Source organism: Leptodactylus fuscus, chromosome 6 (assembly GCF_031893055.1).
Source record: "Leptodactylus fuscus isolate aLepFus1 chromosome 6, aLepFus1.hap2, whole genome shotgun sequence".
Classification (NCBI taxonomy): Eukaryota; Metazoa; Chordata; class Amphibia; order Anura; family Leptodactylidae; genus Leptodactylus; species Leptodactylus fuscus.
In genome coordinates, this window is record NC_134270.1 from 72,224,816 (window position 1) to 72,346,711 (window position 121,896).

Here is a 121,896-nt window from a genome sequence, read left to right on the forward strand (position 1 = left end):
AGCCGTGCCTGGACGGTCAGGGTCGAATGAGACCCGAGTAGTAGCACTAAGGACTAGAGATGAGCGAACACTAAAATGTTCGAGGTTCGAAATTCGATTCGAACAGCCGCTCACTGTTCGAGTGATCGAATGGGTTTCGAACCCCATTATAGTCTATAGGGAACATATACTCGTTAAGGGGGAAACCCAAATCCGTGTCTGGAGGGTCACCAAGTCCACTATGACACCCCAGGAAATGATACCAACACCCTGGAATGACACTGGGACAGCAGGGGAAGCATGTCTGGGGGCATAAAAGTCACTTTATTTCATGGAAATCCCTGTCAGTTTGCGATTTTCGCAAGCTAACTTTTCCCCATAGAAATGCATTGGCCAGTGCTGATTGGCCAGAGTACGGAACTCGACCAATCAGCGCTGGCTCTGCTGGAGGAGGCGGAGTCTAAGATCGCTCCACACCAGTCTCCATTCAGGTCCGACCTTAGACTCCGCCTCCTCCGGCAGAGCCAGCGCTGATTGGCCGAAGGCTGGCCAATGCATTCCTATGCGAATGCAGAGACTTAGCAGTGCTGAGCCAGTTCTGCTCAACTACACATCTGATGCACACTCGGCACTGCTACATCAGATGTAGCAATCTGATGTAGCAGAGCCGAGGGTGCACTAGAACCCCTGTGCAAACTCAGTTCACGCTAATAGAATGCATTGGCCAGCGCTGATTGGCCAATGCATTCTATTAGCCCGATGAAGTAGAGCTGAATGTGTGTGCTAAGCACACACATTCAACTCTACTTCATCGGGCTAATAGAATGTATTGGCCAGCGCTGATTGGCCAGAGTACGGAACTCGACCAATCAGCGCTGGCTCTGCTGGAGGAGGCGGAGTCTAAGATCGCTCCACACCAGTCTCCATTCTGGTCCGACCTTAGACTCCGCCTCCTCCAGCAGAGCCAGCGCTGATTGGCCGAATTCCGTACTCTGGCCAATCAGTGCTGGCCAATGCATTCTATTGGCGTGATGAAGCAGTGCTGAATGTGTGTGTTTGGCTCAACTACACCGGTGGAGTAGTTGAGCTAAGCACACAGATTCAGCTCTGCTTCAATCAGCGCTGGCCAATGCATTCTATTAGCTTGATGAAGCAGAGTGTGCACAAGGGTTCAAGCGCACCCTCGGCTCTGATGAAGCAGAGCCGAGGCTGCACAAGGGTTCAAGCGCACCCTCGGCTCTGATGTAGCAGGTCACAGGTCAGCTCCTCGCTTCGCCGCTGCCGCCGGCTACCCGGCAGTGTAGACGCGATGTGATGACGTCACATCACGTCCACAACTGTGCGCCAGTAAGAGAGAGAGGCGCGCAGAGAGCAGCGGGGGAACGAAGGAGAAGGTAAATGTAATGTGGAACGTGAAACTGGGGGCAGATGAAGGAGAGGACAGCATGACACTGGGGGCAGAGATGGAGGGACATGAATTGGGGGGCAGAGATGGAGAGGACGGTATGACACTGGGGGCAGAGATGGAGGGACATGAATCTGGGGGCAGAGATGGAGAGGACGGCATGACACTGGGGGCAGAGATGGAGGGACATGAATCTGGGGGCAGAGATGGAGGGGACATGAATCTGGGGGCAGAGATGGGGGGACATGAATCTGGGGGCAGAGTTGGGGGGACATGAATCTGGGGGCAGAGATGGAGGGACATGAATCTGGGGGCAGAGATGGAGAGGACATGAATCTGGGAGCAGAAATGGAGGGGACATGAATCTGGGAGCAGAGATGGAGGGACATGAATCTGGGGGCAGAGATGGAGAGGACATGAATCTGGGGGCAGAGATGGAGAGGACATGAATCTGGGGGCAGAGATGGAGGGGACATGAATCTGGGGGGAGAGATGGGGGAGATATGAATTTGGGTGCAGAGATGGGGAGACATGAAAGGTGTATATGAAGCTGGGGGAGAGACGAGGGGGGACATATAATTTACGGGTGACTGTAGGAGGATTATACAGTGTGCGGGCACATGAAAAATTAATGAGTGGGCGGAGTCAACATGACAGTGGGTGGGGTTAAATTTCCTGCGGCGCGCAAAGCACGCCGCACATCTTGTCCCTCTTTTGGTTCTTCAAAAGTTGGAAGGTATGGGTGGTATAGTATGGATACAGGGGGCAATGGAAAGATGTTAGAGGGTGGACGGGGGGGGGGATTGTTGGGACATCGGGTGCGCGGCACTGCGGAGAGGAAACTGGGGCAATAATATATAATATATAAGTTTTTAGCTGGAGAACTACAAGGCACACAATACCTCCAAAGGTATGTGTGCTTTGTATTAATAATGATGTAGGCGGCTATACTACTAGCATAGCAGCCTGTTTGGGGGTGGGACTTTCACTTTAAAGAAGTGTTCACATTGCGTTTTTGGCCTCCCTTGCCGGGATACGTTGGTAACCAGTCACAATCAGCTACCCACTTATCCTTGCACGGAGAACCGCAGGCCCCCCTCTTTTTTTATTGGCCAGTTCTTCGTGCAGGGATAAGTTGACAGCTGATTCTGACTGGTTACCAACATATCCCGGCAAGGAAGGCCAAAAACGCAATGTGAAAAAGCACTGAGGATTTATTAGGAGGGCTCTTATAGATGGTGTTGGCTCTCTATAGGCGCTGTCACACGTAGCAGATTTTACCTGCAAATAGAATCTTATTAAGCCTTGTAATGCTGCTAAATAAAGGTAAATTTAATACATAATTGGTATGTCGCAAAATAAAGTAGTTTTAAAATGGCGGAGGGGGGGGGGGCAGGGGGGCCCAGACACTTAGGCTGTATGGGGCCCAAAAATTCCTGACGGCGGCCCTGATTGTATGTGATCTGACTGCTGAGGAAATTTAATGTGTGGACACTATAAGCCTTATTAAAATGTATCTGTAGCCTCGTGATCCAAAACTGAAACAAAAGTCCGGTTTCACACAAGTCAGGTGATTATTATGTCTAAGCATTGCTGGTTCCTGCTAGATTCCATGGTTCCATGCAATATGGCAATAACTATATAAAAAAACCCATAACTTTTGTTAATAAGCGGCTAAAAAAAAAATCTCAAAATCACCCAAGTGCTAACCTGTATGATTTAAAATTAGTTTTCATCCCACTTGACCTCCTGGATCCTCAATATTATACTTCCACATATGAGATGACAGCCAGAACCAACCAAATTCTACTGACTTTTCAGGAGAATTACAGGGGAAAATGCTCATTAGATGTATAGGTACATGATAAAATGTGACAGTGTGCCAAAAAACTGCTTCAGAACAGGGACATTTTAACACATAGGTGGTCCCAGTGCAAAGTTTTCATAAGTACCCTTCCATTACTACTGCTTAGACATGGAGGCACAGGGATCAAGACTGGTATACTAAACGCAGGTCTTGATAATTCACCCCAGTAAGTTTTTTTTATTCAGGGGCATAGTATGTGGAGCTATTATATTTAGGGGGCACAGTGAGTGGAGAAAAGTTTCTTGTGGGGCACAATATGTGGTTATACAAAAGGATAGGCAGGTGTGCAAAATATAGGAGTATAGACTAGAGGTTTAAGGAGGTTGTGAGGGTTTTACAAGACAACATCCATAAATAACTTAGACTAAGTTTTCTCAAGTTTAGATATTACTAGCCTCTGCCCGCGACTTCGCCTATATTTAGCAAATTGCTGCCGTCGATGGTTTGCTTGCTCCGGGCATTTCAGCAGCTGTTACGCTGTCCTGCTGCTGAACTTGTTCCTCACACCGTGCCTGTGATTGTTCCGGCATCTCAGCTGCTCTCTGGGACACCATATTAATGAGCGTGTTGGTGTTGGTGATCCGCATGCTCCGGCGTTTCGGAAGCTCTCAAGCTGGCCTGCCGCTGAACTTGTTTCTTGCATTGTGCCTGGGATTGTTCTGGCATCTCAGCACCTCGCTGGAACATCATATATTGAGCGTGTTGTTGGTGTTGATTATCCGCCTGCTTCGGTGTTTCGGCAGCTGTTAAGCTGGCCCGCCGCTGAACTCGTTCCTGGCGCTCTGCCTGTGATCCTTCTGGCATCTCAGCAGCTCACTGGGACGCCATATAATGAGCATGTTGTTGGCGTTGATGATCCGCATGTTCCGGCAGCTCACAAGCTGGCCTGCCGCTGAACTTGGTTCTTGCACTGTGCCTGGGATTGTTTCGGCATCTCAGCACCTCGCTGGGATGCCATATAATGAGTATGTTGTTGATGTCGATGATCCCCCTCAGCTGTGCTTGAGAAGAACTCTGTGACTTCTGGCTACCTTCATAGCTGTCGTTGTTTGCGAAAAATTAGATTCTATTTTTCCAGGCATGTTAAAAATTGGCAAACTGGCAATTTGGATTAAAGTTGTTTGTCAGCACTGGAGCAGATCAGATAATTTCAGATAATATGCAAAGTTGTCTACACACTGAGTGTTAGCGTGTGTTTACACAGAAAGATAATAGCTCTGGCTGAGATACGGCTGCATCTCAAAGCTGTTTAATATAGTATGTGAACCTAAATTCATAATTGTCATGAAACTATGTCATTTACCAAGATCAAAAGTAGACTATATTTTAATCGAGGTTACAATCTATCTGTGTACCAAATTTCATTGATTCAGTGATTGAGGAACAAACACATAAACATCCAAACATACAAACTTTCACATTTATAATATTAGTAGGATAGGATAATATGCTACATCATTTATTGTGGATCTATTTTGACCAGTCAGGCATGATCCGTTTCACTGGGAATCCAGGAAAAAGTGCAGACTTCCTAAAAGTGTAAACTTTTCTCCTGACATGCTGGGGATCAAGGTATCTGTGTCACACACTAGCCAGGCCCCTAACTACCGTTTAATAAAGTTTTAGCAATGGCAGCAGGGATCAGCATTTGCCCAGGTTGTCCAACGATAGTGCACTACACACATACACTGTAATGTATCTGAGGCCTGGTTCACATCTGCCTTGGTAATCCATGGATGCCATGGTCAAACACGATCGCAGTATCCAAGGGGCTCCGCCATGCTACATGACCCCCTTGGCAAGATAATAAAAAAAAAAATACTGATACTTACCTGTCCTCAACATCCACTCCGGAGATCTTCTGGCCGGTGACTAAGGTCCTCCTCCCCAGGTTTCACTGCTTTGGGGTGTGCTGGCGTAATGATGCCATTGTGCCTGTCACGTGCCAGCATGATGGCATCACCACTCCGGCATAATGATTTGATCGCACCCCTTGTGACTGCTGAGGCCCAATCACTGGCCCCGGGCTGCCAAATAGGAGAAGTGGCACCCCTGGAAAACTTCACAGTGGTGCCGATCAGGATCCCAATATACAATAAAACTGCTTAGATGCTGCGGTCAAACATGACCGTGGCATCTCAGGGGTTAACACCCCTGACTTGAGGTCATCTTCGACCAGGGGTTGTTAGAGGACGGTGTCAGCCATTACATTCGGCTGACACCTGCAAAGCGTGGTTGCGGGAAGTCCTTCCCGGCAGTGCCATACTATTACAGTGGATGTTGGAAAGGGGTTAACGTGATTTCCCACAAATTAATTCGAATCAAATTGCATCAGAAAATATAGGCGTAGCTGCTGAATCAAATTTTTTAAAAATGTGCTCATCTCTACATATCATAGCTCCTAACCTACCCTTGTTAAGTGGGCCTCTGTGACAAGTACCACCATGAACCAGTAAATGTTTCCCATATAGTAAAACTAAGTGCTCATAGTTAAAGAGGACCTTTCACCATATCTGGGCACAGGCAGTGTTATATACTGCCAGAAAGCCGACAGTGCGCTGAGTTCAGCGCACTGTCGGCTTTCCCGATCTGTGCCCGGTGTAAAGAGCTTACGGTGCCAGTACCGTAGTGCTCTATGGTCAGAAGGGCGTTTCTGGCAGTATATAACACTGCATGTGCCCAAAAGTGGTGAAAGGTCCTCTTTAACTGAGAGTCATCTGTCATACACTATGAGCTGACATTCTGATTTCTTACTATCCAAGGTGGCTGAACACCTTTGAATATTGAACAAGGAAGGTATAAAATAGTTCCCTATGAGTGCCTCTCCTTAAATTGCCAGCAGCATTCCCCATTAATAGAGAGATGCAGAATGGTTCCAGTTAATAGTCCTTAAAGAATTCCTATAGGGTTCCCTCTTTTAAAGAGGACCTTTCACCACTTTTGGCACAGGCAGTTCTATATACTGCCAGAAAGCCGACAGTGCGCTGAATTCAGCGCACTGTTGGCTTTCCCGATCTGTGCCCGGTGTAAAGAGCTTACGGTGCCGGTACCGTAGTGCTCTATGGTCAGAAGGGCATTTCTGACCATTAGCCAGAGACGTCCTTCTGCCTCGCGGCGCCTATCGCGCTGTGCTGTGGAGCGGGGAGGAACGCCCCCCTCCCTCTCCTGATAATGCTCGTCTATGGACGAGTACTGCGAGCAGAGGGAGGGGGCGTTCCTCCCCGCTCCACAGCACAGCGCAATAGGCGCCGCGAGGCAGAAGGACGTCTCTGGCTAATGGTCAGAAACGCCCTTCTGACCATAGAGCACTACGGTACCGGTACCGTAAGCTCTTTACACCGGGCACAGATCGGGAAAGCCGACAGTGCGCTGAACTCAGCGCACTGTCGGCTTTCTGGCAGTATATAGAACTGCCTGTGCCCAAAAGTGGTGAAAGGTCCTCTTTAACTGACCATGATGACACAGAAATAACTGAATGGAATAGTACATTTGTACAAGAAAGTAGGGAAACACTATCATATCTATCATTTTCTCAAGTTGTGCAATGTTCCCTATGGCGATAAGTTTGTTTGTACTTATACATGTGGATATTACATTTCAGGTCAATAATCTTTAAGTCAACTACTGTGATAAGATTTCAAATGTATAGGAAGTTCTTAGATTGAGTTCACACAGGGTTTTTTGGCCAGGATTTGGACGCGGAATCCGTGTCAAAACCCTGACCAAAAAAACGCCTCCCATAGAAATCAATGGGTGCCGGTCCTTTCCTTTTTCCATGAGCGGTTTGTTCCCACTTGCAGAAAAAAGAAGCGACATGCTCTTTCTTCAGGTGGATTCCGCCTCTGATTCAGCCACAAACATCTGCCTGCTGATGCTGTTTGCATAGCCACTAGCTGCAATTCCCTTGTGACCTTAGCCTAAAGAATGGATTTGAATGTCCGATTTCAATTCATCTCATCCCTTTTTGTTGAGACACAAGATGCTGCCATAGAGTCTGGAAGTGGCTTGCAAATTAGTCACTTTTCCAGAATAAAGATTGTCTCTTTGTACCACCTGTTGGAAGGTTACAATACACTAAGTTAATGTTCGGCCCATTAAACAGACCCTAGAACATGAATGTAAGCCAAACCATTCCCATCTGCAGGTATTGCCCTTCATCAGTGTAATGCAAAGTACCGGTTCTATATCCCCACCAAGACCTCTCATCCAGCTTAACTAATACTCTGCTTTGCAATGATGAGGAGCAATCGCCAAAAACATCTGGATGCTTGACAGAGTGCCGGGTTTGGCTTGCACCCCATTCATGAAGTATGCCATAAAGTATGGTGGATGTTGTAACTTTAAACGTGGCACTAGCTCTAGAACTGAGTAGGCGCCACATTATGAAGAACAATTTTTCCCACATAAAATATGCTCCATATGACTGAACAGAAAAATGAAAAAGTGCTTTTGGAAAGTGAAGAGTCAAAACAAAACTGCAAAAACAAGAGTCTGCAGCGGGAAGAGTTTTGGACAATTGCTACCTTCCAATAAGTAGGGCTAGTGGCCCAGCTTTCTCTTCTAGAGAGCCAGTCTGAATGGAGTGATGGTCAGGAAAGCATACCCCCACTCCATTACCTTCAATTTGACTGCTGGACTCTGCGTTATCGGCTTAGTCCTATGGATAGGGGATAGGTTGCTGTGGTGAATAACCCCATATAATTGTTTATAGTTCTGAGGAACCACAAATTGCATTATTGAGAAGTAAAGAGACACTTAAGTGAAGCTGAAGGCAAATAACTTACTGAAACTGTGACATTTATGGAGGTTTGCACAGTTACCTGTCTGACCACATGCCATTTCTCACAAGCATGGATCTATGCAAACACAATGGTGGTTATACTAAACACATACAGTCATGTGAGATAAGGAGGTGAACAATAAGACAAAGAATGATAAAGCAGCTGAAAAAGGGAATGTAATACTGAGCTGTTACTATTCTTATCTCAAATGGCATTCACAGCCCAACAAGTTAATGGACGGATGCTGCATTGATGACTGAATGGATCAGCATATAGGAGCGGCATATCACTGTAAACATGTGGCGTGGGTTAACGTCATAGAGCAGGCAGGGAGCTAATATATAAGCAGGGTGAAGAAACACTGTTAATTATTAAGTTACGAGTCATAAATATTGTGCAACACAGGCTGCGATCAGAGAAAAAAGCGGGTCAATGTTGGGAGTGAGAAAAAGGAGTGTTATAGTCTGTGATCCTTTTCTGAATTTGAACTGTATTATGGAATAGTAATGTCCTACGACTAACATTTTAGAACTCAGATGTACTGATGATTGAGGCTACGTTCACACTTGTACTAGGCTCGGGTCAGGTCCACCAGGTTTACACCATTTTTATACTGAAACTGGTGGAAAGAAAAATCCTCCGTGTGCAGGACTTTTCTCTCTGACGTTTTTCAGCGGAATTTGTGGTAGAAACTCCGACACAGGTGTGAACCTTGCCTGAGGATTGTATCTGTTCTTTAGTGAAAATTAATTTCCCAACAAAGTAAAATATAGACATCAACACACCTCCTCCTATCTTCTTTTTAGTTAAAGGGGTATTCCCACGTCGCATACTCACCAGTCTTCGTTGCTGTAAATTCTTCTTTCTTTCGGCTTTGTTGTGTCATTGGTGGGCGGGGTTACATATGCAAAGAAAAGCGGCGAGATGCCGCTGGCCCTGCGTGCACGCTCATAGACCAGTCTAGCCTTCACAATGCGAATACAGACCCGACATCCACCTCTCTCTATTACAGCAGATGCCGGGTCTGTATTCACATTGTGAAGGCTACACTGGTCTATGAGCGTGCACGCAGGGCCAGCGGCATCTCGCTGTCTGTGCATATGTGAATACAGACCCGGCATCCGCTGTAATAGAGAGGCAGATGCCGGGGAGTGTAGACGCCGGCACAGATGCACAGACGCCGGCACAGATGCACAGACGCCAGCAACATCGCTATGCCTCTGCCCTGCATGAAGCCAGCAGCGGCAGAAGCGATGCTGTTATTCCGCTCCTCCGCAGAGTATAAGGGCAGAAGTATAGCGATGTTGCAGGCATCTGTGCTGGCGTCTAAACCTCCCCAGCATCCGCCTCTCTATTACAGTGGATGCCGGGTCTGTATTGGCGACCTCTTCCCCCCAAAGGGTAAACTACCCCCCCTCCTCCAGGCTTGCTCCCATGCACTTAGCCCCTCCTCCCTCCCCCCTCAGAGCAGGAGATGCATCACTTGACTTATGACCAGATAAGTCAAGGGATGTGTCTCAAAAAAATGAATAAAGTAAGATAGTGGACAAACAAAGCAGTTTTGCTGAAGTAGTGTATTTAGGAAAAGTCTTACATTCACATTAACAAACAGTATAGATAGGATCCTTGTGATGGGACAACCCCTTTAAGCTTTTTGGTTGGTAGTCTTACACCATTCCTATGGCACTTATATTCTATAATGATTGGCATTATATTGTTTCAAAGCTATATTTGAGCGCTATATTAGCGCAGGTAAGTGGATTAAAAAAAAAAATGTGATTTTTTTTTCTTTTGTTAATCAATAGCTGCAAAATCGGATGGCATTGCTTCACTTTATACCAATGACTTGCATTGGTGAAATTGGAGTGGGAATGGTCCAGTGAGGAGGAATTTGAGGAGACAGATGGATACTGGGCCTGTACAAATGGGTTGGTGTCAGTACTGGTCTAGTTGTGTTTGAGGATTGTTGCCATTGCTGCTCAAATCATTGAGTTAGGCTCCGTTCCCATGGAGTCACGCGCCGCTCATTCTGACACATAAACACGTGTCAGAGTGAGTGCTGTAAAACAGAATCCCATTGACTTCAATGGGTGCCATCTTATGCGCGCTACACATTGAAATAAATTGGTTAAAAAGCCTCACATTGATTTCAATGTGTAGCGCGCATAAGACGGCACCCACTGAAGTCAATGGGATTCTGTTTTACAGAGCTCACTCTGACACCTGTTTACGTGTCAGAATGAGCGGAGCGTTACTCCGTGGGAACGGAACCTAAGTTATCCTCCATTGAGGCTTAGTACACGTCATCAGATGGCAAAATGCAGTAGAATCCACTAAGTAGTACAGCCACAACTGCACTGCTAGCAACTTGGCTACCACTGGAGGACTGAGATTATATTGCTTTTTCCTGAACTCATATTCCCTTATGAATGCCTAGCTTTGGAATGGAGGAGGAAGACAAGGAGAAGCAGATGGTGATGGTCATGAAAACAATAATTATGTGCTAGGGGGGCATATGGCCTGGCTACAAGGAAGATCATGGGTAGAGCAAGCAGGGTAGTCTTGACACTGTTAATTCTATTTTACCAAATGAGTTGGTGATGCTTTTCATGTGAGTACAGAGATACCTCCACTCCTTATTTTCTGTTTGCAGGGCTTGCACAGTACCATGGCTTTGTTGTACAAAAGTAAAACCATTTGGAAGATGTCTGATACTCATAATTCCCTGCTACTACTACCACCACCCATGTTTTCCACCTCTGCCTTGTCCCCATGAAAATGGTGACTGTTCTCATTTAACTCATCAAGAAGATGAAGATTAGGTCAATACTATGGATCAGGCTGAGTGAAGATGAAGACGGTTGACAGATCAGAAAAGCTGCTCAGTAAATTAGGTGTCAAGACAGCAGAGGAGGAGGAATGCACAGATCACTGTCACAAAGGCATCAACAGATGTAATATCCTTCTGAGACTGAGATGAGCCAGCCAAGTTAAAGATGATCTTTCATGTCCTCATGAATGTGCGGTTTTATATACTGCTAGAAAGCCTATGGACGAGTACTGTAGGGGGGAGATAGGTTGTAAGGAACACCCTGACAAGAGGGAGGTATCAGTGCCAAAAATAACTGCACGGATATCTCCACCACCAGGGCATATACCAGGAAACCAGTATATAAAACCACAAGTATGGGGACATGAAAGGTCCTCTTTAACAAAATTTCTTGTATATTTTCAGAAACTACAACAACCCTGAAACTATTGAAAGCACTGTCAAGACCAGTAGTGTTGCTGTTGCCACCCACCTTGTTATTAATACTTGCAGTGGTGGTGATACAGTAGAATGGAGGTTTCCTCCTCTATACTGTCCACTGCCCTGTCTTTTTCCAGACATACAGTGCTTACAAGTAGTATTCAACCCCCTGCAGATTTAGCAGGTTTACACATTCAGAATTAACTTGGCATTGTGACATTTGGACTGTAGATCAGCCTGGAAGTGTGAAATGCACTGCAGCAAAATAGAATGTTATTTATTTGTTTATTTTTAAAAAAAATTGTGAAAAGTTTATTCAGAGGGTCATTTATTATTCAACCCCTCAAACCACCAGAATTCTGTTTGGTTCCCCTAAAGTATTAAGAAGTAGTTCAGGCACAAAGAACAATGAGCTTCACATGTTTGGATTAATTATTAGAGATGAGCGAACAGTGTTCTATCGAACACATGTTCGATCGGATATCAGGGTGTTCGCCATGTTCGAATCGAATCGAACACCGCGTGGTAAAGTGCGCCAAAATTCGATTCCCCTCCCACCTTCCCTGGCGCCTTTTTTGCACCAATAACAGCGCAGGGGAGGTGGGACAGGAACTACGACACCGGGGGCATTGAAAAAAATTGGAAAAAGTCATTGGCTGCCGAAATCAGGTGACCTCCATTTTAGACGAATAGTGGATTTCAAATCCGGGTCATATGAGAATGTGAACTTTGTGACTATGAGACAGGGATAGCTGTACAGTCAGGGATAGATAGGGATAACTTTTATTTAGGGGGGAATGTTATTAAAAATAACTTTTTGGGGCTCTATCGGGTTTGTAATTATGATTTTTGTGAGATAAACTTTTTCCCATAGGGATGCATTGGCCAGCGCTGATTGGCCGAATTCCGTACTCTGGCCAATCAGTGCTGGCCAATGCATTCTATTAGCTTGATGAAGCAGAGTGTGCACAAGGGTTCAAGCGCACCCTCGGCTCTGATGTAGCAGAGCCGAGGCTACACAAGGGTTCAAGCGCACCCTCGGCTCTGATGTAGGAGAGCCGAGGGTGCACTTGAACCCTTGTGCACCCTCGGCTCTGCTACATCAGAGCCGAGGGTGCGCTTGAACCCTTGTGCACACTCTGCTTCATCAAGCTAATAGAATGTATTGGCCAGCGCTGATTGGCCAGAGTACGGAATTCGGCCAATCAGCGCTGGCTCTGCTGGAGGAGACGGAGTCTAAGATCGCTCCTCACCAGTCTCCATTCAGGTCCGACCTTAGACTCCGCCTCCTCCAGCAGAGCCAGCGCTGATTGGCCGAATTCCGTACTCTGGCCAATCAGCACTGGCTAATGCATTGTATTGGCGTGATGAAGCAGTGCTGAATGTGTGTGCTTAGCACACACATTCAGCTCTACTTCATCGGGCTAATAGATGGGAGCATCATCCGGAAGTGGAAGGCTTATGGAACTACTGTTAGCCTTCCACGGCCTGGACAGCCTTTGAAAGTTTCCTCCCGTGCCGAGGCCAGGCTTGTCCGAAGAGTCAAGGCTAACCCAAGGACAACAAGGAAGGAGCTCCGGGAAGATCTCATGGCAGTGGGGACATTGGTTTCAGTCAATACCATAAGTAACATACTCCACCGCAATGGTCTCCGTTCCAGACGAGCCCGTAAGGTACCTTTACTTTCAAAGCGTCATGTCAAGGCTCGTCTACAGTTTGCTCATGATCACTTGGAGGATTCTGAGACAGACTGCTTCAAGGTTCTCTGGTCTGATGAGACCAAGATCGAGATCTTTGGTGCCAACCACACACGTGACGTTTGGAGACTGGATGGCACTGCATACGACCCCAAGAATACCATCCCTACAGTCAAGCATGGTGGTGGCAGCATCATGCTGTGGGGCTGCTTCTCAGCCAAGGGGCCTGGCCATCTGGTCCGCATCCATGAGAAGATGGATAGCACGGCCTACCTGGAGATTTTGGCCAAGAACCTCCGCTCCTCCATCAAGGATCTTAAGATGGGTCGTCATTTCATCTTCCAACAAGACAACGACCCAAAGCACACAGCCAAGAAAACCAAGGCCTGGTTCAAGAGGGAAAAAATCAAGGTGTTGCAGTGGCCTAGTCAGTCTCCTGACCTTAACCCAATTGAAAACTTGTGGAAGGAGCTCAAGATTAAAGTCCACATGAGACACCCAAAGAACCTAGATAACTTGGAGAAGATCTGCATGGAGGAGTGGGCCAAGATAACTCCAGAGACCTGTGCCGGCCTGATCAGGTCTTATAAAAGACGATTATTAGCTGTAATTGCAAACAAGGGTTATTCCACAAAATATTAAACCTAGGGGTTGAATAATAATTGACCCACACTTTTATGTTTAAAATTTCTTAAAATTTAACTGAGCAACATAACTTTTTGGTTTGTAAGATTTATGCATCTGGTAATAAATCCTGCTCTTGTTTGAAGTTTGAAGGCTCTAACTTATTTGCATCTTATCAAACCTACTAAATCTGCAGGGGGTTGAATACTACTTGTAGGCACTGTATTATTAGTATGAATAGAATTTATGCAACATTTTAGGGTAAATACAGCTTGCACAACTGGTACTTAACTGCTTGAAGAAAAACAGACTACATGTGTAAACCCATAGTAGTTTTTCCTGTCTGTATTACTGATCAATAAAAACCATGTCCGCATGTCATCTGCAATCATGGATCACAAAAACACTTGTATAATCCCGTGCACTTGACTGTCCCACAAATGCGGCCAAGAATAGGACACTTGTCTTAGGGTGAATTCACACTACGTAACGCCGGGCGTGTATGAGAGCCGTACATGCCGGCATTACGGCAGACTGCCGAACACTTCCCATTCACTTCAATGGGAGCGCTCGTAACAGCGGCGTTTACGAGCGCTCCCATTGAAGTGAATGGGAAGTGTTCGGCAGTCTGCCGTAATGCCGGCGTGTACGGCTCTCATACACGCCCGGCGTTACGTAGTGTGAATTCACCCTTAATTTGCAATCCTTTCTACGGCCCGGACACACGGCCATAAAAATTGCCCGGACACACAGCCATAAAAATTGCAGACATGGGTTTGGGGCTATAACAAAGACCGGGCCCATACTGACTGGGTCCATACTTTTATCTTCAAATTATGATGGTGTGCATGGAGCTTTTCTGTGTGAACAATATGAAAAATTTTAAGGTAAATGTAGCCTAGACAGTGACAAACAGGCACTGCTGTGGTTAAGAAAAGATAACTTGACATTTAAAATTTGACATACCAGTGAGTTTATCTTTAGTACAGAATTTATAGTTTTTTTCCATTATTTCTTTTTGCTGACATATGAACTTTCCTCTGATGTTCTTCCTCATGTTTCATGTAGCAGAGACCAGTTTTTGCAGATTTACCTGAAGCGAATTGCATTTTTGTTTTTGCATTTTTTTTTCTCTGCATTTCACTATATGGGGCCTGAAAACATCTACTTTTCATGGCCATCTTGCACCAATCACACCCGTTTTCATGGATCCCCCATATATTTCAGTGTATGGAGGGATCTGTGAAAATGGACGAAATAGGACATGACCTATATTGTGATAGTCCGTGACAGCAGTCATTAGAATAGCCACCATTGATTGACAGTGAAATTGATGCTGCTGTGTGTGGTCCGTTAATAAAAGTGACTATAGTCTTAGGTTGTATTTACACAGTACTTTAAGGGTGCATTCACACTACGGAACGCCAGCGTGTATCACAGCCATACACGCCGGCGTTACAGCAGGGCTGCCGGACACTTCCCATTCATTTCTATGGAAGCCGGCATGCGAGCGCTCCCCATAGAAATGAATGGACTGCTTTTTTCCATTCATTTCTATGGGGAGCGCTCGCATGCCGGCTCCCATAGAAATGAATGGGAAGTGTCCGGCAGCCCTGCTGTAACGCCGGCGTGTACGGCTGTGATACACGCTGGCGTTCCGTAGTGTGAATGCACCCTAAGGCTGAGGCCCCACGTTGCAGAAACACAGCTTTTTTTGTTGCAGATTTAGTTGCGTTTTTTGAGTCAAAGCCAAGAATGGCTACAAAAGGAATGAGATATATACAAGAAGTTCTTATATGTCTACAGTACCTTCTGCTCAATCCACTCCTGGCTTTGGCTCAAGAAACTGCAGCAATATCTGCAACAAAAAAAAGCTGTGATTCCACAATGTGGGGCCTCAGCCTTAAAGGGATTATGAATGGAAAAATAAAACTTATCATTGCATTCCCTGCACTGGATAAGCTACATTGCTATTATATAAGCAGGTGCCTGCTGGCCATGTACTGGAGTGCAGTTGCCCCTGTTTTGCGCCTTTCTAACCTCTTTACATTATATGACAAATATATTTGTCATGAGTATGGGACATTTAAAGCTTCCAGATGAAAATATTAGTCATTGTGATCACATGGATATACTAGCAGGAGCTTGGCTGATACAAACCAGCACATATTTGGTATCGCTTCCTCCAAAACAACCCACACTAAAAAGCTAACATGTTATTTAACCAGCACAGTGAACACCATAAGAAAAATACATTTTAAAAAACTGCACGAAAATTGATATTTTTGTTAATCTCACCTGTAAAAAAAAAATTGAATAAAAAGTTGAATGCATCCCAAGAGTATAGATGAAAACTACAGCTCATCCCACAAAAAATATGCACCTACACAACTTGATCACTCTTAAAGAGGACCTTTCATGTCCTCACGAAAGTGCAGTTTTATATACCGCTAGAAAGCCAATAGTGCACTGGGCTCCAGCAGCTTTGGAGTTTAGTTTGGGATTATGAACTATTTTACCCAAAGAGTTTGCAAAGATTTTATTTATTTTCTTATTTTTGTTTCACTGCGGTATGTGCCAGGAGTGTTTGCAATGTATTTCACAAAGCTGTTTTAGGAACACATTGAATTTGATGTGTTTATTCACATGGACGTTTTCTGATGTGCCATTTGTTACAGCTGTCAAAATACATGCTCAATGTGTGTTAAAAAAAGAAATAGATAGAGCCATGTGAATATACCATTAAAATACATTTCAAAAATGGCCATTGCATTACAGACTTTTTGACTTTTAGGCCAGTTGCAGACAACCGTGCTGTGGGTCAGTGTGCCATCTGTGTATTTCATGGAGAGCACACTGATCCATTCTTTTCTATGGGCACGAACACACAACTGTGATTTTTGAAGTCCCGTTTGCGGGCCGACAGTCTGGGCCACATCAAATAGGACAAGTCCTATTCTTGTCCTATTTTGCGGCCTGTGCTTCCGTGTCCCCCATGTGCAGCCCCTGCTTCTAAATCACAGCACACCAGATGCAGCTCGGTCATCTGCAACCGGCCTTACTCCTATGGCTCCGTTTCCACGGAGTAACGCGCTGCTCATTCTGACACGTAAACACTTGTCAGATTGAGCACTGTAAAACAGAATCCCATTGACTTCCGCGCGCTACACATTGAAATCAATGGAAAGATTTTTAACCCATTGATTTCAATGTTTAGCGCGCGTAAGATGGCACTCATTGAAGTCAATGGGATTCTGTTTTACAGTGCTCAATCTGACACGTGTCTACGGATCAGAATGAGCGGCGCGTTACTCCGTGGGAACGGAGCCTTAAACCCCAGATCCACATGTCCACAGGCCCTTGCTTTATTTAATTCTCAACCTTTAAAATCACCAAATCGCTGCTTTGATGTAACACGACCACCTGAGTTCAGGGGCAGGTGGGAGAGCAGCTCACTCCTGGCTTCTGAGGAGTCACGTGTCAGTTACGTGTCAGAATGAGCGGCGCGTTACTCCATGGGAACGGAGCCTATGAATGTAGCCATGGTGAATGCAGGTGCACTCCGTTACTTTCACCTCAATGGGAGCTCCAGGAATAGATGACCTCTGCATTGTTATTGATTTTTCTTGTCTTTTATAAATACCCGACCACTGACACACTACATATGTGATGGGTCACATTACGCCATCCTTAGCATTTATATTTATTAGAGATGAGCGAGTACTGTTCGGATCAGCCGATCTGAACAGCACGCTCCATAGAAATGAATGGATGCACCTGGTACTTTCACTTTGATGGCGGCCAGCCGCTTAACCCCCGCGTGCCGGCTACGTCCATTCATTTCTATGCGAGCGTGCTGTTCGGATCGGCTGATCCGAACAGTACTCACTCATCTCTAATATTTATCCTTTTACTTACTATTTATATCTCTAGCTTCCAAGCTTGTCTTCATATCCTGTTCCCTATATATCCTTTTTAGTGTAAACTACTAAATTGATATATTTTAGCATATAACATGTATGTGCCTCTGCTTAGTAATTGTCTGTGTTTCTTATATTCTTTGTCTTGAATTTAGTTCCTTTCTTCAATACTGTCATGCTTTTCACTTTCCTGACAGTAGAAAAAGTTGTGCATGCTGGATCTTTTTTTCCATTAAAAATAAACAAGAAGAAAACCAGCTACTACTGTTAATGTCTATTTCTTTCATTCTATTATGGACGACAACAACAAATATTAACAGTAGTGTCAACCCACCCTAACTGTAAAACAGCAAGCAAATAGCTGAGTAAAGCCCAAATGAACATGATACATTAAAGGAGATCCAGAAATACTGGACTACAAATATGAGGCATGATGCAGCTATACGTATTATCCCCTTAAGGACACAGCCCAAAAGTGCCTTAAGGACCAGGCCTCGTTTTTCAAAACTGACGTGTCACTTTATAATGCAATAACTTTGAGACGCTTTAACTTACACAAGTGATTTTGAGACTGTTTTCTCGTGACACACTGTACTTCATGTTAGTGTTAAAATCGAATCAATATTTGTGTATTTATTATTAACAAAAAAAATAGGAAATTTGATGGAAATTTGCAAAAAAATCGCAATTTTCAAAATGTGAACTGCTCTGCTTTTCAAACAGATAGTTATATCACACAAATACATGAATAAATATTATCTGCCATATCTCTGCTTTATATTGGCATCATCTTTTGATTGTCTTTTAATTTATTTTGGATGCTAGAAGGCTTTGAAGTCTAACAGCGATTTTCCAGATTTACAAGAAAATTTCCCAAACTAATTTTCTAGGGACCACTTCAGTTCTGAAGGGGATTATCAAGGCCTATATAGTAGAAATACCCCATAAATCACCCCATTTTCAAAACTGCACCTCTAAAATAATTCAAAACAGCATTTTGGAAGTTTGTTAACCCTTTAAGTATTTCACGAAAATTAAAACAATATGAAGGTGAAATTTTGACATTTCATTTTTTTTCTATAATACATTCATATAGCCCTAAAATTAACACATTTCTAAAGGGTTAAAGGAAAAAATGCATCTCACATTTCATTTTGTTATGCAATTTCTCCGGAGTACAGAAATACCCCACATGTGGGTGTAAACTGATTTTTGGGCACATGGCAGCGTACGGAAAGGAAAGAGCGACTCTGGGTGTTTGAAAAGCAGCTTTTGCTGGAATCATTTTCAGGCGTCATGTCTCATTTGCAGAGCCCCTAGAGTACTAATACAAAGGAAACCCCCCCAAAAAGGACCCCATTTTGGAAACTACACCCCTCACAGAATTCATCAAGGGGTATAGCGAGCATTTAGACCCCACAGACTTTTCACAGATTTTATTAACATTGGGATGTGTAAATGAAAAATTACTAAAATGTCACTTTATCCTCAAAGTTTTCATTTTCACAAGGGGTTAAAAGAGAAAAAGCCCCCCACAGATTGTTACACAATTTCTCCCGAACATGGCAATACCCCATATGTGGTTGGAATCTGCTGTGTGGGTACATGGTGGGGCTTGGAATGGAAAGAGCGCTATTTGGTTTTTGGAGAGCAAATTTTGCTGAAATAGTTTATAGGTGCCATGTCGCATTTGCAGGGCCCCTAGCGTACCAAAACACTGGAAACGCCCAAAAGTGACCCTATTTTGGAAACTTCATCCCTCAAAACATTTATCAGGGGTCTAATGAGCATTAGTATCCCAGACATGACTGCACAGCGGATGGTGGAGAGTGAATATATAAGCTGTGCAGAGTGAATTGGGAACACCAAATTCCCCACTATATCCCCAGTAGCTCCTAAGATTGGGGGGTCACTATGGGGGTCAGTTCTGGTATATTTTCCCTCGTAAGCTGTAAATAAGGGGTGCCCCCTGATATACGCTTATACACAGCTTATAAATTCCCTTCCTGCCACAGTCAGTTGTGTTCTAATGATTTGGGGATTTTGGGGGGATTTTTGTCTTCACATTGTACAAACTATTTTTTTTTATTTTTTTTTTCTGTTGACATGGCCATATAAGGGCTTGTTTTTTGCAGGATGAAATGTATTTTGAAATGAAAACATTTCTGGGTGCCTATAAACTATAGAACAAAATTTATTAACTCTTTCTTGGTGGATTAAAAACCTCCCCAGCAATTTTGGTATTGCTTTTTAACTTATTTTTTTTCCATCCAGCGTAGCGTATAAGTAACATGTGACCTTTATTCTGCGGGTCAATACGATTACAGCAATACCTCATTTATATTGTTTTTTTTTATGCGTTACTAGTTTTGCAGAACAAAAAGCTATTTGGGGAAAGAAATCAATTATTTTTGCATCGCCATCTTCTGAGATGTGTAGCATTTTTATTTTTTTCAGTTGGCAGAGTTGGTTGAGGGCTTATTTTTTGCGGGACGATCTGTGCTTTTTATCGGTACTGTTTTAGGGTACGTGTGACTTTTTGATCATTTTTTACAGCATTTTAATAAGGTGAGATGGCAAAAAAAAATTCTTTCCTTGATTAATTAATTAATTTATTTTTCATAGACTTGAATTTTTTTTAAAAAAACTTTTTTTTTTTTTTTACTTTTTATTGATGTCCCACTAGGGGACCTGAACCAGTGATCCACTGGATCGCTGATTCAGCATTATAGACATGCAATACATTTGTATTGCATTCTATAGAGGAAGTTACTCTATGCAGACGCTTAGAGGTAGCTGCAGGTAGCTTGGGGTCACTGGCCAGACCCCAGGCTGCAGATACTTCATATGGGCACCCCCTGATCTCACTGCAGGGAGGTGCCCAGGGGCCCCTTAACCCGGAGGAGCCCATTGGATACGGCGGACATGTTTGTTCGCCGTATCCAAAGGGTTAAACCTCTGATTGATGCGCAGCTTTGATCGGGGGTTAAGGAGCCGGATGTTAGCTGTGTGTTACAGCTACCTCCGGATCCTGATGCCGCCGGCATTTTTACTTTCGCTTTCAAACACATAAGATGCGGCTATCACTATTGAAAGCCGCATCTTAGGGGTTAAACAGCTGGAATCGGTGTTATCACCGTCCCCGCTGTTACAGCCGAGCTCCCATGGTGATCGCACGGGCTCTACTTCTGAGCCCGTGCAATCTCCATCACGTACATGGGCACGTGGGAATGATGGAACTAATCACATTCCCTGACGTGCATGTACGTAAAATAGCGCTAAGGGGTTATACAGCAGAAACTCGGCAACAATACACAATAAACCACCCCTTCCCCAAAGCTTGTAACTATGTACACATACCTAAATTTTTATAATATATCTATACTGTATCTACACATACATGCACATATTTATGTAAAGAGATATATATGGAGAAAAGCACTGCCACAACCAGGAAGTATGAGAAATAATAAAAATGGTCCAAACACACATAAATGTACTTAGTTATGCTTCTTCATTCATATAACAAGCATTTCCTGTCTTTAGTCAAATTTTCTTAGTCAAGGAAAAGCCTTTTAAAAATAAAATATAAACTTTCTTCCGTCTTATCGTTTTAAATAGAATATAAAGTTGAGTAGAAAAAGCAGATGTGATGTTGTTTATGTATCACAGTACTCATTGGATTTAATAAATTGTGCCTCTTAGTGTGACTGACAGGAGGTCAACTAGGACTCTGTGGCCCAGGAGGCCCACCGAAATCTGGAGCCGACCCTGAGGACATGTGTGGAAGCGGTGACAAAAACAGCCCCTCCTCTCTATATTCATGAAGAGTTAACAGACCCTCACTTTTCACTCACTGGGAACCTGTCTTGTTTCATGGTTATATAACTAAGGACAGAAGTTCCCTGGTAGCAGAGAGTGGACAGCAATTTATCTAGAAGAGAGATACTTGGTGGCAGGAACTTGAAAGAAATATTTCAGGCAGAAAATAACAACATTTGTAAACAAAGTGAATTACATTTTGTTGCAGAATCATACGCTGTATTAAATGAGACTAAATTGTCTGTAAAGTTAGTTACCATTTAACAGAAGATAGTATTTTTTAAACAACTTGGTACTTGGCATCACATTGAAATCAATGGTGCTGACAGATGGATCAGGATCTTAGCAGCAGAGGCATAACTTGAAAATGGCGCTGAATTTGGTGTGGAATCCGCGTCAGATTCAGCACTGAAAAAAAGCCTCCCATTGACTTCAATGCGTTCCTTTTCCGCTAGCAGAAAAAGCAACCCAAAATCCTCGCCAAAAAATTCAGTGTACATGGACCCTTAAAGCTCCTGGGCTCCAATACAAAATCTGTCATACATATGTTGGGCCACTTAGAACATTATAACTTGCACCCTGTTACTTAAAATAGTTATGCCAAGTTGACAACTTGTCAACTATTCACAGGACCTCCATTTCTGGTGATCAGTAGGGGCTATCATGAAGTCTGTTCCCAAAGATGTCCGACTTTTCAAGCGGACAACAAAACCCAACATGTAGGTTTTTGCTGTCCGCTTGAAAAGTCGGACATCTTTGGGAACGGACAGTTAAGGACAGACATGGACTGTAAAAGAACGCACCTGATCTACATTTAAATCAATACAAAATGTCACGGACAGTGGTGAACCTAGCTTTCCTGCTGTCTGAGGCGGACAATCAAAAGACGCCCCCCACCCACAACCACCACCACCTCGACTGAATACTGGGGGGGGGGAGTTCATCTTTTGATTGTCCGCCTCAGACAGCAGGGTAGGGGGTTGGGGTTGCTAGGGATAACATTACAGTAAATACAATGCAGTAATATGTTGGAGCAGTAATACTTACAGGAGGACGTCTTCCCACATTTCCCGTCACTTCCCTTTGAACCGCCATGTGGCTCCTCTTCCTTTGGGACATATATGCAGGCCTGGTTTTAGACAAAGTGGGGACCTAGGCAAAATTAAAAGTGGGGCCCCAAATATTTAAATTTTGTACCTACTACATAATAGTAGATAGATAAATAGATAGATAGATAGATAGATAGATAGGAGATAGATAGATAGATAGATAGATAGATAGATAGATAGATAGATAGGAGTTAGATAGATAGGACATAGATAGATAGATAGATAGATAGATAGATAGATAGATAGGAGATAGATAGATACATACATAGATAGATAGATAGAGAGATAGAGAGATAGATAGGAGATAAATAGATATTGATATGCTGCATATACTTACACATATACACATCTATTCACACACATACATTCATATACACACACACATCTACACACATACAAGACTCACACAGTATATAAAACACATGTACACAAACATACACATCTATACATATTTTACCCAAGAATATATACTCACATTTAGGCAGGGCCCCCATCAGGAATTTTGGGGCCTCATACAGCCTAAGTGTCTGCCCCCCCCCCCCCCCCGCCATTTTAAAACTACTTTATTTTGCGACATACCAATTCTGTATTACATTTCCCTTTATTTAGCAGCATTACAAGGCTTAATCAGATTCTATTTGCAGGTAAAATCTGCTACGTGTGACAGCGCCTATAGAGAGCCAACACCATCTATAAGAGCCCTCTTAATAAATCCTCAGGGCTTTTTCACATTGCGTTTTTGGCCTCCCTTGCCGGGATATGTTGGTAACCAGTCAGAATCAGCTGTCAACTTATCCCTGCACAAAGAACTGGCCATTAAAAAAAAGGGGGGCCTGCAGTTCTCCGTGCAGGGATAAGTGGGTAGCTGATTGTGACTGGTTACCAACGTATCCCGGCAAGGGAGGCCAAAAACACAATGTGAACACTCCTTTAAAGTGAAAGTCCCACCCCAAACAGGCTGCTATGCTAGTAGCATAGCAGCCTACATCATTATTAATACAAAGCACACATACCTTTGGAGGTATTGTGTGCTTTGTAGTTCTCCAGCTAAAAACTTATATATTATTGCCCCAGTTCCCTCTCTGCAGTGCCGCACACCCGATGCCCCAACAATCCCCCTTCCCCCCCCCCCCCCCCGTCCACCTTCTAACATCTTTCCACTGCCCCCTGTACCCATACCTCCCAACTTTTGAAGAACCGAAAGAGGGACAAAATGTGCGGCGCGCTCTGCGCGCTGCTGCAAATTTAGCCCCACCCTTTTTTATGTTGACTCCGCCCATTCTCATTAATTTTTCATGTGCCTGCACACAGTATAATCCCCCTACAGTCACCCGTAAATTATATGTCCCCTCTCTATCTCTCCCCCAGTTTCATATACACCCTTCATCTGCCCCCAGTTTCATGTCCCCTTCATCTCTGCCCCCAGATTCATGTCCCCCCATCTCTGCCCCCAGATTCATGTCCCCCCTCCATCTCTGCCCCCAGATTCATGTCCCCTCCATCTCTGCCCCCAGATTCATGTCCCCCATCTCTGCCCCAGATTCATGTCTCCACATCTCTGCCCCCAGTGTCATGCCGTCCTCTCCATCTCTGCCCCCAGTGTCATGCCGTCCTCTCCATCTCTGCCCCCAGTGTCATGCCGTCCTCTCCATCTCTGCCCCCCGTATCATGCCGTCCCCTCCTTCATCTGCCCCGTGTCATGCCGTCCTCTCCATCTCTGCCCCCAGTGTCATGCCGTCCTCTCCATCTCTGCCCCCAGTGTCATGCCGTCCTCTCCATCTCTGCCCCCAGACAGTGTCATGCCGTCCTCTCCATCTCTGCCCCCAGTGTCATGCCATCCTCTCCATCTCTGCCCCCAGTGTCATGCCATCCTCTCCATCTCTGCCCCCAGTGTCATGCCGTCCTCTGCATCTCTGCCCCCAGTGTCGTGCTGTCCTCTCCTTCACCGCATATGTGTCAGCGAGAGAGGAGCACAGCGGCGAAGCGAGGAGCGGCGAAGCGAGGAGCTGTACTGTGAGAGGGGGCGTTGCTTACCGTCCAGTGATAACGCTAAGCGGTGAGGAACGCCCCCCCAGTACTCATCTATAGACGAGTACAGTCAGGAGGGGGTGTTCCTCATCGCTCTCACAGTACAGCACAATAGTCTCACAGTCAGTCAGGAACGCCCTTCTGACGGTGAAGAGCTACAGTACCGGCATTGATAGCTCTTCACCAGGGGCTCAAAACGTGAAAACCGATAGTGTGCTGAATTCAGCGCACTGTCGGCTTTCTAACGGTATATAAAACCACATGAGCCCCATGTGGTGAAAGGTCCTTTTTAAGGAGGTGGCCTAAGATTAGGGGAAAAAAAATCACCTTTTTCTCCCAAGAAACAGCTCCGCTCTGTGTCTAGTATTCCAACTCAACCCAAAAAAATTCAGCTTAGATATGTGGTGCCGTTTCTGGTAATCCCCTAAATTATGTAGGACCAGAGAAGCATCTGTATTTGAAGGAGGAATACACAGCCTATAAAACGCTCAAAAATAAATATTAAGGTAGAAGACTTTAAAGTAGCGTGCCAAAAGAAAGAAGTGCTTCTAATTTTGCCTGAACACTAAAATGTGAAGATTTTCCCTCGAGTATTCTGACTGCATACAGTACAATACATGCTGTAACCAGTATAGATCCACACCGCACTCAGACTAACCAGAATATCAGAAGTTCCTTGATATAAAACCATAGTCATCATAAAATGTATGTACTGCATTGTGCTAGTTATTTTACAATGAATATTATAGGTCAGACAGAGTAAATGTAACATATATTCTGATTTACCTGCAGTGTGGAGTGTTCTGTCTCCTTCCTAAATGAAAGAATACTCTGGAGTACAAACAGTGAAACTCTCCGAATAGGCGTGGTGACATCTGATAAAGGTACATACCTCAAATTACAGGACGTCAATAGTATACACCTGTATGCAGTAATGGTGAAGGCCACTAGAGGGTCAGAAGAGACAGATACTTAAAGGAAACCTGTCACCAGAATTACACCACAAAATCCACAGCAGTGTCAAATAGGGAAAGAAATATATATATATTTTTTTTAATTTTACCTGTTATGTTGAACATTGGCCATTTACCTAAAAAAAAAAAAAAAAAAAAAAAAAAAAAACGGCCTCTGAACTCTATATGCAAATTAGCTAAAAAGAGTCACACTAGACTGAGAAGAGTCCGACTGAGAGCCTGGGGGATGACTTCTATCTCCCCCATAGGCCCATTGTTTTATAAACAAGAGTCTCTACTTTGAGACTGAAATGCCCCAAGAGTGTATAACGTAATGGGGCACATGGTGACGCTGCCCCCTGGGACGTTTTTACTTATGAGAATTTGATTAGTTTTAATCTGATATTATTTAATTAGTTGGTTTATTCTGTTTTTATTTGTTCCCCCCATTTCTGAGGTATTCTTTCAATGGTGCTTCCCAGAAGGGTGAAGCAGAGGTCAGTTGTGCACGGGCACAGGGCCGCCATCAGGAATTTTGGGGCCCCATACAGCCTAAGTGTCTGGGCCCCCCCCCCCTCCTCCCCCCTCTCCTGCCATTTTTGCTTTGCGCGCCGCAGCAAATTTAGCCCCGCCCACTTTTGTGTTGACTCCGCCCACTCGTTAATTTTTCATGTGCCCGCACACAGTATAATCCTCCTACAGTCACCCGTAAATTATATGTCCCCCCTCTATCTCTCCCCCAGTTTCATATACACCCTTCATCTGCCCCCAGTTTCATGTCCCCCTTCCATCTCTGCCCCGAGATTCATGTCCCCACATCTCTGCCCCCAGTTTCATGTCCCCTCCATCTCTGTCCCCAGATTCATGTCCCCCCAGATTCATGTCCCCCCTCCATCTCTGCCCCCAGATTCATGTCCCCTCCATCTCTGCCCCCAGATTCATGTCCCCCCAGATTCATGTCCCCCCTCCATCTCTGCCCCCAGATTCATGTCCCCCCTCCATCTCTGCCCCCAGATTCATGTCCCCTCCATCTCTGCCCCCAGATTCATGTCCCCCCAGATTCATGTCCCCCCTCCATCTCTGCCCCCAGATTCATGTCCCTCCATCTCTGCCCCCAGATTCATGTCCTCTCCATCTCTGCCCCCAGATTCATGTCCCCACAGTGTCATGCCGTCCCCTCCTTCATCTACCCCAGTGTCATTCCGTCCTCTCTTTCATCTGCCCCCAGATTCATGTCCCCACAGTGTCATGCCGTCCTCTCTTTCATCTGCCCCCAGATTCACGTTCCACCTCCACATTAAACTTACCTTCTCCTCCGCTCCCTCGCCGCTCTCTGCGCGTCTCTCTCGCTGACACATGCGGCTGAAGGAAGGAGCTGACACGGGTCAGCTCCACGCTTCGCCGCTGGGTGTCTCTCTCGCTGACACATATGCGGCTGAAGCGAGGAGCTGACCTGTGTCAGCTCCTCGCTTCGCCGCTGCCGCCTCTCTCGCTGACGCTGACATGTATGCGGCTGAAGCGAGGAGCTGACCTGTGTTAGCTCCTCACGTCGCCGCTGCCGCCTCTCTCGCTGACACATATGCGGCTGAGCCGGGTTCCGGCTCAGCCTCATATGTGTCACCGAGAGAGGCGGCAGCTGCGAAGTGAGGAGCTGACACAGGTCAGCTCCTCGCTTCAGCCGCATGTGTGTCAGCGAGACAGGCGGCAGCGGCGAAGTGAGGAGCTGACCTGTGTCAGCTCCTCGCTTCAGCCGCGTTATGTGCTCAACTCAGATCTGCGTCCTCTGGACGCAGATCTGAGTTGAAACAGGACATATAATGACTGCTGCCGGCGCCAGGGGGCCCGGGCCCCCCCATTTTAAAATTTGGCCGGGCCCCTGACGCCAGTAGCAGTAGTACTGGCCTATCGGCGGCCCTGCACGGGCATGAGCAGGTTAAAAGAATTTTCTAGTACTTCTGCCCAGTAACGGAGCTCTGGCATAGTAACGAATCCAGTCAGCTGATTGGACAGCTGTACTTCAGGCGGGTAAATCCAATCTATTTAAATCCGGCTCGGCTGAGAGGAGCTGTCACTTACCTGTTGGAATCAGAATGCTGGAGGAAAACTGCGCCCGCCCTAGAGACTGTCGTGATTGCTTATTAGTGGGGGTTTTAGTCGGGCGGACTACGTGCTGAATTATTTAACTATTTATTGGTGATTTTATTGATTATTTTTAATTATTTATGGTTGAATATTTAATTGTTTCAAAGGTTTATGAATTTAATTATTTATCTGGTAACCCCAATAATGAACATCACTGCCTATATACTCCACTTTCAAAGTTGTCTGTGTCTTTATTTATTCTTTAAGTGTTAATAAGTTTATTATGGGTTTGTTATGATTCTAGTTGGTTTATATGTCCTTGTGGGTCATGTGTCACCATGCACCAGGTGCATTTATATCGGAAGTGGAGATAGTCAGTTAAAGGGATTGTCCTGGGAACCCCTAGGTACAGTGCCTATGAATGCCAAAGGAAGTAAGTGTACAGACTTGCTCTGGAGAACCCCTTTAAAAGGTGGACCGTGTACAGACTCGCTCTGGAGAACCCCTTTAAAGATGGACCTTTCACCTCTACCAACTCCAGTTCTTAGTATCTGTTCATAGGCACCGCTCCACTGATTCCAGTGCAGTTGGAATTTTTTTTTTCTCTAGCCCCCACCATTCCCAAGCCGTTCCCGTGTCATACAGGAGCAGAAAAGGGGGTGTGATTCACAGCTACACTCAGAGGATGTGGATGAAATCTGCTGTTCAGCATATGGCAGGGTGCAGAAGGGAAGCACCATTATGCTTCTTTTAATGGAACCATTTTCAAGCGCCATGATGCATTTGTAGTGTCACTAAGGTGCCAGTGCAATGTAAAGCAGAGACAACATCAGCACTGCTTCACTTTATCTTCTTGGTCTTGCAGTTTTAATTGCAGGTCCATGGAAAAATTGTGAGATGAGACTTGTGTAGCTCCATCCCCTTGGTATCCAACTACCGCCTTGAGAGCAGCCATGTCATGATATCTTCAGTATCATGCCATGACATAACATGGCAACAGGAGAAGCCAAGAGCAGCCTGGCATCCAAGGGATCCACTATATGAGTATCAGAATATATCCCCAGGGGAGATAGTGGTCACATACCAGAGAGTGCAGCCTCTTGCCCCTGTGGGGAGTTAATGAAGGTGTCGCTGTGAGGTCAGGGGTGAGACACCATTTTTTGTTGTCATTGTCAACTTTTTCTGTCAGAAAAGTAAAAAAAATGTGACAGAAGATGCAGCTGTAGCTAGGTGGAGCGTGTGAATGTTGCGTTGGGTTTCATTTTTACGACATTCATTGTATGGTTAAAACGACAAAAAAATAAAAAAAATAAAAATTAATGAATTTATTTTTTTACTTAAAAAAAAACAAACTCAAAGCTTTGACTTTTTTTTTTTTTTTTTAATTTTTGGAGTCAACATATTCTTACACCCATAACTTTTTATATACATATATATTTCTAGATTCTAGACGACATAAGGCTTTTTTTTTTCACCATTTTGAGGTATGTCTCATGTTTTGATCGGTTTTTAGTTACCATACATTTATCACAGGCCAAACAGCAAAAATACGGCTCTTCTGATTTTATTTATTTTTCTTCTCTCCACTGCAGCATTCACTAATCACTCTTCCTATACATTGACTTATCTCTTAATGCCACACATGGTTATATTATTAATGAATTCTTTCTATACTTTGCATTAAATCCCTGAACTGCTGGTGACATTTAAATAAAATCCCTTTCAATTTTTAACTGTCTATGCTTTTCCCCACTCCCGGGGCTGGGAGATCACACACAGCTAATACACTGCTTAAAGGGGCTCTATCAGCAAAATTATGCCGTATGGGCTACTCAGGCACTGCACTGGTGGACGTTATCTTGCTGGCACGCCTTCCTCTGTGTCTTCTTCCAGCGACGTCCTCCTGGGCTCACTCTTCCCCACCTCCATCTTCTTTTATTCCAGAATAAAGAAGTTCGCAAGCGTACTGCTCATGCGCAGTACGCTCACGTAGTTCTAAGGGAAACTTAGAACTACGACAAAAATGGCGCTGGAGTGTGCGCAGTACGCTCGCAAACTTCTTCATTCCAGAAGAAAAGTTGATGAAAGCGGGGTAGAAGAGCCCAGGAGGACGTCGCTGGAAGAAGACAGAGGAAGGCGTGCCATCAAGATGATGTCCACCAGTGCCCGAACCACCCACCGTGCACAGGTAAGTAGGATTTTAATAATCGTTTTTAGGGTATTATTTAACAGGAGCAGCTTTTAAAATAGGATTAGTGGTGCCTGAATAGCCTTTTTAAAGGCTATTCAAGCATATGCAGGGCTCATACAGCATAATTTTAAAGGGGTTGTGCCTTCACAGACACTTATCCCATTCTGTGGATATGGGACAAATGTCTGATCACTTGGGGCCTGACCCCTGGGCAAACAACATCCCCCCCCCCCCCCTCACACACACACCCTTCCCCCAGACGACCTAGAGTCCTCCTGAAGCCTCTTAATGATTGGAGCACCAGTGTGCTTGTATGACCAGTACTCCATTTACTGCTATGGGCTGCCGGTATTGTAACTGCCAGCAGCCCCATAAAAGTGAATGGAGCACTGGTCAAGTGAGTGCACTAATTGCTCCATTCATAAGGAGGCTCTAGGGGGACATTCTTGCTAGACTTTCTTACTAATCACTAGGGGACATAGCGATCATGCCTCCAGTGATCAGACATTTATTTCCTGTTCTGTGGATAGGAAGGGGGAAATGGGTCTCCATAACGGCACAACCACTTTCAGGGATGGTCTCCAAAGAAGCTCTGGCTGCACTATTGTTACCCAACTGCTGAACTGCCGGGAGTCAGGTAACGAATGGGTGAGTAGGCTTCAAAAGCAGGAGACTTGACATTTCTACATTTAACTTTCCATTAGAGGAAAAATACCCATGAAACTACTGTATGGTAAAAAGAGAAAAGGTTGTCTGGGTTCCAGTAAAGGCTTTAGGGTCTTGTCATCTTGTATTAATTGTGTGTTTTACCAGAAAACCCTGAAGATAAAAGCCTAGACATCGGTCTGTGATTTGAATCTCAAGTGCAATTTGGTTAAGACAACAGAGATGGAATTTTCTTTAGCAATTTAAGATCGCTTCTGGTCTCCATTTTGAGAATAAAATATAAGTGTATTTCAATTTATGAAGAGTAGTACACTATTTCTTATCTGTTTATGTTGTCCTCCATCTCAAGGTTGCATTGCTATGATGACTGTGCATCTTGCAGAAATAACTAAGAATTATAAGGAATATTACTAATGTTGCTAAATAATACTCTAATACATAGTTAACACTTACTATTTAATACCAGCTGAGGTTAGATTGCTTTAAACACTTTAACCCTTTCCCTGCCATGGACCTAAGTAGATTTGTCCTTACAGGGGGGCACTTCAAGTAGCCAAGGACCTATGTGATATATGGCCTTGCTACCAATGCCAATATTCAGAAGGTTTTTAAAGACTTAAAAAAAAAACAAAAAAAAAACCCTAATCTTTAAACTAATAAAGGATTACAATTCTAGAAGCTATAGATTTGGAGATATAAGCTTAACTACAAAGTTGGGAAATGAGATCTCACTTTAAGAAACGATATCTCTGGATCGATAGCAGATAGCATCAAGAGATGAGAATCTCAGTGTCACACCTTATGTCATTCTGAGTCTTATATCACATTCCCTTTTCCTGCTCCTGCTTGAGAACACACACTTGTCACTAAAGTGTTTAGTTTGATCCTGCATTTATATTCGTTTTCCATTTACTGCTTACCAACATACATGTAGTATGTTAGCAAGTAGTAGTGAATTGAAAGATAGCAAAATAATTGCAGGATCACATTGTACAAGGTTTTACGTAAGTGTTCTGTGTAAGACCATAGTGATACAGTTTGCACGGTTGCTCTAAACACAATCGGTTAAGAAATTGAGCAAATTTTTCAATAGTCTTGAGTGAACAAATCATTTTAAGACCTGTATGTGAGGTGGACCTTCACTTTACATAGACACATTTTAATATTGAAACAAATGACAAGGAAAATGGTAGTCCTGAAGGTTTCATCAGATTTAAAATTTATTTTAAATACTACATATTTCTATGTGGGATTCTCCACCGCCCCACCACATGATGATCTGTCACAGATATAAAAGATGAGTCAGAGCACTATCTGTTGTGATCATGAAAGGCTGTGCCAAGACAAGCGGGGTGTAAAAAATACAGCTGGAAACCCAAAGGCCTCTTCTGAATGTCAAACAATCACATGGATTACGATTGTGAGAAGAGGAACACAGTGTCTGCTGAAGGCAGCCATGACAACCTCCTCCCGATTGGAAGTCATGCACATGGGCCAGTGAAGGCAGCAATATAACCTTCCTGCCTACCTGAGAGCTCCATAATGTGTCCTATGTTCTTTTTGGGATAAGGACTCCCAGCATCTGGATTGGACAATGCCTTACTACAAACATGTTTTCAGCATACGGTTACGTACCTGGTTTAGTTCATTTGATGCAATGTGCTCAGTTGTGCTATAACCTATACTAACCAATTATCCTTCACTTTCTAACCTGAAAAAGTGACAGCTATAATCTGGTTATCACTCATGAGTTACAGCGAACCTGCACATATTGCACCATGTCATTTCTAACATGAGCTACACAATACAAAACATTCACTTTCTAGTCGCTTACATTCTACCACTGAAGACACATAACCAATACCCTGAGACCATTTCCACTACTAGCAGCTTTATCATAATGGTTTATGTTGCTGGAAGACATTCTGTGAGAACACAATCATATGGGACATAAAGCGGACATTGGACATGGCCAACAATAGCCGCACTGCCAATATTGTGACCTAGACACTGTACTAACATGGAGTACTGTAGAAAATAGGGAGGGAAGGCTATTATCAGTGGCTGTAGGGTATCCTTGGTATACAGGAATTTGGAAAATCTGTGGATCAAGTAATATAGCTATAGTAGGGGACCGCAGATGCTTTTGCCTAATCGGTTTGGAAGTGGAGCTACAAAAAGATCAATTAATGCCTGGTAGAGTCAGCTCAACCAAGAGATTTTGGTGGCTTCTAGCCCTGATCTACTGCTGCAACAAGGACCTTGTCGCAAGTGTAATGTAATCTTCAGAAAAGGAAATGGACAGATTGAGAGGAGCCAATGGCTTCCTCTACAGGTTATTGTCAGAGCTGGGAAAAGCTGCAGTCATAGCAACCTGATAGAGCTAGCACAAGTCTACAGATCTAGGAAAATAACAATGATCCTCTTGTAATGCTTTGTTCTCATCTTGGAAATGACCCATAACTTCCTTCTTCATTTTAAACATTTAGTTCCTTTCTTCAATGAGTGAGTTGGTGGGGCTGCTTAGGTCACTTGGACTACTTGGGTTGGTAGGGGTGCTGGCGTTGCTGGCATTACTGGAGTTGCCAGCATCCATTGAGCCTTTTTTGGAGCGTTTGCGCCACTCAGGAACCTGTGACGAATTTGGCATGGATGGTGGCTTGATGTTCTGACGATCTTTCTCTGCTTCTTCTTCCTCATCATATCTCTCATCATCTTCTGTTTCACTGTGATGTGGACTGGAGTGACGGGACAGGGAAGGAGAAGGCGGCACTGAAGCTGGACGTGGATAGCGGAAACCTGCGGCCTGAAGATAAACAAATCTAGTTTGGTACCTGAGGCATGAAATGTCGCTTCTCTATACTATGGCAAAGGTATCAGCACTAGTTCAAGAAACTTCTTCATTTTACAAATTTTGGAAAATGTAGCAGTTTCCTAGTAGGACACTCTTTAGTCCTCCATTTGACAAATGAGGGTCTATAGATAGGTTTGACAAAATCAGCAACAGAATTCTTGTCGCATCACATGCAGTGTGAATTCCCTTTACAGAGAAAGCACCACATTTGTCAGAGTAATACGTAAGTTATACATAAGAGTTGTACTTACTGCAGTTGGTTCATGAGGCTCGTATGTAAAGTTGTCTGGGAACGCCTTTGCCAAGGCCATGTGCCGAGCATACATGTAATACTGGTATGTGTAAGTAAACAAAAAAAAACAAAACTGATTAACTGAATCCAAGTTGCTATTTATATAGATTCATCGCTATAGCATTAAAACGATAAACCAAACTTTCTTTTCTTTCGGTCCCGAAATCCAGTGTACTTTTTCCACAACTTTTAATATAAAGGATAGGTTCAATCTTTCATAGGATTTCCCATAAATAAATATTTTAAACTTAGAATGTAGAGTTAATACCCAAGGGCTTTCAGATTTTTAAAGAGTTACACAGCCCCTACCCTTCAGGGAGTTTTGATCACCAGACTCCACTTGTGTAATTTCTGTACTAGATGTTCGGCCATACAATGTGAAATGAGATGTAACAGATAAGGTAGTATTAGGTCTCACTTTCAGTTGTGTTATTCTGCTCTTACCCTGCCCAGATATTTCCAGTCCAATAAATCAGAGAGGCGCTCGGTACGGTTCCTCTGAATGATGCGCTGGCGCCGGGTTTGCTGACAGAAGTTGTACAAGAAAGAGGTGAGCTGAGTGCAAGAGTCATCCACTGAACGGAAGCGTCGATCTAATATGTAAATACCTGCAGGAACACATAAACTCCTTATATAGTGACAGAACAAGAGGTAATACCCACTACAAAGAGGACACATTACAACATACAGCTCCTTACCATAAGCAGAGGGGTCAGCAATATGTTCCTCCATGAAGCATCCAAACCCTGACAAGTTGGTGGAAATGCTGGGAATCCCCATAACTGTACACTCAGCTGAAGCAAGAGAGTGATAAAAGTCATATCATAGTATGATTTGTCAAAAATATGTAGAAAAGCAAAAAATCCCTTTAAGCTATTGTTACTTAGAAAACCAAGAATCTACTAAATAAGGTATTAAAATGGCATCTCATAGAGCTGATCTGTGAAGTGGCTATAACCAGAGTGCATGGGCTTACAAAAACAAAGAAAAAAAAAACACTCATCCAAGAAGCTTCTCTGTAAGGACTAGACACATATATACATTTCAGTACGCAGGTTTAGTTTATACATATAATCTACATGAATACTGTTGGAGTTTAGCACAGGATATCAGCAATATGCTCTACTCTCAAGCCAGCTAATCCAAAAGGCAATTTGGAAACGGACAGCCATATCTTACCGGGTGTGTAGCCCCAAGGCTCATAGTAAGAAGGGAAGACGCCCAAGTGGCAACCACGTACAAACTCCTCATAATCCACTGGCAAAAGTGGGCTTGTAGAGGAAAGAAACTCTGGATGGAAAATGACCTGTGTGAGAGAAGGAAATGGAAAAACATAGAGCAACAGAGATAAAGGTAGAATCAGTAGAAAATGCGTTAATAATAAGGCAGAATAAAGCAAAAGAAAGTAAAGTGAAGCTGGGTCATACTAGTGTAACCTGGTTAGCAGTGCAGCTAAGGTGCCCATAAATAGTATAGACCAGTGATGGCGAACCTTTTAGAGACCGAGTGCCCAAACTGCAACCCAAAACCCACAAAATTTTCGCGGAGTGCCAACACGACAATATAGACTTAATACTATGCGGATCCACAATTGCGGACAGTTACTGACCAAAAATTACAGTCATGTGGGGCTTTACAGAGCTTTCAATAATACAAACAACGTTGTACTGAAATGTAAAGGTCTCGGCATTTGGTACTTTGAACAATTAATTTTCACTATTTACATCGCACAGGATCTGTTTTATAGTTACCGTGTAATATTCTTACATCCTGTACTAATATCACGTCTGCTATAAAACAGATACTGTGTGATATAAATAGTGAGGGGACCCCAGACAGTATTATATGCTCTGCAGTGGGCCCACCACACAATATTATATTCTCCACAGTACCACAGTAGCCCCCCAGTGTTATATGCTCCGCAGTAGGTGTCCCCCCCCCACAGGATTATATGCTCCACAGTGGCATCCACACACAGTATTGTGTGCTTATAAATAGGCCCCCCCCCAGTATTATATGCTCTTTAGTACACCCCCCAGTATAAGCCACCCCAGTATTATACACTCCCCCCAGTATTATAAGCCCCCTCAGTATTATACACTCCCCCCAGTATTATACACCCCACCCAGTATTATAAGCCCCCCCAGTATTATACACTCCCCCCCAGTATCATACACCCCACCAAGTATTATAAGCGCTCCCCCCAACATCATATACACAGTGAGCCACTCTCATACTCACCCCTGAAGAGCCGCCGGCATCCACCTTCTTGTCACTGGCGGCGCTGATGACGTCATCGCGCCCGCGTCGGGGCAGAGGTCAAACTCTGCAGCCAGTGTAGGCCGCGGTCGCGCGATCCGCGGCCTACCCTGACAGCTTTCAGCTGTATGTGCATTTGCACATACAGCTGAAGGCAGTGATCGCTCATCAACGGGGAATCCTGTACCGGATTCCCTGTTGGTGAGCGATCCGGGCGACCGCACGCGTGCCAGCATGGAGGGCTCTGCGTGCCCTCTCTGGCACGCGTGCCATAGGTTCGCCATCACTGGTATAGACCAATCAACATGCACCAAACCTCAATTTCAGAGGGAACAGCTGACCATCTAAAGTGTATGATATGATATATATATATATATTATGAATGAGGAAGCTGCATAATCTTTGTTTTCATGTGCTCAGTCAAGGGTTGCTCTCGCAGCTATTTATTACACACAGACCCAACCCTCTCCCAATAAGAATACACGCACGCTCAGCCAAGTTGGGTCTGAATTTGTATGGGAAGTGGGATTTTCAGGTACCATAGCTGTAAGCTAAACTATGGAAAGTGTAAAGGAACCTTCACAGTGCACTGTAGCAAAGTCTGCAGCAACAGCTCCACCTTCCTGTACAACAAGCAAACTACACAAGCACATGTACAAGCTTTAGAAACTACTGTATCCGCGAAACCAAAAATAGCCATTTTATGATAAAGATCTTTTTAACACTATTTAGTATTTCTCACAAACTTTAATGGTAAGATGCAATGATTTAGAGTTGGGTTCCCATTTAAGGACTTTGCACCAGTGTACACAAAAGATAAGGGTTAATATATTTTAGTTACAGAAAACAGAGGGCAAACAATTCAGGTCTCAAAGGGACCCTCAAAAGTATTATGAGGAGGTTACAGTATGAAGCCTGTCCTATCCTGCCTATTTGTTAGACTCACACAGTGCTCAATCCTGGATCCACCATTTTGTATTACACTTAGTCCTTCTTAGATGAATATCTAAAGGATCGCTACTTATAGATACACTATTGACAATTAAGAGTAGACATAATAGAAAAATGAAGACAAAGAAGGACCTATGTGCAGCAGCTTATACATGTTACAATGCAGGCAGCACTTTAACCACCAACTAAACTCAAGTATGTTGAGACAATGCGCCTTTGCCATAGCACTAAGATTCTTTTGCACTCTATGCATTCATTACATTATATGAGTATGGCTTTGCCAGTTCTATTCAATGGGTTGAGATCTAGTCCCAGGGATTGGATAGGTCATCAATAGCAGTCTCAGTAAAAGCCCTTTAACACTACATGGCAATTCACATGGTTCATATAGCAAAATACAACCATGAAAAATGTGTGCATGTCATTGTAATAAGTGCTTTATTGGAGAAAATAGAAATAATGGAGACACAATTACAGTCCATGACGCTAAGCACAGACCTAAAAGAAAGCAGCACGTAAGACACCAAACCTGCCTCACCTTCACACGGTCAGCACTACTGTTGAACAGTCCAATCCTTCTGATAGTATTCAAAATGGCATCTGTGGAGTCATCCAGCATATTGTGGGTGCAGACTGGGGGGAATGAATGTCTCTGTAGGAGAAGAGCTTTCATTTTATTACATGGTTAATTCAGTCAGTGCAAATTTAAATAGTCTGCTCCTCACGACATGAAAATGAATGGTCATCTAAAGAGGTAGTCTTAAAAATACAACCCCTTTCTATACTAAAGCTGACCCACTGGTCATCTGATCCCTACAGTCCAGCTTCAGAAAGCCTAAGTGCTCAGATACAGTATTACATATTGGTCATTCTAACCAAAGGAGTCGTGTAAACTAAAGCATGGATGGACTGGGTGTGTTATAATGAGAGCTAATAAGAGCTTTCTTCTCCATACAGTCAGGGCTTGTTCACATCTGCGCCCGATCTCCGTTCATGCAGGTTTCCGTTTCCTGCACAAAACTGAGCAGGAGACGGAAACCTGCAGGACTTTCATACCCATTCATTTGAATGGGTTTGAAAGATGTCCAGCCATGAGCGCCGGTAAGCGTTTTATGCTCTACGCCGCTAAACCGTTTTTTTTTTTCTTTTTTTAAAATCGGACAGAGTCGGACATGCTATACTCTGTGTCCGATTTTAAAAACCGGTTTCGCGGCGAAGAGCATAAAACGCTCACCAGCGCTCAGAGGCCGAACCCGGTCTGACAGCTTTCCGTCTTCTGCATACAGAAGACGTATGCATACTTGTGCATACAGAAGACGGAAAGCTGAGAATGGACTCCGGGCGCTAGTGTGAACCTAGCGTCAGAAGTACACTCCTATTTTTTCTTATAAAGGAATGTAATACCTACAAAGTAGCATTTTCTGGCTGACAAAAATGATGTGTTTGGCCTACAAATGAGCAATATTTCAGCAACAAATGTTCTTAGGAGCATTATTTGATCACTGGGCTATCTAAAAAAGACCTATGAAAAATTCCCTTTAAGCTGTCATACCTGCGTAGCAAATATAGCTCTCTTCATCATGGTAAAATCTTCTTTATCAAGCATCTTATTCATGTCAGGTAGATTCCCTCTGTGAAAGAAAAAGGCCAAATGACTTTACCAACAGTATCTTTCCCCTGTAGTTTTCACAGCAGTTTTATGCCAAGAACATATCTGACAAGACTTCAGTAGGATCATTGCTTACACTAGTAATGACTCATATAGTTTCTTCCCAAACTTTTCTTTTACTGCATTAGCGGTATCCCTGTGAAAAGACAATAAAATCAATGTGGCTAAACTGGAGTGGACACAATTACTTCATAATGATCTCATCTTCTAAAGCCCCTTGCAGATGACCGCATGAAAGGTCAGCGAGTTATCCGGGTTTTTCCATAATAGCACACTGACCCATTCATTTCTATGGGCTCATACACAGGACCATGAAATACACGGTCCCGTGTGCAGGCCTCAAAATATAGAACAGGTCCAATTCCGGTCTGAGTTTGTGGTCTTGTTTCTGCAGCTCTTATTCATAGAATGAAAGGGGTCACGGAAGCACGGCTGGTGCACAGGCAGCATATGGATGACATCCATGTGTCGACTGTGCCGTTCATTCACTGCTAGTGGTTAGCAATCGTGTGCAACCCAGCTAAGAAGGTAAAGGTGTGGTAAATAAAATGACCAGTCTAAGGACCACAAGAATGTTGTTAAAGGGGTGTGGACTTTTTTTTTCAATTATTTAATTGTACTGCTAAGGGGTCTGTGGCCTTTTCACGGACTGCACATGACTGCTGTGAATTGCTGTTTGTGAAGAGCAGACCACTAAGGCCTATGATGTAGCCAGACAGCCAGGGGACCTGTAAACAGAACACTGGAAATGAAGGCCATGGGAGAGGTAAGCCAATTTCTTATGTTTATCCTGTTAGTAGCCCCATTCATTAAACAATTGAAAAAAAAAAAACCAAAAAAAAAAAACACAACTTCAATTTCTATTCAAAGTTCAGCATCAGCTGCTGTGCTCTCCTTTTTCACCAACAATCACTGTCTGGCAACCTATAGATACAATACAACTGCAATCCGGTCACAGTCAGCGTTTCTACTGTGAGCTATAACCGCTCCTATAATTAAAGTATAGTACAATATTTCATTATTTTACTTTTAAAAAAACATACAGAATTTCAGTAAATACAGAAGGGATCAGTAAACCCCTTTAATTTCCTCCTTCCTGGTTTAACTTTTCCATCAAATAAAAATCTCAAGATTTCAACATTAAACAAGGAGAGAATCCTGCACACTAAACCATTGTCTTTGAGTTCTACTTCTAAACATTTTTAGTTATTCCCTATACACAGGATAGAGACAACTTTCTACTTGGTGGGGTCCTGACTGATTTCACCCCTATAGGTCAGAAGAACAGGGGACTTGTGTACCCAGAATAGAATAGGTTGCATATGTGCATGTTGCCCAATTCATCTCTATGCATACACGTTCACTGTTCTCGTGACAGTATCCCAGTAATCCATTGCTGCTCATCAGTACCTCTATATACTGTGGCTGAAGGGTAACTTGTTAATAGAGATTATTATTAAGCATTTACCATAGTTGTTTCCTTACTGCTTGACCCTTTAGCGTTTCCACATTAAAATTATTGGTCCGTGCAGGCATAATGAAGAAGGCGACGACTGTGAGGTCACTATGATTCAACTGGAGGAAACAGAACGTTAGTAATGGATGTCCAGTGAGGATTGTACACAATACAGATAACAACCCTTCTGTATCCTCACCCTAAGAAGATAATTGAGTCTGGCTAAGGCCTCCAGAAAAATGTCAGCACCTTTGTTAGAGAACTCATAGCGACCGGCGATGAAGAAAAACAGCGTCTTGTCTAAATTGAAGTCCAGGTGTCTGAAAGGGCAAAAATAGAAGGTTAAATAATAAAGCAAATCAATGAAAGTGTTACTCAATGGCATTTCGCTGGCTGGAAATTTTCTATTACAGAACCATATATACAATACCAATATGCAATGTATTCCAGCCTCCGCTTGTGCCCTGAACAAAGGAACTACAATCACATTTCAGTTTCAGGTGAATGTTCACAGATTTGCTTGAATGAGAGTGATAAACGGGCAATATGCCTGTAAGGAACCATAAGAGGGTCCAAGTGGAAAAAAGGGGAAGCAGGAAAGAATTTAAGATAGTTAGATTAGTATAATCGGGAACAGGGTTTGCTATGTCCAACATGGAATTGGTTACATGGTTGCTGATGTCAGGTGGTCTGAGTCGGAAGTAAAGTTAGTATAGTATGGTATAGTGTTTGTTAAATGGGCAAAATGAAGTTGGTTACTTAACATTCCTGTTAGTGCTGGGATCTTTGAGGTCAAGGTAAGGGAACAATACGGGGTGGTACTTCAGATGGTAGGTATCAAGGTAACTGGATTAGGATACTAGAAATGGAGTATTGCTAAGTCTTTTAAGATATGGCAGGAAAGGGACAGTAGATTAATTCTATGTTATGGCTACATCACAGGGTAAAGTCACCCACTATCCCAGCCCTTAACATAAGTTTTGTTTGTAATGTTGTGCTTTGTAAGGCAGGTTTGTGGCACTTCTCATACACATGGAAGGCAGTATGTATGAGCCACAGCGAGATAACCATGAGCTTCATAGCAGGGTTTCTCACCTGTGGAAAGACAAGTTACATGGGCTGGTCCCTGGATCAGACATAACCACAAATGTTGGTCAGGATTGGGGGGAGGGGGTTGTCATTGCATGTGTGCGGGCACAACTGGTTCCTAGACTTTGCACTAGCAGGGGGCAGGTGTTCCCTGGCTCATTAAATGAGGTGAACCCAACTGTACCGTATGGTGGCATTAATAAAGAGTAGCTAACGTCACAAAAAATTTGCCACAATACTGTTTGCTGTAGTTATTTATTGTAGATAAATAGGGGTTTAACACTGGTGCACTCTTTATAGTCTTACACCCAGCAAAGTAATATTTTACATGCCCTCATTTCTTATTGTGCTAAAGACTGCTATGACAAACATGCTCATTGCTGACAATCTCTAAGCAATTACATGAGATTCCAAGAGTCATTGCCCATACTAACTAAAGGTGGAAGGAAATTGTGCAAAAATAAATATTTCTCATTATCTTTCCACTAGAGTAAGGCTGGTCTTACACGACCGTAATGATTCTACGGTCCACATGTTGCTGATCAGCAACACAGACTCCGCAGATGTCCGCGTCCTGGGCGAGTCCGTGCAGTGCCGCAATTCACGGGCATTACGGACATGCTCTATAAATTGCGGACCACGGTTGCGGCCTGGCACACCACAGATAAAATATCCGGTGGTGTAAGAGGCCGTATTGAGTATAATGTGTCAGCAATTGAAAACCCTCAATTGCGGACTTACATTACGGTCGTGTAAGACCAGCCTAAGTGGTAAGTTAGTAAGACTTAAAAGGAATCTGCAAGACAGCCAAATACTAAGACACAGACAAGACTCACATGGTGCACCTGCAAATGCACCATTATGCCATCTCAGAAGCACCACTGACACTAGGTTCACACTAGCGCTGCGGTCTCAGTTGTTCGGGTCCACCACTAAAAAGCAGTTACACACGGATATAACCATAGAACGTTAACATCTAAGGTTATTAAGAGACACTTGCCTATGTCAGGCAGATGTTTACCTGGTGTGACAGTATTTTGTAGGCCACCTTTATTTTCCTATAGGAGAGCATGGAATATTACGGAAATAGTGAAAAGGCAAAATTAGGGAAAAGACTATTGGAACAAAAGGACCTTCAGTACCCATACCGAAGGGTCTGAATGTAGACTCTAACCTATTCCTGCCACAGGCATTTTTTTTAATTTTCATTTTTGACTCCCCACCTTCCAAACCCCATAAATTAATTTTTCAGTTCACGGAGCCATATGAAGGTCAAATTTTTGCAGGACAAATTGTACTTTGTAATGGTATTCATTTAATACTCCATACAATGTACTTTGAAGCTGGAAAAATATTCAGAACAGGGTGCTATTCTAGAAAAACTGCATTTATGAGACTCTTACGGGCTTTATTTTTTACAGCCAAAATGACATGTCACCTGTATTTTATGGGTCAGCCTGATTCCAGGGATACTAAATTATTATAGTTTTTTTTACGTTTTAACCCCTTAAAAAAAAAGTTCTTGAAGTTGCCATATTCTGACACCAATAATTTTTATATTTCAGTGTATATTTTATGGGTCAGCCTGATTCCAGGGATACTAAATTATTATAGCTTTTTTATGATTTAACCCCTTAAAAAGAAGTTCTTGAAGTTGCCATATTCTGACACCAATAATTTTTATATTTCCGTGCACAGGGTGGCATAAGTCATTTTTTTTTTTCATGGGGTCAGATGTACTTTTTATTCATACCAATTTTGGAACTGTCTATTGCTTTGACCGCTTTTTATCCAAATTTTTTATGGGAGGTGTTTTATGGGATGGCGTTTTCAAAGACAGGGATATATAATATCTATGTATTTCACTATTTTATTTTTTACTTTTATATTTGCTGGAGGTAAAAGGGGAGGATTCAAATTATTATTATTTATTTATTTTTTTTTTTAACTGCATTTATTACAACCCCTAGGGTTTTCGAGATCTTTTAGCCTACTTCATGTCGAGACACGTTCTATTTAGGCAATTTCCACAGGTCTGGCAGTAATCAGTCCTATATGAGACTAGCGAAACTGAACTCAGCTTTACAAAAAATTTGGGGAGTGGGGGAAACAATTATTTTTTTCACATAGGGCCTGGTTGTTTGGAATATCTTTTCCCTAAATAAATGACATTTAAAAACGGCTTTTTGTATTTACTCAGGTTATCTTCATCTGATATTCAAATTTATTTGATAATCTGAAACATGTAAATTCAGATTAGTTATAAACAGTGCTGTGAAAAAGGATCTAAAGGTCAAAGGCTCAGTCTAATAAATTGCCATTCAAAAGCATTATAGAAGCAATTAAACAAATCACACTGTAAAATTCCCCAGTAAAATCAAAAATAAATACATATGGAATTACCACAATTGTAATGACCTGTCTGTTAGGGGGCGTTCACACTACCGTTGGTGTCCGTTATGAAGGTGTCCGTTTAAAAGAAAAAAAACGGACACCTATCATAACGGACATTAACGGACACTAACTGATGCTAACTGATGTTAATGTGTCCGTTTTTTTTAACTGATCCATTTAATGGATCAGTTAAAAAAACGGACACATTAGTATCAGTTAGCATCAGTTAGTGTCCGTTTTTTATACTGTCCGTTTTTTTCTTTTTGCTGTTTATGCTTTCTGAGCAGGTGCAGAAAATAAACGGACAGAAAATAACGGACTGTAACTGATGGCCATCAGTTACTGTCCGTTATATGTCCGTTGCCCATAGACCTCAATGTTAAATAAAAAACGGACACTTTCTGTCCGTTTTTTCAAACGGACAAAAAAATCCTGCATGTGTGATTTCTCTGTCCGCTTGAAAAAACGGACATGCTTGTTAACGGACCCTTAAGGACACAAACGGACACAAACTGACAACAAATGAAATCCCATTGAAATGAATGGAAATTGTAACGGACACAGCTAGTGTCCGTTGCTAAAATTTTGAACGGACAGTAACAACGGACACTGCAATCGGACACCAACGGTAGTGCGAACTCCCCCTTAGGTAAAGCACACAACGAATGAAATAGAAAACATTGCTGTTAAACAAGAATACTCTTCCCAGAAAAACAAGCCTTCATACTAGATCAATAAAATTTAACATAGGTTTGGTAATAAAGGGGAGTGGGGGAGGGGGTAAATCCTCTGATAATAAAAGTGGTTAACTATGTTATAATGGTTTGCAATTCAAAGGTCTCACCCGTAAAAATGCCCCCGGATAAACTCCTGGATGCGGTTCTTACTCTGAGCGTGCAAGTTCTGAAACTCATGCATGGCAGAGAACTTCTTTACATTTAAACCGTTTGGGGTTACAAAATCTGTAATCGAGAACATACACATGGGATAAAGTTTCCAGAACACGCAATAAATGTTAAAAATACCACTTCCAACTTCTTAAAAGTCATCCCTTTTTTAAAAGTTGTTGGCACAGTCCAAAATGGGGTTCCTTAGCATTGCCAGGGAAGCAAACACCACTATTCTCCTGGATATTGCAACCATCGGATATAGTAAGACAATAGAAGCTCTTAGTAACAGTTATGGCAATGGATATTTGGCAAATGAAATGCAATGCAATAAAATGGAGGGGGGAGGGAAAGAGACAAGCAGCCTTAGGACACAGTACAAAAATATGGCACTGGCTTTTTGGCATGTGGAATCAAAAATGCTGGAGGAGAGGCCAGGACTCTGTGGCCCTGATAATAGTAACAGATAGTGAGAGAGAGGCAGGAACAGATGACTAACAATATAAGTATGAAACACAACAACATTATGAATGAGCAGACTATGTGACTGGCTACAGCAAAGCCACATGATCAATGGCAGGGAGACAAAGCCAATGAGGTAACAAGGAGTCCTACAATAGATGTTATTTGGTTAGCTAGTGATGCCAGTCCGGATGCTGCGATTGTCCAAAGAGACGGCAGGAAGGCAGACAGTAGTTCTAAGGCCAAGTTCACACTACATACATTAACTGTAGCAGAGTAACAGACAAATACAGAGCGCCATCCATGTGTACCCGTTCCCACTAATATAAACAACATGATGGACGCTGTCTTCAGTCATTGGGTTTAATGTAGAAGACACCTGACGGAAGGGGTTACATATACCATTTAAAGTCCATTGCTCTCATCCTGTGATGGATAGCAATAGACATTAAATAACAGTTGCGTGATCCTAACCTTACGTGTGAGGAGTGCGATATTACAGTAGATTAGACACAATTTTGACAGTCAGCCTATTCTACCACTCTGCTTAACATAGAGTCAATGCTCCTCCAGCATTATCCTTATAAAATATAAATACCGTTTTAAATGGAGCTTACTTTTAAAGACATGAGCTTCTAACAAAAGAATTAATTCTTCAAAAATATGCATGGAGTCCTACAGTGAAAGGGCCCAAGGTCTTTTTCTAAATTCAAAGGGAATCTAGTATCTGTGTCCATCTTTGTAATCCTGCCAATGCCTTACAATGACATATACAATGTCCCTTTAAGAAGGCCCCTGGTATACAGACCAGGCACTTTTAACATTGTCCACTTTCAACTTACCAGGTTTGCGTTTCAGCAGATGTTCAGCTTCTATTGCAGTGATCTGAGAAACCGTAGTGAAGACATGGCTGCACTGAACCGCAGCACGTTCCATACAGTATCGGTGATAGATCTGCCGATCTCCAGCTTCTTTATCTACATTAAACTGTCAGCACATGAGCATCATAAATATTCTGAAGGGATCATGCACTCCAATACTTACAAAATAAAACTGCATACTCTTATATGGCTCTTCATGCTACATGTTCCTCATGGCTACATCAACAGGAAAACCAATTGTCTAGTGGTGGCTACTGTCAGGCAGCATTGTATCTTCTAGACTAAATCTATATCTATGCAGGCCAGTCTACATTCTTTGATTCAAAAAAGAAAAAAAAAAACAAAACAAAAAAACACCTGTCACAGCCTCCACTCTACCAAACACAACCTGACTTTCCCGTTATAGTTTCAGACGTATACAAGGTATACTATGGATACAGGCGAAGACTAAATGAAGTTAAGTAACTGGACATGTAGGTTACTCTATTGAAACCAATTCTAGGTTTAAGCTGGTCATATATTAGATGTATTTCCACCAACCCTGACAATTTCAGCAGGACTGACTCTGTTGAGAAATATTGTTGGATTTCAACAACCCGATCCTTGTGTACTCAGCAAGATAGACTGTTGTCAGAATATATGCACCCCTGGCCAAAAATGCATCTGTATGGCCCATGGAGCGTTCAGCCAACAGCTAGCTAACGTATATGGCCATATACGGGCCATAGCTATATGGAAGCAGCTGAGATTACTCATTCTCCTGCTGTGTGTATACTTTATAGTTGAAAGCCTCAGTAATACAAGATATTGTCAAGCAACATAACCTGCATATTACTAAAATATTCTATCCTGAGATAGTATACAAGAAATCTTAAACAATTGCCACAATATAACAATCTGACATTTGCGCAGAATAGTGTTCTCACCGTCTGCAGGTTATTGTAGAAGTCCACACTTCCAGCGCACAGGTAACGGCCTAGGAGGGTGGCATGAGTGGTGAAGATGGTAGCCACTGGGAGTTTACGAACACGACACAAACATAAGCCAACTCCAGCTAGCCACTCATGGAAATGAGCCAGGATAAAGGGCTTCTCATCACCACATTGGGCTGCAAACTGAGAGGATAAGAACAGAATGGTCAGGAGCTAATGGGCATAAAACAGTGGGTTTGCACTCTCCTGCCTTACAGGTCGCCATACATACCTCACCCAGGAACCAGGCTGTTAGGAAGCCAAATAACACAGCATCGTTGGCTTCTCTATCATACCATGGGATCCCAATGGTGCAGCTATCCCAAAGCTCAGTCTTCCAGCGGTCAAGGCTCCAAGCGGTGGCTGCTATGTCGATAAGGACTACATATGGGCTGCCTTCTATCAGCCAGCGGCCAAAGTAAACCTGTGCAAAAAAAAAGGCCATCCAGTTATTACTTACTGCTACTACAATGGCTGAAAGAAGACAAAGACATCATTTTATCTTTAGGAGGGTTCAGAAGACTACAGTACTACACCTAAAATGTGACAAAAGGAAATCTTATACTATAAACCCTGAGCCTCGAAGCCAATGCTATGCAGTAAGTATTTAAAAAGTTGTAACTGTTTTTTTTTTTCCCCAAAGAGCACTGTTTGGGCCATAGACTATGACTGTTAATGCTGATCAGTGACTGGGACTGAGATACGGCCTGTGGACATTGGAAACAGATCCATTTTGGAGTTTTGCTACAAAACAGTTGTATGGGATTTGAAAAAAAGGGCACTCTACATACACATTTTTAATCAAAAGCATGTACTATAGCCCAAGTGTGTCCACTAGGTGGCAGCATAATATAGTAACTGACAATAGACCTATAACAGAAATGCTATGCATATACAGTATATTGTAAGATGTCAGTCACTTTATTGGGCTGTGTAAGAATTTCCCTAAATTCTCTCATTTGGCTCATTCTTAAGAGGAGAGTATCCCACTTATATCTACAGTTACAGTCAAGAAGGAGAGCCAGAAATGGGGACAATCTATGAAAGCCCAAGGCCAAAGAACAGATGGCCCCAAATTATTAAACCATGAATACAGTAACATCACAATTAATAGGGCTTTTCAGTTATAGGTCTAGAAAGCTGATTTAACGTACAATGAAAAGTTCAGCAACTTTCACAATACCTGCTTGCTGTCAATGAAAGGAAACATTTTACAGCCCTCTCGGAAGAATAAGCGTTGTCTAATGAATGAATCACTTAGTCTTATGGACGGCATATAGATCTAATGAAATAAATGTAGCCATATATACTTCAGTGTTTTCACTGTAAAAAACATTAGTGAAAGTCCGATTTTTTTCAGTTTTACTGATTTAGGACATTTAAAGCACAGTCCGAGATTTCACTGAACCTCACACTAATGCTTCAAAGCCTCGTATCAGCTTTGTTTTTTCTTCTTCTTCCAAGATTTCGAGAGGAACCATTTTTTAACACACAACAATTTCGTAATAGTTTCCTATTAACACTATTAATTCTATTCATGAGTCAGGAAGATCAAGATGACCACTAGTATAAAGCAAACCCAGTTAAACGCTGGTGCAGCAAAAGTAATGCATTTCTAATTCTCTTTGCAAATGAAAGCGATTGAATTTTAGTCCGATTAACTTTGACCTTCTTGTGAAAGACAAGACCTCCTTCACTAGGACATCCTGACCCCTGCACTGTCACCTTCTCCCTTGTATTTCAGCTGTCAGGACATTATCGGTCCTCAACACCAAACTAATTCGGTGATCCTGTCCGGGAACCCGAGGTCTAACACGAGCATGGTTTACAATTTTTAGAGTTGACCTTTTCAGCGGGCAGTAATCGAATCCCTGCATAACACGAGGTCACTGTGGAGGAACGTTAAATTTAGCGCTCGAACATGTGCTTGTGAACTCAGACAGAAAGGGGAGAGGAGGATTTTTAGCAAAGTCACAAGATGGGAGGTTTTCACTCCAACATGCAAGAACGTAACAATGGCAGTAAGATGCCCAAGAGGATTTAAAGAGCAAATATTGGTTCAGGGATGCATGGCGCACTATATTATAAAACACATGGGGTAATCTGCCTAAAAATATAAATAAAATGTCAGAGTCCAAGTACTAGGACAATTCTGTAGCGCTACAACTTCTCTGATGCCACTTGAAGGTATCCATCTCTTAGAATCTCTTGCATGTTGTTCATATTATAGCTCGGTAGAAAGGGCTGACTGATAGCTAAATTTTATGTAATACTTTATATACTTTATAGTCTGACGCAATGATGTCTAAAGAATAATGAAGTGTATGCAAGTAATTTTATGCTGAAGTACCAATAAAGAAGGAGTTTTTATTTCCCTGTAAACGGCCGTGCTGGATTCCTTTATTCATTGATGGTGTGATCGTGCTCCGAGCCGAGGGCGTTGAAAATCCATGCACAGCCGTGGTTCAATGTGGAAGTGGACAAGCGGAACGCAGCAAGGAGAATCACCTACAAGTGGCTGAGTACTGTTTTCCTTTTTCCCTATATCTTGATACTTTATATACTACTGGAATGCTGCCTTACATAAGATACAGACTTTGACTGCAGAGTAAAAGTTTACAAAGCACTAACTACATATTGCACATATTTAACAACTGAGTTGCCCATAAAAGTTAGATAAACATCAGACTATATGACTAAAGTCTGCAAAATTTTACAAGAAAGATTGTCTATTAGAGCCAATGCCTATATCGCCTGATAGTCTGACCATTGTCATATTGGATTTTTCAATCAGGTTGGTCTCACAATTTAGTCGCTACAGTACAGTTACAGAAGAATGGGCGCCATAGATTTTCCCCATCTCCATATTTCAGGCCGCACAAACGCCAACAGTTACATCAATGCAAGGGGTTATGGTAATGCATACTTATTTCTTTTAGCCTGGGCATACCAGCAGAATAAAAAATAAGATTAAGACAGAAGTCATCGATGTCTCAACAGTGAGACATTTCCTGTTCTTGAAGCCCTTTATAAACTGGTGATGGCGAAAATTTAATCCTTCCCTTTTCTAGAAGTCAATCACTGAAATGCTCCTTAGGTAAAATCAAGCTCCTCCTATGCAACCTTATAGTCTTAATAGAGGTCTATATGTCTACAAGATCATCAATGCCTTACTGTAAATCGCATAAATGGACAAAAGGTTCCACAGGAAGACAACTGTAAAGTCAATTCAACTCATCTCACGAATGGAAGTTGCTCAGCCGTTCTAATCCAGACAATACCAAGTCATATAGTCATAGAGCTACCAATGTCACCCATAATACATGAAGAAAGAAAACAAGACTGTTAGGAAACAAAGTAACATAGCTTCTTCTCACCTTACATCCCTTTGAGTTCATGGAGTCCAGAGTGCGTTTCATGGCAGGATTTGGAGGCTCAATCAACTCTACCTGGGTCCGTACATTGTGCTCGAAGTAGGGTCCGATAAGGAAGTAATTCTCTCCCCATTCATCAGTGGTAATTTTGGCTTTGGTCTGTATAACTGTATAAATTCCACCAACTGGAGAAACAAGTGCCAAGAAACCACTTAATATAATATCACCATGGAGTAAGACATCTATACATATCAGCATCATACATACAAAGACATAGAATCAAAGACAACTCAATGACCAAACCCCTGAAAATCCAAACTAATGTTTCAGCATTTAGTAACATAGGACTGTGAGAAGAGTTACACCCACCCACCCCTAAGCCGAGTCGCTAAGTCATTTCTTCTCATTTATGATTGTACCCCTTTCCTTTTCAAAAAGGGCCTGGATGCCTTTCTTGAAGAGAAAAGTATAACAGGTTATGGACTCTAGATTTTAAGGACATGTTGATCCAGGGTTTTTATAATGACTGCCAGATTTGGAGTTGGGAAGGAATTTTTTCCCCTGAAATAGGGCAATTGGCATGAGCCTCATGGGGTTTTTCGCCTTTCCCTGGATCAACACTGTAGGGATTGTAGGGACTAATGTCCTTATCCAACCTCATTAACTATGTAACTATGTACAGTGCAGATAAAATTTTTGTTTGTTTCTTTCTTTGTTAGCTACTGACATGCTGTAAATATATATTTACATTAAATTGTTGTCACAGCAGGCATATTAGTAGGACCCTGGCCCCCTTTCTCAGCGATGAAGAGGACCAGCGACGTGCCCCACCGGAGACAAATCCAACGCGTGCCCACCAGGAGGCGGGGCACACACCACAAGGTTCGCTGAGGAGGAGGGTAACAGGGTTACTGCATATGTTAGATAGATAGATAGATATACATATACATATGCCATATATATGTAATAAAGCTGTGGCTGACCCCGCCCATTCAAAGGTAACTTTGTCCGTATTTATGTGAAGATCACACACAAAAGGGTTTGGTGGAGGGGAAGGGGTTTTTGGTCCAGGAAAGTGCTCAAATACGGCCGGTCTGAGTTTGGAGACCTTAAATTGTGATGAACAAGATGGAATACATCAATACCTGAACAGCATTGTCCATGTCACAGGTTCTATTTAAATAAAATGACAACTGGGCATTACCATTCTCCTTGTCAAAAGGGTTGTACTATAAGCACAGAAACTGGCAGTTCAAATTGTTCATAATTTTTTGTTTTTTTTAGCGTAATAACAGTGGAACGGCACAATGTAGAATTTCAAAAAGAAAAGAAATACCACAATATTGCCATTGTCTTCTGTTTGAGAAATAACAGACACGAGGGGCTTCCCCATTCTTGAAAACTCCTTCAAGTCAACAGGCACAAAATGATGAATGAATGAACTTTGACTTTCTATACACTAGCTCGTTTGTGCAGTAAAAAAAAGGTAGAATTACCACCATAGTAATCTACTGACATGTCACATTGACAACAATATCATGGGGGGCCCCTGAAAAATGAAATTTTTTGAAAAGAATAAGATTTTTGTGTAATGTCTTTCTACTTGTTTGTAGACAGAATAGAAGCAGGGCAATTGATGGGCACCGTGACCAGTACAGAATGTTCTATAGTAAAATAGTTACACTTGCTACCACTAAACAAGGGACAGATCCAAGTCACCCACATGTCTCAGCAGTTTTAACTAGTACACAACGTAGGAAAATTCTCACTCTGGTATGTCGGTATCATGTGTAGCATACTGTGGAGCCAAGAACATCTCAGGGGATCAGCAAGATTGACGCCATCCATATCCCACCGAGATAAACTGTTACATTACTGATCTTATACTTTGTAAACCTCAGATCGGCCTGTGGAATGATCACACTACCATAGAAGCCAATAAGTTAGTGCTTGACAAATATGAAGGATCACAAAGCCAATGAAACACTGAAATATGCTGATAGGATCGATAATCCCAGGGACTGCTATGGCCATGGATATCATTACAAATGGGTATAGTTTACTCCAGTGGTAACATGGAGGAAGTACTCCCCCACAATGTGCTGATGCCTGAAATCAGACATCTACTAGATCAGATGCCCATTCTAAAGAGGAGGGCATATGGCTGGGGTTGTTGTGATGGGAAAACCTATTAAAGCATGAACATGGATAGTGAGAAATGATGAGCCATGGTATGACATAATAGTCGCCACGTGGGGCCTTAGCCTAAAGCAGATCTGTGAGCAGGAAACTCAATATCAGGTTAGTACTTTGCAGGGGACATTATGCCGAGCATTAACAAACAAAATTCTTTGAAAAAGAATTTGGAAAAGTGCAAACGAGGCTCAATTATAATGTGGTGTGGCGCAGCCTCCAAGGGCTCTGTATTCAGATTTGAAAACCTGAGGTCCCTGCACTGGAACTTATTTGCATATTTAGAGGAAAAATGCTTTTTCAAGGAAATTGCACATTTATTGGGGGCATCTAAAATATAATAGTACTCAGTGTGGTCCCTGGTGACAAGACAGATCTAATTTACGTTTTATTCCACTTATACAAATAAGGAAACCCTAAATTTAGACAACAGTGACAAGTTAGGCATACCAGCCATCTGGTTATGGATATGTCCAGCCCTTATCTAGAGTGACAATATTGGTGCCATCCGATTCAGAAGATTTATTGTACTTGCTACCAACAAATAAGTCTTCTTTACCAGTCACGACTCAAAGAGAATGTTCTTTGCAACCTGTGGTTTACAGAATTGAGTGTGGTCAGTCTGAAATTCCCTATAGCACAATTTTAGCTAAACATTAAAACTATTAGATTTAGGGAATTGCTATTTATGCAGAGTTTACTGTGTCCATCAGGACTCTGCTATAGACTACATACGTGCAGGCTTCTGCTTTCCTCCAGGAGCTAACTAAAATATTCAAGGCGAACGTAACATGGCCTATAAAAAACAGCAAGGTATTTGTGACAAGAGAAGTATGCAACCTTGAACTCAAGGGCCCCAGATCAGCTTTAAGTGTGTGAACAGGTCAGAGAAACTGACATAGCCAACACACACGTTATTAAAGGACTTTCTTGTATTGGTATAAATAGGGCTCTAATAACAGAGCACAAATGCCCTTGTGCCAATATAACAGCTGTTAGACATGATCTCAGGAGTATGGAAAAAGGCGGCCATTTATTTGTATAACTATTGTCCAACTTCACAAACTTCTCTATCAACATATCGAACCCATAGAGATTGCTTAGATCACCATAAAACGTGAATTAATAATAATCCCTTTTATATCCACAGTCCTTTAGATCAGTTACTTAAACCAGACTTAGTAAAAGAAAACCACCTAAATGGATAGCCCTAGTTTTATAAATGTTCAAAGGGGTCATTTATTTATTTATTATGCTTACTTATATAGCGCCAGCATATTCCGCAGTGCTTTACAGACAATGTCAGTCACTGTCCCATATAGGGCCTACAATCTACATTCCCTATCAGTATGTCTTTGATGTGTGAGAGGAAACCGGAGTACCCGGAGGAAACCCACGCAAACACGGGGAGAACATACAATGGTGATACTTTTTCATATTGATACTTAGTTGTTAAATCTATATACATATATTATCTATATGACAAAAAAAATCCTCCCAATATATCTGCCTATAGAAAATATCAGGCTACGTTCACACCTGCGCTAGAATCTGCACTGGAGACTCTGTTGCAGTGTCTGCCGAAAATTGGTGGAGGAAATATTCCTGCATGGAAGGCTTTTTTCTCCACTGATTTCCATTTAAAAACTTCAAACACCTGACGGACTCCATTATAGTCAATGGGATCTGTTGGACTCCATGTGTTACCACTGTTTTAGTGGTTCTTCTCTCCGTTGTATGGGTTTCCCTGGCAGACCCAAACAACCAAGAGGCATCGCTAGTGTGTACTTAGCATTACATGGAATAGTTAGTTGTCCAATATACTCACTAGCAATAATACTCCAGGTGCAAGTACATGTGATCTGAAACTAAACCATTCCTTAAGGCCATGATGGCGAACCTATGGCACGGGTGCCAGAGGTGGCACTCAGAGCCCTCTCTTTGGGCACCCACCCGTGGAACAGATTATACAGTGTGGGGGCCACAATGGAGCAAACTGTACTGTGTAGGGACCACTGTGCAGCAGATTATACTGTGTGGGGGCCTCTGTGGATCAGATTGTACTGTGTGGGGGTCATTGTGAAGCAGATTGGACTGTGTGGTGTCACAGTGGAGCAGAAAGTTCTATAAAGACTCATTCGTATGACCATATTTAGCAGGTCTATAATTATGTGCAATTGTGGATCCGCACATTATTAAGGTTCAATTGCCGTGTTAGCACTTTGTGATAAATTAGGGGGTTTTGGGTTGCAGTTTGGGCACTCGGTCTCTAAAAGGTTCGCCATCATTGCCCTAAGGCATTACTTCTATTGGTTCCTCAAGAGAAGTGGATCTGAAACAGACTGGACACATTACACTGTTAATTCCACATCGTAAAAAAAAACATTTATCTTCTAAATATATGAGGAGAGACGGCAAACAAGAACACCCTATATAGAGGTAGATATGTATAAAGTGCCTATACAGAGGAAGATGGCCAAACCTGACCATTTCAATTTATGAGTATAGGGGTGCATCAACCATTCCCCTACAGATGACGCTAAAGGGGTTGTCCAAAACCTGAACAGAATTGATACTAATGACCTATCCACAGTATCAGATCGGTTGGCATCCAACACCTGGACCCCATCTCTTGGATGACAGAGTCTCAGTGGGTCCCAGTCATGGTAAGAGGCACAATCCATTAAATCCATCCATCATTTTAACACTACAGTGAATGGTGGTAGCTGCAAATGTAGGGTGCTCTGTCTGCATCTGTCATTCTGTCAAAACAAACTGAAAGTGTGAACCTAGTCTTACTTGTAGAGTATTATAAGCATTGGTTGGATGCATGCATCAAAACAATACCATAAATATAAAACATTGACTTAAACCTTAAATGCAAAAAAACAACAAAAAAACAAACCCACACACCACAAATACTCCCACAATTTAAGAAATAGTGAGGTTTTTCCCTTATGACACCACTTTTACCCAACACATCCATTTGACACAATGTGGCCTATTGAGTTTTATCTTTTTTTAAGTTTACACTGGACACTTATAGATGTACACAGTCACTAACATTAGACAGCAATGTACCAAGGGTGAAGTACTAAAAGTCCCAGGCAGAAACATTGCACAATGGACCGATTTATAAACTTTAGAAAATAAAAATGATTATAAATTGTTCACTGCTTATCTATCACTTCTGCGGTCACCCACATACCAGCTGGGCAATGCCTGTATAGGTCAATTACAGAAGTACTATATATCACTTGGAGAAAACAGCAGCTACAGAGGTATCAGAATTCATAGATGAGAAACGATGCTGACGTGGTTGTGAACAGACGTTCGGGAAGAGACCAAGTATAACGTTGTTAATAAAACTGATGTTTTCCGTTTATAACAGAGCAGTGGGCCCCGGCTTCTGCCTCGATTTTTTGGGTGCTGATGCCAACCCTGTGATCAGCCGTTTCAGCTGCTAGAAGCCATATATTAGGTATACGACCGCTCCAATGTAAGTGAAGTCGGGGGTAGGCTGCCTGTAGATGGCCTTTGGCAGCCAAAACAATTGAACAGAATGGGGTCTGGGTGTTGGACCCTGACTGGTTTGATAGTGATGAGCTACACTGTGGATAGGTCACCATTTACCTTCAAGTTCTGTACAAACCCTTCAAAGAAAATAAGAATTGGACATAATGAATTTCAAAAAGCCTGATTGTTTGTTCTCACGGGATAAATGCCAAGGCCAGAGACCACTGACAACGATTTACTCGCCATTCTCTTCTTATGCACACTAGGTTGAAATCAGGAGGAATAGTAACTATTGATAACACAGTTTGGAGAATCAAAAGAAATCCTTTTATAAGACACTTTTTTTTTTTTTTTTTTTTTTAACCCCTTCCCGCCGATGGCATTTTTTGATTTTCGTTTTTCGTTTTTGACTCCCCATAACTTTTTTATTTCTCCGCTCCCAGAGCCATATGAGGTCTTAATTTTTGCGGGACAAATTTTTCTTCCTGTTGCCACCATTAATTATTCTATATAATGTACTGGGAAGCAGGAAAAAAATTCAGAATGGGGTGGATTTGAAGAAAAAATGCATTTCTGCGACTTTCTTACGGGCTTTGGTTTTACGGCGTTCACTGTGCAGCCAAAATGACATGTCCCCTATATTCTGTGTTTTGGTACGGTTCCAGGGGTACCAAATTTATATGGTTTTATTTACATTTTGACCCCTAAAAAAAATTCCAAAACTGTGTTAAAAAATTTTTTTTCTAAAAGTCGCCATATTCCGACGGCCGTAACTTTTTTATACGTAAGTGTACGGGGATGCATAGGGCGTCTTTTTTTGCGGGGCCGGGTGTACTTTTTAGTTCTACCATTTTCGGGAAATGCTATTGCTTTGATCACTTTTTATTCAAATTTTTATCAGAATCAAAACAGTGAAAAAACGGCGGTTTGGCATTTCGACTATTTTTCCCGCTACGGCGTTTACCGAACAGGAAAAATATTTTTATACATTTGTAGAGCGGGCGATTTCGGACGCGGGGATACCTAACATGTATGTGTTTCACAGTTTTTAACTACTTTTATATGTGTTCTAGGGAAAGGGGGGTCATTTGAACTTTTAAGTCTTTTTATATTTTTTTTAACTTTTTTTTTTTATTTTTTTTTTGCATTTACTAGACCCCCTAGGGGTGTTGAACCCCAGGGGGTCTGATCACTAATGCAATGCATTACAATGCTAATGCATTGCAAAAAAGCATCCTTTCTTTTGCAGGCTGCATAGACCAGCCTGCAAAAGAGAGGATTTGCAGACAAGCCTGGGAGCCTGTACAAGGCTCCCGGCTGTCATGGCAATGGGACATCAGCCCTGGAGCATGCTCCAGGAGCCGACGATCCCGGCCAAAATGGCGCCTCCGGGGACCGATCGGAGGCATTAGAGCCGGTTGTCTACTGCTTAAAGCAGTAGACACCCGGCGGCTATGGCGGCCGCCCGGCTCCCGGGCGGTCGCCATAGTTACAGACCCGACATGCGCCGTACTATTACTATAGGCGGCACACACTAAAATCAACATGTCACGTTGACACAGCAGCTGCTGGTTACCTGGGTCACTTCCCTTGAAGGAAACATTACATGCATTTAAGTGTACAGTATATAAAACCATGCATGGCTCATTGCCAGTTGTCACAAAGTGCAGAGTAAGGGATTTGTACACAAATATGAATAGGTATGACTAAAAGTTACTACCTCTGTGTACTTCGCCACGCCAATAACCTAGTAAAGCACATATAATCTCTTCAATACAATCTGATCAAAGTGACTTGCATTCTTCTTGCAATTGTGGTTCAGGTATTCTTATCAATTCCTCAGAGTCCTCGTAATATAGTCTTAGAGCAAGTTCACACACAGTTTTTGCAGGTGGATTAAGTCTGACTCAAAAAACAACTCCCAACTCTCTCATTCAATTCAATGGGAGTCAAGAGCAGATTTTTTTTCAGCTAAAGGAAAAACGCAGCTTCAGGATTTATCTTCAGGTTATTCAGTCACCCATAACTTTTTTTTTTTTTTTTTTTTATAACTCCAGGTACAGGACTGCAAAAGGAATCTATTTGTGCAGGGCCAGATATACTTTATATTTATTTATTCCATTTTTGGGACCATCTTACGTTTTGATCAAATTTTTATGGTAGGTGAAACTGAGAAAAATTAGCGCTTTGGCTATTTTTTATTGTTTCTATTCACTACTGCATTCGGCGTTCTCCATAGAGCTATAGGAGCGTACTGTGCATGCGCTCTTAAGCGGCCTTCAAAAAATGGCCCCGGCCGGCCTGTGCACTCGGCTCTTGCCTGCGTCCCGATGGCAGAGCAGACTGCATAGGCTCCAGAGTGTGACCCCAGGTGGAAGAAGACGGCAGAAGAGGCGGTTGCCGAAGAAGATGGAGGCGTCGCTGGAGAGAGTTCCCTGGCATTATTGGGGATGCCCCCAGTAATGTTTGAGCGCTGGGGACCGCCCCAGTGCTGTGAGAGAACTCATTTGCATACCGGTAAAAAACGGTATTTCTACCGAACGGGGGGCCGGAGGAGACTGATAAAGATAGGAGACAAATAGCCTTTCTTAAGGCTATTCCGACGTGTTAACTAGAAAAAAAAACGTATTTTAATGGTTGAAATCCGTTTAAATAGCAATTAAGGGTTTGTCACAGACATATGGCAGGCCTAGGAACCTTCATTCGCTCCCTGCTGTCATGGGAATACCCAGGAGCTATCTTGCACCGAAAAAGGTACTGTGCCAATGGGGACTCTTGAAGGTGGGCTTCGGGGCACTTCTGGGGGTCATTATACAAAGCAGTGCCTGCGATCACAGTTCACCCTGATCATGGCCATTAGCCCCGGGTCCCTGCTATACAATCAGCCCATCATCCACTGTACTATTATTGGGGTTAAAGCAGGGCTGCAGTTCCTTGCACCACTGCTACAGTGTATGGAGCTCTGTACATTGCGTCTAACGGGAAAACAACGGGAAGCAAAGACTGAAGCAGGATGCTGAAATAATGAACTGATTTGGGTGAGGGGCCTTAGCTTGGACAGTTTTCAGTCTCTACTCTATATTCCCTGGAAAAAAAGAAGTAAAACTGTGTAAAGAATCACCTTTACAAAATAATGGGCTGAGGTTTATAGCCAATTTAATGCCGACAGACGCCCTTTGTCATACAGAAAGAATTTTAAAGTTTTAATGGTCTGTAAAAGGGAGAATTATGCAGTATTATAATATATTCTCAATGTCACTTTATACACACTACTGAGGCACAGCAGGCCATGGTGACCATAATTTTCAGAGACCAATGTTCACATCAGTCAGCTATCGTCATCTAGGAGCAAAGGACAAGGCAAAAGACATTTAGAAGGGTTTACTTTGAGCAAGATTCGTTTAATATTTTTGGCCACCCTAAGGGTACTCAAATACAGTAAATTAATGTAACCCTACAACTACAACAGGTCTGGATGGCCAGTCAACCATCTAATGTATGTATTAGAAGCGTGTCCGAATGGCAGTAAATGTCAGTGGATAGAAGAATTTGGTTGATGGATTGAAAGATGCCAGATCCTCTTGTTTTCAGTAGAGATAGGATGCCACGGGAGGTTCTTAGCATCAGCTTACTCTCCCCTTCCCACTCACACATAGCCAAGTATGGACATGTATGATGGGTAGGGAGAAATAGTAGCTTGGTCAATAGCTACTGTATGTTAAGTATAGGTCCAGCTTAACACACGCAGCTTTGTAAAGTAATGTTTTAGCCACTGTGGATTTCCATTTTCCGGTAATGAATCCAATAGCCCATCCATCAATCAAAACTGAACAGAAAACGCACCATGACATTTTCCATCTTCAGTTCAACAAATAATGGAAATGTTATAGATTACAGAAATCTCATAAGAGTAATCTCTGTTGGAAAATGTTCTAGACTGTAAGAATCAATGCAATTAGTTATAACCTATTGTAAGAGATTCTGGGGAAGTTGCGGCTCATATATTCGGATCATAAAATAATTTTGGCTATAACAATAAAACAGACATTTCTGATAGTTCCCCTATACAGTTTCGCAGTGTGGCTAAAAGAAAAGAGACTGGAAACAAATCTTATATCCTCATCTGACATCAGCAAGCCTTCACCGACTAGGAGGAATCCCAACACCACAATGTCCTAAGTCGACCTTCTATCACATGGTCTAGAAATGCCCCTTGATTCAAAACTTTTGGAGGGATGTTGTCACCTTTGTCCAGTCACTCCTAGATATGTCAGATGTCTGATTGTTCGGCCTACTTTCAGAAGAACTCTGGCCACGTCATCCCAAAATATTTTTGAGGGAAAGCTTATTTTTGGCTCATAAAGTCATTGCTTTATGCTGGATGGACAGACACCCTTCCAAGATCAAAACGTGGAAGAAACAAGTCAACTCTGCTCTGTCTTATCAACGTATAGTTTATTTTCACCGTGAGTGTCCTCAGAAGTTCATGGAGGTTTGGGATTTCTGGCTTCACACTACGCCATCATCTACTGCTACAGAGAACCTATTTCAGGCTATGGAATTTATCTTCCATCTACACTCCAATTAGACTTTGTCAGAGTGCCGTCACTCTCTCTGTGCCTGACATTCTCGTCCTTACTCCCCAGTGCTCCTGACCTGCCCCTGCTGCGGATATAAGGAGTAATTATAGACATTTCCGTAGCCGTCTGTAATCACAAGACTTTATACTTGTTTCACTTGATTTTATTGATATATTTTACTCTTTATATTATATTCTGAACCAAAATGTAATGCACTTTAATAATGTTGCTCTTTTCTGCCTAAAAACATCTCTGAGGCTAAGGCCCCACAGGACGTCCCACAGCCAAAAAGCGTCGTGGGAAAAACAGTGGCGGCCACACATCGTTGTTCTTCCCTCACCGCTTTAAACAGAAAGTTCCGAGTTTTCCTCCACTGACTTTTTGTTAACAATTATATCTATGGGGAAACCGCTGGTATTCCCGTAGATATAATTGACATACTGTGATTTCAAAACCGCGTCTTGCCCGCACCGTGGTTTTTACCGCAAAGTGGGCACACCACAATTAATCCCGCAGCATTTCCGCCGTGAGCAAATCTTGGCGTTTCCATCCCGTGGGGCCCCGGCCTAAGGCTAAGGCCCCACATTGTGGAAATGCAGTGCTTTTTGTTGCAAATTTTGGAGTGAATTTACCAGAAGGAAGAAGTATAAGAGCTTCCTTTTAGATTTCCAATTCATTCTGCAGCAACAGTAAAATAAAATGTGGGGCTTTAACCTAAAGTTGCTGTTACTAGGGATTTCCCTTGTATCTAATTTGCAGTTTACTCCATGTTAGCTAGGGAAGTTACGTCCAAAGAAACTATTTAAAAAAAAAAATACAGTGAATAGAGAATGGAGGGGTTGTTTTTCCTCACAGCAGATCTGCAGACTGCTTTCTCTGTGCACTGGACTGAAGATTCTGCATATCTTACAGCTAGGTTCACAGTACTGTTACTTAACATCTGTTGCTCTCATCCTTCTAAGGACATAAAATGACATTTGCAGACAGAGTACCCTGTGTCTGTATTCACCACTAAGCAAAAAACATGATAGAAGCTTTCTTCTGTCATGTTTTTTTTTAGTTTTCTGATGGAAATCTTCCATTACAAAAGTAAACACACATGACAGAAGACCGTGTTCCTTATGTATACATTACTGTCAATGTGAATGGACACAGAGGGAGGTACCACCGTCTGTGTCCATTACCCTGCTACAGTTAGGCCCCTTGCAGACATCCATGAGTGAGTTCAGTGTGCTATCTCGGTTTTTCCCTGACCCATTAATTTCTACTAGAGATGAGAGAGTAGTATTCGATCAAATACCTACTCTATTGAATACTACTCTCTCATCTCTAGTAGAAATTAATGGGTCAGGGAAAAACCGAGATAGCACACTGAACTCACTCATGGCTGTCTGCAATCTCGGTTTTTCCCTGACTCATTAATTTCTACTAGAGATGAGCGAGTAGTATTCGATTGAGTAGGTATTTGATCGAATACTATGGTATTCAAGATACTCGTACTTGGTCGAATACCACGCAGTAAACGCCTTTTACGTTTACCGCGTGGCATTCGACCGAGTACGAGTATTTCAAATACCGTAGTATTCGATCAAGTACCTACTCGATTGAATACTACTCGCTCATCTCTAATTTCTACCAACCCACGCACATGACTGTGTATTACACGGATCAATGTGCAGGCCAACAGTCTGGGCCGCCCGTGCTGTGCAATCACAGCCAGCCCACAGTCACCTGCAAGGAGCCTTAATGTCTGTTGCTGTCATCCTACTTCTGTACCTGTACCTATGTCTGGCTGCTTGTGTGATTACAGATTAGATATTATTCACATACAGCAAGCAGCTTTCCTGACTGTACTCATGGATTGTTCTTTTCCTTTGCCAGGGATCGTTTTAGCTGCATCATGGCATGTCATGTATCCATTTGGCATATACAGTCCTATGAAAAAGTTTGGGCACCCCTATTAATCTTAATCATTTTTAGTTCTAAATATTTTGGTGTTTGCAACAGCCATTTCAGTTTGATATATCTAATAACTGATGGACACAGTAATATTTCAGGATTGAAATGAGGTTTATTGTACTAACAGAAAATGCGCAATATGCTTTAAACCAAAATTTAACCGGTGCAAAAGTATGGGCACCCTTATCATTTTATTGATTTGAATACTCCTAACTACTTTTTACTGACTTACTGAAGCACAAAATTGGTTTTGTAACCTCAGTGAGCTTTGAACTTCATAGCCAGGTGTATCCAATCATGAGAAAAGGTATTTAAGGTGGCCAATTGCAAGTTGTTCTACTATTTGAATCTCCTCTGAAGAGTGGCATCATGGGCTACTCAAAACAACTCTCAAATGATCTGAAAACAAAGATTGTTCAACATAGTTGTTCAGCGGAAGGATACAAAAAGCTGTCTCAGAGATTTAACCTGTCAGTTTCCACTGTGAGGAACATAGTAAGGAAATGGAAGACCACAGGGACAGTTCTTGTTAAGCCCAGAAGTGGCAGGCCAAGAAAAATATCAGAAAGGCAGAGAAGAAGAATGGTGAGAACAGTCAAGGACAATCCACAGACCACCTCCAAAGAGCTGCAGCATCATCTTGCTGCAGATGGTGTCACTGTGCATCGGTCAACTATACAGCGCACTTTGCACAAATAGAAGCTGTATGGGAGAGTGATGAGAAAGAAGCCGTTTCTGCACGTACGCCACAAATAGAGTTGCCTGAGGTATGAAAAAGCACATTTGGACAAGGCAGCTTCATTTTGGAAACAAAAATTGAGTTGTTTGGTTATAAAAAAAGGCGTTATGCATGGCGTCCAAAAAGAAACAGCATGCCAAGAAAAACATATGCTACCCACTGTAAAATTTGGTGGAGGTTCCATCATGCTTTGGGGCTGTGTGGCCAATGCCGGCATCGGGAATCTTGTTAAAGTTGAGGGTCGCATGGATTCCACTCAGTATCAGCAGATTCTTGAGAATAATGTTCAAGAATCAGTGACGAAGTTGAAGTTACGCCGGGGATGGATATTTCAGCAAGACAATGATCCAAAACACCGCTCCAAATCCTCAGGCATTCATGCAGAGGAACAATTACAATGTTCTGGAATGGCCATCCCAGTCCCCAGACCTGAATATCATTGAACATCTGTGGGATGATTTGAAGCGGGCTGTCCATGCTCGGCGACCATCTAACTTAACTGAACTTGAATTGTTTGTCCAAAATACCTTTATCCAGGAACTGATTAAAAGCTACAGGAAGCGACTAGAGGCTGTTATCTTTGCAAAAGGAGGATGTACTAAATATTAATGTCACTTTTCTGTTGAGGTGCCCATACTTTTGCACCGGTTAAATTTTGGTTTAATGCATATTGCGCATTTTCTGTTAGTACAATAAACCTCATTTCAATCCTGAAATATTACTGTGTCCATCAGTTATTAGATATATCAAACTGAAATGGCTGTTGCAAATACCAAAATATTTAGAACTAAAAATGATTAAGATTAATAGGGGTGCCCAAACTTTTTCATAGGACTGTATGTAGAGTTTATGTTCCTGGATCTCCTATATTATGCTCATTTGGACAATTATTTATTTGCAATTGTACAGTTACTCCTGGCAGAATTGCATGCAAATAAACTAACAGTAGTTATAATAGATAGAGGAAGGGGCACACTGCTCCTTATTGTACACTACCACTGCATCAGAGACTAATGTAAAATGTGTGAACCTAGCATAACAGGTTTCTTTAAAGTTTGGGCTGAGGACGCATGTTGTGACAAAGCTGTGTTTTTCATTGCAGACTTTCTTCTGGCAGAAATCCCCACCAAACATAACCACTGAGGTCAATCAGTGGTCTCAGCAAAGGGCATGTGTTGTGACTAAATGTGACATCTTGGGTTTCATCCTGAAGCCACTAATTGGCCTCAGCAGTCACATGACTGCTGAGGCCAATCAGTGGCTTCAGCGGAGGGGGATCCAGGATGTCAAAGTAAGTTAGAAGTTTCACTTTGAGAAGACACCGGAGAAGCAAGACCAGACCATGCTGGAAGGACTCCGGAGCAATGGGGACAGGCGAGGATGATTTTTTTTTTTTCACCTCCCTCGTCCAATTTAAAATCTACAAAAAAATATGCCCAACAACCTCTTTAAGCTAGTTTTTGAATTGTGAAGGCATATCTTGAAGGTCATGGACCAGTCACAACCCCTTCCCTCTGAGCCAAAACAGTGATCTGAGTATACTTGAAGCACCTATGGATTACATGACATTATCCATGGGGATTGTGTAGTGAATGCTCAGGACATACGTGCATACCTGGAGCACGGCACACTAGTCTACTATAGAACATGCTATAACCAACAAGTCCTGCCCTGCAAATGATGCCATTTCCTTGCCAGGAAATCATACAAAAGCATGTGTCAGGCCCAGACTTCATGCTCAGTGTTTGCTGAAAGAGCTGGCATTGCATCAAGAAACACATTCTCACAATGAAATTCACAGGCATCCTGGGACAAGTTGCAAGTCACACTATACTGCTGCTATACCACAGAGTACGCTGTCCCAATATGATCTATCCTTACTGAGATAAAGGACTGGGAGTGGATTTCAAAAAACACTTCTATGACATTTTTCTTAAAAATACTTTCCAAAACTTTTATATTAAAGGTCATTATTTTGGTGCAGATTTACTAAGACTGAGATTTTGTATGCCAGTCTTAATAAAGGCACCTCTGAGCTATCCAGAGGATCCAGCCTCATGATAAATCAGGAACATGTCCATGGGCCAGAATAGAAGTCTACGCCATTGGGGTAGAATTCCTTAAAGTGCTCATTCAGGCGACAGGGTTGTGTACTCGGTCATGAAAGTAACACTTTTTCACATCAGACTGTACATCCAAGTCTAATCCGTTTTCATAGATCCCTCAAAGACTTAAGTCTATTGAAGGATCCGGGAAAGCGACATAAGTAATGGCATGTTCGCTTTGTTCCAATTTAATGGATTGTCGCATGGGACATTAAAAAAATAAACTTGTTATAAATATTTAGAACTGAAGCGCCTCTGCCTTTCTCCACCCACAGATGTGAAAAGCAGCCAGCAAGGCAGAGAAAGGAATATGTGGCCCAACTCTGGTGCAAGAAAGAGCCTTGCATCAATGATGGACCACATTTGCATACATCTGCACCTGAAAACTAGTATAGAAGACTTGATAAATTACTCCGTTGTATCCAAAATTACTCTGGATATTTGTATATGGGACATACAGGTGACATACTATCCACCATGGATCTGCCACTGCATTGAACAGTAGATGCAAAGTGGATGAGATTTCAATACAACTTACTCACACCCTGCACAAAACACCCAAAGCAATGTGACACGCGGTGCACGTTTCCTATCCACAGCATGTCAATTTATGCTGTGGGTTTTCACTGCAGCTTTCACTCTTTACAATGTCAAGATGTCATATCCACGTTATTCAATACACTTCAAGTGAGCTCCATGCGCAGGTACGTGTGTTTTGTCAGTGTGCTAGCCATATTTTTAACAGCTTGCACACTAACCCATTATTTCCTATGACCTCACACTCACGCCTGTGAATTACAGCAGATGTGTGTCAGGATTTGTGAGTTTGGGTAAAACTCAGTACAGATCGTGTTCTTGATCGTTTTGAAGAGTAGGCGCACTGAAAGAATGAATGGGTCAATGGAGGACACAACAAGCAATTTTTGGATATCACCCATGGGCCGTACATGTAGTTTCACCACAGACTCCCAGATAAACATGCATGCTCGTGTGCATTTAGCCACAGGCAGCATTTGTCGCACAAGAATTTGGGAAAATCCACTGTTGATTTCCCACAATGGAAAATCATCAGCAGACATGTTCCTAGCATGTTACACTGCCCTTGTAGTTCATGGGAGTCCAATCGATTAATACAGTTTCATATGCAAACCTATATGGAAGTTAACCCACTATGAAGATACCTACATATATATATGAGAATAGATAGCAACAGAAATTTCTTGCATTTGCAGGACATCCAGGGAATTCATATTTTGTGTATCTCACCCAGCAGCAAGCACAGGCTATCTACAATATGTGAGAAACCTATATGAGAATATTAGGAAATAGCACAACCCTATTGCAGCACTCCAGTAATACAGTTGGGCTCTGAGGACTTCAGATGTCCCATCAACGGGCTAAAGCTCATTCCAGTCGGCCAAATAAAGCTGCACATTTAGGTATCCAAGTTCTGTTCTTAAGAACTGTGGGGTTATATCTAACATGGACACCATTAGAGAGCCAATATGTACACACAAGTGGAAGCCATACAGAAGATATAACAAGCAGCTCTAGTCTATAGAGCCATCGGACGTCCACACTAGACCATGACCAGCTGTAGGATTCACCAGATCCATCTTCTCTATGCTATGCAGCTTTTCCCCAGCTCTAGGACTTGGCTGCAGAGGTCTACATAACACCAGAAGGCAAGAAGAAGCTGGGCCAAGGTCTCCCCCCATTAGTCTCATTGACAGTCAGCTATTGATCCATCAGAGAAGGAATTAATGATCCATCGTCTACCCTCTGGGGTCTTCTGGAGCAGGATTTTCCAACCTTTGGTAATAAACAGCATTTTCAATGGAAAAAAAAAATATATATATATATATATTCGCATCTTCTCATAATCATTGATGGATCAAACAGGAAGCTGCAACATCAATACATCTCCCCATATATGGTAAATATGGGGAAAAGTCATACCCTACAAACCATGACCCTACACAGCTGGCACCAGGTAGTTACTATAAATCTACAGCATTGCTAGTAACAGCACAGATGAGGAGCTTACAAAGAGGAACCCAGTCCTGTGGGCACATGCCAGCTCACCTTTATTTGCCACTTCCCATGCCACCTCGAACAGCACACTGTTGTCCAGGTCCAGGTCATCATCCCAATCCTCCAGCCCGTTCAGAGAGGTGACTGATAAGCTGCGAGCCAGGGGCATCTTGCACGGCGCCTACAGATGTGCTACACGCTAAGCTCCAGCAGGATAGACTGCCCTTGAAGTGCCAGCACCAGAGAAGCGCTGCTGCTCCCGGCAATGACAAGCACCGCTCCAGCTGACTGCAGGGAACCACTACCATGTAACGCCGAGGAGGGGCGGCGCTGCCAGTGCTCGGTATAACGTCATCTGCCCTATGAGTGACGGGCCTCAGGCAGGCTCTGATTGGTGGAGAGGATTGCGCTCTAGAGGGTCAGCTGAAAGTTTAGGTAGCGGGGGAGAGCAGTGATTGGCTGCTGAGTCTGTCATTCAGGGCGACTGACATTTATCAGCGTGGCTACGTGCAAGAGAAGGCATTGAGCAATTCTGGGGCCAAAGAGTCAGTTATGGGCTGTGTGGTGCATGGTGCAGACTGGCTGCTTGCGGGGAAGCTTGCGTGGCCTAAATACCTTATAGTTCAATGCATTTATTATTTCAGAAAAGAGTGAGATCCAGACAGAGGCATCTAATAGGAGACGCATAATGTGCAGTATGTTCTATTCTAACATGGATCCCTATGGGTGATCTTTTTGATATATGCAGTGCCTTATGGGATACATGCACACCTCTGTACTGTATTGATCCATAGTCTGCAGAGTACACAATGTCATCCATAACCATGGCTCTTCCAAAAGACTTCTCTGATGGCATACGTGCCTGTGTTGGCTGTAAACACACATAGGAACTGGTAAGTGAAATAGGAAAAAACTTGGCACTCACCCAGATCCGTAAAATGCAATCTTTATTCTTTAACAGTCCAGGTTAAAACAAAATAGATGCGGGAGGAGGCACACTCGAGGTTGAGCGACAGCTGTTTCGTGCTCTATCGCACTTTTTCAAGCTCAGTTACCGAGCTTGAAAAAGTGCGATAGAGCACGAAACAGCTGTCGCTCAACCTCGAGTGTGCCTCCTCCCGCATCTATTTTGTTTTAACCTGGACTGTTAAAGAATAAAAATTGCATTTTACGGATCTGGGTGAGTGCCAAGTTTTTTTCCTATTTCACTTACGATGTCTCGCTATTTTTCCACTTAGAGCACCACCCATATTTTGCATTTTTTGTCTATCCCCACGTAGGTCTTTTGACCTGTTTCATGAGTAGTGCCGCCTACCATTCTCATTCTTGCGACACATAGGAACTGGGTCTGCTGATGGTTTCTATGGCTCCGACACTGATCTGTAAAAATGTATGTATACGCATATATTAGGTCATAGAAATGAATTGGTCCATATACTATACTCCTTAATGGATCCCGAATGGTGGACAATGTACCCTAGTCTGAGGTCTGTTGTGGAAAAACTGCGATTTGTGTTGCAGATTTTGCTATTCTGTTTTGGGGTGTTTTTTTTTTTTTTAGCTATGGCCATAGAGTGGATTTGGCAAAAAGGAGAGGTATAAGGCTGGGTTCACATTGCAGAAAATGAAGATGACTTTGAGGCGGACTTTTAATCTCTGCCTCCCATTTACAACAATGGGTATCTGAATCAGGGTGGAGAGTGGTGCTGATTTCAAGTTGGAATCAGCCTCAAAACTTGCACTACATTCCACCATATGAACATACCCTATGCGGCTTCCTTTCCCATTCCTAATGAAGCCACTGAAATTTGTTACAACGGCCTAACCTCGCATTCACACTACCAAGTTTTATTGTAACTCTGTCTTTGTTGGTCAGACTAATGAACCTCATGGGCTTTTTATGAGCCTCATGGGGTTTTTTGCCTTCCACTGGATCAACACTATAGGGATATAGGTTAGACTTGATGGACTAATGTCTTTATCCAGCCTTATCTACTATGTAACTGGGCAGGACATTATGCTGGGAGAGGGACTCCTAGTAAAACAGTTATCAGAATAAAGTATAGGACAGTATGTCGGCATAAATGACTATTATGCTAGGAATCTCTCTCCTGACCTATTGTTTAGGCCGGTAAATCCAGCCAACACACAAATGCAGGTTCACACAGGTAAGGACAGGTTCACACAGGATTAGAACAATGAACGTTAACGAGGTTTTTTGTTTAATAGTGCTGCTGAGGTGCCAATAAACATAAAAAGACCTCTCTTGGGTCTCAGATTCCAGAGGCAGAAGCTCTGTTCATCTGTATACAGACACACTTGGGTTCAGGGACCACTGCAGTCTCAGACTCAGTAGTGACCTCTTCACTAATGGTACATGATTGTTGTGAATAGGTGACCACTGAGGCCTGTGGTTGGGAGCTGTGTATAAATCTATCTCATCTTTCATAAAACACAGAAGCAAGTTTCTATGTTTATAATGCCCAAGATATAACTGTTTGAACTGAGCCTCCCCATCTTCATTTTCTCTTCTTTCTCTCAATGTCCCCACTAGGGATCATAATCAAATTCCCTATGAATTTGGAAGGCAACCAAAGAAGATCCATACAAATGCAGGAGGAACAAACAAACTCTACGCATATCTTACCCTTCAACAGATTTGACCAGAAGTCAACACTGCTAACCACTGCGCCATCATGATCCACGTCAAGTAGTTGTCTTTATGTTATGCAGAGCAGGAGAGGTCCTGTGGGGTGAGAGATGCTCTTTGTGGCCACTCTCCAATTTTGCTAAGAGATGAGGCTCCTGAACTGGTGAAACCACCCTATTAAAGGGATCTGTCAGGCTGATTTGGGACAATTAATCACCCACAGGCCTTTATGGACCGGAGGTTTAGTGTTGCAAATCGCCCTGTTACAAAGCCATCAATAAAGCTTTATACTCGCTCTGCTGCCGTGCTCCTTCTGTATTTCTTCACTGAAGCCAGAGGAGTACACCTCAGGAGCACAGCTTGTCCTGTACCTTTGGCATTTGCACAGTGAACTTCCTCAGCTTCATTGAAGAACTGCATAGGCACAAAGACCACCAGAGATGAGACAGAAGGATTTCAAACATGGTTATTTGGGATACTAAACCCCTGATCTATGAGGACACGTGGATGGTTTAGTGTCCCAAATCAACCTGACAGGTTCTATTTAACACAGAATTCCATAATAGGTTATAGAAAAAAAGTGTTGTTTTTTTTTAAACTAGACAGTCCTTTTAAGATCCATTTACATGTTACAGTTTTCTCAAATGCTGTCATTGATTAGTGAAAGCTGACTCCCAACTTTGCTTCAACCTTAAGACGTATGGTGAATCAACAGGACAGACTCTTTAAAGTAGTTTGCTTAAATATTAATGTTATCCTGCCCATGAGGGATAACATGCTGATTAGTGTTGGTCCAATCCCTGGTGGGTCAGACCCACATTTGGACAGCGACCCAGGTTGAGCATGCTCACTGCTGTTCCATTTAGTCTCTATGGCATTGCTAGAGATAGTCAAGCACAGTTGTCTCCTGCTGTCCCATAGGCAGTGAATGGAGTGGTAGTCTACATGCTTGGGCTACCTCTTCATTCAAATGAGGAAATGGGAGCCCAACTCTTGTGATCTGTGGGGTTCCTATTAATCAGAACCCCACTGATCAGTATAGTCATATATCGCACACATATAGCATATATCCAGGGTCTTAACTACCATATGGCAGTGGAGGCGGCTGCCACAGGGCCCCGGGCCATTAGGGGGCCCGGTGACAGCCGCTACCGCTGCATTTTTGTTTTTTTAAAAAATAGGCCGTTAGGGCCCCTATTCACTTGCCGATCCTGGCTGGGCCGGGATCGGCAAGTGACACCACGGGCCCCACAAATACCATTATTATACTCGGGGGTCTTTGCAGACCCCCGAGTATAATGATCGGCGGATCGGGAGAGGTAAGGGAACATAACAAACAGTGTTACTTACCTCTCCACGATCCTGCCAGACCTCCTTTCTGACGTCTCTGACATCACATGAACCCAGCCTGCGTCCCGGGTCATGTGACGTCTGACGTCATTTCATAAGGACGCCAGCGGAAAAGACAGCGTGGGAGCCGGAGACAGGTAAGAAACTGTAATTTTTTATGTTTTTATTCCCCCGGGTCTCCGATTATTATACTCTGGGGTCTGAAAAGACCCCAGAGTATAAGAATTGTTTATGGGTGTCCACTATGGGGTATAATACTGTGTGTAGGGGACACTATGGGGGATAATACTGTGTGCAGGGGCCAGCAAGGGACATAATACTGTGTGCAGGGGCCACTATGGGGGATAATACTGTGTGCAGGGGCCACTATGGGGGATAATACTGTGTGCAGGGGCCAGTAAGGGACATAATACTTTGTGCAGGGGCCACTATGGGGGATAATACTGTGTGCAGGGGCCAGTAAGGGACATAGTACTGTGTGCAGGGGCAAGTAAGGGACATAATACTGTGTGCAGGGACACTAATGGACATAATACTGTGTGCAGGGGCCACTATGGGGCATAATACTGTGTGCAGGGGACACTAATGGGCATAATACTGTGTGCAGGGGACACTAATGGGCATAATACTGTGTGCAGGGGCCAGTAAGGGACATAATACTGTGTGCAGGGGCCACTATGGGGGATAATACTGTGTGCACGGGCCACTATGGGGGATAATACTGTGTGCACGGGCCACTATGGGGGATAATACTGTGTGCAGGGGCCAGTAAGGGACATAATACTGTGTGCAGGGGCCACTATGGGACATAATACTGTGTGCAGGGCTTACTAAGGGACATAATAGAGTGCGGAGGAGGAGGTCGGTCGAGGTCTTCGATGTCGGTGTCGGTTGTGGGGGGGGGGCCCATGTCAAAAGTTCGCCACGGGGCCCCACCATTCCTAGTTACGCCACTGCATATATCTATTAAGTTAGGCTCTATTCACACCTGCATGAGAGACCGCTTCATGCAGCACTATTTTTCTTGTCAGAAGGAAAGACATCTCTGTTGAAACAAATAGATTCCATTTTAAGTTTATGGAGTCAGTTAGACCCCATTGGAGTATGTAGTGCAACAGATCCAGCAATGGGTTGTATAAAGAAAAAAAAATTCTGATGACTGTCTTGTGGAAAAACTACGGCTGCGACTGCGAGTGCCTTCAGTGTTTTTCACAGAAAGATGTCCAACGTGTATGTGCAGTTACAGGGAACTAGGCATGAACTAGATAAGATCCGCTTACATTGGTCATCTGCTGCCCCCACTTGACTGTTCTCTGCACATACAAGCTCCGTATGTATACTATGTAGTCATAACTGACTGATCAGTTGTTGAATAAGCAATATTGTAACAACCAAGGAGGTTAAGTGCTACCGAACATTAAAGGGGTTGTCCAATGAAGTAAAATCAACAAAACTTTTGTCCTGCTCCATGTTCAACCTGACTATAGTCAGGGCTGCTTTAGATTAGTGTATAACTATGAATGATATGAAGGATGTATGGTCATGCATGAAAACCATAACTGATTTTAAAACTGTTACAAGGTGACAAGGAATATGCAGAGAGGTTGAACAGATTTTTCAGTAGGTTTTGTAGTGCTGCTTTGGGACAGGGGGTCGGTGAAGACGGTTGCAACTGGAGCTTGTCGATACTGGTGGGTGAAGTGAGGCTTTGTAAGTCGGCAGAGCAAGATTATTTTTTTTTCAGAGTCTAAGACTCCGTTCTCAAGGAGTAAAGCGCCGCACATTCAGACACGTATGCATGAGAGTGTGAGCGCTCAAAACAGATCCCATTCACTTCAATGGGTGCCGGCTCACGCACGCTACACAGTGAAATCAATGGGTTAAAAAGCCTCCCATTGATTTCAATGTGTAGCGCCCGTGAGCCGGCACACATTGAAGTGAATGGGATCTGTTTTGAGCACTCACACTCTGACACATGTATACGTGTCTGAATGCGCAGTGCGTTACTCCGTGGGAATGGAGTTGTGTTGCTTAAACGGGCTCTATCAGCAAAATCATGCTGATAGAGCCCCACATATATTATTATGTATGTATTATGTGTATTATGTTACCTTTTTAAAGGCTATGCACGCATATGTGGGGCTCTATCAGAATGATTTTGCTGATAGAGCCCCTTTAACTGTATGAGTTGTTATTGTATTTGTTTAATCTGAATATAGTTGTACAGCATATTCCTATGTTATAGAAGACATCCTGGCTGAACCCTGTGGGCAAAAAAAGGAGCCTGAGATATGAATAATTACCGTCTCACTGCTCTGACTTCACAGGTCATGAAGGTGTTTAAAGTAGAAAAATCAGTTGCCACTCACCATATACACCTGGGAAGACTTCGGGGGGGGGGGGGGGGTGCGATTCGTGCTCCGGGACTCAACGGAGCTGGGTAATATGTAACGAAAAAGAAATACGTATCCACAGCCCGGCTTCTAAAATTTAACTTTTAATCCATAAATTTAAATTTTAAATTTATGGATTAAAAGTTAACTTTTAACTTGAAGGATGCTGTTATCCATTTATTGCACAGCGCTCTAGCTTTGGATAAACCTTTTAGGGAGCGTTCACACTACCGTCGGTGTCCGACAGCTAGTGTCCGCTGCTAATGTCTGTGCAAAATCTTGTGCGGACATTAGCATCAGACACTAGCTGTGTCCGTGACATTCTGCATTGATTTAAATGGACATCGGGTGCATTCTTTTACAGTCCATGCCTGTCCTTAACTGTCCGTTCCCAAAGATGTCCGACTTTTCAAGCGGACAGCAAAAAATACATGTCGGGATAGCTCTAATAATGTGAGATGGATGGGACGAGGATGCCAACAAAAGAGAGTTAACAGATGTCTCTTTTCTATGTACCTCTGTTTGTAAATGATGTTGAAGGTCACGGATGAGATTAACATCCAGAAAATCGTTTTTAGAACTGTGGCATTTGTAGGTAAGCTGTATATTAAAGTTATTCTGATTTAAATTATCCAAAAAAAACTTCAACTGATCCTCCGTGCCCTCACAGACAATCAGAATGTCGTCGATGTACTGCATCCAAGATTGAACGCGGCACTTCAACAAGTCCCGATCATCTGGGAGAAGGTCCCTTTCCCACAGCCCCAGGAACAAGTTGGCATAAGAGGGTCCTTCTACCTACAGCTCCAGGGAATAGTGATGGGGGCAGCTTGTGCCCCCTCTTATGCCAACTTGTTCCCGGAAGAAGGCTTGTAGCGTGCTGAACGCGTTGGGTGGGCGGTCCGAATGTAGCCATCCTCATCACTTAACTGCATCACATTATGGGTAAGGCTTGATTTTTATCTCTGTGCCGGCATTATGTGGTTTAAATTTCACTTTTCATGGTATATGGATATGTCATATACTCTCTAGGTCAGGGACCTTATAGACACTAGTTTGGGGTATACCTGATAGTTGTCACTGGTTACTTACCATACTTCATATCCATGATAGACCATCTAATGCTGACATATAGGGATTAGAAAGTTTTGTCCTTCCCCTTATAGCCGGCCATTTATCCTTTTGGATGATGCATAACATTGTGTATTTGTCTGCCCTGATTTATGATCTATAGATGATACTTTCTTTGGATGCTAGTTTGTGCAGGACCGTCCTTTATACATACAGTATTGAACATTAGTCCTATATGTTTGTTTCTTGTATTTTGTATATTACATTAATTGAATAAAATTGCATTTTTTATTATGTTATGTGGTTTTGGTATTTTTACTGTATAACCTCACTGGGCTTAAATATATAGTGGGTTTGAATCTGACCCATAAATTGATATACACTGATATATGAGGTTATATGACTCTGTCCCTCAACAGCATGCTCAGGGCTTGTTCACATCTGCGCCCGGGACTCCGTTCATACAGGTTTCCGTTTCCTGCACAAAACAAGGCAAGAGACGGAAACCTACAGGCATCTTTCAAACCCATTCATTTGAATGGGTTTGAAAAGTGTCCGGCCGTGAGCGTTTTATGCTCTCCGCGGCAAAACCGTTTTTTTTTTTAACTGGACACAGAGTCGGACATGCAGTACTCTGTACGGTTTTAAAAAAAACGGTTTTGCCGTGTCCAGCGCTCACAGCTAGACTCAGCATGACAGGTTTCCGTCTTCTGCATGCAGAAGACGGAAACCTGATAATGGAGACCCGAACGCTGGTGTGAAACCAGCATCACTTGGTTATATGTTGGAACGCCATATAATGTTTGAAAATGTAGCCTGCCCTCTGTTCTACAGAATAACTACGGTCCGTTCACATCTGCACATGGGTTTCCATTTGGGAAGTCTGCTTGGGGACACCTAATCTGCATAAAAAAGCGGTTACCTTAGGAAACCCGCAGACCCCATAGACTATAATGAGGTCCGTGTGGGTTCCTCACAAAAAATGGGGAGACGATAGTGCTGCTTCCAGGACTTTTCTCTCTGCATATTTCATAATGATCTGAAAACATATGTGAACCGGGCCTTAGAAGAAATTGGCACAGCCACATCAGTGATATGAGGGGCATCAACAGTGCCAATAGCCTCCATGAACTATAAGGTGGTTTGTTGGGTTTTGGTAAGCAGTGTTTTTGCTGCACGTCGTGCCATTTTGTCCATGATTTTGGTAGCATAGGCACACAGATGTGTATATAGCCTTATTCAGGTTTAGCCTGTGGTGAGCTTTATCTCCCTCAGCTCCCCTCCAGCACACTCCCATGCTCTGTATTGGCAGATTAGAATGGAGCAGCCTCGGTATATGACCCATTATGCATTGCTTAGAATCTGCCCCTGTATGTGTGTACATATATATATATATATATATATATGTATATATGTATATATATATATATATATATGTATATATATATATATATATATATATATATATATATATATATATATATATATGTCACACACCATATGGACTACACAGCGACTTTCTCTGCATCTCCATGGCGACACAGCGACCCTTGCTCTCGCCAATATCCCTCTACAGAACTCTCTCGCGGCGGTTACATGGCTCCTCCCATAGTGGGCGTATCCACGCGGAACGTTTAGTCTGGAGTTTGTTTCCCACCCGGAACGGTCTCTCAGTTGCACCATTCGTGTCCCTGGCGGTTGTGTAGTGGAGTGAAGCGGCAGCATGGCAACCATGGCGGTAAGACATTGAAATAGGGCCGTGTAATGGTGAAATCCCACTGGTTGTTAGACGTGCTATATATGTGGTCAGTAGCGGTGTAGCCAGCAGTGAGCGGCCGCATGTGTGCGGGGATGGCGCATTATACCGGCTCATGTGGCAGTCAGCCTGTAGATGTGCTGCTGGTGCTAGTGCAGTCATTCTCTATAGAGATCAGTGGGAAATGACGAGCACACGCTATTTCCATTGACTACTATGGAGGGAACTATGAGGTTTTATTCTCATAGTCTATGTGTGTACAGTGTATTGCTGAGCTGGCAGTGTCCCTGGGTTGTAGCCTGTATTCTAATCCCCAGCTGCAGTTACAATACTGCTGGTTACCCATGGAAACAGCTGACAGACACGCCCCTAACCGTTTAGCTAACCTGCAGGGGTAAGGCCACAGGAAGCGCACAGTCTGCATGTGTTACCTCTCAGCACATGCATGAGCAGCATGGAATCTGCTGCAAAACTCCACCATTAATCTTCATAGTAATACTTATGTTGTGGATTTCCTTTTTGTGACCTGTCCTGGAATTTGAAAAGCCACCAGACAGCAGTTCTGCCACATGTGGACCTGGACTAATGCAGTTGTTGTTTCCCCTACATAAGATTATTTTACACTATCTGGTCTATCTGTTAATTGTTCCAGAATACAGATCACCATAGAAAGATCTGAGCAGACACTGGACAGTCAGGACTGCTGGGGAGTGCTCTAAAGACTTCACTTGTGGTTATGGAATATACTGCTAGCTCAGGATCAGAATGAAATATAGACCCCTTAAAGAGGACCTTTCATCATCTGGGGCACATGCGGTGTAATACACCGCTAGAAAGCAGACAGTGCGCTGAATTCAGCGCACTTATCAGCTTTTCTTTTCTGTGCCCCCCGTGAAGAGGTATCGGTGCTGGTACCGTAGCTGTTCACTGTCAGAAGGGCGTGTCCTGTCTGTAACGCCCTTCCTCAAAGCATCGTCTATAGCACTGTACTGTAAGAGGTACTCATCTATGGACGAGTACTATACTATACAGCGCTATAGACACTACTGTGAGGAGGGACGTTCCTGACTGTCAGAAATGCCCTTCTCACAGTGAAGAGCTATGGTACCGGCACCGATAGCGCTTCACCAGGGGCACAGATCATGAAAGCCGATAGAGCTCTGAATTCAGCACACTGTCGGTTTTCTAGCGGTAAATAAAACCGCATGTGCCCCAAGTGGTGAAAGGTCCTCTTTAAGTATTTTGGAATCTGTTGTGCACAAAACATTGCTGTTTTCTTCATCTAAGGAAGTGACCTTAGGGTACTGCTACTGTCTCATTAAAATGAATGGGACTGAGCTACAGCATTGCCATGTGACCAGTGGACATGTCACTTCCTGAGAAGGAGAAATCAGCCTTTAAATGGACTTCATTTCATTGGGTTCTGTGTGAATTTTTTTTTAAAAAAACTTAGAAATTCTAACAGAAGAGTAACACACTTTAATGTCTGATTAAAACACAGCACAGCAGATACTTTTTATTATTATTTTGAACCTGCTAAATGTATGCCGAAAACATCCCACTACTTGGCCACATTCCCTTTTGTTACTTGTGATAAATGTACAGCAACTACCCAGAACGCTTTAGCCACATGACTTGTCAAAGCTAAAGTTACTGAGTAGCCCTTGCCTTATAGAGCACACACTGCACATCAACATCTGAATGTCTAGAGCAAGATGCTATGTTGTTGTGTAAGCTATCTATTCATACGTTGATACGTCTGATGGGACAATTTGTATGAGAAGTAATTTTAAGGGTTTCTGTGGAAACCCATTGAGTTTAATGGAGAAATAGCTATTGTAGAGGTCTCAGCATGGAAGAAATTCTCCTTCTGCAGCAGCTTTAGAGACACATTGTGAATACCATGGCTCTATATAAACCAGGGTGATCTAAATATGTATATACTAAGAGAAGATGTCTACAGTGGTCAATCAGATTACAGTTCTTAGTGTTCTATAGTAGTTTGCAAATGAGAACAGCAGTAAGGTTTGTTCTAGTAAACAACAACTGATCCACTATTACTTTACACTTGTTTTTAGGGTATCCACATGGTATATAATGCAAGTTAAAATAATGTCATGTGTATTTTTGCTATGGAGTCTGACAGTTCTGCACACGTTATCTCCTTTCTGTAGGGTCTGTTCAGCATTGAAATCTGCATTTAAAAAACTCTTGTCAGGCCCACCTTACTCTCCACAAAGTTGTTTTTTGGCATGTATACCTATAGCATCATATACAATTGTCTTGTATGTGGTTTAATGTTGTCATTGTTATTACTATGTGCTTTCAGACAACCACCAAGGTGCCTGAAGTCCGAGATGTCACCAGGATTGAGAGAATTGGTAAGTATTTAGCAATTTTTATTTCCTCTGGACTTGCTGTAGATGAAGCCATGGATTGGTGACTTTGTTGTTTGCAATGTGACTTCTGTAATGTAGAACAGTTGGTCTTGGTGCAGTATTGTAATGCAAAGTCTTGAGTTGTTTCTTGGAAACATGATCACAACCAGCAGACAGTATCCATAGTAGCAAAGACTGTCCCTGACAACACCAAACTCTAACATACTGCAGGCTGCTTGGTATTCATCTGCAGTCTAGTTAGTGGTCCTGGATATCACTCTCATGTTTATTGCATAGCTAGAAATAAAGCAAAAAAGATACTGAATATTATTTGCTTTATAGTTTTTTTTGTTTTTTTTTAATGTAGATTGTGAGCCCCACATAGAGCTCACGATGTACATTTTTCCCTATCAGTATATCTTTGAAATATGGGATGGAAATCCATGCAAACACGGGGGGAACATACAAACTCCTTGCAGATGGTTTTTTGCTTTTGGTGGGATTTGAACACCAGGACTTTCTGAATAACAATAAGTAATGTGAAGTCCAAAGACAACAAACAATCTACATATGTTTGGTATCTCTAAAAACAAAGAGACCAGAATTCATCTCGTTCTCTTTTGAAGTGCACTGAAGAAAGCTTTACCTCTGTGGTTGGGTGCTTGGGCAAAAACATTTCCAAAGATGAATGGTCAAGACAAATTTAGATTTATTTGGGCATCGATTATCTCACTGTATAGGTCACATCTGCCCAGGACAGCAGATTCCCTTTGTATGCTATTTGTATTTGTGCACAGTATATGGAAGCAAATTTAATGTACTTTAAGACTATAATGTACAACTGTTCTCCTGATTCGTAGGTGCTCATTCCCACATCCGAGGACTTGGACTTGATGATGCTCTTGAACCTCGACAGGTATTGCATAATTCTAGAACCTTTAAATACAATATTAAAATGCCTCTTTTTAACTTGCACATGGCTATGTTCCAGCTCTGTTTAGAACTGTGCCATTATAGCTTGCCCATAGAAGTGCGTTCAGTGGATCCGTATCAGTGTGTGCCTCATTTAACTTTGGATGCCCTATATAAGGTGGTTGTCTCCCCTTAAAGTTGTGCTGTACAACTCCTCATCAGACTTTGGAGACTATGCATTGGTTGTTGTCAGATTAATAAAACAATGAAGCGCCAACCACTTACATTGATTTGTTTATAATTCGCTAACTGCAAAGATAGTCGATGAAGTACATTTGAAGCGATGGACATGTACGATGTCTGTAGAAGAATAATCCATATGAGTGATCATCATTGCAGATGCCTTTCAATACATGCCCCTTTCATGATCAGTGGGTAGTACTTGGAGACCTGTCATACCAGGGCAAAATTCATTCTATAGCTAGATTGAGATGTCTGATAAGGTGATTTAATCACAGAATAGAGCTCTTAAAGGTGTACATATCCTATCCTACCTGCAGCACAGAGTCACTGCTGTTTACAGTACATGCTTTTCCATCCTACAGCACGTTACAGATCAGATAAGGGAAGTGTGACTTATGAGGAAGTGATACAAGTTTTAATTTTAAGGCAAAGAAAGTGGCAAGTCCCTTTATGTGGTAAAAATGAATGTGAATCATTCCTTTTTCTGTAATATATACTCCTATCTATCTATCTATCTATCTACAGGTATCGCAAGGCATGGTGGGCCAGTTGGCAGCTCGCCGAGCAGCTGGTGTCATTTTAGAAATGATCAAAGAGGGAAAGATTGCAGGACGCGCTGTATTAATAGCCGGACAGCCGGGAACAGGAAAGACTGCTATTGCCATGGGTAATGGACTTATTCATTATATCACTGCATTAAGTTATGGTGCAAATTTCTAAATTTAAGGCACTAGTTTACAGACCTGCTTTTTATCTATGATAGAATCACTCATATGTAACATTGTCAGAATTATCTAATTTTGACTTGTAATTTGTGGCCATTTTAGTCATCAGCTTTGCTAACAGGTGTATAAGATATGCCGACGATGCTATATTTTCCATAGATGCTATTATAAAGCTTTCTGAGTTGGATGTTATGCAGCTTCATCTCCTTTTGTCGGCTGCATAGACTTTGAATGACACAGCAGCGAGCGTTCCCAGTTGCCTATCAGTTGAAAGCTCCTTACTACAGTCGTGCAGGGTGTAGAAAACTGAGGGACCCCATTCTGGTGATCATGGGGATCACTTGCTACTTGCATTGTGACTAGCTGTTAAATATCTTTTGTTGAAAAATACCGAAAAAAATATAATGAAAAATCTGACAGAGGTCTAACACAGATGTGAATGGAGCCTATATGTTGTCCTTTATATTAATTTCTACTTGTATGAAGAAGTTGTTTCAGATGCAGAATTTAATAAGTAAATCCTGAGCTAGGTCTAGTTTCATCCAGATAGGCCATATTCTCACCTATTTAATGGAATACATTACCGTATTTTCCGGACTATAAGGCGCACATAAAAACCTACGATTTCCTCAGAAATCGTAAGTGCGGCTTATAGTCCAGTGCGCCTTATATATGGATGGAAGCGGCGGCAAAGTCTGCGTGCCGCTTCCATACATACATAAAAGGCACCGTAAGGGTGCATTCACACTATGGAACGCCGGCGTGTATCACAGCAGTACACGCCGGCGTTACAGCAGGGCTGCCGGACACTTCCTATTCATTTCTATAGGAGCCGGCATGCGAGCGCTCCCCATAGAAATGAATGGACAGACACTTCCCATTCATTTCTATGGGAGCCGGCATGCGAGCGCTCCCCATAGAAATGAATGGAAAAAAGCAGTCCATTCATTTCTATGGGGAGCGCTCGCATGCCGGCTCCCATAGAAATGAATAGGAAGTGTCCGGCAGCCCTGCTGTCACGCTGAAACAGAACGTGAAACTTACCGAGCGGTGCAGGGCGGGCGGGCATTCAGGCCTCCTCTTCCTCCGATGTCCTGACCACTTCCTCCGGCGCTCGCGAACTAATGGCCTGTGCGCATGCGCAATATCATAATGCTTCTACTACTGCGCATGCGCCCAGGCCATTATCAGCGAGCGGCGGAGGAGGACGGAACATCGGAGGAAGAGGAGGCCTGAATGCCCGCCCACCCTGCACCGCTCGGTAAGTTTCACAACATTACGGTTGGGCTCTATCAGCATGATTTTGCTGATAGAGCCCCTCCTCGCCTGCCGAGCGCTTCCAATAGAAGCGGCTAGCACGCGGGGGGTTAAGCGGCCGCTGGCAAAGTCTGCCTGCCACCGCTTTCAAGAACATATAATGCGCACCGGACTGCGGCTTATAGTCCGGTGCGCCTTATATATGAACCGAGACAGACTATAAGGCGCTCATGGGCAATGCGGCTTATAGTCCAGTGCGCCTTATAGTCTGTAAAATACGGTACTTACAATGCAGTTATTTACATGCACATTTTTTATTTACAGCGTCTGTAAAAAATGAAAATTTAGCCTTGCTCTATTGGGGTCAATTTTACTGATCAGAGACTTCCATTAAAGTCAATAGGTCTGTTTAAAAATTAAAAAAAACACTCTCTTGTCCAGTTTTCAGTAATCAAACTAAATACATAGTATATAATTTTGAAAAATAGCTGAACCACTGACACCTCACATCCAGTAGAAAATACATGTGTGTGAATGAAGTGCCTTAGTCTTTTTAGTCTGGTTATGAACGAATGTCCTTGATTTTACACAGGTATGGCTCAAGCACTGGGTTTAGACACTCCATTCACTGCTATCGCTGGCAGCGAGGTCTTCTCATTGGAAATGAGCAAAACAGAGGCTTTGACGCAGGCTTTCCGTCGCTCTATTGGAGTCAGAATAAAGTAAGTTGCACAACAGGTCACATTGTGTTGAGGGGATTTATAAGGAGAGCCCACATGGAGGCAATTGGCCATGTATTAAATGCAATTGCACAATTGCAAGCCAAGTAAATTATTGGATGACTATTTATGCAGCAGCTCCAATCCTTAGGTATTTCTTGGCCATGTTTATAGATGTGTTCAGTATTTCAGCAGTTTTCCTGGTTCTCCTGGAGAACTTGCTGATACATTTTAGATATCATTCTGTTCTTTGTCCTTTTATGCCATACTAAATGTCTTGAATTCTGATGTTTTTACCTAGGGAGGAGACTGAAATAATTGAAGGAGAAGTTGTAGAGGTTCAGATTGACAGACCAGCAACAGGAACAGTGAGTCTTTTTACTTTTATGGTTTTTTCATAGGTTGGTTGTGTTTGGACTAGGAGTACATTGGTAATCAGTAAATAGAAAGGAAATTGCATTTGGTGGTGGAAATTTATTAATTTTGTCAAGCTAGTCTTCTGCCTGCTTGCATCAGAAATACTCCACTTTTGAGAGAAGTGGTTGGCGTCAAGGCATACTGGGTGGATCGTGAGATTGTCTATACCTCGAGCTAGAAAAGTGGCGTACGTTTGTGAAAACTACATCAATCCCTGGCCTAGAGGTTATTGTTTCTGGTGCATCTGCCTCCAGTGCCAACCTTAATAAAATCCGCTATTATGTTCTAGATACAATATGTGCCTCCAAGGCTCTGTTCGCATTTTGTTGTTAAAAATCCTGGTGTATACAAAGGGAAATGCTCCTAATCGAAAAAAAAGTGCAGAAAGTACACCATGCTATATAATTTTACCTTTTATTCAGACATTTTATTATTTTCACTTAAAGGGTGCCAAAGTGGGTAAACTGACCTTGAAAACAACAGAGATGGAAACTATTTATGACTTGGGTACAAAGATGATCGAATCACTGACCAAGGAAAAGGTCCAGGCTGGGTAAGTTATATTTCAAGAAGTAAATGTTGAATGATGTTTAGTTTTCGATTTTAGATGTCTTAGGGTGTCAAATGAGAGTCTGTCACCAGAAACCAGCATAAGGGTTAGTGCACGCAGTTTTTTGGCGCTGATTTTGACACTAAATCCGCCTGAAATTAAAAAAAAAAAAAAAAAGCCTCCCAATAAAGCTCTGTTGGGGGAGGCTTTTTCTTGGAGGCTGATTTTGAGGCGTATTCAGCCTCAAAATCAGTACCAAAAAACTCTGAGCACTGACCCTAATAACCCAGGCCTGATTATAGGTTAGAGTCACCTCTGCCTCCATTTCCAAGGTATCACCATTTTTCTCAATATGTAAAATGTGATTCGGAGCAACAATAGCATTGCTGGTTTTCCAAAGAGGTAACTGCAATAGCCTCCTTTCTCTAAAAAGCTAATTTCAGATTTTGCTGTTTGTCATTCTGCAGTGACAGAGAAAGTGATTCACAAGAGGAACACACTGTTTAGACAACTCTATCCAATCTGTCTGCAGAGCCTGGTCCATGCTTAGAGGAAGGTGATTCCCACCTTGACTAAACATGGCCAAGATAACAATACCTGGCTTTTTCTCCTGACCACAAGGTCAACAGTTACTAAAACAGCTAAACATGGTTGTTTCCTTAACTCCTGTTAGTAAATATGAAGAGCAGACAATGAGAGATGGCATTGGACATCTTTGCTGATGACTAGCTGTGAAGGGTCTTGCTTTATCCCATGCTCACCAGGGGAAAATTGAAAAACTGGGAGACTATGTTGTTTGCATTAATGCAGAATAAAAACTACTAAGACTTGTTTGAACAGTTCTCAACCTGCTCTGTCTCTTTAGAGATATATTGATTATAATATAGCTTACAGGACGTACTGCCTGCATATTAGCCACAGTGGACTCATCAGTAGCATTTAAGCTTCATTGTACAGTAGCATTGAGGTGGATGAGAGTTAAACAATTTGCACTACAAGTTTTTACAGCGACACGCCTTACAATCCAAAGGGGTAAGCAGTATGTGCAGCCGTATGATTAGTATTTGGCACTCAGTGGGGCCTCAATAGGGTGCCAACCCCAATATGTAGAGTATAAATAATTCAAAGGCTAGGTTGCACTGAAGAGGTAATTTAACCGAAAAAAGATTCTTACAGAGCTGTTTCAATACTAGCAAATCACTTTAAAAAACATGGGGAATATTGGAGTAAATTGTATTTGACTTTTTCCTTTCTTTTTTTTTTCCTATTTAGAGATGTCATAACTATTGATAAAGCAACAGGCAAGATCACAAAATTGGGCCGGGCTTTCACAAGAGCAAGGGACTATGATGCCATGGGATCCCAGGTACAACCATACAAAGATCATACTTTTTAAGAGGTTTTCTCTAAATAACAAAAACTGGAAGGGTTTTCCGATCTTTGCTGTAAGGGTGCCTCAATAATAAGCTGATGAGAGTCCCACATTGTTGGGCTGCAGTAGGTTGAGGGTAATGAGTTCCACAGTAGTAGGGGTTCAGTTTTGCTGTAGTGCCACTGCAGGGGGAATTGAAGCTTTACACACTGTCCATTAAGATCAGTGGGTAATTGATGTAATGTACAAACGTGATGAGAAACTGTATGTAGCTACTGTCCGCTATGGCTAAGACTGACCTCAGTTGGGTAATATCTTATAAATAAGTGTTCGTGCAGTCCTTTTAATTTCTGCCTTCCTCTATCTTCAGACAAAGTTTGTACAGTGTCCTGATGGCGAACTCCAAAAACGCAAGGAAGTGGTGCATACAGTGTCATTGCATGAGATTGATGTGATTAATAGCAGAACACAGGGATTCCTTGCTCTCTTCTCAGGTATGGCTTTTACCATATTACCTGCAATGTGAGATGATATAATGTTATCTACATTGTCTCCATTTTCTGTATTAGTCAGGATATACCCATTATGGAAGTTGACTATCACCTTACATTTTCAGGCTGCTTTGGATACTGCTGGGTTTTATTACAACTTGTCTGTATCAGTTTACAATTTGCAAACGTTCCTCAATGAAACCTGAAGCCTTAGAGTTGAGTGAGGTCCTTATTTATTAAAATTTTTGCCATAGAGTTCTGCAGGAGAGACAGTCTATTGGCTGCACCACAGAGCTCCTGTCTCCTACTGCTTACATATATGTGCTGAAACCAAAAGTCCCTCCTTAACTATATAATTTACAGATAGAAATGTTCTTGCCTTTATGAAGTTCCTCCTTTCAGACTATATTCCTTGTAGATTACTGATGTGCAGTGTATTATTATTTATTATTATTATTGTTTATTTATATAGCACCGTTAATTCCATGGTGCTTTACATTTGGGGGTTACATACAATACACAGAATGTACAGGTACATATCATACTAACAGTGATCGGCTGGCACAGTGGGGTAGAGGACCCTGCCCACGAGGGCTTACAATCTATGAGGCAAGGGGGTAGAGACAGAAGGAGAGGGGGAGACTGTACAGATGGTGGTGCAGTGATTGTGTTATTGGAGGTTGTAGGCCTTCCTGAATAGGTGAGTCTTAAGGGCCTTTTTGAAGCCTGTGATTGTGGGGGTCAGTCTTATGTGTTGTGGTAAGGAGTTCCAGAGTATGGGGGATGCACGGGAGAAATCTTGGAGACGGTTGTGTGAGGAGCGGATGAGAGCAGAGCGGAGTAGGAGGTCGTTGGAGGATCTGAGGTTACGTGTGGGCAGGTAGCGGGAGATGAGGTCAGAGATATATGTAGGGGCCAGGTTGTGGATGGCTTTGTATGTTAACGTTAGTAGCTTGAATTCAATTCGCTGGGCTATGGGTAGCCAGTGGAGGGACTGGCAGAGGGGAGCAGCCGATGAGGATCGGGGGGTGAGGTGGATTAAGCGGGCAGCGCAGTTTAAGGTGGACTGGAGGGGGGCGAGGGTGTTCGCTGGGAGTCCATGGAGAAGGGTGTTGTAGTAGTCTAGGCGGGAGATTATGAGGGCCTGGACGAGCATCTTGGTAGTTTCTGGGGTGAGGAAGGAGCGGATTCGGTGGATGTTCTTGAGCTGGAGGCGACAAGAGGTGTTGAGGGTTTGAATATGTGGTTTGAAGGTATACCCAACCTTCTTCCACAGCCTTGAACAAATTGGGTAAGACGGATTACACTTGGAGGAATTTATTAAAGGGTACCTGAGCTTTCGTTAAAGGTTGAAATACATACAGGGTCTTTCTTGGCAGTCTGTTTTTGTGACTGTTTAAGTCTTCATACAGGGTGTCATATTAGCTTTTCTGCTGCTAATAATTGAATTATGATTGAAACGCAGTTTACTTTCATCTCGTAGTCGGGAGCATGTTCAATAAGGAGCCGCCGCCCTCCCTCACACTTTGCTGATAACCTGACTGGCGTAACTATACAATTGCAAACAAATACCCGAAAAAACACGAGAGACCATAATTGAGCCACAATAAGGAAATCATAGCTGGGTTTATGACAAGTGCTCAATACCCCATCACGAATAGATGAATTGAACCCCCAATAGAAAGTTCTAATGTTTAACATTACATTTTCATTTTCCTTCTTCGGATCCATCACGGGTCATGTGTAAAGCTGCATGATGTCATAGCGGTATGGCGTTTATCTGTCTGACACCTTTTTCATCATGAATTTTTTTTCTGCTCATTTAAATTGGGGTCTTGTCTGGAACCATGCATACTGTATCACCATATGTTCAATTGAGTAATGGAGTATATGCCATGTAAAATAAAGATGATATTGGATTGATATTGTTCAACGTTAATGATTAGAATATTGTATAAGATATTATATAATTGAGTTGATGTTTTTTTGGCCTTTGTCCCCTGATAAACCAGTGAATTGGGGAAAAGTTGGGATGTCATTTGTTCTAGGCCTGAGGGCTTGGTCAGACAGTATTTAGTACTATACCGTCTGTCCTGGGTAATTTTTGTAATACAGGTGACCGGTATGTGTTTATACTGCTCTTCTGTCTACTGTCATGCACTTTGTAAGTTTCAAAACCGCTGTCACGACCCCCTTTTAAGTAAGCTTATACCAGCCCAGCGAAAGTGTGTGAATGAAATTTATCTGCACTTGCTAACATACTCTAAGTCACTGCAAAAAGACAGAGTATTTTTTTTTTTGTAACTTGAGCACAGTAGTTTTAGAAAAGCTAATCCTAACTACAGTTCTTCTTTTAACGCAGGTGATACCGGGGAGATCAAATCTGAGGTCCGAGAGCAGATTAATGCAAAAGTGGCAGAATGGAGGGAGGAAGGAAAAGCAGAAATAATACCAGGGGTGAGAAGATAAATGTTGTTTCTTCTATGACTTTCGCTCCTAGTGACATAAACATATTTCAATTGAGTGATTTTCAGTGTCTTCATTTGTTTTGTTTTTTGTTTTTTTTATCCTTTGCTAGGTGTTGTTCATTGATGAAGTTCACATGTTGGATATTGAGTGTTTTTCTTTCTTAAATCGGGCTTTGGAAAGCGACATGGCTCCAGTTCTTATTATGGCCACAAACAGGGGAATCACTAGGTATGTTACTATCTGACTCGGTTCTTTTAACCTTTTAGATTATTATTTTGGTAGGTTCCTATTTTCCCAGTGTTATTGCATCACAAAGGGAATTAGCTAGTTATTACTAGTATGTATGCTGGTCCTCTGTAGTGCCTAAGATTACCAAAGCAGAGCACAGCTGGGGAGGCTGCAAATCTAGTTTCTTTCCTGATGACCCTTTTTGAAAACCACACCCTTTTTAAATTATTTTTTCCATTGGGACCAAATACCTCCGACCTGAAAATGCTGTTATACTACTTGGTCTCTTCAGACATCAAAGTGTAATAAGTGGAGGCCCAGGTGAGATAATCAAACATTAAAATAACAAAGAAAAACCCTGTTGCTTACCTCTCGTGGGAGATGTCACAGAACTAGGTCAGCAGCAGGTGAAGGCAGCACACTGTGCTCAGTAAATGTAATTATGGGGGTAGGAGTTGGAGATCCAAAAACAGCGAAGCACATTTAGCTACACTGTTTCTGTATCATTGGAATTACAATAACTATGTAGCTCAGCTGTGCTATTCTGTTTCCATAGTGTCCTCCCAATCACCTCTGTGGGCGTTAAACAACCTTTGTAGAGCAGAACCTCTCAGTGCCTTCTAAAAGTCTCTTCCTGGTGGTCGGGCTTTGCTGCCAACTATTTCAGTTTTGGCCATTCATAAAGTAATCACAGTGCCTTGTAGGGGCTGCCAACACAGTTTACATGTCCGTTTTCCCACAGCACTTTTCACAGAAGGTCTGAAGAGGGTTCCTCTGCAGACTTTCTATTTCAATTATACCTATGAGTAAAAGGCCAGAGTTTTACGCCGCAGGGGACCCCAGCCTAACACTTTTTCACCATTTTCACCAAAAATCTTGCTGTACCTTAGCAAGTATTCTAAAGGCTTATTTATTTTTCTTCAGGATCCGTGGCACAAATTACCAGAGTCCACATGGTATCCCTATTGATTTATTGGATCGGTTATTGATTATCTCCACAACACCATACAATGAGAAGGAAACAAAACAGATCCTGAAGATCAGGTAAGTCAGTCTGATTCTGTTGTGTTTTGAAAAGGAAAAAAAAAACTTTCCAGAGATGGCGCCATTCTTATTTTTGGAGTATATCTGGTATTGTGGCTTAAAGGGGTATTTCCATAACTCTTGTTCACCCCCTTGCAGGCTGTTTGCTCTCTTCATTTCCTGGTTTTCTAGGCACATTGGTGGGTGGGGTTTCACTTGCTCTTCTATCTCTGTTTCCAGTCAGAAATGAGGGATTGGTTGTAAATGGATTACCACAGTATTAAGCTGATGTAGCAGAGCTGGATTTGAGTCAGTTTGTAATACATACAGAGGTACCGGACTCCCTGTCTCAGCCCTTATCAGCTGACTGATAAGTGGAAGAGCAGGAGATAAGAGCACAGAAATCCCGGAGCTCTCACCTCCCCTATCTGAGGAGCTCCGTTGCTTGTCTGTGGCAGAGACGTACACAGCTCAGCTGCTCCCAGAACTCAGCCCCCCCACCCCCTGAGAGTAGGCAGCTACATCACTTAGGGGCTGAGCAGATAAGCTCAGAACAGGCCCTGTGGTCATGGAAACGCAAGTAAACAATGTAGTGAATAAATTAAGATAGCGGCCAAACAAAGCAGTTTTGATAAAGCAATGTATTTAGAAAAAGTCTTGTATCCACATAAACTAGCAGTATAGATAGGATCCTTGTTATGGGACAATCCCTTTGAAATGATTGCCTGGTAATAGAATTCTAAAAATAAAATACAAATGAAAACTATACTCTCCTCTTCAAAGTCTAGCCGAACAGTTGCTCCCGCCCACCCCATTTTGCTTGGTGATGTCAGTAAGTATGCCATGTGACCACTGGGCCAGTTACTGTTGTGTGCCTGACATGAATGGCAGCCTATAGACTAGCAAGGAATAAGCAATGCTGCTATGCTGAAATAGGGGATTGAAATAAAAAAAATTTGTTTTAATAACTAACTTAATTTTAGTTTGTTTCTTTGTTTTTTTTTACATTTCTGTGTTGATCGCTGTGGATAGGCTTAACACAGACTCCAAAGAATAAGCTAGTCTTAGATAAAAATACAGACCATTTCATCTTCAATAAATGTATTTGATAAAATTGCATCATGGCCATTGTTGGAACATGGCCATGCTACATGTGTATTAGTGGTACATACATTGTTGTAATGATAGATACTCTATTTCAGGTGTGAAGAGGAAGATGTGGACATGAGTGAAGATGCTTATACTGTACTCACAAGAATTGGTTTGGAGACCTCTCTGAGATATTCCATACAACTCATCACTGCTGCAAGCCTGGTGTGCAGGAAGAGGAAGGTGAGAAACAATTAACATCTAGCACCCTATGTTCTGTCTGGGACCTATTTGCCTTCATAACAGAGTAAAACTATTGTTGATGACATCACTGTGTTATTCTTTCTGATGTCAGAAGGTGTAGCGCTGTATGATTTTTAAAGGGTTTTTCAGGACAATAATAATGGTGGTCCACAACAAATCTGCTCATTGAATGGACCACAGAACTCCAGACACAGCATTGTGAGTTTCCTAGCTGCTCTTTATGACTGTGCGCCATGACTTCTTGATTTGGCCCATTGATGAGGGTGCAAGGAGTCGCATAGGCCATCAGTATCCCATTCCTAGATAACCTCTTTAAAAGGGCTGTCTCGTAGTCCAACTCTTGTCCATATGCCCTTTTACAACATATAGACAAATGGAATTGGTTCTTTTCTCATAAACTCCCCCCCCCCTTTCCCCTCTTTATCAACCAGAATGGAGTCTCTGACTTGAATAACCATATATCTGAACAGATATCATGTAATTCTAAGCTTCATGTGGCACTGTCTGCTGAAGAGACAACTCAGTTTAATACTCTATGTATTCTTTACCTGCTAGTAATAATTGACATCTCACACTTTCATGTTTCATAGTGCTATACAATTTGTAAGCAAAAACGCAGGACGTGTACAGTAACCAACCAGATAACAGTAGGGGGCAGGTCTTCCCAGCAGGCGCTTATAATTCAGGAGTATGGTGTCAGATTATTTCTAGGCTGACTTTACCTGGATGTTGGTTCTTTTTTAGGGTAATGATGTCCAGGTGGATGACATAAAGCGAGTGTACTCTTTGTTCCTTGATGAATCTCGATCGACACAATACATGAAAGAATATCAGGATGCCTTCATGTTCAATGAAATGAGTAAGTGTTTGAGCATTTAGTGGGAAACAATATCTAAGAACTCTGACTCTAACCCTTAAAGGATATTCCAGTTTCAGAACATCCTAGCTGGCCATGCCATTCCTGACAGTACGGTGTGTAGCACTATACTGTGAGGGGGCGTAACGGGAAAGCTAACAGTGGGCTGAATTCAGTGCACTGTTGACTTTCTAGTGGTATATAAAACCGCATGTGCATAAGGACATGAAAGTTCTTCTTTAATAACAAATGCCTTATATAATATTAGCCCCCAATCCCACTATCTCTTCCTGTGATTATGCCACTGAAAGTTAACCTTGTGTTCCATCCTGCCCAAACAAGACCCCAAGTACTCAAAATGATGTCTGTATTCCAATCTGGAGTGCATGCTTTTGAAGTAGTCTGGGTAAGAAATATGCAACTGAGATATCTTTGGGAAAGTAAAACTTGTTGCTAGCCCACTTTTTGGAAGAGAGTCAACGACCTTGAAATGGCTGTCTCTGGTTGGGACTGTCATAACTTTTGGAGGAGCTATTCTGGCTTGGGTATTATCAGATTATGGTTTAGGTTTCTTTAAAATCATGCATTAATCTATAGGGAGTTGTCTTACAAAAAGTGGCACTAGTTGCCCTATTCCACCAATGAAGTCTTATTTGCTTATTCGTCACCCAGAATTCTTAGCAGGTCTATTTACTGTATCTCCCTAATGAGACATTCCCTCTTCTTACCCACAAAATAAAGTTGGAAGTGACACCTACATTCTAAGGGCTCGTTCACATCAGCGTTGTGAACTCCGTACTTGAGGTATCCGTTTCCTGCCTAAAACAGAGGCAGGAGACGGAAACCTGCAGGAGTCTCTCTCATTTGAATGGGTGAGAGAGATGTGCGGCGGTGAGTGTTTTAGGCTCTCCGCCGCGAAACCGGGTTTTATAATCCGGACACAGAGTCGGACATGCAATACTCTGTGTCCGGATAAAAAAAATCCGGTTTCGCGGCGGAGAACATAAAACGCTCACCGCCGCTCACGGCCGGACCCGGTCTGAGCTTTCCGACTTCTGGCATGCAGAAGACGGAAAGCTCAGAACGGACAGATGAACGCAGGTGTGAACCTAGCGTAACTTGAAGTTCAGACATTCAAAATAAATCCCATTGATCTACATCTTAAAAGGGTTATTTGGATTCCAAAAATTATCTGCAAATACACTGATGGCAGCCTTTGCTTGGCTTTATTTTACTGGCTATATATTAGGAAGTGTTTTGTATTGATGCATCCTGCAATTTGGCCCATATGTTTTTTTTAAGAACCGGATACATTTTTTAAGGGATTTTCCCACAAAGAGAAGACTGCAGGACCTTTCTCCTGCTCCACATTCCAGGCTGAATGTGGGCGAGACTGGTGGTGCTAGACGCTTCCATTCACTTCAGTGGGAAAGCCAGAGATAGGCGAGTGCTGTACTTTGGCTATCTCTGGTTCTCCCATTCATTTCAATGGCAGCACTGAGCAGCAGTCATCTGTTTGTGGGAAAACCCTTTTAATTGAAATAGAATCAACATTGGACCAGACTGGTATTTGATGTTTATTAAACTTTTATTCCTGGATAAATATGTAATGAAGAGATGTTCTACAGCTTAGCCTACTAATGTATTTTTTGGAGTCAATTTAAGTGATTTTCCAAGAGTTTAATATTGATGATGTAGGATCAGTTACCAATATCAGATTGGTCAGGGATCGGAGAGCCACTTCCACAGCATAGCATAGGCCTGTATGCCATCTTCATATGTCACATGGCAGCTTAGTCCCATTTAATGATTTGATATTCTGAGAATAGGTCATCAATATCTTAGCATTGGAAAACCACTTTAAGATATAGTCAGGTTCCTTACAGAGAAAAAATCTGCTACTATAAATTCTCCACAACCAGACCCTTAAATGCTACTTTTGCGGTCCTGCATTATATTTTCTGCTTAATATTGTCGTCTTTGTGTTCAAGTTATAGAAAAGTGAAATCTGAAATAATGTTTTGTTTTTTTTCTTTTACTTCTGCAGAAGGAGACACAATGGAAACCTCTTGATGTTGTATGGATGAATATACTTGTTGTCGTCACCCCCTCCCCTCTTTGGTTTAGTCTTCACTCTTGTTACTTGCCTTAATTTGCATTCCCTGTCCTTTTATATTAAACAAAAACAAAAAGTCACCTGTCTTGCTTTTATAACGGAGTCTTGCATTATTGGATATGGTGTGCCTTTTAAGATGGCCATGCACATTAGCTGAGCAAACAGCTTCCACCCCCAAATGCATTCTCAGCTTGGCCAAACAGATACGTTTATTTCAGTGGGGAGAGAGGCGTAACCGGGTTCCAGGCACCTCTACCAGTGATTGATCTCGAGTGGGAGCTAAAAATACACATTAGATCATCAGCCATATTCTGGGGTTTAATCTACTGTATGGCAGGCTTTAGGTTTTTCATGCTCTTGGGTTGGTAATTGGGGTTTCTATTGAGTTTCAGTCAGTTTTCAGGCTAATATGTACCCAACTAGGTAGCAGTCTCAGACATCGTCAACCAACGTGACCATATTTTGTCAAACTTGTTAGGACATTTCCTCAGTCACTTTCTGGTGATCAGGATAATATGCAGCTGTAAATTATTTTATTTTTTTTTTTTTCTCAAATGATTCATAGAATCATGACTGGTCAGAGTGGACAATAGAGAATAAAAAAAAAAATCTGTCAAATCGTAACTTAAGGTTGATAGTTGCAAGGGAATCTCATCACTTTAGAATTCTACACAAGGAAGACAAAAAAAAAAAAAGTCAGCATTCCCATAGAGTAGTAAAGCCCAAAAAAAAAACTTGAAATGGTAAGTTTTCCTCTGGTCCCTATAAGGACGTTATCTGGTTGTGCAATGGATAGGGACAACTCTATACTGTGGTAAGAGTACTCGTGGGTTCTCTGGCTATTGGCGTGCCCGGTCTTCTGGATGGTAGATGGCCGTCCACTGAACTTGCAAACGTACATGGGCAGTGCAGAATACAAAAATGAAGGCAAAGGCCATATATTGGATGGTGGCATCTTTATCTGATTACACGTTTCAAAGATGAACAATCCCCTTCTTCATATTACATAACCAATATATAACTATATGCCTGAGAAAAAGAGGCACGGTGGGTACTTGGAGAAAGGCTACAAGCCACCCAGTTAGATAAGGGCTTGGGGGTGTCAGACCTGCTCCTTGGATAGAATGGGAGGATAGGAATAAACCATTATGATTTTTATTCCTGCACTCCCCTTCCTCTTTTCCATGCCTTTTTGTACAATATGTGTATACCTCTGTCTGTGTGCAATGTGGATTGATCTGAAGAAAGGGATTGTTCAAGCCTGAAACAAGCAATCCAATGAAAAAACCATGAATAGATTTATGGTCTGTGCCTCCATCTTTGAATTCTTCTCTTCCCTGGTGCCGCCTCTAGGTCCTCTCTATAGAAGACTCGGATGATGATAAATTTTACTGAATGGGTTTACTTAGTTCTTTAGGTGATCAGCAGTAGGAACCACATCCCCCACAATTATATTTTCCTGGGACCCTTTTTAAGCATTCCCATGTCATGTTTATTGCCTACAAAGTTTTGTTGCTAGCTTAGACTCAGTGGAGAGATTTAACAAACCTGATTCCTTTAACTGAATCTAGTTGGATGCTATTGGCATCTGCCCCAGTTTTTAATAAATCTCCCCATTTATTAAGTAATAAAGAAATGCTTTTACTCTCTGCCTTCCCTTGGACTGCCCCAGAAATTACTACAGACTGTCGAGATGCTCTATTCATACATTTGCTTATTGTAATATGGTTGTGCCATATGACTGTGTATCGAATACAGTTTCAAATCACTGAGGCAAGTCTACAAAGAATGAGGTAGTGACATGTATAGTACATATATTTATTGGGAATTGTGTACGTTACATACAGGTTTACAGTCATCACTGGGTCTGCTAGATATCTGGTTTTATTTATAGAATTTGGGAAACTTGCTGGTAGAATATTGTACTTTGTATTATATGTCTAGACGGCTCTTTGTGCAGACATCGGGCTCACTACTCTCCACAGTACAGTCACTGTAGTCCATCTTGCAGTTGTCGCATTCGCAGCTCAGTGCCACAGGGTAGGTGAAGAAAGGGTCTGTGCCTGGTAAGCAGTCTGGCAGCTTGATGGTGTCATAGCGGATTTCTTTATATGTGCAGATCTGTTGTTTAAATGAGGAAAGGGCAGTTTTGTACACTGGATCCTGAAAAAAAAAAAAAAAAAAAAAAACGTGACTTCATTGTTTTCCAAGGTTTGGAATTAATCTTAATACATTTTAAAATTTCTCTTAAAAGGGTACTCCTTGTGTGATTCAGAAAAGTATGTTTACAGCACTGTGCCCTCTTGGCTTAGTGACTATTCATTATTTTAGAGGGCATTCAGCTTCATGCAGCGGGTGTAAGTAATCTGAGACAGACCGGGTGCTATGACACCTTGACAACAACTTCATGTAAAAAGCTATAGCTCTTAGGCAGGGTTTCCCTGGAAAGGAAAGGCGGCATAAAATTGGCAGCTGTTGAAGGGGTTTTCTTTTCTCTTAGGTTTGTATGGGTTGCCAATAGATACGACCAAGAAACAAGGTCCACTGAAATAAATATGCCAGTGGAGAACTTACAAAACTATATTCATAGGATAACATAAGCTTAGGTTAAGACCTCACATTGTGTAAACACAGTAATAAAAATTCTGTGTTTTACAGTACACACAGAGTGACAGACTTCTTTTCATTCCGATATTGGTGGGGGGGGGGAGCTGCAGCTTTGTTATTGGTCTTGTGGCCCTATGTACACAAGATTAAGATGTGTTTTGGGTTAATACACTGGACACACTTGAATAAGACTAAAGACAGTGCTGCTCATATGGCTAGAAACAAGTACTATGGGCCTAAAAGGAAATGTGTCAACAGAACTGACCTGTTTTTAAAATCAAGTTTTTATCTTCAATGGCAAAATCCAATGTCTGTATTTAAAAAAAAAAATAAAAACACTGCAGTTTTTACTCTGCCCACTAATCCTAATGGTAGACACATTCTGTAGATTTCCTTGCAGCATTTAGGATTTCAAGTTATCTTCTCCCTCTCCTTCACATTGTCATCTGCACAAATCACAGGGCATGTCTAGAACACATACTCATAAGCCAATGAACAACTACAGACTATTGGCTGTGGCTGATACATGTACAGAATATAGCACAAAAAAATCTGCAATTACATTTATAAAAAAAAATATATGTATCGCCTATAAATTGCAATTAAAATTGTAGCCAAAGCTCTCTGCAGTCTGTAGGCAGGGCACAGAATCTATATTTTATGCCACTAAAACAGCAAAGTACAAATCTCACCATTGTTTGGCAGTGACCGCTGCAGATTGTGGTTGTAAAGGTGACGCACGCCGGACAGTGATCCTTCTCTGCTGATATAGTGGCATTGGCAAGATGACATGACTGACGACCTTGCACAGCAGACAAGTAAGCAACCAGAACCAGGGATAGAAGTTGAGATGCAAACATCCTATGTGGGGGAAAAATAATTTAAATCATTGCACTGTTAGGGGGCGTTCACACTACCGTCGGTGTCCGACATGTAGTGTCCGCTCCAAATCTGTCACGGACACTAGGAGCGGACACTAGATGTGTCCGTGACACCTGTCATTCACTTGAATGGGCATCGGGTGCGTTCTTTTGCACTCCGTGCCCGTCCTTCTCTGTCCGCAAGAGAAGATGTCCGACTTCTCAAGCGGACAGAAAAACCCTGCATGCAGGGTTCCTCTGTCCGCTTGAGAAGTTGGACATCTTCTCTTGCGGACAGAGAAGGACGGGCACGGAGTGCAAAAGAACGCACCCGATGCCCATTCAAGTGAATGACAGGTGTCACGGACACATCTAGTGTCCGTGACAGATTTGGAGCGGACACTACATGTCGGACACCGACGGTAGTGTGAACGCTCCCTAAGGGTGCATTCACACGGAGGAAAATGCTGCTGAAGTTGGTGTGGAATCTGCATCAGATTCAGCGCTGAAAAAAACAAAAGCCTAAGGAACCCATTGAAGTCAATGGGAGGCTTGAATCTGACGCAGATTCCACACCAAATTCAGCGCCATTTTCCTCTGTGCGAATGCACCCTTAGGGTTGCAGCATCAGCACTGCTGAGTGCATTGTGGGAGACCTGGAAAGCTGTATGTATTTACCTAGATATATGGGTTTTATTATTTAGAAATACTGCGAAAGAGAAATGTAATCCAGTGCACACTGTTCCTGTTACAGCAGTGCTCTTGGTTCCCTATAGTAAGTTGTTCCATGTGCCATCCACTCTCCTCTGAATGCAGAGACAAAAGCAGCACCGAGCTGTATAGTGTAGTATATTTAGTGAAGTGAGGAACAATTTCCATATGCTGAATTGCTCTCACATGGTTGAGTTTTGAGGAATTCACAACTACTGATAAAGCCACAAAACTGTGTAACGGGGTTCCTCCCTGGGTGGGCTTTAAGCAGCTCACCAATGGTGTATAGATATTTGCCAAGGACCATAAACCGAGAACCGCGCTTCACCTAATAGGTTTCAATCGACTTCGTACAGTTTTATTGAGGTTCAGAACACAAAGCGTTTCAGGTCTTAATACCTTTTATCAAGTGCATAAGAACTGTGTAAGAATAGAACAAGCAAAAGGCACATCTCAGCATATAACATTTAAATTATTAACAAATAGTCAAAAAGGTTGATTCTCGGCTACTTATACCCATTCTTATGATACAAAACCTGCTCATATGCTCAGTCCAAGGACTACTGATGTACAGCTACTTGTTACTTGACACTCCTCTAGACTGATTATTTAAACCAGTCACTCAGTATAACTTTTATTAGAGACTAGCTGGTACCCGCGACTTCGTCTGCGGTGATTGTAGCAGTGGGTATATACAGGCGCGGGTAAGGTTTTCGTACTGTGTATAAGGTATGGGATATGAAATGTAACTTTGTATCTTGTTTTTTCTGTAATTCAGAGAATACGTGAGACTTTTGTGTTGGATGTAATTTGTATTTGAGCTGCTATATATACTGTGTTGTGAGAAACTTTACATAGTGACTTTGGGACAGAAGTATTTGAAGTTAACCCCTTCCCGTCGATGGCATTTTTTGATTTTGGTTTTTCATTTTTGACTCCCCTCCTTCTAAACCCCATAACTTTTTTATTTCTCCGCTCCCAGAGCCATATGAGGTCTTAATTTTTCTTGGGACAAATTTTTCTTCATGATGCCGCCATTAATTATTCTATATAATGTACTGGGAAGCAGGGAAAAAATTCAGAATGGGGTGGATTTGACAAAAAAATGCATTTCTGCGACTTTCTTAGGGGCTTTGGTTTTACGGCGTTCACTATGCAACCAAAATGACCTGTCCCCTGTATTCTGTGTTTCGTTACGATTCCGGGGATACCAAATTTATATGGTTTTATTTACATTTTGACCCCTTAAAAAAAATCCAAAACTGTGTTAAAACATTTTTTTTTTTTTGAAAAGTCGTCATTCAGACAGCCGTAACTTTTTTATACGTGCGTGTACGGGGATGTATAGGGCGTCTTTTTTTGCGGGGTCGGGTGTACTTTTTAGTTCTACCATTTTCGGGAAATGTTATTGCTTTGATCACTTTTTATTCAAATTTTTATCAGAATCAAAAGAGTGAAAAAACGGCGGTTTGGCACTTTTGACCATTTTTCCCACTACGGCGTTTACCGAACAGGAAAAATATTTGTATAGCTTTGTAGAGCGGCCGATTTCAGACACAGGGATACCTAACATGTATGTGTTTCACAGTTTTTAACTACTTTTATATGTGTTCTAGGGAAAGGGAGGTGATTTGAATATTTAATCCTTTTTATTTGTTTTTATATTTTTTTTACTTTTTTTTAAACTTTTTTTTTTTTGCATTTATTAGGGCTAGTTCACACGTGGGCAAAGGGGAGGTTTTTGACAGCGGAATTCGCTTCAAAAACCTCTCCTTTAACATGGTGGTCTATGTAGACCACTAGCTTTTTTTTTCCTCCTAGCGTTTTCCGCCTGAAGAAGCGACATGACCTTTCTTCAGGCGGAAAACGCCTGAAGAATTGCATAGAAGTGAATGGGAGGCGAAAACCGCGCGGTAAAAAACCGCGTGTTTTTTTGCACACAAAACCGCGCGGTTTTTTGCAAAAAAACGCGCGGTTTTCGCCTGCAGTTTCTATAGCACATATAGGAAAAAAAAACCCTAGCGAAAACCGCTAGCGAAAACCGCGTCAAAAACCTCGTCAAAAACCGCGTGGAATGCAAAAAACAGCGTCAAAAAAACTCCTCGAGGTTTTTTACCTCGCACAAATAAGCTAGGCGGTTTTCACGTGTGAACTGACCCTTAGACTTCCTAGGGGTATTGACATGGGTGGGCGGTGTCGCGGATTGTCAGAGCGGTGGGGGTCGGCAAACATGGCTGCTCCGGAGCGTTAAAGAGAGCCTCCTGGAGTATCGTTATGGGGAGGGGCAAAGTGGTAAAGTATATGTATATGAGATTGTGTGGGGTTAGGGACGAGGCTGCAGAGGGCAATAGGAATTTTGTGGCTTGCTATGGTTCAAAGTGTGTGAGATTGCAGAGATGGTGGTGTGAGTTTGGGTTTTGTGGGGGTCCTGGCACAAACGTATGTGCGCAATTGTGACGAAAAGTAGCCTATTGCGCAATCGAGTGTAGTGACTATGTTTGTGGAAAATTTCAGCCAAATCGGTCGAGCTGGTTTTGCGTGATTGAGGAACAAACATCCAAACACACAAACCCACAAACATCCAAACTAACAAACTTTCACATTTATAATATTAATAGGATTTACTATTATATAAAATCGGATGGTATGTTGTTTTTTGATTTTTGTACCATTGTGCCAATATGTATTTATAAGAATGGGTATAAGTAGCCGAGAATCAACCTTTTTGACTTACTATTTGTTAATTTAAATGTTATATGCTGAGATGTGCCTTTTGCTTGTTCTAGTCTTACACAGTTCTTATGCACTTGATAAGGGGTATTAAGACCCAAAACGTGTTGTGTTCTGAACCTCAATAAAGTTGTATGAAGTTGATTGAAACCTATTGGGTGAAGCCCAGTCCTCTGTTTATGGTCCTTGGAAAAAACCATATAGCCACCACTGCCTTAGGGGACCCCCTTTTGGAGCACTTTCACGATGGGTGCCTACAATGGATTAAGACTTCAGTTAAAGAGTTAAAAACCTTATTAAACCTTATTAAAATCTGACAGTAAAAACATTGTTTATACTAATTTGATCTGACATAAAGGATCTCAGGATTTCTTTCAATCTGTCATTGTACTGCATGCAGAAGACGGAAACCACAGACCGGGTCCGGCCGTGAGCAGCGGTGAGCGTTTTATGCTCTCCGCCGCGAAACCGTTCTTTTTAAACCGGACACAGTCCAACTCTGTGTCCGGATTAAAAAAAACAGTTTCACGGTGGAGAGCATAAAACGCTCACCGCCGCTCACGGCCGGACAGCTTTCAAACCCATTCAAATGAATGGGTGAGAAAGATTCCTGCAGGTTTCTGTTTCCTGCCTCTGTTTTGTGCAGGAAACGGAAACCTGCGTAACGGAGACCGGGCGCAGATGTGAACGAGCCCTTAGAAATACATGTTGTTATAAGATTCCTGTGCTGGGAGTCCAAAGGTAATTGCCTAGATACATATGCCAAAATATGGTGCCCCTCCACTAAATTTTCCGACTTAAGGAAAATCTAACACAACAGTGCAGCTGAGCTTGGTATTAAGTAGTATTGAGGTGCTTACCTTGCAGTAGGTTGCTGAACACCAAATGGTTCTTCAAGGTATCTTGGTCGATAGACAAGTCACCTTATTTAAATGGTCATATATGACACAGCCCCTTCTGCCATGGCCACTGCTTGTGGGCTGTGAAGGCTAAATGGATCTTCTTTGTCATATTTCCCTGAATCAGATTAGTGAATCATTACCAAAAGATGTTTAGCGGATCTTCCATATCCTGAGATGAATGACTGCGCTAATCCACAAAGGAGCAGCCTGTCCCTATCTTCTATCTACAGAACACATTTCAGGGTTTCTGTCCTTATCACATAAGAGTCATTTTATATCCAAATTCTCCTTTTTTATTTTTAGATTTCATAGAAACTGAATATAACTGTTTGCTTTGGTCCAGGTAAAGCAGTACATGCTATTAAATTATTAAGGAATATAAGAAAACATCTGCTGGGAACAGAAAACATAATGACATTGTTTTAGGGAAAAGATCCGTCATACAGTTACCCCAGGCCTGGGTCAGAATATAGGGAGGTCCAAAATGACAGGCACCCCTAGGATCTCCATGACTCTTGACTGAAATCAAAGCAGGGTCTAACTACAAGTGACTGACTTCAGCACTATAAGGGAGCCTTCACACGGAGTAAACACTCCACTCATTCTGAACGTAAAACTCGTTCAGAGTGAGCGGCGTTAAAACAGATCCCATTGATTTCTAGGGGTGCTGGCATACGCGCAATCCCCATTGAAATCAATGGGAGGCTTTTTTAACTATTGCTTTCAATGTGATACGCATGTATCCCGGCACCCACTCACTCTGAACGAGTTTTACGTTCAGAATGAGCGGAGCGTTTACTCCGTGTGAAGGCTCCCGAAGACTCTATGTGGAGGCATTAGTACACTATATAGCACTATTATTTAAGCACTATATACTCTGTTATTTTGAGATAGAGATATATATATATATATATATATATATATATATATATACAGTATATATATATATATATATATATATATATATACAGTCCTATGAAAAAGTTTGGGCACCCCTATTAATCTTAATCATTTTTAGTTCTAAATATTTTGGTATTTGCAACAGCCATTTCAGTTTGATATATCTAATAACTGATGGACACAGTAATATTTCAGGATTGAAATGAGGTTTATTGTACTAACAGAAAATGTGCAATATGCATTAAACCAAAATTTGACCGGTACAAAAGTATGGGCACCTCAACAGAAAAGTGACATTAATATTTAGTACATCCTCCTTTTGCAAAGATAACAGCCTCTAGTCGCTTCCTGTAGCTTTTAATCAGTTCCTGGATCCTGGATAAAGGTATTTTGGACAAACAATTCAAGTTCAGTTAAGTTAGATGGTCGCCGAGCATGGACAGCCCGCTTCAAATCATCCCACAGATGTTCAATGATATTCAGGTCTGGGGACTGGGATGGCCATTCCAGAACATTGTAATTGTTCCTCTGCATGAATGCCTGAGGATTTGCAGCGGTGTTTTGGATCATTGTCTTGCTGAAATATCCATCCCCGGCGTAACTTCAACTTCGTCACTGATTCTTGAACATTATTCTCAAGAATCTGCTGATACTGAGTGGAATCCATGCGACCCTCAACTTTAACAAGATTCCCGATGCCGGCATTGGCCACACAGCCCCAAAGCATGATGGAACCTCCACCAAATTTTACAGTGGGTAGCATGTGTTTTTCTTGGAATGCTTTTTCTTTTTGGACGCCATGCATAACGCCTTTTTTTTATAACCAAACAACTCAATTTTTGTTTCCAAAATGAAGCTGCCTTGTCCAAATGTGCTTTTTCATACCTCAGGCAACTCTATTTGTGGCGTACGTGCAGAAACGGCTTCTTTCTCATCACTCTCCCATACAGCTTCTATTTGTGCAAAGTGCGCTGTATAGTTGACCGATGCACAGTGACACCATCTGCAGCAAGATGATGCTGCAGCTCTTTGGAGGTGGTCTGTGGATTGTCCTTGACTGTTCTCACCATTCTTTTTCTCTGCCTTTCTGATATTTTTCTTGGCCTGCCACTTCTGGGCTTAACAAGAACTGTCCCTGTGGTCTTCCATTTCCTTACTATGTTCCTCACAGTGGAAACTGACAGGTTAAATCTCTGAGACAACGTTTTGTATCCTTCCCCTGAACAACTATGTTGAACAATCTTTGTTTTCAGATCATTTGAGAGCGGGCTGTCCATGTTCGGCGACCATCAAACTTAACTGAACTTGAATTGTTTTGTAGAAAGAAATGGTCCAAAATACCTTCATCCAGGATCCAGGAACTGATTAAAAGCTACAGGAAGCGACTAGAGGCTGTTATCTTTGCAAAAGGAGGATCTACTAAATATTAATGTCACTTTTCTGTTGAGGTGCCCATATTTTTACACCGGTCAAATTTTGGTTTAATGCATATTGCGCATTTTCTGTTAGTACAATAAACCTCATTTCAATCCTGAAATATTACTGTGTCCATCAGTTATTAGATATATCAAACTGAAATGGCTGTTGCAAACACCAAAATATTTAGAACTAAAAATGATTAAGATTAATAGGGGTGCCCAAACTTTTTCATAGGACTGTATATATATATATATATATATTTTAGCTATAGAAGGCATTCATGAAAGTAGATTCTAAATCTGCTGATGCTGTCACTCCTTTTTAGTACCTGTATCCATGTCTATATTCTGAAAAATATTGCAGAGCTCATTATACTGTAATAATACATTTTATTTATATAGCGCCAATGTATTCCACAGCACTGTACAAATTGTAGGGTTCAAGTACAGACAGAAAGATGCATTACAAAGAAATAGTCACTTTACACAATGGGACTGAGGGCCCTGCTCGCAAGAGCTTACAATCTATGAGGTAGAGGGGGTGACACAAGAGATAGCAGGGGCGGCATTGCTTATGCAGAGGTCAGACAATTTTGTAATAGAGGTTACTGTCATTACACAAACATGAAACTCCATGAGCCGTCACCAGTTGTGTTCTTTAACATGTGGATGGTGCCTGGACATATAAATTTAGCTTGAAACAGCATCATATCCTGTAGGGTAATGCGGGAGCGTGAACAGAGAAGGGTTTGTTTTAGGAATTCTTAATCTGATTGTTCGGGGTAGAGAATTCCAGAGAAGTAGTGCAACTCGGGAGAAGTCTTGAATACGAGCCTGGGAGGTTCTGATAATAGTGGATGTTAGTCTTAGGTAATATACTTGTCAGTACTGGATACTGTGAGGTCCTGAATGCTGCACAAATGGGGAAAGGGACATGGCCACCTGACTGTGACAGAATGTGAGAGAGGGAGCAGATTATGTAAGAGGCAGAGGGAGAACAGGAAGGTATAACAGAAGGAAGAAGAACAGAGGTCAGGACTGAGGTCACATGGTAGCCCTAAATAGCATCTGCAGGCAGCAGAGAATTCCTGTTTACGTCAGTTTTTGGGTATTTAAATATGGAAACCACTCAGAAGCTAAGTGTAAGTTTTTCCCCATATGTCTTGAGACTGCAAGTAAAATGAGTGACTTGCTGAAGACGAATGTGCTTTGATGGGGGAAGAACATACATTATGCTAAAGTAATCAGCAGACTGAATCCTGTTCCTGACTCTAAAGTTGGCTTCATCCACTAATCAAATGCTGAAGGGGTCATCCTTGGAAGGAAACTTAAATTGCTCAGAATTGGAGCAGCTAGTGTGTGAGGCCCTCTTCTCAGCCCTGACGATCAGCACCCGAAGTTCAGCTCTGTACATGCCTCCTCTATCTTAACTGGAAGATCCATGTTTGGGTGGACTTTCTGCTATTGCAGAAGGGAGGCTAGGGTACTCTCTTTCTGTCACAGAGTCGTTGCATATGACCTTTTCTTTCTGGAAGCCATTTGGATTAGCTTGTCTATGATGGTAACTTTATGAGCCACCAAGATAATGGGGCAACACACAAATAAGGGGCATGACTTCTGGACCCAGTGCTAGTAACAGTAAAGAGATAAGAATAAGTAACACAGTGACATGTAAATCCTAATTAATACAGCTAACCATATAGGCGGAGAGGTAAGCCATAACACCAGCAAGCGCAGAAAATAACCCTGACCTAAAAGACTAGCTAAGACTCTGAGCAACATAGAGGTTCAACTATCCTTTAGGTATATAAATGTATTTCAGGCTTGGGAACATAATTTAGTATTATATAATCAGGTTTTATATTTCCTGTATAGCCTTGGTCTTAGCTATATCCTCTGGTACTAAGAGTTCCAGGAAGAACAATGACTGTGCAGGTGGGAGGTTGTAACCAGAGAAACCCTTCACGCTGATAAATGTGTCCTACTAACACCTTAGATTTCCACTTTTGGATTAAACCGGGGTACAGAAATCTCCTTTCTGGTTTTGCAGTGATAAAAAGATTTTCCAAGTCTAAACACTGATGTCCTAAGGATGATGGATGAATTTAGTCCAGAAAAAGAAGTTTTTTTTATTTTGCCATTTTATTAAACTTTGTGAAAACTGCACCAAAACTTTATTGTATGAACAAGGCCTTACTGATTCTGCAGTGTTAGTAATTGGGAATTCATCATGGCATGTGGTCTTATAGCTACAGCATGTGGTTGGCAGCAGTGCTAATGGTAACTAAGGTGATCCATAATTGATTTTTAATGGGGAATACAAGCATTTACATAAAGAAACATGTCAGAAAAGCGGATCAGTCCACTTTATTTCACCTTTTAGCCTTATTCGCACAACAGTGAAAATGACAGTGGGACAGATGTTTTTGGAATGGTCACACAGGCGTATGTATGAGTCTACTCACATGTCCGTTTCATTGGCAGAACATTTTTCACAGCTGTCAAAAAACTGACATCTTTGTCAATTTTGACAGATATAGCAATGCAAATAGACCCATAGACATTCATGGGTTGTAGAGATGAGCGAACACTAAAATGTTCGAGGTTCGAAATTCGATTCGAACAGCCGCTCACTGTTCGAGTGTTCGAATGGGTTTCGAACCCCATTATAGTCTATGGGGAACATAAACTCGTTAAGGGGGAAACCCAAATTCGTGTCTGGAGGGTCACCAAGTCCACTATGACACCCCAGGAAATGATACCAACACCCTGGAATGACACTGGGACAGCAGGGGAAGCATGTCTGGGGGCATAAAAGTCACTTTATTTCATGGAAATCCCTGTCAGTTTGCGATTTTCGCAAGCTAACTTTTCCCCATAGAAATGCATTGGCCAGTGCTGATTGGCCAGAGTATGGAACTCGACCAATCAGCGCTGGCTCTGCTGGAGGAGGCGGAGTCTAAGATCGCTCCACACCAGTCTCCATTCAGGTCCGACCTTAGACTCCGCCTCCTCCAGCAGAGCCAGCGCTGATTGGCCGAATTCCGTACTCTGGCCAATCAGCGCTGGCCAATGCATTCTATTAGCCCGATGAAGTAGAGCTGAATGTGTGTGCTAAGCACACACATTCAGCACTGCTTCATCACGCCAATACAATGCATTAGCCAGTGCTGATTGGCCAGAGTACGGAATTCGGCCAATCAGCGCTGGCCAATGCATTCTATTAGCCCGATGAAGTAGAGCTGAATGTGTGTGCTTAGCACACACATTCAGCACTGCTTCATCACGCCAATACAATGCATTAGCCAGTGCTGATTGGCCAGAGTACGGAATTCGGCCAATCAGCGCTGGCTCTGCTGGAGGAGGCGGAGTCTAAGGTCGGACCTGAATGGAGACTGGTGTGGAGCGATCTTAGACTCCGCCTCCTCCAGCAGAGCCAGCGCTGATTGGCCGAATTCCGTACTCTGGCCAATCAGCACTGGCTAATGCATTGTATTGGCGTGATGAAGCAGTGCTGAATGTGTGTGCTTAGCACACACATTCAGCTCTACTTCATCGGGCTAATAGAATGCATTGGCCAGCGCTGATTGGCCGAATTCCATACTCTGGCCAATCAGCACTGGCTAATGCATTGTATTGGCGTGATGAAGCAGTGCTGAATGTGTGTGCTTAGCACACACATTCAGCTCTACTTCATCGGGCTAATAGAATGCATTGCCCAATCAGCGCTGGCCAATGCATTCTATTAGCGTGAACTGAGTTTGCACAGGGGTTCTAGTGCACCCTCGGCTCTGCTACATCAGATTGCTACATCTGATGTAGCAGTGCCGAGTGTGCATCAGATGTGTAGTTGAGCAAAACTGACTCAGCACTGCTAAGTCTCTGCATTCGCATAGGAATGCATTGGCCAGCCTTCGGCCAATCAGCGCTGGCTCTGCCGGAGGAGGCGGAGTCTAAGGTCGGACCTGAATGGAGACTGGTGTGGAGCGATCTTAGACTCCGCCTCCTCCAGCAGAGCCAGCGCTGATTGGTCGAGTTCCGTACTCTGGCCAATGCATTCTATTAGCCCGATGAAGTAGAGCTGAATGTGTGTGCTTAGCACACACATTCAGCTCTACTTCATCAGGCTAATAGAATACATTGGCCAATCAGCGCTGGCCAATGCATTCTATTAGCTTGATGAAGCAGAGTGTGCACAAGGGTTCAAGCGCACCCTCGGCTCTGATGTAGCAGAGCTGAGGGTGCACAAGGGTTCAAGTGCACCCTCGGCTCTCCTACATCAGAGCCGAGGGTGCGCTTGAACCCTTGTGCAGCCTCGGCTCTGCTACATCAGAGCCGAGGGTGCGCTTGAACCCTTGTGCACACTCTGCTTCATCAAGCTAATAGAATGCATTGGCCAGCACTGATTGGCCAGAGTACGGAATTCGGCCAATCAGCGCTGGCCAATGCATCCCTATGGGAAAAAGTTTATCTCACAAAAATCACAATTACACACCCGATAGAGCCCCAAAAAGTTATTTTTAATAACATTCCCCCCTAAATAAAGGTTATCCCTAGCTATCCCTGCCTGTACAGCTATCCCTGTCTCTTAGTCACAAAGTTCACATTCTCATATGACCCGGATTTGAAATCCACTATTCGTCTAAAATGGAGGTCACCTGATTTCGGCAGCCAATGACTTTTTCCAATTTTTTTCAATGCCCCCGGTGTCGTAGTTCCTGTCCCACCTCCCCTGCGCTGTTATTGGTGCAAAAAAGGCGCCAGGGAAGGTGGGAGGGGAATCGAATTTTGGCGCACTTTACCACGCGGTGTTCGATTCGATTCGAACATGGCGAACACCCTGATATCCGATCGAACATGTGTTCGATAGAACACTGTTCGCTCATCTCTAATGGGTTGTAAAACGGGTGTGTGACATTCATTTGAGAACAGCCATCATGCCAATGTTATTCACTCATGTCAGTAAACCGCTTCAACAGATGAACCGATAGAGACTGTGAAAAAACGGCAATGTCATGTGAATTTATTGTGAGGTTTTTAAAGTGCATTTAGAAAATTATAACAGGGTCTATACCATGGAGATAATCCATGTCCCTATGTCCTACAAAAAAATTAAGCAGAGGGACCCCGCCTTTTCCGTATTGGCTAGTTCTCACTTATTGATTTCAATGGGCAGCGTATAATACTACATTGTGACATGCCAGCAGCTTCCTCTTTATCAAATGATAGCAGAGTGGTAGTATCATGACCACTGATAAACTCTCCACTTTTACTTAAAGTGCCTGAAGTAAAGAGTGTCTCTCTCTCTCTCTCTCTCTCTCTCTCTCTCTCTCTCTCTCTCTCTCTCTCTTCTCGCGAGAAGAAACACTTGACAATAACAAAAAAACAGGACAGTAATTTGTTAGATATATTTTATTTCTAGGCTTAGAAGTTTCATCTGGTTGAACTATTAACTGTTCCATTATTACTTGGTATGATATGATCACAGATAGTTTATTGTCACACCACAATTGGTCTATTGCTACCATACGTCTTATATTCTGTTTCATACATCTTAGGAACAGACATGATCTCTGGCAATGGTCCCTCTCTTGGTTTGGTCCACGGACATTCCAGAGTGATGTAAACATCTTGTGACCTCTTGGAATCCAGTGGCCACTGGTAGCTCTCCTGTACCAGAGTTTTAAGGCCAGTGTGTGGGACAGATTTTGCACGCGGTGGTATCCTTGGCAATTTAGTAGCAATGGGAAACTGAAGGGTGTCCCGCATTGGAGGTGGTTGTCGTAGTGTTGTTTGACTCTCTTTTGGTAGAGGGTTTACTTTCAAGCCATGTCCCCAGGCCTTAGGGTAATCCTCTGCTTGCCAATATGTCAATATGTCTTTTTTGGGATATCCTTCAAGTTCTTTTCTGGTTGGAAAAATATACAAGAAACCTTCTTAAGCATTATGTATATATTCAGGTAAATAAAGAGTGTCTAACCTTTGTAACTAGAGTAAAATAAAAAGGTATTAGAGAAAGAGGCCCTGCATGTCACTCTGAGCTCCTTTGACAAGGAATGAGCACATACAGGACACCTGATTCACTTCACCATGTATTACAGATAGCAAAGTACAGCAAGTCTGGTACAAGGATGTGTATAATGGTAACTTGTGCAGACCTCTGGGCTGCGGGGGTGAATAACAGGTTTCTACTATCACAGAGTATGCACCACCCACCACCTCAGGTCCCAGGCTACCAATTAGCAGGTGCCTACGATGTATAATAGTTAGAAGAAAGGCTAATGTTGGTGTGTCTTCCCTTCCAGAAGTAGATCACATGACTCTCCCAACTCATTTGGTCTTGCTGGCCACTGCTCCTCCAAGCATCCATTCAACAGTAAAATGGTCTCCACTCCTATGAGCTGTCTCTCTTTGAGTTGTCTCCCTTACTTATAGAGCATGGGAATGATTCTTATAGAGGAAACAGTTTCCCGCCTTTGGTAGCCGGATAACACTTGATGTCGAATAGGCCATACCACAGTAGAGTAAAATAAACTTCTCTCACAGTGCAACTCATGGGTCTAACTTTTTTCTGCCTTCAGGGTCCATTCACACGGAGGAAAATGGTGAGGAATTTGGTGTGGAATTTTCCACGCTGAAAAAAAGCCTTCCATTGATTTCAATGGGTTCTTCTAGCTTTTTTTTTCCACTAGTGGGATTTTCCACAGTCCATTTTAAGAGGCTATCAAGTAACAGTATGTGTTTTAATTATAGCAGTTTTTCACAAGTCTCTCTTAGGTTATGAGGGAGCCATGAAAAAGGTGACCCATGGATGCGAGACAACTGTGAAAAACGGGCCAATTTTTCAATTTTCCCTACCCTTTTTTGCATGTTCATGAAAATATAGCCTACTTGTGTGTTTATACATAATTAGGTATCTACATGATTAGGAACATTGTAAATGTGGCAGAACTGTAGTACCATTCACCGGCCATTGACAAGAGTGGCGCTGTTTCTGGAAAAAATCAGACCCTTTTCCCTAATAACCCTTTGCACAAATTAAGACATAGCATTGAAGTATATAAGAAAATCCTGGTTTAGTACTAGTAGTCATTAGCAAGCATGTTTGTTACTTACGCCGTGAATGCACGGAAGTCCCGAGCTGTGGTGGATGCATATATGTCATTCAAGCTTAAGACCCCCTTGTCTCGTATATAGAAAGGTTCTCCAGAAACAGCCTTGTTTACGGTTGTTGCCACTATAGCCTAAATAGTAACACATCAACATCACCTTTATATGACACATGTACACTGTATGCATGAATTATGTAGTATATAGTAACACTAACCTGTGATGGCCCATTGTTTATGTGATTCTCCAGAGAAAAGGGTCGAGGTCCCCCATGGAAGTTGGTCATGAAAGATTGAGCTGGGTGCCCCTTGAATTCTGCTTTCATCTCGCTGCTTTGGTGCCCTGGATCCAGCGGAGTCCTCCATGGTCTTAGATTTAACTATAAAGGATATGGTAAAAGTAGCTTTGCCTATTATCATGTGCCAATGAACACCTTCATCAGGTGAAGAATATGCTGTATTGAGAGAACTTCTATAGAGTGAACCATTTACATCTCTTACACCCTTTATCTCTACCCAGAGTCCAAACAACCTTCTAAACAATGATCCAGCCCATAAATCCCGGATCTTGAAGCCCTCATGTCTATATTTAGCCTTTAGCAGATTTTTTTCCGGCAACCAGCAGAGAAAAGGTCATAGAACTGGAGTTGGTGGAGGCCATTTCAGGACCAGGCCATTTTCGCGGGTTCAGGATCAGACACATTTTTAGGCTTTTCCTTGCATGCAATTTATAGCAATAACATTTTTCTCCATGGGTTATTCAAATAATTTTAGTCTTCTTCCGGTGATAAATAGGGCTTTATTTTGATGTCGTTTTTACTTTATGGTGTTTTTATTTTTCCATGTAAACAAAATATGAGTGGAAATGTGTATGTTTGACTTCATAGCTGATGTGTCTCCTTTAGGCTAAGTTCACACGTGAAAAAAGCTAGCTGATTTTGTCACTGATTTTTAAGCCTCGCTTTTTTTGGACGCTGTTTTTTGCATTGGACGCTGTTTTTGACGCTGTTTTTGATGCTTTTTTTTTTTAAGCTTTTTTTTTCCCCAGCCCATTTTTTAACTAGCCAGCCCACTGGGCATGGCCAAAACCAACCCCTTTTTGTCTGTAGGCGCCATTTTAGCACACATCTCCAACTGAGCAGAGCTCACTGCTACTTCATAGCAAGCTGCTATCTTTGATATCAAAAAATAAAATTTCCTGGAGAGAAGGGAGCCCAATGAATGCTGCTGTATCCAGATGTGCTGTGCTGTGATGAGTACTGTCACAAAATGGCTGCAGGAAGCAGCCAACACCCATGGCCACTCCTCTGGGATGTCACTTCCAAAAGTGTGATAAAAAACAGCTAGCTGTTTCAGTCGCTGTTTTTGCCAAAACAGCTGCAAAAAAAAGCGACCAAAAACAGCTAGCTGTTTTTTCAGCGCCCAATAGACTCCAATTCATTTTTTCAGGCGGAAAACGCCTGAAGAAAGGTCATGTCGCTTCTTTTTCTGCTAGCAAAAAAAGCTAGCAATAAAAAAAGCTAGCAGAAAAAAAAAAGCTAGCAATTCACATAGGGCTCCATTTTATGGAGGCTGATTTGGCCGCGAAATCAGCTGTCAAAATCAGCGTCCATGTCCCCGTGTGAACTAGCCCTTAGGGTCCAGCAGCTCATGCTGTTCCCGGCCCCTGGCAGTCATGTGACCCCAGGGCTGGAAATTGAGTCATATCATACCTGCCTCATTGAGCATTGTGTACACAGTGATTGGGAAGCCAGGGATGGTAATAAACCAAGCATGTCTTCCCTATAGAAGGTCCAGCTGTAGCCTCCTGCCAATTTTGTGCAAATGCTTAACACAGCAAGGACATATATATAAGACTATATAAGAGTGGACCATCCGGATGTATACAGTTAAATGGCGGTCCAGAAGCAGTTAAAGAGAATGTGTAACACTAGGGCTAAACTGTAATGTCTAGTTAAGAGTAACGCTGTTTCTGGAAAAGAAACAGACCACTTTTGCTAATATTACTTAGTCCCAATTTGCCAAAGGCCATAAGGGGTCATTGCATTACTCAGTTAATAGGACCAAATACCCAATTTGGTGTACCATTATTGGAACTAATTATTTTGGAAATTAGAAGGAGCTATGAACACCTTTAGCCTCCGGTTACCTCAGACATAGAGATAAGATCCCCAGCCTTATTAGGTATAAGAAGTATTCTTATAATCCATACAGATTATATGGACAACACCCAAGTACTGAATATGTCCACCAAGCACCTTCTCACCTTATCCCACAAATCCTTATTATAATGAAGCTTCCAATGTGGTGGGGGGATAGGGTGACTGGGCTGTGATAGGATGCCCCCACAATATTTCCGGCTATGAGTACTTCCAGTGGTTGTTTCAAATGTATTTAGAAGTTCATCATATTCTGTGGCTTCACTACGTTCTCTCAATGTTGCTGGTAGAGGTTCAGAGATGGTCGACTAGAAAGAAATGCAAAAAAAAATTAATTCTTTTTTCATAATATACTGTATGAAACCAGTCAATGTGATGTTACTGCTGAACTGCACATAAGAGGGTCAGTATGTAACAACTGTATGTTTACCACTTCTCATTTGGGAAGAGCCAAGTGACTATCATAGAGCTCCTTACAAATTCTTCACCGATGAGTCAATCATGCTACTATATTACCATCTACCATTGATTGGGAGACAAGGAAATCAACAATACAGCCTCTATCATGCAATCTGACACTAGAAAGAACAACAATTTTTTTTATTACGGTTTTTGTGTGTACCCTTATCTATAGGACCCAAGTGCAGCTGCAAAATCTGCCTGCCCTCGGTACTAGTATTAGTATTTGAGTAACTTGGCATGAAATAACTAAGGCTCTTTTCTATTGCTTTCTCTCAGTATGTTTACTGCATATGCTGGGAATGCTTCCATTGCATAAGTTAAACTGATCCGAAGGCCATGGTTATTGTAACGGTGGCCAAAACAGTTTTCTTTTGGCCAATGTTTAGCAGAATCAGTCAGTCTGTTTTTTTTAACTGTATCAAGTAACACAACAGACTGTGCTATTCCATGCAGAAGCTTCCAGTGAACGACGATTTCCTGACACATATGTACAAGGGGGACACAATGTGTAAGGAGAAGAACGAAGCAGCCTTACTGAAATAAAGCTTCTTAAATATTGAAACTGTATATAATAAATTAAAGACACAAAAGACACAAATCCCCCATTTAGTACATTTTACAGGTACTGCTATTCCAAGGTGAATAGTGTAGGTAATTTTTGTATTATGTAAAAAATATTCTTGCCATATCAAGTATTGACATATAATTGGAAAAATGACAATATTTGCAATGATAATTTTTATGGGAAAACTGGTTCCCATTATTGGAAATATCACGGTGATTCCTGCCTGCGAATGCTGAAACATGTTTAATAAATGTCCTGAAGTTTCCTTTGTTTCCTCTGTTACAGAAGAGGAAGTCTCTCAGCTGCTTTCTTTATCTCCCCCTACGACCTGCAGTAGTAATCCTTTCCCCTCACACCTTCTCCAATCTCTGCCGCCTGTGGTCAGGACTTTCCTTACTAAAATATTTAACCTCTCTCCTGGAATTTTTCCATCCTCTTTCAAACATGCTGTCATAACCCTGCTATTGAAAATATCCTCCCTGGACCCGTCCTGTGCTAACTATCGACCCGTCTCTAACCTCCCCTTCATCTCCAAAATCTTGGAATGCTTGGTCTATTCTCGTTTAATCTGCCGTCTCTCTGCTAACTCTCTGCTTGACCCCTTACAATCTGGCGTCCACACTCTGCACTCTACTGAAATGACCCTCACAAAAGTCTCCAATGATCTCCTGATGGCTAAATCCAATGGTGACTTCTCTCTTCTTATTCTTCTGGATCTCTTAGCGGTATTTGATACTGTTGACCATCAACTCCTCCTAACTATCTTTCACTCAGTTGGCATCAAGGACACCGTGCTCTCCTGTTACTCCTCTTATCTCTCAGACCGCACTTTCGGTGTATTCAGTTCATTTGCAGGCTCTGTTTTTTCCCCTCTTCCCTTTGCCATAAGGGTTCCTCAGGGCTCGGTCCTAGGCCCCCTGCTCTTCTCTCTCTACACAGCCCCCATTGGACAAACAATCACCAGATTTGGCTTCCGGTGCCATCTTTATGCTGATATCACCCAATTATACACATCTTCCCATGACATCACCCCTTCACTAATAAAGAACACCAGTGACTGTCTCTCTACTGTCTACTTGCTCTATCTGAAACTGAATCTCTCTAAAACTGAACTACTGCTGTTTCCACCATCTAATAGATCTGTCCCTGATATATCCATTGCAGTCGCTGGCCTTACTATAACTCCTTGGCAGCATGCCCGCTGCCTCGGTGTGTTTGACTCAGACCTTTCCTTCACCCTCCATATCCAATCACTTGCACACTCATGTCATTTCTACCTCAAAAACATCTCCAGAATACGCCCTTTCCTTACCAGAGATACATTAAAGACATTTATTGTCACTTTGATTCACTCTCGCTTTGACTACTGTAACTCCTTATTAATCGGTCTTCCCCTCACTAAACTCTCCCCTCTACAATCTATTCTGAATGCAGCAGCCAGGCTCATCTATCAGGCTAGACGATACAGCGATGCCTCCGGTCTGTGCCAGTCACCACATTGGCTGCCTATTCATTACAGAATACAATATAAAGTTATTACCCTCATCCACAAGGCTCTCCATAATGCTGCACCTCCCTACATTTCCTCCCTCATCTCTGTCTACCGCCCAACCCGTGTTCTCCGCTCACTCAATGACCTAACACTTACATCCTCTATTATCAGAACCTCCCACGCTCGTATACAAAACTTCTCCCGAGTTGCACCACTTCTCTGGAATGCTCTACCCCGGACAATCAGATTAACTCGCAATTGCTAAAGCTTCAAGCAAAAACTAATGACACATCTTTTCAGACAGACCTATCACAATTCCTAATGTAAACCCTTCCGTACTGTAATTAGAATCCCTAAAATGAACCTTCCTCTGTTCCCGCTCCCACATTACCCCACACGATATGATGCCATTTCAGGCTAACTTTACATGTCCAGGCTCCATCTGCACCTTAAAGGACACGACTGGTGACGGCTCAAAGTTTTATCTTTGTGTAATGACAGTCACCGCTATTAGAAAAGTGTCTGACCTCTGTATAAGCAATGCCGCCCCTGCTACCTCTTGTGTCACCCCCTCTACCTCATAGATTGTAAGCTCCTGCGAACAGAGCCCTCAGTCCCATTGTGTGAAGTGATTATTTCTTTGTAATGTGTCTTTTTGTCTTTACTTGAACCCTACAAATTGTAGAGTGCTGCGGAATATGTTGGCGCTATATAAATACAATTTATTATTATTATTTGTTCAAAAATGATCAGATAAACCTCATACCAACAAGTTGTGCATCATCCCTTATATAACCCAGTGCATACTCACGTTACCTTGACATTTGCAGGTAGGAATGACACAGGAGCCTTATAATCATGGCCAACGCCGGTGCTAGTAAGATGCCAGTCCTGCCTCCTCTCTAGCCCCATTATTAGAATTACATCAAAACAAAAAAGTGTAAAATCTAGCGACAGATGACAGTGAAGATCAGGGAGAGGTCCTGTACTGAGACTGAAGCTGAGGAATGTTGTGTTTCATTGTTGCCATGGAGATAGTAAACGCCCCATTTACGTGACAATGTGAGCACAAGGACATAGAATGTAACAGCCTAGTCACCTGCGGCTAGTCACCACTATGCGGACACAACTACAGGACTACCGGCTGATGATTATGATCACTATTTTACCTTTGACTTTATTTTGCATTATGGGTGCTCTGCCCCATGGTGCTGCAAGACATGGAAAAAAAATCACAGTATCTATACCAACCAATTTTCAGAGAACAGAAAAAAGACAATATCTGTTGCAAATTTACATGTAATAATAAATAATCAAAACTTTATTTATATAGCGGTAACATATTCTGTAGCACTTCACATATCAATGAGTACATGAAAAGGCAGCATTAGACATTACACTGTGACAAAGAAATGAACATATCAAACAATAGGAGTAAGGGCTCAATCTATGAGACGTGTGATAAATTACAGCTTTGTCCCTACCCATGCCCCCTTTCACCCCATCAATCCCAGTCAGTCCCTTTGTGCTCACATACAGTAAAAGTGTTTTCCTTTGTGTAAGACACAGTTATTAAGCCTTCTAAGTGCCCCACACACAATACAATGCCCTCACACAGTATAATGTCTTCCTTGTGCCCCCACATAGTATAATAATTCATTTATAGGAGTAATACACTAAAATATAACTTTTACTAATATGTTGAAATAAAAATAGAGCTCAGTTCACACTTTAAATGGAAGAAGTGCGCCAGCTGAAACAAAATTATTGTTCCTCTAATAATGTTCCTCAACGCGTTTCTCTGTTTCTGATCAGGAGGAGAATATCTGAATGATGATATATGAGTATGAGCGTAATGCATAAATGCACTTATTAGAACCCAGTTCCATCACTTAGTTTCACACTTCAAATGGCTACTGCCTGGGCTAATATTTTGGAGGAATGGAGGAGTTGCTAGTGGATACGCCTGAAATGAAGTCCACCATTCATATCTATTCAGATATATCTATTCAGAATATACATGTATATTCTCCAGGTCAAATAATTGTAGTCTCATACTACTCCATATGTGAAATCCTCCTTTCTGATCAGATACAGGCAGGATTTTGGGTGAGTTTTTAAAGTTAGATGGGTGGAAAAATGTCTGCTACTAGTGGCCACAGTGAGATTAGGTAGATTAGGATGATGATAATTTCCTGCTTCAACACTGTGTTCAACTTCATCTGTATTATGGAGATACAAAGTACAAATTGCAATATGCTGCCAGGTACCAGGGACAGTGCCTGAAATCCTGGACTATCGCACTGAATCCAAGACAGTTGGGAGGTGTGCATTTGGAAGAATGCATTTTATTCTCTACACTTTTTCAATGAAAGGTGTACCTACTAGTAACCATCTTTATTGATGACCTATCATTTAGATCAGGGGTCCTCAAACTATGGCCCACGAGCCATATGTGGCCTGCCAAGGCCATTTTTCCAGCCCGCTGGCAGGGGCGCACCGTCACCCAGATCGCTCACTAAGGGGAAATCCAGTACAGGATTCCCTATTAGTGAGCAATCGCTGCTTGCAGTAGTATGTGCAAATGCAGAGTGTGACCTCTGCCCCGAGCATATAATACACTGTGGCGGGGTGTACTGAGGAGCATATAATACTGTGTGTGTGTATGGGGGGAGGGAACATACTGAGGAGCATATAAAACTGTTGGGGGGGGGGGGCGTACTAAGGAGCAAATAACACTGTGTATGTTGGGGGGGGCGTACTGAGGAGCATATAATACTGTGTGTAGGGGGACATACTGTGGAGCATATACTGTGGGGGGAGCCTGTTGTGGAGCGTATAATACTGTGGGGGGAGCTACTGTGGAGTGTATAATCTTAGCTCATCAATTAGAGATCAGTGAGAGTCCAACACACAGAAACCTAGCAGACACACTGTTTGAAGGGGCCGCCATCTGTTTCATAGTGGTCGTACAATGTAATTACAGCTTCATTCTGTTCACTTCTATGTGACAAGGGTGTAATTATTATGCATGGCAAACAGATGGAAGTCCCTTTGACTGCTGGTCATTGGGAACCCCACTGATGTCTTAGTGATGACCTTTGCTTAGGAATAGTTTTTTTTTCGATAAATATATACTACATCTATACTTCTTAGTGGTGAGCTTAAAAGATAAGAAATAAATTCAGTCAGTTATGGGGTACCCCTTGGTCATTTAAACATAACTCATCACCTACTGTATAAAAAATAAAGGAACATAGACAAATCCCAACTGCAGATTACAAAGTGGCATCAAAATACCCATATGAAGTGAGAAATGTTGGCTAATGGCATATCATATACAGTCCTATGAAAAAGTTTGGGCACCCCTATTAATCTTAATCATTTTTAGTTCTAAATATTTTGGTGTTTGCAGCAGCCATTTCAGTTTGATATATCTAATAACTGATGGACACAGTAATATTTCAGGATTGAAATGAGGTTTAGTGTACTAACAGAAAATGTGCAATATGCATTAAACCAAAATTTGACTGGTGCAAAAGTATGGGCACCCTTATCATTTTATTGATTTGAATACTCCTAACTACTTTTTACTGACTTACTGAAGCACAAAATTGGTTTTGTAACCTCAGTGAGCTTTGAATTTCATAGCCAGGTGTATCCAATCATGAGAAAAGGTATTTAAGGTGGCCAATTGCAAGTTGTTCTCCTATTTGAATCTCCTCTGAAGAGTGGCATCATGGGCTACTCAAAACAACTCTCAAATGATCTGAAAACAAAGATCGGCCAACATAGTTGTTCAGGGGAAGGATACAAAAAGTTGTCTCAGAGATTTAACTTGTCAGTTTCCACTGTGAGGAACATAGTAAGGAAATGGAAGACCACAGGGACAGTTCTTGTTAAGCCCAGAAGTGGCAGGCCAAGAAAAATATCAGAAAGGCAGAGAAGAAGAATGGTGAGAACAGTCAAGGACAATCCACAGACCACCTCCAAAGAGCTGCAGCATCATCTTGCTGCAGATGGTGTCACTGTGCATCGGTCAAAAATACAGCGCACTTTGCACAAGGAGAAGCTGTATGGGAGAGTGATGAGAAAGAAGCCGTTTCTGCAAGCACGCCACAAACAGAGTCGCCTGAGGTATGCAGAAGCACATTTGGACAAGCCAGCTTCATTTTGGAAGAAGTTCCTGTGGACTGATGAAACAAAGATTGAGTTGTTTGGTCATACAAAAAGGCATTATGCATGGCGTCCAAAAAAAACAGCATTACAAGAAAAACACATGCTACCCACTGTAAAATTTGGTGGAGGTTCCATCATGCTTTGGGGCTGTGTGGCCAATGCCGGCACCGGGAATCTTGTTAAAGTTGAGGGTCGCATGGATTCCACTCAGTATCAGCAGATTCTTCAGAATAATGTTCAAGAATCAGTGACGAAGTTGAAGTTACCCCAGGGATGGATATTTCAGCAAGACAATGATCCAAAACACCGCTCCAAATCGACTCAGGAATTCATGCAGAGGAACAATTACAATGTTCTGGAATGGCCATCCCAGTCCCCAGACCTGAATATCATTGAACATCTGTGGGATGATCTGAAGCGGGCTGTCCATGCTCGGCGACCATCAAACTTAACTGAACTTGAATTGTTTTGTAAAGAGGAATGGTCCAAAATACCTTCATCCAGGATCCAGGAACTGATTAAAAGCTACAGGAGGCGACTAGAGGCTGTTATCTTTGCAAAAGGAGGATCTACTAAATATTAATGTCACTTTTCTGTTGAGGTGCCCATACTTTTGCACCAGTCAAATTTTGGTTTAATGCATATTGCACATTTTCTGTTAGTACAATAAACCTCATTTCAATCCTGAAATATTACTGTGTCCATCAGTTATTAGATATATCAAACTGAAATGGCTGTTGCAAACACCAAAATATTTAGAACAAAAAATGATTAAGATTAATAGGGGTGCCCAAACTTTTTCATAGGACTGTATTGTAATAAGTACCTAATCGGTATATGCAGTAATGCTTAATGCCCATCTTTATGGCCCCTTCATCTGATCAGTGGTGGTTACAACAGTTGGACCCCTACCAATTTGATATTGATGATCTATCCCAATGATACACCAACTGTAATATCTCCTTGCCTATAATCTCACCTAGTCTTTTCGTGGCAGACTGGATATTTTTGGAATTCCCACGAATAGGAATAAATAATCATGTTTATAATAATGATTGTATGATAAGGCACATTCAGCAACACTTTACAAATCAGAGGGTACATGAACAGAACAGAACAGAAAATATCAGACATTACAGTCTAACAAAATCATTAATACTGGATTCACAATTGCATTGGAGTCTCGGCTGCCGCAGAATCCACTTAAAAGGAGTCTATCATTGGAAAATTGCATTTTTAACTGGTGACACTGTAATGTAGCCTTTATAAAGACTATTCCAGCAATACCTTTATTTCTCTGATCCGTCCAATAGTTTTTGTATAAATCACCTTTTTATTGATATGTAAATGAGTTCCAGAGAGCACAGGGGGGCGTTAGCCTTGTTAAAGGAGTACAACTGTATCATCGTGGAATAACACCTTTTTTTCTTTCTGTACCATCCTCTTCTCCGTTATGTGCTTTCTCTCTCTCACCTTCTTAGCTGCGTTACTTGAAGCTCTGACGACTGTCATTGCCAAATCTTAGACATGGCCAGTACGCTCTTCGATGCTGCTCAGCCACTTATATTATTATAAGAGCTTACTGGGCATGTGCAGTACTCTTGTAACTTGTGACATTTATGGAATATTATGTAGATATAGCATAAACACTGAGACGGAAAGGATGCTTTAGAATGAGCCATGTAATGCAGATGACAGCACACTAGGTGGCATTATATCCCATGATTTTGAATATAAATGTATTAATGAAAATAAAGAAAAAATAAAGCTTCATGAAAGAACTAGTGGTCCAAAAAATACACATTTAGGCTCCGTTCCCACAGTAATGCGCCGCTTATTTAGACACGTAAACACTACAGATGAGCGAACAGTAAAATGTTCGAGATTCGATATTCGCTTTGAGTAGCCCCTCAATATTCGACTACTCGAATCGAATATCGAACCCTATTACAGTCTATGGGGGGAAAATGCTCATTTCAGGGGTAGGCTACGTTTGATCAAATGATACTTACTAAGTCCACGAGTGAGGGTCGGGCTGGATCCTCCGTGCAGCGTCCCCGCGGCATCTTCCGGCTCTGAATTCACTCTGCCAGGCATCGGGCCTGGGCAGAGTCAATTGCACATGTCCGCACTACAAGCTGGCATGTGCAGTCAGCTCTGCCCAGACCCCATGCCTGGCAGAGTGAATTCAGAGCCAGCAGACGCCGCGGGGAAGCTGCACAGAGAAGACTTCTAAAGGTAGGAGAAGAACCAGCATTGATTGGCCGACTGTATAGCATTCGGCCAATCAATGCTGGTTCTGCATTGAACTTTTCCATTCGAATAGCGAGTGGTACTCGATTGAGTACGAGTATTTTGAATACCGTAGTATTCGATCGAATACCTACTCGATCGAACACTACTCGCTCATCTGTAGTAAACACGTGTCAGAGCG

The 121,896-nt window shown here is 42.4% G+C and overlaps 4 protein-coding genes across 4 annotated transcripts; 1 reads left to right on the forward strand and 3 right to left on the reverse strand.

Moving 5' to 3' along the window:
- Window positions 1–31,570: 31,570 nt before the first annotated feature.
- On the reverse strand, window positions 31,571–67,353 carry GYS1 (glycogen synthase 1). Its single transcript, XM_075280236.1, has 16 exons — window positions 67,091–67,353; window positions 49,917–50,098; window positions 46,772–46,963; window positions 46,495–46,683; window positions 45,530–45,674; window positions 44,183–44,300; window positions 40,055–40,175; window positions 39,868–39,974; window positions 38,476–38,535; window positions 38,283–38,361; window positions 37,269–37,382; window positions 34,700–34,826; window positions 34,219–34,314; window positions 33,965–34,128; window positions 33,480–33,560; window positions 31,571–33,180 (listed from the first exon to the last, which is right to left on the reverse strand). Exons 1-16 carry the CDS (start codon window positions 67,206–67,208, stop codon window positions 32,860–32,862), a joined length of 2,214 nt encoding a protein of 737 aa, XP_075136337.1. The 5' UTR covers window positions 67,209–67,353; the 3' UTR covers window positions 31,571–32,859.
- An 8,764-nt stretch (window positions 67,354–76,117) lies between these two features.
- Window positions 76,118–93,437, forward strand: RUVBL2 (RuvB like AAA ATPase 2). The gene is made up of 15 exons (XM_075278582.1): window positions 76,118–76,241; window positions 78,589–78,640; window positions 79,498–79,553; window positions 80,318–80,459; window positions 82,367–82,496; window positions 82,795–82,861; window positions 83,357–83,463; window positions 84,733–84,826; window positions 85,203–85,326; window positions 87,686–87,780; window positions 87,902–88,020; window positions 88,945–89,064; window positions 90,246–90,375; window positions 91,141–91,255; window positions 93,300–93,437. The coding sequence occupies exons 1-15, from the start codon at window positions 76,227–76,229 to the stop codon at window positions 93,323–93,325; spliced, it is 1,392 nt and encodes a 463-aa protein (XP_075134683.1). The 5' UTR covers window positions 76,118–76,226; the 3' UTR covers window positions 93,326–93,437.
- Window positions 93,438–95,300: 1,863 nt separating this feature from the next.
- On the reverse strand, window positions 95,301–101,287 carry LHB (luteinizing hormone subunit beta). Its single transcript, XM_075278583.1, is given in 4 exon segments — window positions 95,301–95,531; window positions 96,668–96,836; window positions 101,137–101,257; window positions 101,260–101,287. Coding segments are annotated over 4 exon segments (549 nt in total).
- A 7,708-nt stretch (window positions 101,288–108,995) lies between these two features.
- Window positions 108,996–116,252, reverse strand: SAXO3 (stabilizer of axonemal microtubules 3). The gene is made up of 5 exons (XM_075280249.1): window positions 116,100–116,252; window positions 112,872–113,072; window positions 110,824–110,985; window positions 110,613–110,740; window positions 108,996–109,404 (listed from the first exon to the last, which is right to left on the reverse strand). Exons 1-5 carry the CDS (start codon window positions 116,193–116,195, stop codon window positions 108,996–108,998), a joined length of 996 nt encoding a protein of 331 aa, XP_075136350.1. The 5' UTR covers window positions 116,196–116,252.
- Window positions 116,253–121,896: the final 5,644 nt, after the last annotated feature.

Bases quoted from the DNA above. Each gene is read 5' to 3' on its own strand.
- GYS1 (XM_075280236.1), bottom strand. From the start codon at position 67,208: ATGCCCCTGGCTCGCAGCTTATCAGTCACCTCTCTGAACGGGCTGGAG. The intron at 46,684-46,771 runs GTATGTATGGCG...TTATCCTCTCAG, and splicing joins CAGCCTGGTTCCTGGGTGAG to TTTGCAGCCCAATGTGGTGA. The intron at 33,181-33,479 runs GTAAGTACAACT...GTTTATCTTCAG, and splicing joins AGCCTCATGAACCAACTGCA to GCCGCAGGTTTCCGCTATCC.
- SAXO3 (XM_075280249.1), bottom strand. From the start codon at position 116,195: ATGGGGCTAGAGAGGAGGCAGGACTGGCATCTTACTAGCACCGGCGTT. The intron at 110,741-110,823 runs GTTAGTGTTACT...GTTACTATTTAG, and splicing joins TAAACAATGGGCCATCACAG to GCTATAGTGGCAACAACCGT. The intron at 109,405-110,612 runs GTAAGTAACAAA...TTTTCCAACCAG, and splicing joins GACTTCCGTGCATTCACGGC to AAAAGAACTTGAAGGATATC.
- RUVBL2 (XM_075278582.1), top strand. The intron at 79,554-80,317 runs GTATTGCATAAT...ATCTATCTACAG, and splicing joins ATGCTCTTGAACCTCGACAG to GTATCGCAAGGCATGGTGGG. The intron at 80,460-82,366 runs GTAATGGACTTA...GATTTTACACAG, and splicing joins AAAGACTGCTATTGCCATGG to GTATGGCTCAAGCACTGGGT.